This window comes from Barbus barbus, assembly GCF_936440315.1.
Source record: "Barbus barbus genome assembly, chromosome: 7".
NCBI classification, from domain to species: domain Eukaryota; kingdom Metazoa; phylum Chordata; class Actinopteri; order Cypriniformes; family Cyprinidae; genus Barbus; species Barbus barbus.
In genome coordinates, this window is record NC_136735.1 from 14795305 (window position 1) to 14939483 (window position 144179).

Genomic DNA, 144179 nt, shown 5'->3' on the forward strand with positions numbered 1-144179 from the left:
ACAGTGAATAGAACATTAAATAAAGGATTTTTTTTTACATTATAATAACAAATCTGAAACTTTTTTCCACCAAGGTATACAAAATAAAAAAAGGTAATTCTCACAATTCTGACTTTTCCCTCGCATTTCTGAGATATAAACTCAGAATTACAAAATATAAAAAGTCACAATTACCTTTTCAATTTTATATTTCATGGCTGGATTTAAACTCAGAATGCAACTTTGTTTTTCTCGCAATTCTGACTTTTACAATTCTGTCACAATTACCCTTATTATTATTTTTTTAATCATGGCAGAAACAGGCTTCCATAGAAACTATAGCATATTAGTGGTTTTAAAGTATCATTTTATTTATTTATTTATTTTTGCATCTACATGGTGGTAATTTTGTGGCACAGCAGCAGTCTTTTCTATCAAAAGGATATTAGCAGAAATGTCAAATGTCACAAAGCCCAAGTCACTCCTCTCTCGTGGTCCTGTGAAGTCGTCTACATTTTTACTGGAGAAAGAAGAAAACGGAAGGATAAGAAGAATGGGAAGGTGAGAAAAGTGCCTCATTGTTCAGATGTGTGTGACAAGATGAACCTACATACACATTTAAAATGCACAAAAGTAAATAAAGTACGCATAAAATAAACGCTAACAGGTAATCTTAAGAAATATAGGCCTAACGTTAGTGTTCACGCTCTTTTACAGTTTCAGATACAGACAGCATTTCACAATATTGTTGAACATATAACCGTAAAACTCTATATATTCACTTATTTTGCATAGCTGATGTGCTGCACTGCTATTGGCCGCCAGGTCAGCAGCATCTATGAGTGCCATATGTTGCAAAAACAAATGATTCTGAATGGACGGCTCGTGTATCTCATGATGAGATTAACTCTGATTTCATATCGATGCTGTGGACGCAGACTCAGAAACGGTGCAGGGAACTTACATCATGACTTTGGATACGTGTATATCCACCGGTACGCTTCTGTCTTTGAAGGCTGTGGTAATAAAGCATCCGAAAGTGAGTGCTGCCATCACACTGAGACAGAAGGCGAAGAGCGAGTTCGCCCTCGACAATACCGTATTCATGATTCAATCTAGTTCTGATCAAACTAAAACAGCGTAATGCAAAACAAAGATATATTGAAACGCTCCGAGCGGAGGTTCAGGGCAGGAAGTCAGGCGTTTAAAAGATGATTCGGAAGCAAGACCGACTTCCGGTTTCCTTTTGGAAAGTACATACTGACATCCAGTGGTCAGGAAGTGGAATTGTAGTAATCTTTTATCTTACACACCCAGTTGCTCCAAAGGTTAAGGAGACACAGAATTATGTTTAGGATTTACCCTGTTAGCGATTTTTTACAGAAAAGATGTCATTTTGAGGTGGACCTGTGTGGTTTTTGTTCTTCTTTTACTGAAACACTTGATCACCTATTCTTGCTTCTAAATTCTGGTTTGATATTTATAGTTGGTTATCAGTAAAAATGGAAGCAATTTCTTCATTTGTATTGCAAGATATCTTCTTTTTTAAGTGTGATTTAAATTCTCTTTTTTTCAGATGTTGTCAACTTTGTTTTATTGTTGGGTAAATATCATATTCATACATGCAAATGGAAAAATGTAAGCCGTCCTTTTATATATTTATTTGTAAGTTTTGAAAATGTTTCAGAGCTTTAAGCACTTTAAAAGTCTAAATAGAAAGTCTGAATCTCTTTTCCTCTCTATCTCAAAGTACTTTTTGTACTTATATTGATTCCTGCTCCTTGTGTTGTTGTTGTTTTCTTCTTCTTTCCCCCTGTTATTGTTGAGAGTATAATAATTATTATTTATGTTGATTATCTGCATTATTTATAGTGGATGTGCCTTATGTTGTTGGATGTTCCCTGTCTTATGTACAATTTGTACAATGTACAATGGGGGAAAAAAGTGTACAACGGTATACAAAAATATACATGCTATACAAAAATATATACCAGAGTGTACATGATAACCACTGAGTAATTAAAAACTCTATATTACTTTAAAAAAATGTCTCCTACAGGAAATGACCCTGACTATTTGTGTATGTGGAATTTCCCCAAAATAATAAAAATTTAAGATAAATCAAAGTGTTTACATTTGTCCATAATAAGATTTTTATGAGAAGCTGAATCACCTATTATAATGTTTATTAGCACAGTTGTGTTTAGAAATATTAATATCTCCTATGAACATTTTACAGAACCACTTACCAGTTCTTAAAAAATATAATAGCAAAATTAAATGTTTGTAAAATTATTTTTTTCATAAATCACTGTATTAATACTCAACAAAATATGATAAATACTCTTCAAAATATGATAAAGCTCAGATGACCAATGCTACCAGCTTTATCCTGTGAAAATATATTATTGGATTAATCATGGCTGATTGTGAGGAGGCAATGGTACATAAACAAAAATACTGGAATGTGAAGACATTTCTCTATAGCAACAGTATATTACAATAGAAATAGCGTAATGAAATGTCACTATGAGACAAACATCCCAACAAATGAAAACACCTATTGTTATGCCTCAGTCAAGTGGCCCATTTTCCACTAGCTAAAAGTACAGCTGTCTTATCTCATCTCTACTCTGGGCCCAGCTGCCTTGGGGTATAACTGGGCCCGCCTGGCATATGATCCCCAACAACACATCCCTGGATCCCATTTCAAAACATTCACTGTCACTGAGCAGCAGCAATGACTGAGATTTTGGAGGAGTGGCCTTTAGGCTCGCAGTATACCAACGTCTATCTCTCGATTTTTGTCCTTTTTTGCTTCAAATTATTTGTCAAGATCAGTTTAAACATACTGACCCACTTCTATGTGGTTAAAGGAAACCGTAAGGAAGCGGCCCGGATCGCAGCTGAGTTCTATGATTTTGGCCAAGGGCACAGTAAGTATGCAAAAATGGGACATATTGAGGCTATACATTTTGGAGCATGTTCTGAGACACTATAGGGTCTTTATGTCTTTTTGTAAGGTACATAAAACTTTAACTTGTTGTATAGGGTGTGAAAGAGAAAGCTTCTGCAGCATGGCCCAGTTTGTAACACTGAGAAAATTGGGTCAGCGTGTTCTTATCTAAGGAAAATTATTTTCTCTGACTGTGTTGACTGGATACAATGTTGAAAAAGCAATAGCCATTTAAACGTTTTGAAATTAAAATGTTTGGTGCAATGCACTAGGCTATATGGCAATGCATCTGTCATGTTTATTAATTAATCAGTATAATTTGACTGTCTGAAGTCTAAAGAAAAATTTAGTGATTTTGTCTGTGGAAATGATCCTCTCTCTGTAAGAGTCTTTTTCCCCTATATTGTTCATTACATTAATAACATGCAAACCTGATGTCAAATGCTAGACAAGTTAACTGAGATGAATGCTTGTATTATCAGTTATTATCCGCAACCTGCTTGGCTCCTGACAATAGCAGACAAACTGAAATATTTGACTATATGACACAAAAGGACGTGTAACGTAATGTTAAAATAATTTAAAACTGTCACAAATTCTACAATAGGCTACATCTATTTTTGATCAATGTTAAGGGTGTACAAGGGAAAATTCCATTGAGTCTATTACTTGCTACTTTTCTTAACCTCAGATTATAAATAGTTTTACTGACACGGATTTGGTAATATGGTGAATATTTATCTCATGAATATAAAGGACGTTGTGTGAAGTGCGCCCAGTAGGCGTAATGGTAGTAGGTGGGCGTTTATCTTTCTACTATGGCAAAGGCTCGGCTTATGAATATTAATTACGTGACCAGAAGCTCCTTAAAAACGTAGCAAGCAACGTCAACGTGACCTTATTAATATTCATAAGTTAGCCAACACGGCTCATTTGGAACAACAAGCCGGAGCAGCCAATCAAAAAGGGTCGCTAGTCACAGTCGCTCTATCCCGTGTAAAGAGGAGGACAAGAGCCTGATGCAAACATGCCTGAAGTTCCCTGCAGAGAACCCGAGCACTCAGAAAATACTCCCAAGAAAAGAAAGCGAGAAGACGTCGACGATTTTTCTGAGAAAAAGAAATCGCGCTGGGGTATTTTGATTAGTCAAGGTGAGTTATCGACACGTGTAAATAAATGTGCCTTTATATTGCGCCCTGCTGTCACCTTGCAGTAATGCATTTGTATCAGGGCGGACCTTTTACCTAAAATGACAAATAATATTTTAAGTAATATAGATAAATAATATAAAAAATAATATGATTAATATGACATTCTTATCCATATTAATTATTGTTAATGTCATAAATTTTTGTTTTATATTTAGCCTGAAACCCGTTTTCATGATTAAAAAATAAGAAAATTGAATGAGAAAATAATAAAGAATGTAATAAGCATGAATATTAACTACATGATTTCCACAGTGTCAGTCAGAAGATACCTGCAAGCATCATTCTCAATAGAGCAGAACGATAAATGAATGAAACAGTACTGCCGATAGTCATGTAACGCTGATCTGCGCCTAAAATTGTTGTAGCGTTATTGGTCATTTATAGTTTGCAGTGGTGGATGAAAAAAAAGAACATTTGGTTCCAAAGCCTGGTTAGTGTTTCCTATATTCCCCACAACCCAAATACAAAACTGGCTAGTTATTTGCAGACTATGCAACAGTAGCAGTAAGTAGCTATAGGAACATAAAAATAGTAGCATGCACTATGTAATATGTTTACCATGTTGTGTACATGGCCTAGTAGTTATTAGTTTAAGGTAAAAATCTGTTTTGAGATAGTCTGATAGTGTCTTAAGGTAAAAAAAAAAAAAAAAATCTGATTTTATTGTTTTTATTGCTGCACACAGTCAGCTAGATTTATATATTTCTAGTTGGCTATTTTTGAACCCTCTTAGCAAGGCCATAAGACTTCATGTAAACACAGCATAGGTGTATTATGTGTTTGGACTGCTTCTGCATTATGCTTTACACTTGGTCTTTTACCCTATAATGCGTAGGGGGAGGGATTCCCTTACATCATTGCAATGTGCCATAGAATAGTTGAATAGTACTGTCTTTCTGACTTGCTACTTCCCTGCTTAGGCTGAGCAAGGAAGTTACAAGTGGTCCTAGTCTCCATGGAGCCCAGCTGTAGGACATGAACAGAACAGGATCTGAAATATTCATGAAAGCTTTCACAGAGACTCAATAAAGACTATTTGCTGTTAAACAGCCAGCATTCATACTGAGCAGTGCTGGTTTCTCTGACCTAAATTGTCACTATTGAAAAAACACAATATAACACAAATTGCATCATTAAATTATACTAGCATCTTAGTAATCTAGTATCATTGTAATTGACTGAAGCACAGCTGTGACTTAAAGTTCCACATGTCAGTGTGGAATCTCAGTGGCAGTAACTCATCTCCTTCGCTCAGCTAAGCTAAAAAGAGAAGACGGCTGCTTTTTTTTGTGCCTCAAGATGACAGCCGTCTTTTCATTTACAGGCTATGGCTTATTCATATCAATGGCTAGATGTGCCGTGGGGCGACGGAGACCTGGGTACGTAACAGAACCTATTGCTCTTAGGCCTCGTTCTGTGCAAGGAATGGGAGTAGCAGAAGGCAGTTGTCGTATGTTGTTGTGGCTAGACTGAGCTCTTGCTAATTATAGATCTCCTCAGTCCACTGTGAATAGATACCTATGGTATGAGCTGCTAGTACTGTGAATTAAGGCATATGTAACACCCTCACAACTATTTTGTTACACATACGATTCTGATTCTGACTAAATATTAAATGTCTGAAGACAGTGTTGTTGGTAGCTGTGTTGTTGCTTATGTGGTCAGTAGGTTGATGCAGTTGTTTAGGCCTAATTGAGTAATCTTCAAAATGCAGATTGGGGACCCCCAGGAGGTTACAGGGAGGTGTTAGGGGATCTATGGAAAATTTGAGAAAAGTAAAATATATATATATATATATATATATATATATTTAAGAAAACTGCTTTTGTAAAGTATAATTGTTTTTAGGGATATTGACAGTAACTTGTTAACTAAAATATTTATCAAATTTGTTTAACATGATCATTTTTAACGCATTGCTTTGAATTATTTTTATTTATTTATTTTTTTGTGTAGTGAAATCATTTCATTTACATTTTGTATCGAAGCAACACAGGGAAATCTGTTCAAATGGCTCAACAGTTGAAATCAGTTGACCTTTATTGTATTTAGAGAGCTGATCTACTCTCATGTTAGTTGATAATGCTTTTCCATTTTCAGCAATTCCACTCACAGGCTCTCTGCTCAACAGCTGTCAATGGGCAGTGTCAAAATCACCAGTGCTTACACCACTCTCTTTACAATGTACTAGAAATTATATGAAGTCTGGCTGTGGCTGAGTAGGTGTATTTAAAGCTCTTGAATTACATGGTAGTGCTTTTGGTTGGCTTTTAAATACAGCACATAATGGTTGCTGTAAATTATGTTAATGTAACTATTTGGAGGTTATTTTGTAGTTTATTTTTCTGAGATGAAAGGGCATTTATTAGTCATGGGAAACAGTTGGATGTCAGTACATCTGTTTATTATTAAGAACAATTTGATGTGTGTTCACAGGTTCATGGGCGGATCGTTCTCCACTCCATGAAGCTGCGTGTCAGGGTCGACTTCTGGCACTTAAGACTCTTCTCTCACAGGTTCACAAACATATGCACATACAGAGATGGAGCAGAAATTGTTGAAAAGAGGTCAAATTAATATGTTAGCATTTTTAAAAGAAAATACATTGTTTTTCTCTATTTTTCTCCATATAACCAGGGTTACAGTGCAAATATCATCACCATTGATCATGTGACGCCACTGCATGAAGCTTGTCTGGGAGATCACGTAGCATGTGCCAGGGCTCTCATAGAAGCCGGTGCCAATGTGAGTTACAGTTATTAAACATATTAAAGGATTTTCAGAAACATTAAATAAAAAATGACTAATTATTGAAAAAAAGGTACAGTATATAAAAGTACCATAGTTTTACCCATCAAATATTTTATTTTTAATAATTAATTTTATATTATAATAACATGCAAAATATTATAAATAATATTTTACATTGAATTTAATAAATTGTATACATTTAAAAGATTAAAATAATAAAAAATAAAATAAAATAAAAACCACAGCTTACCCTGACTTGAAATGTCTGAAACAACACTTTTGTCATGAGTACACAGTTCAGTCTATTGCTTAATTTGCTTAATCTCATATGTATATATATATATATATATATCCTTGCTTAAAAATTTGAAAAAAAAAAAAGTGTGGTTTTATTTTTTTCGTGTTTACAGCTATAGCAAAAATTTAATGACAATGGAATTTTAAACTGGAAGATAAAATTCACAAAATAATTAAACTTTAATAGTTTTTAACTAGAAATTTGGAACCAACTAAACTACAGAACTAAATAAATTATGTAATTGGAATTTTATCTCAAAACCTCATAGTTACTGAAATATAGCCCTTTCTGATAACTGACATTTGTGACAACTAACCCCGGTTTTCCTTAATTGTTTCAGGAAAGGCTTGTTCTTTGTATAATAGAAGACTATGCACAGCTTAATCTGTTTGCGTGGATTATGCTGTTAAAATGCTCTTGTACATGGCAGGTGAATGCCACGACCATTGATGGTGTGACCCCACTGTTTAACGCCTGCTCAGCAGGAAGTGTCACCTGCACAGAGGTGCTTTTGGAGCATGGAGCAAAACCACAGGCAGAAGTGTGCCAGCCTTCACCCATTCATGAGGCCTCCAGCAAAGGTAAGTAATTCTGCTTGCCAGGTCACCGCTCTTATCTAACCACAAAAAAATCCATTGATTTGAATGCATTTGTAGTGAACAGCACATTCCAGGGCCCAGTTTATGGCCAGTTTATTGTGGATAAAGGTTTGCTACATTTTTATTGAATATTGGTGGACTAACATAAGCAAACTGTCCATCGCCATCAGATAAAGATGCTAGGACAACAGCCAGACACCTCTTAGAGGGCAAGAAGAAGACTTCTGGTACCAAGCCCGGGAATGACAGGACTTCTTACAGGTCAAAATGCAGTTTCTGACCTTCACCCACCTAGAGACTGATTCCTAAGGTTTTGGCCTGTGACTGCCATAAAAATTCCTTAGGACCTCCAGAAGCGAAGCAGTGGGTGAAACAAAGAGAGAGATCACAAAGATCCATCCAAATCCATTCATAACTATGTTTTCAAACCTTACACTGCAAACTGCAACACACTCATCGTATACTTATTCAGAGAAATAAGTATTCTCAGTGACCGCTATGTGTAGTGCAACATCTAACACAAACTCAGATGTTAATGGACGAATGAATGCATGCATGACAGTTCAATCTTTTTCAATTAGGTTTGGACTTGTGTTTGTAACCTTGCCGAAAGCATTCTGGTTGTGGTTTGGAAAGTGAGAAATGCACAGGTAAAACTTTAGTGACATTTTTCATTTTTCTAACTTTGTGTTTGGACTATGCAAATAAGTTCCACAGGAGGAAAGAAGGGCAATCACAGTATGGAAATGGAGAAGCAACAAATTGCAATCTCCTCCTCATCTGAAAGGGATAAAGGTACCCTTCCAAAAGACACACCTTACTCTGAGTGTCTGGTACGTCCAGTGAGACACTAACAGACACACCCGTTCTGAGTCCCCCATCTAGAGAGACAATAGCAGATACTCGTTCTGAATCTTCAGAGATAGAAACAGATACACTTGTTCTGAGTCTATGGCCCATTAGGGAAGTGGCAATAACAGCTATTAACAAGGACTCTACAAGTTCTGTGCCTGCAGCCCACTACAGGGAAGGCAGAGAACTCTACGTTCAGAGTCTTTGCCCAGCAAGACATCAACAGATGCAGCACATCCTGGGTCTCCATCAAAGAGAGACAGTGGATTGACCAAGATCTGACTCTCTAGCCCAGAGAGGCAGAAGACATACAGACATTTGCAACAAGGTGAAGCTCCAGCGAGCAAACCTTCACTTCAAGATACTTTCGTCTGTGTATTCCAAGCAAATGACCTTCTGCACCTACTCCAGGGCCACATCTGTGTTCCATATTTTAGGACTTTTTGGTGCTCCAGGAAATCAGCATCTTTCAGCACTTCATTCATGTTCAAGGCTGTTGAAATGGATTCCTGCTTCTTTCCCCACTGCATTGTTACCAGCACAACCAGTGGAAGAAGTCACTGCCACCGGACTGCTCACTTGACCGAGAGAATGTACATATCACTTATCCAAACCTCTTCCAGACACCGTGGCATTATTTCATATTATCAGTATATGATTTTCTAATTTACATTAGATGTTATATTTCTTTGATACATAATAGTATTCTTCACCTTATTACCCTGTTGACAAAAAGGCTGGTAAGGTATGATTTGAAGCATGCCAGTTGGTTTGAGCTGGTTTAAGCTAGTCCTGAGCTGGTCCTAGCAGGAGCTAGTTGCTTAGGACCAGCACATAACCAGCTTAAACCAGCTCATGACCAACTAAGGACCAGCTTAAACCATCTCAAACCAGCTGTCATGCTTCAAAACATATCTAACCAGCATATGCTGTTTTTTCAACAATGTAGTCTCAGTTTATCTTTTCATAAGATATCGTAACTCTGATATTGCAACATCCAACTTAATCACTTGCATTTTATGCATATTATTCACTTTATTCCTTTTTCATTTATGGTATTAATTTAGTAGTTGTTGATAAGTCTTGTCTATCTTTTGTTAATAAAATTTATTTTATTACAATTGTGTCTTCCTTGTGTTGATAATACAGAAAGAGGTTCTACAAGTTAGATATCCCACCAATCTTTCTTATCCGATGTACTCATAACCACCTTAAGTGACACGTGATCCAAAAATCATAACGTCATTGGTGATGTGAGTACCCATCACTACACTATTTCGCCTTCCTGGTTGGCGAAAGCAAAATCACTACACATTTACAGCAGAGGTTACAAAAATGTGTTCATGTGTTACAAAACATTCATGTGTTTGTTGTCTCAGGCCAAGCAGCATGTATAGAGTCTCTCATCTCATGGGGAGCAGATGTAGATTATGACATCCCTCATCTAGGAACACCTCTCTACATTGCCTGTATCTCCCAGCAGCAGCAGTGTACACAGAAACTTCTGGATGGAGGTGAGTTTGATGTGGCTCTGTGCAAACTTTAACTGTTCAAACCAAGCAAAAAAAAAAAAAAAGACTTTCAGTTCAACCCGTTCTCATCAAACAATGGTATTTTTATATTAAGTGTATTTTGATGTGTGGTCAGGTCATCTCACCTCAGTTCCTTAGTTTTTATTTTACCCTGTCATAAATTAATTTATTTTTCTTAGGAGCAAATGTGCAGAAGGGCCGTTTCCTGGACACCCCACTGCACGCTGCAGCACAGAAGGACTGTCCAGAAATCATCAGAATGCTTCTTGACTTTGGGGTTAATATCAACGCTCGTAACCTGGAGCTACAAAGGCCGGTGGAAACAGCACCACCCAGCAGCGCAGCAGAGTCTGTGCTTCTTCTTTATGAGGGTAATATTGCTCAGTTCATTTTGACAGGAAAGCAAGAGGGAATGGGTTCAGGAAATGAGCCAGAGCCAACTTCATCTTTGATGAATTGATGAATTATTTTAGGCCAAAAGATTGTATTACTTCATGGTCGCAAGCAGGAAAATCTACTCTTAGACCTTTATATACTTTTTATATACGTGCTCTAAACGTATTCGATAGGAAACCTTGCAGGTATCATCATTGTTTGATTATTGATAAGTACAATTTTTTTACTTTTGACAATTTTACTGTGTTTTATAATTGTTGTCTAATGTACAAAATTGTTAACAATCTTGCACCTTCACCCTTGAAGGAATAATTTTTTTCTTGTACTGAAAATATAAGACAAACTAGAGCTTCGTCTAGAGGTGATTCTGCAGTGAATTTTAGAGCTACTGATTTTGGTCGTTCAGCTTTCTCTGTAAGGGCTGTTAATAACTGGAATAATTCACCAATTACTATAAGACAGTGTTCTACTTTAGCACAATTTAAGCTACATTTGAAATCGTGGTTAAAAATGAGTCAGATGTGTGACCATTGAGTATTTCTGTATTTTGAATGAAACTTTGAGTTGTAAAATTTTTTATAATTGTTTGTAGGATGATGCTTTGTATTATTTATAGGGGATATTTTGTAGAAATTTGGATTGTAATTTCTATGTGAGAAATCATATTTTTTATCTGTTAAATTTTGGAGGGATTTTACTGTAAATGGTATTATACTGATGTTTTTTGTCATATAATTTTAGTATTTTCCTGCCCAGGGACAGCAGATTTCTGACTCTCTTTTCCCTGTCAAATAATGAATTAAATAAAAAAATTGTCTGGTGCAGAAATCACCCATTCACATGCTAAATCAGTCTTTCCAAAGTTGTACCTTCCATACGTTATATTACTGTTGAAATTGGTAAAAACTACTATAATTAAATTCGTTAAATGTTTAGTTAAAACTGTAATGTTTAAGACACAATTACATAAATTATTGTGATAAAGTTAAATGGATGGGAACATAATGAAAACATTTTATCATTTGATTTGAACAAGAATCACTTTGTCTGTATACTTACTAAGTTGTTAAAAAGATTTTCTTTTTCTCTTCCTTGATAGCTACACCGCGGTCTCTCTGTCAGCTGTGTAGACTGAGTATCCGAAACTACATGGGCCGATCCAGACTGCATCTGATTCCTCACCTCAAACTGCCTACTCTGCTGAAGAGCTTCCTCCAGTACAGATAGATTCTCTACCTCCAACCATAAAGCCCCTCCCGCTTTTATTTTCTTATATTAAGTGCATTAATTCACAAAAAGGTCACCCAGTCTTGTTTGACTAACAATGCACAAAAACCCAACAAAATCACGCTAGCCATTCATTGTTCTTTTCTAAGTTAAAATGTTTTATTAACTGAAATATTTTTGTGCAACCAGTGAACATCAGTTATATTTTTGTAAATAGTATCTTCACAAGAGTAATGTAAATTAGTCATTTTTAACCTGCACATTCTTATATATCAGTAAAAGCTGCATGCCTAATATGATGCATATTTATCACATCGGTATGAAATTATTGGAGTGCATGTCAGTATAGTGAATTTTATATTTTTTATCAAAGTAATGTAAAAAAAAAAAAAAATCCCAAAAGCACAACTCTACAGCTTTCACAAAATCTAATGCTGTCATTATTTTCACATCTTCCCAAGTTAATTGCATCCTGAACTGTTTTGAAAATAAAACCCGAAAACCACTGGAAAGATTCAATCTAATACTGTACTTTGGCTAAACATTTTGTTGCCAAAACAAAGCATGATACACAGTAACTTGCATACAAATAAAGAATGATATGTAAAATTGAATGATCTAATTGGTCTCCCTTCTCTTTGTCTTTGCAGTTGGTACTGTAAATGTATTATTATTTCAATCCTAATCAATGAACTAATTATTTCAGTCATGTTCAGTGTAGTGCACTACTCATAAGCAAAAATAAAATCATGAGATTTCTTGTACACTTCATCTTTTTAATAGTAATTATCAAATCATAGTCACAAAAAAGAAGGTAATTATCATTGACAGTCTTGCCTGTTCTTCTATCTCACCTTGCACGTTTACGATCAGTCAAAATAAACAGATGAGACACTTGAAGCATGCAGAATTTGGACCGGTCCTGGCTTAATCCAATGCCTGATTCCACTTCAGGATCGATATATGACATGTAACTGTCCTCTTTGTGTATTAACAATTATCATATGAATATGCTATGTACACCCATTAGAGCTTAGACTTCAGACATTCTAAATTCTAGAACTATATACAAATAAATACATTTCACAGTGCAATTTGATGAAAATAGTCTCTGTATCTGTATTTTTTAACATAAATCCAAAATTTCATAAAATAATTCCTCCAAACCATTTTATATACTCAGCTATGTATGACAGTCATTGCAACTGATGATTTTACCAATACAAATGACACTTTTTGTTTTATTTCCTAACTTCATAAATGCACTTGAAACATATAGCTACTGTACGTATAAGCAGAAATATCTTGCTTCCTCACTCTATATGTGCAGTTTCTCAAACTTATTGCCTAAGTTCATCTAGACATATTTAGAATTTAACAGCAAGACTTAATGTCCTACTAACTCTTTGTAAATAGTGTTGCCATACCTTATGAATATAAATATTACACATCCGGCCACAGACCTGCTCTGTATACCCATTCATAATAGTTCCTGAATGAAATGAAGTAACATTAAATAGTGATTGTTACAATATGAGGTTTCATTTCTAGTATTTGGTTCTACTAAAACAAGGTGTATATTCACTTGTCAGTAAATATATTCAGTTCATATAAAACAGACAACAGACATCACAAACAATTTCAATGTCAAAGCAGCAAAACTAACATGTCTTTCTTTTGAAATCAAATGCGCAAACAAACATGTACAGATGAATACCCTGTAAGTCTTGAATTAAAAGATGTCTAGATCTTCTAAACATTCAGGCTGCTTGATGAAAATGCTCATACTCCATAATATCAGTGACAGTACCATCTAGAATTACAATCTTTTGGCTACAGACCTCAACCCTAAGACCTGAACCTGACCCCTAAACCCGATTCCCTCAACCCGCTTATGTTTTAAGATGAGGAAGAAAGGCATTAAATATCCTGCTTCATTTGTAACATTCATTACTGTATCCAGCATAAACCTCTCTTTATACAACAGTTAGTTGTGGTGCTCTAATTTGATTGGCCTGAATCAAATTAACCTGTTCTTGTGCATGAAGAGAAAATATTTACTGTTCATATCCTTCTGCTTGCCTATGTTAGTGCATCAGTCTCAAAATGCATTTGCCTTCTTTTGAAACAAAAAAACTTGCATTACTTTATATTGATTTCTTGTTTACTGAACTGTTGTATAAAAGAAATATCGCATTTGTGCTGTTGGCCTTGTGTACCATATGTTCACTACAGCAGCACTCTTGCTTTTGCTGATTCTTTGCATATAAGCTGCAATCCTGAATGAAGTAAGCACAGCATGGAATGGCAAAACCTCAAATAATGTTGATTTGAACACAATTTGACTTTTTTTTTTTTTATGACAAACATCAAGCTTTCTGAGAGAAAATGAGTTTTCTGGCCTTCCCAGAGCCAGACCAGCAAGAATACTGCTCACATTTGTTGCATTTGTGCTCAGAAGGGGTTGAGGCGTATACCTGTCCCCAATGGAGAGAAAGGGTTTACTTTCGCCCACATCAGGGCATCATTTAGTGAAATGGCTGATTTGCCATCTTCCAGGAAGAATGCTGGACCCTGCCAGGGAAAAAAAGGCATATTTAAGTTCAGTGATATTGTAAACTGCTGATACAAGACTATTCACAAGAAACCCACCTGTATTCTGAGGCCAGTGAAGCAGGAAATCTGGACATCAGAGTGGCTGGGCAAGTTGGAGCCAGTGACATAGTCAGGACCCTCTAGGCCCTTGATAGTTTCTTCATTCATCCGACTCAACAGCTGGCTGTACTCCCTTTTCTGGGCCTCAGATGGTGGATTGTACAATGCATCATCTGCCACTCTGTGTATGTGTAGAGAAACGAAAAGACTCAATACAGTATTTCATCAAACAATAGCATAATGAGAGATTTACATGCAATTTAATCAGCAGGCCATTTTTGACAGAGAACACCAAATTAGGTAAAAGATTTTCAACAAGGCATAAGTGTTAAGGGCAGTGCCCTAACTGCAGTAGATTCTGGGAGTGCATTTTCCATGATCTTCACATGGAAATGGTCTAAAATAAGGTATCTGTTACTGCAGCATAACTTTGCATAGTGTTTGGAATAGCGTACAATGCTTTGAAATACTGACTTTGAAGTCATTGTGAATTATGAATTAGAGTAATATATTGTGGTACAGACTTGAGGGAATATGTGCAGGCTCTCCAGGCCTCCAACTCTACAGACAGCTGCTCTATCTGCAATGGCACAGCCACCTCTCTCCTCTTCAGCAGCTGACTGAGGGAGAAAAATAGAGAGAAAGACATTAATTGTGATATTTACATCATATTTACACCATTAATTGAGTAACTTAATATAAATGCAATACAACAGTTAACATACCTTGTGTATTCATACAGTGCTGGCACTATACTTGAATACTGTCTCCCAATGGCTAATAGTGCACCAATATACCCACAGAGAATAAGCAACTCATTGCGTTCTCTAGCCAAAGACAGAGAGGGAGAGAGATAGTGAAATGACCATAGAATGAAAGCTAATATAATTGACATCATCTACAGCTGTTTTTAAGGGAAGGTCACTGACTTACTCACTACACTTTGGAAGAATAAGACGGTCTGTTCTGATGTAGCTCAGCAGGTCTAGGATGTGGTACACAGAGTCCACCGTCCAGTCAGGAGAGCTCAGCTGCTCTATTGAGGGGAGAGAGACAGTAATCTATTGTTGGCTGGCTGTATTAAGACCTTTTCATCAAGGCAACACTTGTGTCTTCGGATAACACAATCTTGTGTTGTCATCATGAATTGTTTATTGTTTTAGGTAGAAGGTCTACACTGTAAAAAAGGCAACCATGCATCCTTGAGGCAACAAGCTTCAGGACTTTTTAAGTATATTCAACTTATGGAAAAAATGTTGCATCAACTTAAAGTTGGTCTGTGCTTTCAGAAAACCTAATATAATGTGTTCTAGAAATTCAAAACTAATAATGTTTACTTATGGGTCTAGGATTAAGTTAAGCTGATTAACATTACTTAATAGTTATGAGAACTTTCTTAGTTTGTCTAACTTGTGTTTCAGTTTGTGTAATTCAGTTATACAGAGTCACTTATATACTGTAGACCAAAACAAGTTGTATATACTCACACATCAAACAGAGGAATCTTCACTGAAGATAACACTAATTACTCTAATGGTGACTTGAATCATAATAACACCTTTGCAACAAAACATAAACATATAGCTAAAATTGTAACATTAATTTCTTGCTGTTTAATATTTTAAGTTGCTCATACTAAATTGCCTTTATTTCAATGTTTTTTTTAAGTAATGTCTAATTTTTCTACATTCGATTATTCAGTCAACCTTTCAAATAGAGTTTAAGTATCCAGTATGCTACACACAGTATGCATAATCTGTAAAATGAACATGTTCTGGAAATAGCACTGTGATTAAATATGAAGTTGAGTAAGTTAGATACAGATACATTTTCTTTGTCTCTAAGACACTCACCTTTGACATATGTGATCCCAATGGGAAGAGCTTTTTCTGGTTCTGGGCTCAGGAGGTAATATTTTACAACTTGGAAGATTTCTCCCTCGGCATGTGCACTTTCAGCAAGTTCTTTACATTCCTCTAAAATCGGTAGACCACACTGAAATTTTTTTAAGGAATTATTATAAATTATTGTAGTTAAATGTCTGCCTTCGCAGAAAATAGCATTTCACTTCAAACAATAAACACGATGCATTCTTGTTTGGTTTTTCACAATCAATGCATGAATTATTTTTACTGGGTTAATGGGGAACATAGGGGAGTATGAATGAAGTAGCTACCTTTTCGTGCAGGTCATTGATTTCGGCAGAGTTGCCAGGGTAGAAGGCACACAGTTTGGTTAACAAGATCTCGTTATCAGGGATCATCTGGAGTAATCTGGCTCCAAGATCCCTGGGGAGTAGAAGACCCAATGCAACATGAGTTAAGCACAGGGAAAAAGCCATTCATTTTGTGGAACACAAAAAGTTGTTTTTTGAATATTTCAATATATTATATTATAAACAAACTGAACATTAAAATCTAAATGAGGGCTTTCGAGAAGCATCATAAAAATTAACACGTACATTAGAATATATAAATACACTGAAAGGTTTGGCAAGGATGTAAATGCACCAATCAGAATTGACAGTACAGACTTTTACATTACAAAAATGTTACTCGATAAGAAATGCTGGATGAATGATTTTGGAAGGATCATATGACAATGTAGACTTCTGATAATTCAGCTTTGCCATGACAATAAATAAATAAATACACAAATAAATAAATAAATACAATAAAATAAAATACATTATTTTTTATTATTTTTAAGTTAAGATTGTAATAATGTTTTGTTTTTAATGATTTTTACTTGATTTTACTTAATGTTTTAATCAAATAAATACAACCTTGGCCAGCATAAGAGACATAATAAATAAAAAATTCCACCAACTAAAACTTTTAAAACTTTCCACCAAATAAATAGGCAGTGTATGCTAAGTTTAAGGTATTATTCACTAATAATGATTAAATACATTGTATACTTCATTCTGCATCTCTTCTGAAGCTCAACAGTCCCTGTCCTCTTACACTTTTATTTTAAATTCAAAAATGTAAACAAAATACTGTCAGCTTTTTGCGTTCCATAAAAGAAAAAAGTCAGAGAGGTTAGGAACAACATGCTTGTAAGTAAATGATGACAGGAGGGAGAACTATTCCTTTTAAAGTGCTACCTAGGTATAAAGTATGTCAACAATTAGCTAAATTAAAAATGTGTAGTTTCAAGTTGAAAGAAAACTTGAGGGGGCATTGTGACTCAGACAATTAGGATTTATAGTATTAAGAAGGATAATCTATTATGAATAAGCATTTAAGCATTTGAACCTAATGTACATGTAACAAAATTTAAATTGAGCGACACAAGGGGGCAGAGAAAATACCTGTATGTCACAGATGGAAAGCTAGAGAGAGATGGAAATGACAAATGTAACAGGTGTGCAGTAAAGATGATTAGCAGAATCATGTTAACACGTCTGTACATGACTGATGATAAGAGATGGGTTGCATTTAAAGGAAAGGGTGCAAACTATTTCAGAGGAAATATGAATTAATGTGACAAAAACCTGGTGCTCTTTTTCAGACTTGACTTTAAGAAAAGATCAGTTTTATTCTTACCAGGTGGCAGTGGTCATATATTTCCTGGCCAAGAGCTCCAGGACGTAGTGGGTGGCTTTACTGGCTGATTCTCCCAGTACTGTGCCCACACACACTGCCAGCTCCAGCTCATTGCCTCTGATCAGAGATGCCATAGCCAGCTGACACAAGGAGATAAAAACACAATTTTATCCTTACCTAAACACTCATATACCTAACATTTACTGTCAGCCAGTCAGACAAAAGTTCCTGTTTCATAACAGAAACCGAAATATTTGTCAGTTTAAGCGCAAATTTAAAAACCTGTCATCAACTTAAAATTTACTGTTCAAAAGTTTGGGGTCAGTAATATTTGTATTTTATTTTATTTAGCCAGTAGGCTTTAAAGTGATCAAAGGTAATAACAAATTTTACTTTCATAATATGAAATTCTACTTCAAATAAATGCAGTTCTTCTGAACAGCAACACAACTGCTTGCAACATTGATAATAATAAGGAATGTGTCACGGAACACTGAGAGCACCGTGGAAAGACGAGGTCTGGGTCCAAATGCAGGTAAGAATCTCTTTAATACGAAACAAAAAGGCCAACAAGGCAAAACAAAACAGATTCAGAAACGGGATACATCAACGGCAACACAGTGCATGTATCCCGAGTTCAACAGTAACTACGACTAATACAATAAATTACAACCAATTCACCCAGACAGAGCAGCGGGAGTGTAGTGTATAAATAGTCCATGACAATGGGGAACAGCTGGGAGTGTAATTTGTGACAGGTGTGTGTGATATGCGACAGGTGTGTGGAGTTAGGGGAATGGAGTCCGGGAGGACGGGAGATGGTGACCTCTGGTGGAGAAAGGAAGAACTGCAGGGCCCGGACTCATGACAGGAACCCCTCCTCTAAGGAACGGCTTCCAGACGTTCCCAAGCACCTATTCCGGGGGCGGAAACGGTGGGATGGGGGGGGCCAAGTCCGTGTGCTGGAGGGGGACCTGGGGCCTGAGGCAGCGCCGGCGGGATGGAGACCCAGGGCAGAACCAGCAGCCACCACAGTGTGTGGAGCTGCCACCTTGGAGCGGGTAATGCTGCTTCGGGAAAACCTGAAGCGAGCTCCGCCGCCTCGGAGGGAACATCAGCGAGCTCCGCCGCTTCGGGAAGGCCTAAAGCGAGCTCCGCCGCCTCGGAGGGAACATTAGCGGGCTCCGCCTCTTCGGGAAGGCCTGTAGCAAGCTCCGCAGCCTCGGAGGCAACATCAGCGGACTCCGCCGCTTCGGGAAGCCCTGAAGCAAGCTCCGCAACCTCGGAGACAACATCAGCGGACTCCGCCGCTTTGAAAAGGCCTGAAGTGAGCTCTGCTTCCTCGGAGACAACATCAGCGGGCTCCGCCACTTCGGGAAGGCCTGAATCGAGCTCCACTGCCTCGAAGACAACATCAGCGGACTCTACCGCTTTGAAAAGGCCTGAAGTGAGCTCCCCTGCCTCGGAGACAACATCAGCGGACTCCACCACTTTGAAAAGGCCTGAAGTGAGCTCCCCTGCCTCGGAGGGAACATCAGCGGGCTCCGCCGCTTCGGGAAGGCCTGAAGTGAGCTCCGCTGCCTCGGAGGGAACATCAGCGGGCTCCGCCGCTTCGGGAAGGCTTGAAGTGAGCTCCTCTGGCTCGGGAGGTTCGTGAGTGGGCACCGCCGCTTCGGGAAGGCCTAAAGCAAGCTCTACCATCTCGGAGGGAACATCAGCGGGCTCCGCCGCTTCGGGAGCCTTGTGAGTGGGCACCGCCAGCTCGGGAGGAGCGTGAGCAGGAACTGCTGCCTCGGGAGGACCGCAAGCAAACCACGCCGCTCGCAGCGACATCAGCGGGGGTTCCTGCACGCTGTGTATCAGCCCAGGATGCTCTGGGAATGGGCGCGAGGTACTGGGTGCGGCCGACGAGGCTTCTGACGCCCCTTGGATCGCCGCATCGGGAGAACTGTGAACGGGCTCCACAGCTAACTCCAACCTGAAGGCCGAGTCACTCAAATGCAGAGCCAGGTTTATGTAGTCCTCCAGCGACTCCTCGGGGGTCCAGTATGGCATCAGGGATTTGAAGGGCTCGGTCAGGCCTCCATAGAAAAAGATCATGAGGCAGGTCTTCTCAATAGCCGACCGACGAGCCACTCCAACGAAGTCCCTGGCATACTCCTCAATGCTCCGGTCTCCCTGGCGGATGTTGAGCAACCTCCCTGCTGGACCCATGTTTGCTGGGTGAATTCTGTCACGGAACACTGAGAGCACTGTGGAAAGACGAGGTCTGGGTCCAAATGCAGGTAAGAATCTCTTTAATACGAAACAAAAAGGCCAACAAGGCAAAACAAAACAGATTCAGAAACAACATACATCAATGGCAACACAGTGTATGTATCCCCAGAGTTCAACAGTAACTACGACTAATACAATAAATGACAACTAATTCACCCAGACAGAGCAGCGGGAGTGTGGTGTATAAATAATCCATGACAATGGGGAACAGCTGGGAGTGTAATTTGTGACAGGTGTGCGTGATATGCGACAGGTGTGTGGAGTTAGGGGAATGGAGGACGGGAGATGGTGACCTCTGGTGGAGAAAGGAAGAACTGCAGGGCCCGGACTCATGACTCATGAGAATGTTTCTTGAGCAGCAAAACAACAATTTGAGACTGGCCTAATGGCTGTTGAAAATTCAGCATTTTCATTGCAGGAACATTAAAACAGAGAACATTTATTTTACATCATTACTGACACTAACCTTTGAAATGTAGTGTAAGTGTCTTTAAAATAATCTTAAATTGTCTCAGTAGGCTTTATAATATTCTTTAGATGTTTAGTTGTCTTAACACTGACATGATATTATTAGAAGTTGTCTGATTTTAAATATTGCTACAGGCGGTCAATACTATCTTTCAGTATTATGAGCTTACTTCTGCGTTGTCTACAGCTAGATGACAGCAAGCTGCCAACACAGCATGGCCATCTTGGAAATACCACTCTGCCAGCTCTTTACACACTCTGTGCAACATCCTGGACAGACAAGGAGAGAGCGGGTAAGAAAATAAGAGGTGAAATACTTGATCGTGGCTTAAATGCAAGTATAACTTACCCACAGTATTTTTCTATGTTGTCATTGTCTGAATTTGCAGCATGGTTTATTGATGTGATCTGAGGACCATGGATATTGCCTTCACAAGCACCCTGATGAAACAAAGCATGTTCTCATTTACAGCATAAACTCATTTGTCATGACACTCAACACAGAGGTGCACAGTCTTACAGCAACTGTGAAATGGGTAAAAAGATAACAGTGATAACAAAAAGATAACAGTACCTGAGCCACCAGCACAGCTTCTTTCAGCTGACCTCTAGAGGTGAAGAAATTCACCAACTTTTTCACCTCACCAGTGGCGATGCAATACGGGATGACATCATCATTACCTTCTTGCATAAGCTGATCTGCCCTCCTGCATTAAAGAGTTAATGAATGGTAATTCACTCACAACAACAGATGTAAAAATACAAAGGAGTATATGAGATACCTTTGCATGAGCTTTTTCCAGTATTTCATGGAGACACCAGGGGCAACGGAAAGAGCCTTCTCCCACTAAACACGTAAAACATCATACATATCCAAAATTATCAACAACAAAAAAAAGTGTTGGAACATCCATTCTCATATGAGAAAATGGGGCCAGTAAGATTTTTATTTGCACTAAATTGCATAATTGACAGTAAAGTCATTTTTAATTTTTAATTTTTCATGTTTTTCTATTTATCAATTCTGAGAAAAAAGTAACACAATTTACACAAAAATATTAAGCAGCACAATTGTTTTTAATACTGATAATAAGAAATGTTTTTTTAAACAGCAAATAATCATATTGGAACGATTTCTGCAGTTTCATATGAAATTGAAGACTGGAGTATTTACTGTTGAAAATTCAGATTTGTCACTTTGATCTGTGTTTGTCTATATATTGAGTTGGGTTTGGCATGTTCCTTGTTTCTGTTTCCTGTGTTTGATTTTATTACCTTGGTAATTCACTGTGTGATTGATTTCATGTACATGTGTCTTGTTTCATTGATTAGTTTGCTATTGTGTACATGTATGTTTGTTCTGTTCATGGTCTGATCTTATCTGTGTATACCGGTTGCTCTGTTTGTGTCTACCGATGCCTGAGTATTCTGAATGTTTTGCTTTGAGTTTGCTTTTAATAAAATAACTGCTGCACAAACAGGTGCATCTCAAAAAATTTGAATATTGTGAAAAAGTCCATTTTCTTTCGTAACTCATTTCAAAAAGTGAAACTTTCATATATTCTAGATTCATTACATGTAAAGTAAAACATTTCATAAGTTTATGTTTTAATTTTGATGATTAGATCTTACAGCTCATGAAAGTAAAAAATCCAGTATCTTAAAATATTAGAATATTTCCTAAGATAAATAAAGAAAAAAAATATTTGCAAAACAGAAAATTTCCAGTTCATTTCTGCACTCAATACTTGGTTGGTGCTCCTTTAGCACAAACTCCAGCATGTGTGAAGAATGGCATGGAAGCGATCAGCCTGTGGCTCTGCTGAGGCACTATTGAGCCTTCAGCTCGTCTGTATTGTTGGATCAACTGTTTCTCATCTTTCTCTTGAAAATATCCCATAGATTCCATATGGGGTTCAGGTCAGGCATGTTAGCTGGCCAATCAAGCACAGTAATATCATGGTCAGCAAACCACTTGGAAGTAGTTTTGGCACTGTGGGCAGGTGCTAAATTCCTCCTGGAAAAGGAAATCAGCACCTCCATAAAGCTTGTCAGCAGATGGAAGCATAAATTGCTCCAAAATCTCCTGGTAGACGGCTGCATTGACTTTGGACTTGATAAAACATGATGGACCAACACCAGCAGACGTCACAGCCCCCCAAATCATCACTGACTTCAGAGACTTCACACTGGACTTCAAGCAGCTTGGAGCCTCTCCATTCTTCCTCCTGACTCCAGACCTTGATTTCCAAATGAAATGCAAAATTGACTTTTATCTGAAAAGAGGACTTTGGACCACTGAGCAACAGTCCAGTTCTTTTTCTCTGTAGCCCAGGTACGATGCTTCTGACATTGTTTCTGTTTCAGAAGTGGCTTGGTTGCCCTTTTCCTGAAGACATTTGAGCGTGGTGACTCTTGATGCACTGACTCCAGCTTCAGTCCACTCCTTGTGAAGCTCTCCCAAGTGTTTGAATCAGCTTTGCTTGACAGTATTCTCAAGCTTGCGGTCATCCCTGTTGCTTGTGCACCTTTTCCTACTCAATTTCTTCCTTCCAGTCAACTTTGCATTTAATATGCTTTGATACAGCACTCTGTGAACAGCCAGCCCTTTCGGTAATGAAACCTCTGTGACTTACCCTCTTTGTGGAGGGTGTCAATGATTGTCTTCTGGACCATTGCCAAGTCAGCAGTCTTCCCCATTACTGTGGTTTCAAAGAACAAAAGATACCCGGAATATATGGTCATTTAATGAAACACAAAATGTAAATATTGTAATATTTTGAGATACTAGATTTTTGACCTTCATGAGCTGTGCTCTAATCATCACAATTAAAACAAAAAAACTTTTGAAATGTTTTACTTTATAAGTAATGAATCTAGAATATATGAAAGTTTCAATTTTTGAAATGACTTACGAAAGAAAATAAACTTTTTCATGATATTCAAAATTTTTTGAGATGCACCTGTAGATCCTGCTCTTCTCATTCTCGCTGCAACCGACAAGCTTTGCCATCACAGGAATAAAATACATTTTAAAATAATTCACAATATTACTGTTTTTATTGTATTTTTTGATCAAATAATGCAGCTGTGATGGAGACAGCCTTGAAAGATTAGCCTTGAAAGAAGTTGTCAATTTACCATGTTACTGATTAATCATAAAAAAAAACACTGAAATAACATATTAAACATAATGAATCCATAATTAAATCCCGACCCATCAACAAATATTGATATGTTATTAAATAGATTACTTAAGCAGCATATTGATGTAATGAATAAAAAAACAAACAAAAAAACCCCAACATTAAATGGCTTTTAAATCTTTACCTCTCCCAGTTCCACCATAAGCTCACAGTATCTCTGGATTTGACCCAGTCTGATATGGATTTCTGCTGCATTCTTGAGCCTTTCCTCTTTACTAGGTGCTCCAATACCACCCCCAAACTTTGACATCTTTACTATAGTCAGCTCTTGTGCTTCAGACTACAGGAAAGACACATACAGTGAAATTGACAAAAACTAAATAGAAGTATTGACAACATAATATTCACCAGAAGCTTGCAGGACTTCATTTTACATTTCAGTTGTGACACTAATAGAACGTTACATCACTATCTATACACTCACAGTTTTGAAGCGGACCAGATGTTTCATGTGCATGATGCCTTGTCCATAGTTCTGTGGAAGAAGACTATCATCCTGTCCATTGATTACAGCAACCAGATCCCAGAGGTTATGACTCCCACCTGGTGGCTAAAAAGACAGAACAAATAACCTACTATTTAGACTCCTAAAAAAGGCCCATGAGAGTTCTGTGTTAAGATTCACTCACTGAGAAACACTCAGAGAACCATCGGAGCTTCTTCATCTGCACGTCACTAGAGAGTTTATCCAGCTCCTGTTTGATATCTTTGGAAATCTTTCCGCACAAGAGAGGAGGAGCTCCAGGGACCATAGCACGATCTACACTCAAGAAATAACTATGTTTTAATGTCTTTACATAACCAATGCATACAGACAGTATATAATATGTGAATGTTTTTAACCTGTGTTGCCAATGATGTCATCCCAGCTGTGGTCAGTAAGGATGTTGACCACTAAGGGAGCAATTAGAGGAGTGAGTGACCAAAGCCTGACCGTAGAGTCTCTGGAGCAGGAAGCCATGGTGAACGGACGGCTGGGGTGACATGTCAGACCTGGGGGATTTCATACGGTTGACTAGGCTGTATAAATAATGTATTATTACCTTGGAATGACAGAAAATTATGTATGAGTGTTCTTATACTGTATGCTTATTTCTACTAAAAGACAGTCCTTGGACAAAAATAAGTGTTCCTGTTACATATTTAGGTCTCTTAATTATTCAATGGTCTGCTTTTCCTGCCTCCATTAAAAGAACTTAAATCGGTCAACTGTGTCTAGCTATCACAATGTTGTGTGTGGGTCAATTTTAACCCACACTTGATTTTCAAACTGCTGGAAATCGTGGCTAAACTATTGATTTCTTTTTGAAATTCCAGACCTCAATTAGGGTCTGGAATGTGCATGTAAAGTTTTGACACATAGAAAAATAGATTCAGAAAGGCTGTATAAAGGGGTTAACCCCAATAACCCCTAATTGACCCCCCAATTTTCCAAAATCAACACTTCAACACTAAAAAGCTACAATAGATATTTTCTGTTTTTACATGAATTTTTTGTATTTTTCATAGTGCTGATTTTTGTCAAATTGCATAGAAACCAAAGAAGTTATACCCTGTTTTTGAACACATAGTAAATAGTCTATGTGCCAAATTCACCCACAATGCATAAAATCATAATTTTGTCTGCCGCATATTTAATACCCTACCATAGACATCAGCTCCATGGTCATATACAGTGTCTAGACAGGTGCCATCTCTGGTGTCCCAGACACGGATGGTGTAGTCCCAGCTCCCTGAGGTCAAAAGGTATGGCACCTCTGTATTCCACATGAGACCCCGCACTGGAGCGGTATGGCCACTCAGCACGTTAATGCAGGCATCTTGGGTGTAATCCCAGATACGAACAGTCCTAGTCGACATGCACACAGAAATGCATCGTTTAGGAAGTTTAAGGTGCTCTCAGTAGTTTTTGGTTTATGTTGTTTTGAACAATGACAGTGATGTGAATGTAAATTCACATACAAATTCTCAGTTACCAGTGCCATTGTAGAAATGCCCTATTCACAGTCAGCCATGATTAATTTATTTCAAGTTTCTAACAGCTGGATGATATAAATAGGATGATTTGCATGTCAGCTCATTTCAGGTTTCATAGGCTAATTATAGGAGTGCAATTTATTCCACCCCTAAATTAAATTGTGAAATACCAGGATTTATTAGCATTACAATTTACACATCAGGTGCATAAGGAAAAAGAAAATATTTTCTTTTTTTTTCTTCTAATTTCAGCAAAAACTGTAAATCACAACTGTTTCATTTAACAATCAAATGTGATAAATGATTCATTAAGTTATTCTTTTTTTATTATTATTATATTATCTAATAATACTATTCTTTTTTAGAACAAGTTTTTTTTTAATTTTGACAAATGTCTATGAAATTAAATACAAATAAAATTTGAGAATTATAATTTTTAATGCTATTGAAACCATGTACACTATCATTTTTGAAAGAAGTCTCTAATCTTCAGCAATGCTGCATTTATTAGATCAAAAATATAAACAGTAAGATTGTAAAATATTACCATTAAAAATAATTTTCTATTTTTTAATACATTTCAATGTAATTTAGCTCAGCAGCTATTACTCCAGTTGTCACATGATCCTTCAGAAATCATTGTAATAGGCTGATTTGCTGCTCAAAAAGTTGAAAATGGTTGTGCTTAATATTTTTGTGGACAATAAAAAAAACAAAGTAGAATTTATTTTAAAAAAGATTGTTTTTGTAAAGTGCTTACTGTCACTTTTGATCAATTTGATTTGTCCTTGCTAAATAAAATAATTATTTTCTATATAAGTACTGACACTGTGTGTAGTGTAGTCTATATAAGGAGTGCAAATGAAGATTCAGTTGAATGATTACCCATCATCTGAGCCGCTGCACAGTATGCCCTCTCTGAGAGGTGACCAACGCACATGGAATACTTTGGCCGTGTGGCCTGTGAAGACTTTTAATGGCTGGTCTGAACTGGTGGCCAAGTAATAGACTCGGACATTCTTGTCTTCACAGCCAGTGGCAATCATATCTCTGTGTGGGTGTGAGAGAGAGAGACAGTTTATTATAATTGTGATAACAAGAGAAAATAATTTTGGTAAAAAGTTCTGACATCTGTTTATTTATCTGGTTAATACACATACTTGTTATTTTGACTCCAGTCACAGCCAAACACTGCTGCTGGATGTTTATATTTGTGCAACACTTTGCCATCAAGGGTTCGAATTATGCTGAAATCAAATAAAAAGTCAGAATGTCATGTCAGTGAGGATAATATGACTTCATAGCATTTACGGACTAAGTGGAAACTTGTGAAAATGTTCTTCAAAATGTAAACAGACTCACCAAAATCCATCTCCACTGCATGTGGCTATTCTTTTGGAATCTTTATGGCTCCAAGCAACACAAAAAATACCATTCTTCCCGTGCTGCAACACAATTGCAGTCAAAATAAAGACTCATGCTAACTTTTAAGATTGTGTAATCAAAATTAAAACAACAGAAATTTAAATAAAATGTAATTTATATAAAATCTCATAACATCTCATAATTTAGAGTTATCCATTCTGAATAATTAGTACCTGTGAGAATTTTGGATAAATCAAAATCAGTACAAATGTTCAGTGCTTGCCTCATTAAATCTTATGATCATTTTTCCCTTTTTCACATCCCAAATAAAGGCGCCATTCCTTGATGTGGCTCCTGCTATGCAGTTCAAATCTCCTTCAGGTTACAGTGAAAAACAGAAATGAAGAAAAGTGTTGCATGAATAACCACAAAAACAAAACCTGTCTGAAACGTCAGTGATAACATGGTCTGTAATATTGTGCGCCATTCTTACCAGGGGCCCATGATAGAGAATAAACCACCCCCTCATTGCCCGGAGACGTGTACACAGCAGTTAATGTGTTTATATCCCAGACTTTTATCGTCCCATCAAATGAAGCTGTAGCTAGAAGGTTTGGATCATCTGGCTTGAATTTGCAATCGAAGATAGTTTCAACATGACCCTTTGAGAAAAAGTATGTCATTAAATCATAAAACCTTACATGTTTGTATTATAATTGTATAATCATTATGATGGAATTCTTGACAGTGTTATTTTTGTTAGCTAAAACTAAAACTCTTTAAAAATTGTATTCATTAACTGAAATAAAGCTGAAATAAAATAAATATTAGATGAAAAACTTGAAATGTTGAAAATTAGAAATGTTGCCTTGGAAACTAACTGAAATTAAATTCATTGAAGTTGAAGTGAAATTTCTAAAACTAAAACTGAAATAAAAATAAATGAAACTAAATGGAAATATATAAAAAACAATTAATAAAATCACAAAAACACAAAATAACTAAATTACCCAAAATTTAAACTAAAATGTAAATTAAAATGAAAGCTGAAAATCTAAAAATAAAAGCTAATTGATAAAATAAAATAAAAAAGATCATTAATATAATAGGATATAAATAATACTAAATTAACTCTTCTGATTCTGATTATTACTCTGATTCACCGACAAACTTGAAACTGAATTGAAATACAGTAAAAATATGTGGTCATGTATGTGACAGTTAAAATGTAAGTCAGACACAGGATGCTTAATCAGTGGCGCAAGGAAGTAGTTCTGCACATGTCCTGAAATATCCATCAGCAAATGTGGTATTAGTGCTATAAACAAAACAACTGAGTTCAGACTGATGACTTTTTGAAAATGAATGCAGGACCACTTCAGAAAATTAATGCACACATTTTGCTTTGTGTTGTGGGCGCATTATCCCCTCAGGTGTGCATTAATTTGACAATTCAGTGGTGAATTATTCCTTACTTAACCATGGGGTGAAAAGGTTTTGTTACATTTTCTTTGTCATTAATATCAATCAAGGCAACTAAAAGAGCTGTTTGTTGAGCAAATAACATGTATACTTGCTGAATTGATCAGGTGACCTTTAAAATCACTAGGACTGAAGGATACCTCTTCAACAGCAAGATGACTAATATAAAAACATAATTTTAAGCGTTAGGTGCTTGCATCAATGCATTCAGTGTTTAATTACATTGTAACATAAAAATCCCTGTTTTTTAGGTGTAGGGTGCTTTCATGATATTAAATGTAAAAACTGTAATAGTCATTTCAAAGTTTTTCAATATACGGTGCTGCTTGAAAGTTTGTGAACCCTTTAGAATTTTCTGTATTTCTACATAAATATGACCCAAAACATAATCAGAAGTCCTGAAAGTAGACAAAGAGAACCCAATCAAACAAATGAGACAAAAATATTTTCTTTGTCATTTATTTATTCAGGAAAATTATCCAATATCTGTGAGTGGTAAAAGTATGTGAATCTCTTGGATAAGCAGTTAATTTAAAGGAGAAATTAGAGTCCATCTGTGCAGAGGTGCTTTCAGTCAGTGCAGTGACTATCAAATGTCAGCACGTGACCTGTTTTATTCAAAGAACAGGGATCTATCAAAGTCTGATCATGTTTGTGGAAGTGAATCATGTCATGAACAAAGGAGATCACTGAGGACCTCTGAAAAAGAGTTGATGTTGCTCATCAGGCTAGAAAAGGTTACAAAACCATCTCTGAAGAGTTTGGACTCCACAAATCCACAGTCAGACAGATTGTGTACAAATGGAGGAAATTCAAGACCACTGTTACCTTCCCGAGAAGTGGTCGACCAACAAAGATCACTCCAAAGCAGAATGTGTAATAGTCTATGAGGTTGCAAAAGTTCCCAGGGTAACTTCTTAGAAACTAAAGGCCTTTCTCACATTGGCTAATGCTAAAGCTCATGAGCCCACCATCAGGAGAACACTGAGCAACCATGGTTGGCATGGCAGAGTTACAAGAAGAAAGCCACTGTTCTCTAAAAAGAAAATTGCTTGCTAAAGATCATGTGGACAAGCAAGAGGACTATTGGAGCAAGGTTTAATGGATGGATGAAACCCAAATAGAACTTATTGGTTTAAATGAGAAGCTATTATATTTGGAGAAAAGAACACACTGCATTCCAGCTTAAGAATCTTGTCCCATCTGTGAAACATGGTGGTGGTAGTATTATGGCTTGGGCCTGTTTTGCTGTATCTTGGCCAGGACAGCCTGCCATCATTGATGGAACAATGAATTCTGAATTATATCAGCAAATTCTAAAGGAAAATGTCAGGACATCTGTTTAAGAACAGAGTCTCAAGAGAACGTGGGTCATGCAGCAAGACAACAACCCCAAGCACACAAGTCATTCTACCAAAGAATGGGTTTTGGAATGGCTGAGTCAAAGTCCAGACCTTAATCCAATTAAAATGTTGTGGAAGGACCAAAGCAAGCAGTTCATAGGAGGAAACCCACCAACATCACAGAGTTTAATTGGTTCTGCACTAAGGAATGGGCTAAAACTCCTACATGTTATTGTGCAGGACTGATCAGCAACAAGAAACTTTACCTTCAGTTACTGCAGCAGAAGGGGGTCACACCAGATACTGAAAGCAAAGATTCACATACTTTTGCAACGCACAGATCTGTAACACTGGATCATTTTTCTCAATAAATAAATGACAAAGAAAATATTTTTTATCTCACTTGTTTGATTCGGTTGTCTTTGTCTACTTTCAGGAATTATATGAAAATCTGATGATGTTTTGGGACAGATTTATGCAGAAATATAGAAAATTCTGAAGGGTTCACAAACTTTCAGGCAGCACTGTATGTTAACCGATTGGTAAAAACATGTAATTTTTCCTACCAGATCCCGCAGGAAGTCCCACTTTTTGGTGCCCATATCATACAATCCAACCCCCCCATCCATGAAACAGCAGACAGCGTGGCCGGGTGGGAGGGAGAAGGCCTGGTTCTGTGAAAGAGTAGGTGGAGGCACAGCCTCACTAGTGGAGGAGGTGTAGTGATTCTTGGAAGAGGAATTCGTGCTAAAGGCTAAAAGAGAGATGACAACACTGACTATGTTTACATGTGTACCAATAATCTGCTTATTTAAAATAATCAGAGTAAGGACTTAATCGCATTAAGGAGTTTAAATGACATAAGCAAACCTCTTCCCTCCCGTTTACATGCAATTTTCATTATTCTGATTATTTGCTAAAAATTGTGGTTATTTTGATATTTTGATAAGTCAAATGCAAAACACATTATATGGACGTATTGAATGGTTATTTGGCATCGTGATGAAGATTAAATGTGATAGCAATGGTAATACCAGTGTAAACTTCTCAATCTCCAACATGGAATTCATTTATGGAGTTGTGTGAACAACACACACCATCCGTGTACAAGAACGTGCTCTTTGGTCAAAGTGGAAATAAATGTTTACACACCTGTTTATTGTGATTAAAATCTGTATGAACCACCTATTTTACTATGATTATGGTGACTGTGATTATGAGTTTTATTGCATAAATTTGAACAAAGTATTGTTTTTAATCTCATTATAATTCATTAAGAAGGTACATGTAAACATAGATATTGTGATGAGGTACGCAAACACAGTATACAGAAGTGATAAATGGTAAACATGAAAACACGTACATTTCTTCGCTGGTGGGGATTTTAAAACATGAAGTGCATGGAAGCCGGTTTTCTTCAGTTTGAAGTTATCCAGTGGTGTCGCTCTTGATACGTTCCATATTCTCAGCACGCCAACTTGAGAATCTTGAGAATTCAATATAATAACATAAAAAAAATGTTTGTGATACAACTTGCAAATATAGAATTAAGTATTATAGCAAATATAGTATTATAGCATTTCAAACTACTCCCCTTCTGTTTCATGTTAAAATGTAAATGTAATTAATAATTAAATGAGAGTTCTAAAATCAGATCAAAACTAAAAACTACTATTTCCCACGGGCCCTTCTGTGCGTATTTATCTTACCCCCTGTGATAAACATGCCAGGGGCACTGGGCACCCAGGCCAGGCATTGCACAGAGGCAGCGGCACTGGGGAAACTAAAGGTTGTGATGCAGGATAGAGATTCAGAGTCCAGCAGTCTGATGCCATTGTGCATGTTGGCCACCAGCAGGTAGTCTGTGCTGAGAGGGTCCCACTCTAGAGCTGTGACAGGGTCCTCTTCATCTGTGCCTTCTAACGACTCGGGACGCAGTACATGCTTCTGATTCTTTGAGCCTAAAGTAATATAATTAAAGAATTGCAAGTTATTTTGCATGTTAGGCTTGGGCAATCTGCAGTATGTTGATGTCATATTAGATTTTAGTATTTTGTTTTAAACAGATTCAGCCAAAAATGAAAATTCTGTCCATTTACTTATCCTCATGTTAGTCCAAACCTGTATGACTTTCTTTCTATCGCTGTGGCTGCCTCCGAAATTGCATAGTTTGAAAGTGACTTTTTGACCACAAAAAAGTATGTTCTATATAGAATAAATGTAATACTATATCCTAATGTGCTGTCACTGTCATGTGACCTACGGCGTGTCATTTCACTGCCATTCACAAATCCTCTGTCATGTCCTCATGGTATAGTAAAGTGTCCAGTGGATGCACATTTTTCAATCTCTATGAATTCAAAGCATACTATTTTCCTCATATACTATTTTTCATTGTCTATTCTATATAGTTGAAGCAGGCATGTTCAGACACAGGGTCAGTGTTTTGTCAAAATTGTTTGGCTAACATTCTTATAAATATCTTTGTTTGTGTTCCGTAGAAGAAAGAAATGGATAAAGGTTTGGAATGTTGGACATATTTTTAGTATTAACAAAAAAAAAATTAACCAACATGAGCAGTCATGCTACCTGGTTGAAAGATGGACAGACTGCCATCAGTGTGTCCAAATGCTACTTTTCCCTTCTTCAGTGGATGCCAGCGGAATAGGCAGATATCCGAGAGGAAACTGTGAGCCTCCTTGTGCACTGTGACTCCTGAGTCTGGCCCAGAGATGGTCCATATATACAAAGGACCCCGGTGGGATACAAACGCAATGCTGTCACCTGCATTCCAGCACCAGCTTAGAGAAGCTGGAATATCTGAAAATCACCCATTTAGGCAAGTTTAAGACCTCACATAAATCAATCACAAACAGAAACAGTCATTTTGAGTGATGTCTTGGGAGGTCACATGCTGTCAGGTGGAATATGTGTTTTGAGTTGGTGTGCATTTCTTTAGATACTACTGTAACGGGTAATGGGTGTGTTGGAACGGGTACCTTTGGTGTTGTCAAGCCGTGTAACTGCCTTTTGCTCAGCTACGTTCCAGATGATGAGCAGGTTATCCATGCTAGCACTAGCAAACACCTCAGGGTTGTGTGGACACCACGATATAGCTGTGATTGTCTTCTTGTGTTCAGACATGATTGCTCGCAGCTTAAACTCATTATATCTGTGATCAAGCTAGAAAGACAGAGTTCAATCAGTGCAAAAAAAAAAAAAAAAATTTGAGCCTGAATTCAAAATTTAAGTCACATTAGACTATATTTCTAGGTTGTTAAAGGGTTCACCCAAAAATTTAAATTCAAATATGAATATTTTTTAATGAAACCTGAAAGATTTCTGTCCCTCCATTAAAAATCCATTCCACACAAAAAATTGAAATGTTCTTAAAGCCTTAGCTTAATTCGTGTTTTGAAAATGGACAAAAGTCTTATGGGTTTGGAACGACATGAGGGTGAGTAAATGAAGACAGAATTAAAATGTTTGGGTGAAGAAAGAGCAATTTTCTTCATTAACAGTCTATGGTTTACCTCAGTTCACATTCGCTTGCACTTACTTGGTACACATATATGGCAAGTGTGGCACAATACGCAAACCTGTCCCCACTGGCAGCACACACGTCTTTGTTCCAGGGCTGGCATCCAGCGGCCAACAGGCCAACCTGCTTCACCTGAGACATCTTTACCTGGACGAAGAGATGCCAGTAACAACAATGAAGATCTGTGACATGTCCATTGGTCTCAGCAATCAAATAAAAAAACACAACTGTGGGGTTACGAAAACAGACATTAAAGTTAGTGACTCCAAAATAGTTGATTCCCCGATTCTGAATAGCCCTAGAGTCAGGGTCAGGCTCGACTCCAGCACAGGAATCAACCCTTGTTTTTGACTCTGTTGCTCTGTCCGAAATCACTCACTTGTTCACTCATTCCCTAAATAGTGCATGACAGTTGAGTGCACTAGGCTATATCAGCAAAGAGTGAACAAAATGAAGCGAGGAATTTTTATTAGAGAGCTGCACTCTCACATACTTTTATCCTACTTTGCATTGTAATTATGTATGCCTCTCTGCCAGCTTTATAGTTTCACTGATGTTATATATTAAAGCAATTAATCTGGGCATTTAACACCATCACCTGGCCATTATAATGAATTTAATTTAGTAAAGAATACATCCCTATGTTCAAATAACTCAATCTTCTGGTGATGCATGCTGGACTTCTCCAATCATTTAGGCATTCGATTACAACAATTGACAACCTCCATCCAATCAACAACCAATGAATAGAACCAAGTCCCCACCCTACATTTTTTTTCTGTTTGGATAATCCATTTCACTCAGATTGTATCACAATCAGTAGGAAAAGATCTGTCACTACTTCCATTACATAGCAACTTTAACATAAATTTGACTGTTATATTTAAATAGCCGCTCACAGTAAGCTACATTTTAAGAACGACAAAAAAGACAACAAAATGATTTGTAATTGTGTGAAATCATCAGACCTGATAATACCAGACCTCACTCTGTTGCTCCTAAGCTCCATTTGGGCCCATTCATGTTCAACTTTCACATGCATGTCTCAAGACACCTGCATTCTGTTTCATTCCTCTTGAGCTGCGTCTAGCTGTTTTTGTACGCAAGTGCACGTCTTGCGAGAGCGGCCACTTAGGGCGACACTGGTGAAAACAACCCTCATCACTGTCTCTGTGTCATCTCCCTCTCTCTTATTTACATTTACAGGGATAAAGCTACAACAGATGGCTAAAAGACTGTCACATGGCTCCTACCTTTGGTTCATTGTGATATCTGCTGAACCAGCACAGGCTTTCCATGTCTGCTATCCTCTCGCCTTCACAGAAGCAAAGCTGAATGGGACTCTGCGTTAGCGACTACAATAAAAAGAGCCGCTTCAATAGTCTGTGTGCGACTGTTGTCCACTGCGCGAGTGCATGTGTAAGGAGAAATGGGGGTAGAGGAAGAGAGAAAGAGAACATGCTTATTGACTGGTGCAGGCTGCTCGTGTGGGAGAGGTGGCTGGAGACGAGACCGAACAGCTCCCGCCAGTAGCCAGGCAACAGCAAGATCCCTTCATTTACACTCCCTCACTTACCCCCTCCCCGACATACGCGCAACCACGAACCTCATCTCACCCCTGTGCAGCCTTCTTGAAGGTGTTTATTCTTTTGCTCGTCATGATTAACACGCTCCTCTAAACTGTCCAGCTTGACACGTACATGTAACACACGCACAAACTCACACAGCCCACACTGCACACACAGCAGGGAATTTTGTTCCAAATGACATAAAAAATAAGCTCAATTCAAATAAGCCCAAAATTCAGGACTCCATTGGCTCTTTGACACCCCAGAGGTGTGACCTGTATAGCAGATAAAGCTCTCACTTCAGAGACGCCCAGGCAGTCTGTGGTTCTGTTAGATCCCAGGAGGATGTGAGCTAAAACTCTTCTGGACACTTAAGTTTTGTGCCAGGCCTTGCGGCCTTGTCTTTCCTTGGACCTCAGCAGATCTCTTTTTTAGCTATTTTTCCACTCACTACTTGGAAGAAAATTTCTACCTCAGAACATCTTTGGAATTCATCACTCTTCAACCCGGAAGAATGTGATCGTCCATTAAGACTTTCATCTGAGACTGCATTCCGGACACTCGACCCGACCAAAGGCAGTGCAAGTATAACATTTTACTAAACGAAACAGAGGTTTAGTATAAGTTATAGACCCAATTATAAATGGTGCTGATGGTTTTACTCAGGTGGTTAAATGACTTTCTCCATAACTGCATTCTCTGGTTTTCCTGATGGTTTCATCCATCAACTCTCATTAGCCCTTTCCCATGTATAAGTGATTGTATGTTTGTTAGTTTGTTTGTTAGACTAGTCTGCGTTAGTGTTTAGTTAATAAAACTTGTGTGCACAAATTACATGAGTTTCTGATTTTGCTTTGCATATTAAATGTCTCTTTACGATTTTGACCCTCATGCCTCATGTAGCATGCTCTAATGCATTAATAGGAAAGTATTTTCTGTGGCCAAGGAAATATCCTTTCTTAGCGTTGATACGAACTTACACTGAATGTTCGCTGGATGGACAGATCAGCAGATGGCAATTTAATTCTGCGACAGGTATTACTGTCAGCCAATATAAATAATTGTAATTAATAATAATTAATTGTAATTATTTATATACAATTCCCTTTTGAGCTTATAAATTGTTACAGTCCTCAGAAGAATTTGACACAGAATTACAGATGATACACAGCAAGATTCAAACCTCTGACCAGCACCAAAAGAAAGGCAAGATTAGAGTTTGCAAAAAAGCACAAAGGTGAGCCAGAAGAGTTTTGGAACTGTGTTTATGGACCGATGAGACAAAGATGAACCTTTATCTAAGTGATGGGAAAGCAAAAATGTGGAGAAACAAAGGTAACTAGAAATGATCCCAAGCATATAGCCTCATCTGTAAAGCATGGAGGAGGTGGTGTCATGGCAGGGGCATGCATGGCGGCCTCTGGAAGAGGCCCTCTCAACTTTACTGATGACATAATGTATGATGACAGTAGCAGAATTAATTTGGAAGGGTACAAAACCAACTTGCCTACCAATAATTCAAGAAAATGCCACCAGATTCATCCGGAAGTGCTTCATATTGCATCAGGACAATGACCCAAATCACCCTGCCAGTTCAGTCAAGGAATTTATAAGGGCAAAGAAATGGAAAGTCTTAGAATGTCCAAGTCAATCTCCAGATTTAAATCTGAATGAACATGTATTTCACCAGCTGAAGAGGAGAGTAAAGAAACTCAGAAACTCCCCAAAACATGTAACAATTGGAATTGGCTGCACTAAAGGCTGGGAAAAGCATTTCAAAGGATGAGACCAAGAGTCTGGTGATGTCTATGGGTCTGTGATTGTGCGCAAGGGATCTGCAACTATGTAACAGAGCAACTTTGTCTTCACTGTTCCAATACTTATGGAGGGCACTGTACATAGATCAGTTGGTTAATTTTCATTTTTGGGTGAACTATCGCTTTAAGGTCAAGACAAGGAAATGCACCTGTTGTGGTAAAAAATTTTAACAAAAATACCAGTCACAACATTAATCGTTCTTCACTCCACCAAGTTTAAAGTTTATAGTTTGCCAAAGTTCTCCAAGTTTCCCAGTCATAAATATGACTTTAGAGGCCGTTCATGTTCAATTTCTGTCTTGGAAACTATGATAATTCAGATAGCATGTGAAGACAGCAATGATGAGATGTCTGAGAGACAGGAGATCAAATAATGGGTGATCTTTGAGAAATGTGTTTGTGTGTTCGTCTATGTCTCTGACCTCAGGCCTCCAAATGCCACAGAGATCGTGATCAGCAGAAGTTTGGCTCTGTTAGTGATGTCACCCCCTCAACACCTCCTACCCCTTCGGCTGAGCTGCGGGGGAGAGCGTGAGTGAAATGCAGATGGAGCAAAACACACAGAGGGAGAGCGAGAGATAGGCCAATCATGAATCCGTTTCCTTGGTGATGAAGACTATAACTCCAAGAGGCGGTTGAGATGAAGTGGCAGGAGCTCTGCTGAAGAGGGCGAGAGTGCCGGCCAGAATCAAACATCCTACACCTGGGTAACACATGCCCCGTATCGACATTCAGCCTACCTTTGTTCCTACACCACCTACATAAGCTTGTCGCGTCGACTCGCATGTTTCCGTGAGTAACTTTTGTGAGTCACATATGGCCCATTCATCTACACTGAAAAAAATGTACAACATTACAAGCATTCAAAAAAAATACAAAAAAAGAATCTTCTAGATAAAATTTCTGACATCATATCACACAAACGTAAAGTCCTTGAGAAAATTGCCTCATGCCAATTTCTTTCCCAGACAGTGTATTTCCATACAAATAGCACTGAAATGAGGTCTGTAATAACATATGCATAATTTAGATAGCTCGGTAAGTACCTCTTTCATCACAAAAGTAGGAATACCTACATGCTTATCTTTGCTAAGCAAAAGCAAACATTGTTTTGTTTTGTTTTTGTAATAAAGCACTGGAGCCTGTTCTCTGAAGAATTTGCTTTCTATGATATTGGGACAATACTGTGACCACATAAATCACATTGCATGCCACAGATAGCCGTTAATTCAATGCAAGACTGACACAGATACGTCCATTATCCTAACCTCCATATAAATCTATGAATAGACCACAAAGTCTAAGCTATTATTGTGTGATAGTAAAACAAAGAACTCAACAACCATGTCTGCAGGTTAGAGATAGTCACTATCGCCCCAGCTACAGATACATTTGTTAGAATGAAAGGTTTCAAATATGTTTACATTTTTATTTAACTTTCTACATATGACAAAATACTTCATATATGGAAATTTAATGTTGCATACTGAGTTATAAAGTATATGATATGATGAAAAAAATATACGAAAAGGTCCCAAAATGTATTTAATATACTGAACAAATAATTTTAATTATTTAGCATAAAATATTTGTTATATCTTGGCTGCATCTTGGGGCTCCAACAATATGTTTTTCTGTTTTTTTTTTTTACCTCAAATATTGTTCTTGGAAGTATTTGTCTGTTTGTCTGTTACTGAAATAAATGTGCAACAATTACCGTTAACGAAGTTATCTCCAAAATAATGACAGCTTCAAGGATATGCATTATGCATAAAACATTTTTTGAATAATTACTGTATGTTCTAGTTCAAAAAGCATTCAAAAGTTTGCAGATTTATGTAGCTAAGGAGAGTCCCTGACATTGTCGCATATATTTGGAGACTTTAAGTGAAAATATATTTTTATATATTTATAAAACGTTACCTTACCAGCAATGTTCTCATAGATCAGACATAGCACCAAACAGGTGTTTAGGCTTTTTTTTTTTTTTTTTTTTTTTTGCTGTTGAGTGTTTTAGCAGAAAATAACATCAAAGGGCCCTATAGCCCTGCTACCCTATCATGAAAAAGCTAGAAGAGAATAGCAGCCATGCCTCTCATTGTCTGCAGCACCAAAACAAAAGCACCAAAGCTTTTCATAAAACAGCACTATGTGCTGAATGCAGCTGAAGCTCAACTTTGAATGTGAAATTTTCAAAATACAAAGACTAAAAAGCATTTTCTTGTAAAACACTCCAATAATCTTTGTTTTATTTGCAACTTTGAAAAAATTAGAGTATTCAAATGTTTTGCAGCTGTTTGTCTTATGAATACAGACCATTATTACAATTAATTTACTTTTTATTTTTTATAACTACAAAAAAAAAGACATTAAAAGAGATTTTATTCATAAAAATTATGCACAGTATTGACCCTAACCATTTTACAGTACTCACAATATTATATCATAATTTCTGTTTTACTGGATTTAACAAAGCAAAACTGAACCAGTGTCATGCTATTGCTATGAGACACTTACTACATTAAGTACTGGTACACAATCCTAGTCTCTCTACATGGGGCCTAAAGAGGATAAAAAAGATTGACAACAAAAGAAACATTGGGCATTCTGCATATCTAATCTTTTCCTAGTTATGAGGCTCTTCACTCAGCATTATGCATAGTTTTTTCCCCCCAAATAAACTCTGAACAACACCGTCTTCCCCATTTTCTCTTTAGAATCAAATACTCATCATCGTGATATAAAAAGAGGGCACACTTTTCTACCTTAAAATAAAGTGACTCTACAGAACTACCAATTTACAAAGCCAATGCCAAAAAACCCAAAACAAACTTATTCCACAAGCCAACATGTCAAGTGGATATCTGTGATGATCTGCATAGCTGCATGTCCAATTTGACCTGTTTCAAGAAGCGCTGGCCATTAGTCCTGCTTGTCTACACATCTTGGCAAGAGAAAGCTGATTATGTATCTCATTTCTCACTGTGTCTAATCTGCCCAGCACCGTCTGCTCAGATGCTCAAAATCATAATGAAATCTGTGATGAGGCTCTGATATGCATTAGCAGACCTCTATCAGCACTAATAAAGCCTCTGGTGCATTCCCTCAATCACAGTTCATCTTGAGTTCTTCCAAATCACCTTCAGAAAAGTTACAGCACTATAAATAATCAGAATATAGGCTACTACTGCCTTTGCAGCTTTGTAACCGAACAATCTCAGTAAAAGCATTTCAACAGGAACTCTCTCAAAAATGACATGAAACACAATTGTATGTCCTTTACTGTACTATTGTTTTCCTTCTTGCTTTCTTTTTTACGGACAGTGCTGGTCACGGACCGGTCCATATGAGCAGGGTTGGCAAAGTAGTTTTTTAAAAAGCAGCGCATGTATCCAAACGTCTCGTTTTGAGGAAATTAAGCGAATACACTCGAATATTGCGTTGAAAACAGAAATGAAACAGGTGAACACAGATGGTGAAGCTCGCTTACCTCTCTCTGTGTCAGTGGACAGCGACCTGGTGCTGAGATTAGGTGTATCGCTGACAGACAAACACTTGGTTTATGTAGTTTGTTAACGCTGCCTCCGATTCATTGCGATGATTGGTCAATTCGAAGCATGGCGTCACACGCTGCCCCACGCTGATTGGTCACTCGCCTAATCAATCAACGCAAATCCTAGCCCAAATCTATGTAATCTTCACTCAGGTGTCCGCGCTTTCTTGTATTTGTAGTCCAAACGGCTGGCCACCTCTTGTTGAAAAAACTAAGCAACTGTAACTATGTGTAATTTGGCAACCGTTCATTCAGACTGATTGATTGTGGCTAACATATCCGACTGTGAAGGCTGCGTAAGGGAGAGAATACGATGCATTATTCATCCTGCAGGCTTTTCACGCACAGATTCAGTTTCATTAGCAGACTTTCACCCCTCGCTTGCTGCACATCACATTGGCATTTTACATTTTTGGCATTTTGCATTACGGTTTTGCATAAAGATTATACCTGCTTGTGGTCGGGTATAAAAGCGTCTTATCGTTTTTAACTGTAGATAAAATGCAATGTGTGAATATAAAGAGGATTTTTATTTTATTCAACACATTGAACGTGCAACTCCTCTTTATTACCAGCAGAGGGCACTGCTAACCTAACTCATATCATTTGGTGAACCATTGCTCTCTACAGAAGGGTGTGTTCAGAGTAAATATTGAATAAGAAGCAGATATTGTCGAATAAAATGCAGAATAATGAGACGTTACGCCTTACCTGTTTCACACGGCCATGAAAAATCCGGAATTATCACCTGTGAAAAATAATGAAATCACAAAAATGTCATGGAAATTTCTATAGCCTAAGTGTTTTCAAATTATGCTCATTTAATCGACAAGAGCTTGCTATCACGACAAAATGTGAACGACATCCCCGCCATGGTGAAACTGCAAACTGTGCCCCTAAATCGTAATGACTTTCGTTCATTAGCTTGTTGCAGGATATGGAACTACACAACTACACACTAAACAAATTAATTAATAATAATAATAAAAAAAAAACTTTTATTTTTGTAGTTAATTATCTCCTCGCACATTTTTATTAATGGACTGTATTTATTTAGTTATTTGTTTCTTCCATGTAATTCAGCAATAAAACGGCATTATTATAATTTGATATTATTATTATTGTTGTTTTAATGCTATTATAATTTACATTTAATACATTTAAGAGATTCAATAAACAATGTAATCTCAGTTATATAAAACATAAAAATATAATATATAATAATTTTTAAACGCGCTTTTACATGCTCAAATTGATTTTAAGTTAATGAAATGTATCAAACAATTGCCATTGTCATAAGTTTCTCCGCCCTTTAGTGATTGTGACATCACCTCATTAATGTACCACGGTCGCGCCACCAGCCTTCAGTGTCTAACTCTTGAACTGTGGACTTATTCAGCATTGTCAAGCTCTTAGTCTCAAACATGGGTAAGTCATTGCTTTGTCGTTTTAAGTGAGGTCGAGAAGACGACTTTGAAAAGTCGCTGAGATGAACTGAGGTGTGTGAAGTGCAAGTACGACCACTCAGTGGATGACAGACTGTGTGTTTCTGCTGCTTTTACACATGTTGATTCAACGAGTTCACACTTACTGAGAGAAAGAGCTGAGAGTTTTTAAGTAAACTTAAATTAAAAGTAATAGGTCACAGAAACAATCTAGTGTTTGTAATAACTGACCTACTCACATGTTGTTTAAACCTGTATGATTTTCTTTCATAAAAGATGGTGTTAGGAAGAATGACAGCTTCAGTCACCATTCACTTTTATTGGATGTTTTCTCCATGTATTTAAGTGACTGTCATTCTAACATCTGTTGTGCTCCACAGTAGAAAAATGAGGAGTTGAAACAACAATAAATGATGATGATAGAACTTTTAGGCAAGCTAATACTTTTCAGAAAAGGACAGAGATAAAGCAGCATTGTTTGGAAGACCATATTAGGGTTGTCTCCCTTTCAGTTTGCAGTTGAATACGAAAGCAGTGTATCTGGTATACTGTATGAAAGTAAACATGCCTTTCTCTGTTGATACCGATTTAAGTAGGCTGGTAAGTTGCCTAAGCTCACAATCAGATTATAGTGATTGTACCTGGTGCAGATAATAAGAAGCAACTGTGCCTTTTAATGTCATTCAGACATTGAGTTTGCCAGGAAACATATTACAAACTACTTCCAAATGGTCGACAGACAAGTGTTCTCAACTCCGAGTTCACGACATCCTGTTGTTTTTTTCCCCTTCAGATGCTATGCAAACATGACAGAGGAAGAGGCTTATTATTGTCAGGAAAAGTCATCTAAAATACAAGAAATGTTCACATCAGCTATGGAACAGCTGAAAGAAGAGGTGCAGAAGTTCATGTTTACCTCACTAATCAAATGCACCTTGTTCGTAATGTGTGGCACTACTGACCACCTGCTACAGAATCAATCACAGCTCTTTAAAACCCTTAGACCTGCTTCGGAGCACAAATTGAACGGATTCTTTCTAGGCACAAAACAGTTTGTTCTTATTATGTGTATTTTAGATCTGGGTCCTGGCATCTGAAAGGCACTGCTGTTCTGGGGTTCTCACTCCATGCCCTGTTTACCAGTTATAGTTGGAATATGAAAAATGACAACACTCGTTTGTGCTGAAGAAAGACAGACTTTGTTGAAGCTCTCATTCATGGTCTGTCCCCTCTGTATTTCATCTAATATATGCAAGGAGTCACATGAGGGATAAATAGCCACATTATGTCTCTCTGTTAGCCGCCTCCAAACATTCTCTTTTGAGGGGGGCCTTTGATAATCTTGACAAGCGCCTCTGTTTTTGTGAGACTGTCCTCTCCTCCCACCACCCCGTTCTCGCTCTTCTTTCACTGGCTGTCAGTCGGTCTAATGAGCAGAACATGGGTTTGGGTTTATGGGGTTCAGGGACTTAAAACGGGAATGCTGTCTCCTAGGCTGCAGGCATATCCTACTACAGATGTCCAGTTAAAAGGTCAGCCAGTGCCTTTGGCGTGTGTATGTGTTTCTGTGAGAGGGTACAAGTGCAATGTGTGCCACAGCCACACCGATATCTGTTAAAAGGAGGAAATGGCAGATACCCAAGTCTGTATTTTTGCCCATATAGTAATGAAATGGGAGCTCCATATGTTGTGAATTATATTATCTGCATGACGCAGCTGTTCAGTTGCTGTGACGAAACACTGAAACAGTGCTGTGACAGTAGTGGGGGAATAATATTATTCAAAAAATACATTAAAAAAATTCATACACTGACTTGAATACATCTTTTCTCAATGAAAATAATCCTGAAAGAATGAAATTAGATTTTTTTTTTTTTAGTTTGTCATAGTCTTTTATTATTATTTGTTGAAACCGCTTCACTGCTTTTTTTTAATCAATATTTGAAAAAATGTTTGTCTGCCAGATTAAATGTGGTGATTATGTGGTGCAAACAACATGCAGGAAAAACAACAACAATATAATTAAAAACAGGAAATATTGTCATCAAGAGAAGACCCCAGCAGACCCTCATGACTGTTTGTCAAGAGACTTCACAAAAGCTTAATGGTATTTATTAATTAATAATTCAGGAATAATATTGAAAATAATACTTTTTACCTTGAAAAATATATTTTTCCCCTAAAAATAAAGATTTTTTCAATGTGTAAGGAATTTTCTTTTTACTTGATAGTTAATTTCTTTATTTTCTTAAATGTGTGTGTAGATAGTATTTACAGAGTTTTAACTTTTAGTTTGACTTTTTCTTATTTGTAAGTCGCTTTGGATAAAAGCGTCTGCTAAATGACTAAAAGTAAAAGTAAGTTACATCACACAAAATTTTATGAGTCATTAAATTGAAACTTTTCTTGAATTCTTTTTTTTTTTCTTTCCAAAACCATATGAACCAACGTGCAAACATTTTTGAGAACTTGTAACATTTTATTTATTTTTTTAATTGTCTTGTGGACACCATTGATCTATAATAGAGAACATTATATATAGATCAGTGGTGAACACTCATATGTAATTGACCCAATTAATTGGAGCAAAGTGTCACTGAAAATTGCTATGTTCTTAATTTAACTCAGCTGACACAAAGTATATTTACTCAACTGGCATTCTATTAGCTGCTTTAAAGACCCATTCACACCAAAAACAGTAACCATACATTTAAAAAAAAAAAAATCAATCAATCTAACTCTTGGAGCAACTTTAAAATAACTAGGCCTACACAAAGGAACAGTATCCTTAGAATCACTTCCAGAGCACTTTTTTTCAGTATGAATAAAACATTGACAGCCAGTCGAAATCAGTCTGACTTTAATTCATGCGTTTGAGAATGCAATTGCAAACATACATTATCATCCTAATATAGCTGTCATGTAGTTTTTGTTCTTGATGTGAACGGGCCTTAAGACCTGGAAAATCCATGTGACTTTTGGATATGGTTCCCCCTTTTTCCACCATTTCCTGTATGGAATAACAAAGTGAAAATTTCAAAAACAGACAATATATCCTCAAAGCTGGCCAAATCTGCAAAAACTGGCTTGTATCCTACATATTTTCCTTTCTTTATCCTCTTCTGAGACATGCCGTTTAACATTTCCAAAGGAATAATAAACAGTCCTCAGAAGAGATGGGAGTTCAGTTAGGTTTAAACCACCCTCACATTTCCCTATTTTCATTCCCCCTTCTGAGACCGTTTTCATTTATTCTGGTGGAAAACAAATCTGCTGGCTCATGCAAGCACAGCAGTGGATCTTGAGGCTGTGAGTGATTTCTCTAGTGCGGTAAGAACCTTCCTCTTGAAATCGACCCACTGGTAGTTTAAGAGGAAACTCTGGATTTTCTGTGTCCCTGAGCAGTATTAAAACACCATGATCCCAAACCACAAATAGAAAAATTGGGGAATGTGTTTGTTAAAATGTTAATAAATAGCCTGGTTACTAGCTCAGACTTGCAAATTAATTTGGCTTTTTATTGTGTCCTAATAGCCATATTTCTTCTAAAACCATTACCGCTGAGGATAACATTAGATAAAAAGACTTACATTTATTGATCCCTGATGAGAAATGTAGACGACTTAAGTAATTTTAAGAACTTTAGACACTTACGCAATTATGTTGGTGTCTAAACCAGTAAAATAATAGGAGACATATCATGGCCTGCGGTGAATTCCCACTGTCTGTAAGTCTAGACTAACTAGACCCTGGAGCAGTATCAACTGCTGATGGGAAATACAGACATCTGTGCTGGGAGCACATAAGTCTTCTGCTTAGTAGTATTTTTGTTAGTCTGCTCACTGATTTTATACTATGGCCAGAATAAATCATATTTCATTGAGATGAAGATTACCATGGCGCACAGTTTAGTCCATTGTATTGTTCCTTTTATTGTATCATATTGTTGTCGGTCCTCTGTCGTGTGTGTCATGTGTTCCTGCCTCGTGTTCATATTTGGTTTGTTTCCTGTCCTTGTCTGATGTAATCAGTTAATTCTTGTCCAGCCGTGTTCGTCTCATTATCTATGATTTACCTGTGCATTTATAGTCCTGTCTGTTCAGTGTAATGTCGTCTGGTCTACTCGTTACCCCCGGTGTTTCCTGTCTGTATGCCTTGTCCTGATGTCTACATTAAAGACTATTATTTGAGTTTACGTCCTCGTCTGCGTGTTCCTGTGTCATTCTCGTGTGTGCACCGTGACAATTGTTCAATGTAGCTTCTAGTTCTTGGTATTTTTAATCTTAACTGCTTTGGGTGTAGCCAAGTCCACTGTGTTGTGACCAGGGCGCTATTCAATCCCCTGTGGAATCCATGCAATGTGACGCAACCAACCTGACCTTTCAGTACAATAGCTACTGTAGCAACGCTCAGGATCAGTTAAGCAACAAACACAATGGCACATGTCGAAACAAAAGCTTCACATCTTGGATCAGTGTTTGAATCAGTCCTCAGATGAACCATTATTCTGTTAGTCTGAATTGTCAGGTTCACTTAACTTATTTTTTTAAATGATTATTTACTTGATAATTTTAAGGCAATGGGTTTCCTGAATTTTTTTTAAGTCAACTTATCACTTTTTACAGTGTAGACACTAATAATAACAACAACAACAACAACAGCCAAATAGGAAGTCGTAACAATCATATAAAACTGTCATATAATTTCAGAAGACTTAGGGCAATATAACACAGTCAAATGTCAAATGGACTACTATTATGGTGCCTGTAGTGTTTTCTCTGAAGATTCTATAGGTTTCTCTAAAGATTCTTAATTGCTGATTTAGTAACTATTGCCAAAAAGTATTATCATTATTATTATTATTATTATAGTTATTATTTTTTTAGGGAATTATTCATTGAAGTGAATCTTGTTTTGAATTCTTAAATTGTAGAATGACTCTCTCACTCACACACCACACACACACTTTGCTGCTTTCTTTGCTCTAGTAGACTTGCCTGTCTTGAGGTGTGTAGGTGGAATTTAGAACAATAGCTAGGTTTATAAGTAGCATGCTGTCAAACTCCTTGTCTGTTTCACAAGCCTTGTCAGCAAGTTACCATGAATTACAGTCTTTGCCCTTTCTTTCTGCCAGACAAAAAGATTGTCTTTATTTTAAATGTCAGATTACTACTTTCAATGCATTATACGTTTACATTATATGTGATTGTTCACATTCACTGTGTGCACTAGGGAGTTGTCACACAGCATTAGAATGCTTCTTTCTAGTCTCTTAATGGAATGTTATGACACTAATACAGTCTCTTAATCTGTAGTTCAATCAATTGCATATGTTAAAGCAGAGGGTATTCATAAGCATAGGCATGCTTTTTTTCTTATCTGTCCTTTCTAATGCTTATACTTCCTTGCATGATGCATATTATTCACTAGACTGAATTTAGAAAGGAAACGCTCCCCCTGAGTGGCATCTTACAAGAAGCATGAGGAGGACAGATAAACAAAACGTGCATGTTCACGCCACTTGTTGCAATCTGATCCAAAGACCAAACAGACATAGGGGAACCACTTTAAGTGCTATATAGCACCTATCTTTAAAAGTGCCGTACAGCACTTTTGTCAAATGGTACTATGTAGAACCTAGAGGAACCCCATTCTTAGATTTTAGATATGTTGCTATAATCTCAAATGTTTGGTTGAATCACTTTTTACATTTTTCTGAGATCAAAAAGTCTTGTGGGGGGTTTGGGGCCAAAAAGTTTGAGAACCACGTAATCTTCAGGAAATACGCTGTAGTTTTAAATGTAGTTTTTTAATCCTTTCCCCAACTAAACTAAGAGACAAAGAGAGAGTTACAGAACCTTATACAGGGGCTTAACAGGTTCTTTGTACTACAGTGGTGCACCTCAACCACCCCAAAGAACCACTGAAGAACCTTTTTTTGTGTGTGTGTACAGTTCTGGAACAAAACAACTTCTGGAAAAATTAATCATGGTTCATTTAAAATATTAATATATAAATAAAAGCTAAAAAAGTTTGAAAGGTTTAAAAACAAGCATCATAATTACATCTGAAATATCAGAAATATCTTAGCATATGGTTGACAAATATTGATACATTTGGAATCAGATGCGCTGTAATGGACATTTGTGCTCTGTAAGGCCCTGTTTACACTAGTGCGTTTTATTTTTAAAACGCATAACTTTTGATTTATAATATAATAATCGTAATTGTTTACATCAGAGGTCTTCAACCCTTTTCCTGGGGACCCACTAACCTGGAGAGTTTAGCTACAACCCTAATCAAACACACCTGAAGCAGCCAATCAAGCTCCTCAAGACTGCTTGAAAATCGCAGGCAGGTGTGCTAAAGCCGGTTGGAAATGAACTTTCCAGGAGAGTGGGTCCCCAGGAGCAGGGTTGAAGACCTCTGTATTACACTACTCCGGCATTTTCAAGGTCGAAAACGGAGACTTTTGAAAACGCTGACCCCGTTTTAGTTTGAAAAATCCGGGGTTGCGTTTCAGTGTAAACGCACCGAAATGGAGACTTTTGAAAACGCTGCAGACCCCGTTTTAGTTTGAAAACTCCGGGGTTGTGTTTCAGTGTAAACGGACCAAAACGGAGACTTTTGAAAACGATGGTGTGGCTGCCCACTTTCGCTCTGCGTATCCTTGACGGCCGTGTAAACAATAACATCATGCTCGTTATTGTACCCATAGATATGTACGGGTAGATTCCCCATTCGACTGTCCCAAGCACGCAGACGCGTCCGCCATCTAAATAATAGGGAATCTACCTAAACATACCTATGGTTGTACCTGCATAAATGGTCATGTGACATGCGTTTTAGGTTGTGTAGTGTAAACCAGGGGAGGGTGGGGAACGTTGATCCTGGAGGGCCGGTGTCCCTGCAGAGTTTAGCTCCAACCCTAATCAAACACACCTGAAACAGCTAATCAAGGTCTTCAGGATGCAGTTAGGTATTTTTTTTTTTTTTTCCAGGGTTTTTCAGGGTTGGAGCTGAATTCTGCAGGAGAGTAGCCCTCCAGGATCAATCTTCCCCATCCCTGGTGTAAACGGAGATCGTTTCTGAAACGAAGCAGAAACGCCAGTGTGAACGTTGATTGTTTTCCTTCTAAAACGCCGTTTTAAAATGAAAACGTACCAGTGTAAACGGGGCCTAAGAATCCATTTCATTTGTACACTATGAAAGATGTTTTTATTTAAACATTCAGCTATATCAGTTTTTTCTTTAAACAAATTACAACTGTTGATAAAGTTTTTTTTTTTATTTTTTATATATATTATTATGGAAGCATATGTGTAGCTAAATTCAATTTGCAATGTAATATGCAAAATGGCAATGCAATATGTAAAATGACAATGCATTTCTGTCTCTGCACGTCCCTGTTCAGGTGCCACGGAACACACATTATTTTTCGGATTAAAATAAGAGTAATTCAAGATTTTCTTTGTCACATACACAATTATACAGAGTATAACCAGCAGTGAAATGTAAGTCAGGTCCACTCCAAGGACAGTGCAATTATATAGAATACAAATATTAAGAAAAAGAAAAAAAGAAATAATAAAAAAAAAAGAATAAAATAAAAGAGAAAAAATATAAATATAAATGTGCAGGTCAGTATGTTGTTGATTTAAATAGTAATAAAGAGGAATGTGCAAAAAAGTTGTACAGGGTATATAAATAGCAGCAATATGAGGTAGAGAAAAATTATGACTAGCTTATTGATATAGTGATATTAACATGGAGTCAAGTGATGTTATGACACAGAGTTAGAGTTTAGGAGCCTGATGGCCTGGGGGAAGAAGCTCCTCCTAAGTCTCTCAGTTTTTGCCATCAGGCTACGGAAGCGCTTACCAGATGGAAGCAAAGTGAATAGACGGTTACCAGGGTGATTTGAGTCCTTGATTATTTTGACAGCTCTATTTTTGCAGCGTTTGAGGTAGATGTCCTGCAGAGAGGGGAGAGCAGACCCTGAGATGCACTCAGCTAAGCGCACAACTCTCTGTAGTGCTTTGCAGTCCTGATTGGAGCTGTTTCCATACCACACTGAGATGCACTGAGTCAATACACTTTCTATGGTCCCTGAATAGAAAGTTTTCAGGATTGCTGGTGAGACCCTGAATTTCCTCAGCTGTCGCAGATGGTACGGTCTTTGCCTGGCTTTCTTAACCTGTGTTTTGATGTGTGTAGTCCAAGTCAGGTTCTCGGAGATGTTTACACCGAGGTACTTGAAGCTACTCACCCTCTCCACAGGGGTCCCACTGATCATAAGAGGAGTGTAGGGCTGCTGCTGTCTCTTCCTAAAGTCCATGATCAGCTCTTTAGTTTTGCTCACATTCAGAGAGAGACCGTTGTCCTGGCACCATGATGTGAGTCTCTCTACCTCATCCAAGTATGCGGTCTCATCATTGCTGGAGATGAGGCCCAGAACTACAGTATCATCAGCAAATTTTATAATAGATGTGGAGCTGTGAGAGGACACGCAGTAATGCGTGTAGAGAGAGTAGAGCAGGGGACTCAGGACACAGCCCTGTGGGGCTCCTATGTTCAGAGTGATGGAGTTTGAGGTGAACTGGCCAACTTTCATCACTTGAGGTCTGCCGGTGAGGAAATCTTGAGTCCAGTCACAGAGTGAGGAGTTTAGGCCGAGGTCTGTGAGTTTAGAAGCCAGCTTGATGGGGACTATAGTATTGAAAGCTGAGCTATAGTCAATGAATAGCAGCCTTACATAATTCCCATTGTTGCTGTCCATGTGTGTGAGGGGAGAGTGGAGGACGTGAGAGATGGCATCGTCAGTAGATCTGTTTGTGTGATAGGCAAACTGAAGAGGGTCCAAATGTAAGGTAAGGTAGTAAATAAGTGTAGAATAGCACTGTGTGTTTGTTTATGTGCATCAATCCGCGTGTAAACGGTGAGAGATGTTCAGACAGGTGAATGGTTTGGTTAATGGTGAATATTGACCTATTGTGCGTTCTGTTGCCGAGCCCCGCCTTGATGTAATGATTGAAAGCTAGGGGGCTTGCTCGGCTAGGAATGCATTTTCAAATCCACAATGACTTAAACTATATTCATCGCGGGGTATTTAATGAAAATGCAATTGAAACGTCATATATGTAAGTGTCAATGCATTTAAGAAAAATAAAAGACATTTAAATCACCGTTTTACTACCCTTTTGCTGCACCTTTGGCTCAGAGTGCATTTGAAAAATCTCATTGCATTTTGCTACAATTATCCCGCGGTCTCACGATGAAAATGCAATTCCAAGTGTTCTACCCCTAAGTTTACATGCATTTAGGATAAACAGCATTTAAATTATAATTTTGCTACAGTTTTTGCTTGGACATGTTAAACAAATCTAATCAATTTGGGTAATACATTTTCATTTTCATTTTGCCACTTATAAAGCTTTAAAATATGTTTTTAATCTGCATATTAAAACTAGTGTAGAAAATGGCAAATTTAAATGATATAATTGAATTTTCATTTTCATTTTGCACTAAATGCTGCACATATGAATGGGAAAATGTAAATTTAAATCCAGAAATGCATTGCCATTTTACATATTACATAGCAAATTGAATTTAGCTACACATATGCTTCCATACATTATAGCCTTTTGACTGAGAGAGGCCATACATTGTACATGCGTGATTTACATGACATGGCTTTAACCAACATCACTCTGATCGATGCAGTGTCAGCTGTAGATAACAACATAGTAAACACCAGGAACAAATCATAATGGGATAATTTAATATAATTTTCAGATCACTAGCTGATCTGGTCAAACAAGATAAATGAGAGAGAGAGATGAGGGGTAGCATCCTTTTGTCGACCCATTCCTATTTCTGTTCTTTACAGCCCACCTGGGAGTGGGCAGTATGAACAAAATCTTCATGGTATGAGTAATTTTATAAGGTCATGGTATATACAGCATCACAAATATAGTTCTGATCTAAGTACAACACAAACGGCTCCATTTCAACACTTCAAACATTAACACCAATATTGTAAATTAGTCTCTAACTTCTGATTGGATGAACCTTGTTCAAAGTCATTGTAAAATAGCCAATTAATGCACCCCTTTGATATTCATTGGATTAATGCGGAAAGTTGCATTGTTGCTAAACAACCAAACTTTGCTTCATGTTGTGCCTAATAAAACAGATTAATAACAAGTTAATCTTGACTTGTTTTGGATATGTGCGTTTTGCATTATTGTTCTTTTAGTGCTCTCAAGTGTAAACCATGTAAAGTTGTCCGGCTTAATAGCACAAATCTTTGTATAGCAGAGTCTCTGCTGGTTGATGCTGTTCTGCCATGGTATACAAGCCATGCATTGTACGGCCTTAAGCCCACCTATTCATTATGGAGTTCAGCTGTGCTGTGGTATGTGACAGTCTAATAAAACATAAATCTAATGTTGCAAGATAATGTCATACTGGGGCTAAATCATGTCATCACTCGAGCAGTTTATTGTATTCGAAGTCCATTTTTATCTGCAATGGCAGGGCAATAAGGTTGTGGGGTGGAATCAGATCCTTGGCTTGTTTGTATGTGTTTCCTCCTCTTTCTCTCAGTCTCCCTCTCTCTAGAAAGTGCAGATCTGTGAAGCAGTCTGTTGCCATGGTTACAGGCTAAAACTAGAGCAAGTGATCAGCAAGTGAAACGCTAAAGCTAATTTATAGTGTTCAAAGCCAGCTGATTATGTGACATGCTGCGGACAAGGGCTGCATTTGAAATGTACTAGTCCTATTCACTATAGTGGACTCCAATATATTCACTATATGGGAGAGGAGTGAATGGAAATTGGAGCTTTGTGCTGTCACAGATGGCATGATGATACAGTTTATCTCAGTTCACAGCTATCTGTTTGTTATGTTTAATATATTTGTTCATAATGATTAAACTAGGCTAAAAACATCTGTTAACCAGAAATTAGACTGTCAGTCCCATCTAAGATGAGCAGCGTCCAGAGAACAACTAGGGCCTATGACCATAGGCAGATCTACTAATGAGGTGTAAACGTTTATTAAAGTAGTAATAAAGTGTGTTGGAGAATTTTCAGTTAAAACACAAGGACCAGGTATGATGAACAAAAACCAAGAGTCAGAGATGTGATCAATTAAAGATAAATTTACTGAAGAAAATAGTTTGCAGTTTCAACCGCAGAAGACACTCGGAGTTCGTCGGCCGCTCTGCTTTACAATTCAAAATCACCAACAATTATACCCTGACCGAGGTTGCTAATTGTGTCAATGCAGAAGTCATCAAAATTCTGATTGGTTTTAAAACCTAGATAAACTTCGCCAATTTCTACATATGGACGCAAGCTTGAAGCATATCTTCTGACGACTATTGGTGACAACTTATCAGAGGTCAGATGCAATCCGTCTCTCCAAAGACGTATATCTGATACGCTGAACAGTTGAACGTTTGTCCTGGGACTGTCTGAGCTTCTCCCTGTACAGACAGATGCTCACACACATACGCAGAGTAGGGCTGCACGATTATGACAAAAACTTTTGTCATAACTTTTCGGCGATAATCGCCGCTTTTATTGTCAATTTTTTTTTTGGGGGGGGGGGTCTTGCGTTAATTGACATCTGGGCCGATCGGAATCTCTACTGAGCTCGCGCCTGTCAAGAGAGGGAGGTGGGGGTGGGCTTGCATGCCATGTAGGCCATTATTGGACAATTCTTATAAATGACTTTTTTTCTGGACCAATCGGAATCTCAGCGCTTGGTTCAGGATCTTGAAACACACTGCCATCTGTGTTCGCGCCTGTCAAGAGACACCTGACCTAATGTGGAAACTCTGATGGAAATTGAATTCAAGGTAAATCAGTCTTTTTGGAATTGGAGCTAAACAACAGCTATTTGTTTGCTTAAATCAAATAACGTCAGCTAAGTTAGCGGTTTTTTTTTTCATACAGTTAGCCTATGCTTCGAGCAAAATGCTTAATAGCAAGCAATACAAGCGGATCCAATGCTGGAATTTCCGTTAGCAAGATAGCAAATTTTCTAGCCATCTAACATTGTTAGCTAGTTGTAATGTTAATTCCTGCATTGTCTGACCGTCTTGCTAACTAAAGTTAACCATTTAGCTTGCTACGTAAGTATATAGTATTTCAGATAGCCAACTTAGGTTACAACCTTATCATTAGCCCCTAACTTAAGCCAGGTGCTCTGCCCTGAGTTCTGGCTACTACTCCAATTCTGAGCTACCCTGATTAACGACACGTTATGGAGGTTGTCGTGTGCGCAGCAGTCATTCAAGTCAGCTGGATGTAGCCCTACTTTTAAAGCGTTTTTGATGTGTTGATGTGGGTAGATGTGACTGTTTAGACAACAGCTGATGCGAGAGTAATACAGTGTAACAAAGCAATTTGACGTCTTGTTGCATGGGATGCGGCGCATTACTTGTAAACAATGTCTATTTAGAATCTGGCGAACGTGCAAGGCTAATGCGTTCACAGTGTCGGCGTCGCCCATTCTGCACCCCCCCCCCCCCCCCCCCCCCCCCCCCCCCCCCAACACTGTCACCTTTTTTTCTCTGAGTTTGCAGGTCTGCAAAAATCATTGTCGATTATTCCCTTGAGATTGTAATTGTGATTATTAATAACGATTATTTTTTTAACAGATTTATGCCATTGTTTGAAGCTGCATGCCATATTTTTATATAAAATATATACAGGTGCATATCAATAAATTAGAATGTCGTGGAAAAGTTAATTTATTTCAGTAATTCAACTCAAATTGTGAAACTCATGTATTAAATAAATTCAATGCACACAGACTGAAGTAGTTTAAGTCTTTGGTTCTTTTAATTGTGATGATTTAGGCTCACATTTAACAAAAACCCACCATTTCTCAAATCTCAACAAATTAGAATACTTCATAAGACCAATGTAACAAAGTTCGTAGGTCGGGAAGAAGGAGGCGGGAACCGGCAAACATTTAAATATTTAATAACCAAAATAAACAAACTTAAAAGTACAGCGGCAGCCCCTCACGGACGACTGCCGCACACAAAACACAAAATAATATCCAGGCCTGGTCCTCTCTCCTCTGTCGTCACTCCTCCTTTTATCCTTCCGGAGCTCCTCCGTGGGACTCGAGACCGTGAGTGTCGCAGGTGTCGCTCATTATCATTAACTCCACCGGCCTCGCTCCGTTCCCACGGCTCTCGGCCCCGCCCCACTCACCACAACCAATAAAAAAAAATTTTTAGTGAATTGTTGGCCTTCTGGAAAGTATGTTAATTTACTGTATATGTACTCAGTACGTGGTAGGGGCACCTTTTGCTTTAATTACTGCCTCAATTCGGCGTGGCATGGAGGTGATCAGTTTGCGGCACTGCTGAGGTGCTATGGAAGCCCAGGTTGCTTTGATAGTGGCCTTCAGGCCATCTGCATTGGTGTCTCTCATCTTCCTCTTGACAATACCCCATAGATTCTCTATGGGGTTCAGGTCAGGCGAGTTTGCTGGCCAGTCAAGCACACTAACACCATGGTCATTGAGCCAGCTTTTGGTACCTTTGGCAGTGTGGGCAGGTGCCAAGTCCTGCTGGAAAATGAAATCAGCATCTCCATAAAGCTTGTCAGCAGAAGGAAGCATGAAGTGCTCTAAAATTTCCTGGTAGATGGCTGCGTTGACTGTGGACTTCAGAAAACACAGTGGACCAACACCAGCAGATGACATAGTAGCCCAAATCATCACTGACTGTGGAAACTTCACACTGGACTTCAAGCATCATGGATTCTGTGCCTCTCCACTCTTCCTCCAGACTCTGTGACCTTGATTTCCAAATGAAATGCAAAATTTACTTTCATCTGAAAATAGGACTTTCCAGTTATTTTTCTCCACAGCCCAGGCAAGACGCTTCTGACGTTTTCTCTGGTTCAGAAGTGGCTTGGTTGCCCTTTTCCTGAAGATGTCTGAGCGTGGTGACTCTTGATGCACTGACTCCAGTTTCAATCCACTCCTTGCGACGCTCTCACAAGTGTTTGAATCAGCTTTGCTTGACAGTATTCTCAAGCTTGCAGTCATCCCTGTTGCTTGTGCACTTTTTCCTACTCAATTTCTTCCTTCCAGTCAACTTTGCATTTAATGTGCTTTGATACAGCACTCTGTAAACAGCCACACCTTTCAGTAATGACCCTCTGTGACTTACCCTCTTTGTGGAGGGCGTCAATGTTCGTCTTCTGGATCATTGCCAAGTCAGCAGTCTTCTCCATTATTGTGGTTTCAAAGAACAAGAGATACCCGGAATTTATACTGTATGGATGATCATTAATTGAAAGTCAAATGTAAATATTCTAATATTTTGAGATACTGATTTTTGACTTTCATGAGCTGTAAGCTCTAATCATCAAAATTAAAACAAAAAACTTTTGAAATGTTTTACTTTACATGCAATGCATCTAAAATATGAGTTTCACTTTTTGAAATAACTTACAAGAAAAAATGAACTTTTTCACGACATTCTAATTAGAGATGCACCTGTATATAAGGCTGAAAACACTCTTCCTGAACTTTTATTGCTTTTCTATAGCATTGAGCCTCAAATGTCAACTATACATTGGTTTGGTTTCTTTAAACAAAGAAAGGTAAAATTATGCACGGTATAATAATGTTATATTAAAACTAAAAGAAAAAATGGTTTACTAAAGCTTTAGATGTCATTTACAATTAAACAGACAGAACTTCAAATTACAGTAACGTTTTACAGTGCAATTTATATTATCAGGGCTCCAGACTAACATTCGAGAGCAGTGGCAGCAGCACCTGATTTGGTAGCACTGAACATAGCATGAAGTTTTGTCTCTTAGAAATGCACATTAGAACAGGAGCTTGAGTTCAGAGTACCAGGAGCTTGAGTTGGGATGCAGATGTATATTTGACAGTACCATTGTGAAAACTGCAACAGCCTCATCTTTTATACATAACCAAAAGTACAGCACCTCATTACCATGGTAAAAAAGTAGCCTAACTATATGGTTTCTATGGTGTTTGCATTGAAAAACAGTAGCCTAAAGACATTGTCAATTACAAATCCACATCAACTGATAGAATAATTAACAAAATAATGTAATTCTATTCCATTACTCCTTTAACATATTTAGTATATTAATAATATAATAATATTCAATACGAATATCCTACTTTTCTGCCACCCTACCATTGTTACTGGGTAATTTGTGGATTGAAACGTCTGCTAACTGGATCGTTGTTACACTGTTTCTGCATCAGTGTTGATGAGAATAACAGCTCCGATTTATTTGGCTTTAAACTAGTTTAAAGTAAAGCGATGTGATTTGTCCTGGAGAACTCTGTGAAATCCAGTAAGAAGCACTCGAGTTCAGCGCGTGATCGTGACTGGTCACTCTAAGCTCGCGCTGCGCTGTTTTCTTTTGAGGCGACGCAATTGTGGCACGCAGTTCAAACAAGTACCGTTATTTTATTCCGCTTTTGACACGTTTGGCGTTTAACATATCTATCATGTAGCCTACAACAGAGTGACAACGACTATCAGTTAGACAATGTATTTTATCCAGTGTGTTTGAGTTTGGTAAAGCCACGCTGCAAACACCTCTTAAGCACACAGAATAATGCAAGTGGGCATTTTTAATTGTTTATTTATTTTTGTAATCGCGGCTTTGAACGATTATGTAATCGTGGCATCCATAATCGTAATCGCGATTAGAAATTTGATTAATTGTGCAGCCCTAACGCAGAGAAACACTTCTCTTACTTCAAGGTTGCCTCGGCCCTAAACATTATCGGGCATGGTCTCACACACAATGAGAGCAGCTTCTTAGAGAGTAAAAAGGCAAACTAAAGCCATATTCAATTTATTCTCTAACATGCATATAATTTGATTTAATAATTATTCAAGAAATATTATAATTAATATTGTTATGAAGGCCATTGTAGATCTGCGACCCAGTCCTTCAAAAGTCATCGATAACTTTACTAGAGGTGTGTTTCCTGCAGGAGACCAAATATTTAGATATTCCAACAGATTATCTATAATTTCTTTTTCTTTTCAGTTCTTAAATCTGTGTAATTTTGGTTTGCAAATGTTTTAAATTGATCATAATTTAAACATTTACTTTATACAAGCACATGTACTTTTGTCCATCCAGTATTCAGGTCAGGTCGCTTTGTGGAAGAAGCTCTCAGGTGATTTTTATAGTTTGTTAAAATAGCGACTAAATTATTCATAACTCAGGTGACAGTCTCGTTCCCTCTTGCCTAAGGTCAAAATCTCAATCATAATTACTCAAGACTTCATTTACTTTCACTTTATTAACTGTAGGCTTTCCTAGAGCATCATAAATTGTTATAGGCAATATCATTTAGACGTGAAGTGTTTTACTGTGACATCTGAGTATGTTCATTCTCACACAGGCAGAGATTTTGTACATAACCATAAAATAAATAAATAAAATCACCATTTACAAGGCATTGTATATAATGTGTGTGTTCTATCTTTCCTGCATGGAAATGGTGTTTCAAATATGGTTAGAGTTTCACACTGGACCCTTATTAACCTCTGCCAAAATAACCTACCTCATTTGGCTTTATTATTATCAAGACAGACATAGACTGGGCCATTAGTAGTGGAATTATTATTATTATTATGGACATTTTCACAGCTGAATGAGCAACATTACGACAGTAAGAGCTCCTTGATAGGTTGGGTTACAGAATTGCAATTTGTGCTATTTTACATTTTGCTGAATTGGTGGCTAATTTGTATGCATTCATATGATTTAATTTATATGCTCCACTGCTGGTTAGGCTTAGGGTAGACCTTCATGCTTTTTTTTTTTTTTTTTTTAAATCGTACATTTACTAATTTGATGTTAACTTATATGACCGAAACCCCCTATCCAAAATGTACTGTATGTGTATGTGTTTGTGTTGTGTCTGTGATGGGAGAGTACATATCCATCATTGGAATGCAGCATAATGGAAATGCCATGTGGTGAATACAGTCCTCAAGAGAGCTCGTTTAAAGCAAGTACATGGCTTAAGCGATGTGTCTATAGTAGGCTAAAATAGGTCATCAATGCTTTTTTCAGTCCATGTGAATATATGGCACCATACGTCAGTCATTCCTTTGTCCTCAATTCTCAGGCATTCAAAGACAATTAACCATCTTTAGAGTCACATTCAGCCAAATGCAGAATCTGTGATGATCAGTTGTTCAGAGAATCACATATACGATAACCAGTTTCAAACCGGATAAACGTCTTTTATGTACACTAAAGAGCATAGGCATAATAATTACCGATATTATCTATGAGCTCATCCAGGGGAAAATCAATAGACGCAGGGAGTATGAATGATCGACACATTTATTGTAGCATTAAAAATCCATTTAGTCGTCTCCTCTAGGCAATTGTGTTGGGAACAGGATCAACATCGTGACACGCATGCAGTTTTTATGGCTCCTCCCACCATACAATTCAATGAACTGGTGTTTGTGTAAAGCCATTGGCATCTGCACCTCTGAAATGAGAGATGTAGTGAAGGTATTTCATAGAGTGAGATGAACGAATATGGGGGGTATGAATGAGTAAACCCATTTTCTGCATGCTATTTTAAGTTCCAAGGGAGTCCTTGGCTTTAGCAAAACAAATAGAATGGATGAAAAACACAGGAGAGAGAGAGCTTTGGGGAGGAGCTTTGGGCACCATCTGTGTGTGTACATATTTATACATATAGAATGGGTATAGAAATTGTATAGAAATACCAAATGTGTGTATACTTTTTAAATATGAAGACAAGATTACAGTCCATAACATTGAACTGTTTTCAATCATCCTTCCTTCGTTGCAGCCTATTCTTGGTCTTTCTGAATATAATCAACAAAATAATTAATTAGGGAATCTTTGGCATATTAAAACCGATTAGTGTCTAAAATGATCCTCCTCTCCCCTCTCTCACTTTCACGTTCTTCCACTCAATCCAAAAATCAATCACAGCAGAAATATGTCATTAAAGATTATTATGCACACTGGGATAATTGATTGAGGTATGGTCAAATTTGATTTGTGTTGCCAAATGAGAGTAATTGCAGACTATCTTGTCCAATGTGTAGTGAGACTAATTAATTGGAATGTGCAGTTTGTGTTATTTGAATCATACATAAATGCAATTTCATGAAAGTATTTCCAGGTCATATTTCACCCCTTAAACATTTTATCTTAATAATATAATTATTGTATTGTTATTTTATAAAATAAAAAAATATAAATTCCAAACAATACATTTATTGTTTGGATATTTTACTTTTGATGTTTCTCCTTAATCTCACACGTGTGACCTTTTCTTGTAATTCTGAGTAGGCCCTATATATCTCACAATTCTGACTTTCTTGCAATTTTGGGAAAAAGGCAGAATTACAAGAATTGAGAAACTTGCAATTCTGAAATTTCGTAATTGTGAGATACTGTATAACTTCACAATTACAAGTAAAAAAAAAAAGTCAGAATTGTGAAAAATTGCAATGACCTTTAGTATTTCACAGAAAGAAGTGATTTTATTTGCTAAACGGGCAACAGAATAGAAAATTCTTTCTTTGAGGTTTGGTTTGATTAATTTTGTTCATTACCAGGCAGCAGGAGCAGGGTGGAGGCAGAAAGCTGACAGCTCTTTACTCACACCACAACATAGAGGAACAACAACATATTTATATTTAAACTATGGAAGCAGGTCATCTCATATTTTTTTTTTTTTATCTATAATCATTCAAGCAATGATCACAAAGCATTAGAGAGAGATAAGAGCAGGATGTAAATGTTTTCTTCTGAGCAGTTACTCAATCTCTTAATCACCAGTCCTGTCTTGTTATTATTATTTTTAATTGAACCATGACCCCCAATCAGAATGTTGTCTCACAAAAGACCAGGCAAGAGGAAATCCTAGTCCCGTTTCTCCATATCTTGGACTGGATGACTGCTCTCAGCTCTGTAATAAATGTGCAGGCCCAATTCTGTCACTTTCTTGCTGCTCGAGGCATTCTGATTGGATGCTGGCCCTGGCAGCAAGACCCTATGGGCTTAACATTCCATCCTCTTCGCTCTGCACTTATAGTGTAGTGAGAGATCAGATAAAGATGGGGTGTGAAATTTATTTACCTCACATTCAACAAAATCTGTTGTGATGGATTGGCAGAAACAGATGCTGTATTGTAAAAGTGGTATGACAATTGCTGTTGAAGTACAGTGGGCACTGCATATTTGAATATGCAGTGCATAAAAACACTCCAGAAACCACTTGTCCTTTCAGTGATACTTGTCTACCATAATAATGAACAGTGAGTGTCATGTGGAGATGCTTTTCAGCAGTAGGAACTGGGAAACCAAATTACTGTTTTCAACATTGATGAAAAATGTTTCTTGAGCAGTAAATGAGCACATTAGAATGATTTCTAAAAAATCTTGTAAATTTAAATTGTAATATTTCACATTATTACTGTTTTTACTGTATTTTTGATCAAATAAATGCAGCCTTGGTGAGCATAATAGACTTTCAGAAACACTAAACAAACTTTGGCCAGTAGTGTATGGGACATCTTTGATTGCAAATATTTAAACTAAATGCATTAACCAAAATATGGAAATTGCAAACATGTCTGGGATGCAATTGGAAGACACTTTGTATATGCAGATGGACATTTATATACTGATGACAGCAGTGCAGTACATCAGTGATCGTCTTGAAGAAAGTCAATAAAGTCTGATGTAATCAATTCACTAACTACAGATGTGGTAAAGCATTATATATGTCATTTCTACACCTTAAAAAATACATACATGACCTGTATTAAATGCCCTTTTTGTCAAATATATCTAACCGTTACAGATTTCTTAGGCCTGAGTTTGATTAAATAGAGAATTGGAATTAAAACAACTTTTGTGTTTGCAGGCCAGTGTTGTAATTGACAATAATGAATCACTTTATTGAGCTTTGACAGAGAAGGAAAGCCCAATTAACTTCAGAGAAGTACACACACACACACACAGCACATCTATTTGATTCTCAGCACTGACTGCAGTTTGGAGAAATAATTTTATGATAAGGCATTCCAGCTAATCTTCTTAAAACGCAAGCCAGCTGGCAGCATGTACCACAGTCCATGTTAATGACTTGCCTAGCATCCATTTATGACTCTTCTGTAAAATCATGTTTACGCTGGACTGTTCTAGTTTTTAAATGAGCAATATGTGTGCTGTGTATTCATCAAAATATATATGCATCAGTGAAATTAATTCTTATAAATAATAATGGTAAACTGTATAGCATTCAAAATTCAATTCACAAACAATTGCCACATCCAGAGCACTGCAGGCACATTCTTACAGACATATGATTTTCTGTGAGGTTGTAACACTGACTCATCCCCTGTGAGCATCTCAGCCAATCAGAAACCAAATTGCAGGTTTTGAGATGAAGTGGAATTACTGTGTGATTAATGATTAAGTGAACCACGTGAGAGAAGCAATGCACATTTATGTCTAACTCAGCAGTATAACTCAGCAACAAGTGCTCTAGAAACATGCACACACATTAAGAGGAGGTTCTGTGCTTGAAATTAATTGCTGCTTGAAATTATTTATTGGAACAAAAAAAATAAAGCAGTTTATCTTTGTGTAAAAAAAAAAATACCATATATTTATTATCTCACATTATACAGTTCGATGACTTAAAATGGAAAGGGTGAAGGGAATATTTGAGTCTGTATAGTTTTAAAAAAGCATAGCTAAACATTCATATGCTTGACATTGCCAATTTTTTTTCCCTTATGGATTGCTCAGTTGCCCTTTTGCCATTTCAGTGCTCTTTATGTTGCCGGGTTCTCAAGTCTGTTGGCAGCATTGTGACAACAAATGCTCAGTTTTCAAGCTGCTAGTGAGAGTGTCATTGACACTGATCAGAACAGCTGCAGGTGACAGGAACCTTTACAAAGAAAGTGCACTGCTGTGGCACTGTAGTCACAACACTGTTGATTTACTATATTGGGCAATCCGCTACATATGGAATACTTAAATTATATTTCAGCATTGCAATTAACAACATGCATTTGCTACTGTGAATGTGTTAATATTTCAAGGCTTCATTCTCTGTCCTTTTATCTCTCAAATAGACAAAGCTACTTCATGTGGACCTACTTCCTCTTTTACACACTGTGCTGACTGGTGAGGAACTGAAACCAGACAGCTACATATGCACATATTACTTGCACCTCATAATCAATAATTATATTTCTTTCCTATTTATACAATGTAATGTATAACTGAATACTTATGGCTGAGAGCATGGCCTGATGTTGTTTGTATGACCGATCTTCCTGAATAAAGTTAAGAATGCTTTGGTAGAGCACCAACTCTCTGACGGTTCATTCAATTCTTCCAGGCCTGCGCAGGCCATACTTCAAGGTATTACCATATTATTCTTTTTTTTTCCCTTTTAATCAAACAAGTGGAATTGGTCTGCATTTCACCCAGATGACTGATTCTTTAGTAGCGAGGAAAGCCAAAAAGTTTGTATTATGGAATTATTGTGGATTAAGCACTTTTCTACAGTTTGTCAAACAAATGGTTAATTTATGTCAAGATTGTGATATCTGATTAATGCTGCTACAATTAATTATACTTTTTAATATAATAGTAATAAAGGGCAATATCAGTGATGACATCCAGTATAATAAACAGCTTTCTTGTTTCTGTGAGGTTCAAAAACGAAACGCTGACATGGTGGCTGCAGCCTTGCCTAGTGTGAGCCCACTGATTTACTCATTTAATTTTAGGAGAGATTAGATGTATCTATCAAAGCATAAAATGTAAAAACACACATTACCGTCCACAGGATGACACAGGGAGCACGGTGTGGAGTGTGTGTGTGCGCGCGTGTCCTGTATGTTGGAGTCTTCATGATGAAGGGAGGGGGGCTCTGCTGGTTACTAGGATACACCCATCCATCTGTTAGTGCGGGGAGTTGTTTTCAATGCAGTGCATTTTACATCAGCGCTAGAAAAGAGCTCAGTTGTTCAAAACACCTGCACTGCAAGGTCCAGTGTCTCAAATCTCTCGTTATCAAAACCAAACATCTTCGAGATAATTACCACGCGCCTATTTGTGAAGAATTTGAAAACGCGCCTGATTTCTTTTGCAATGGACAGCGTTTGAGAGACGGATAACCCGACAGCCGAAGATCGCGTTGACTGATATCTGCGGTCGAGAAGAGGAGCAGCAGAGCCACTTCACGCACGCACAAACACACTCACGCCAGCTCGCGCTCTTCCACACGCGCGCTCAATCTCTCCACCGCGCGCACAGGCGCTCATCCACTTGACCGTATAGGCATTGTTACATTTAATCCACTTCTATAATCCTCGTTTTGATCCACAATGGAAGAGAACATGGAAGAGGAACAGACACAGAAAGGTATTGTTAAATTGCTTTCCTTCATCATCTCCTCCTCCTCCTCTTATCATGCGCGCTTGTCTTTGTGTTGATGCATACGTGTTTACAATCTCAATCAGGCAAGGCAATCAGGCTCTATTGATGGCGACTGCCACTAATTACTTTTTATATTTTTACAGCCTTCAAAATCAGTGGTTATATTGTTAAAGGCTGCAGCACAACTTGCACTGGTGTTGATAAAGATCAGTGCTTCTGTTAATTGGTGCTGGTGTGGTTTCAAGTGCACTGGTCAGTCTGTGGGGTTGGCAATTGTCAGTGTGCTGATTTGTGTCATTTTTTTTTTTTTTTGTGCTTGTCTTAATGGATAATGAGGGTTTGTCACAGCTCTCACCCCCCCTGCTCATTCTTTCTTTCCATCATTGGGCTGCTCTGGTTATCACTACAATGCAGCTATTACAAAACAGTACTCGGGTCAGATTAGATTAATGAGGCTGTTTACTCCCTTTGTCTCTTAAACTGTTTACTTGAAACGATTGTCACTCATCTGATTTAAAGCCATAGCTTTTGTGATGTGTTTGGCTTGGAAGGTGTGTGGGAGAGGGCGTCTGGTGTTGCATGTATTAAGAATGACTTATGAGAATACCGTATGCCAGATGTGAGATGTTGATTGGGATTCATTAGAAATTCAGTGACTTTATGTACAGATGAGAGGAGGTGTCCAATATTTTTGATGTTTAGTCATAAATAAGGCTCGCAGTGTTTCTCCCACTCACACGCCCACTCTCAAGCTTTAATTTTTCTATTATTGCTGTAGCTGGATGTGCTGAAGAACAATAGGTGGAAAATATAAAGTGGGGAAAGGGGGAGTTTAAAGAATAAGGCTGGTTGCTAGGGCATGAGTGGATATGTGTCATCAAAATGGTGCTTATGAGCAACTGCAGCTCTTCTTTAAGAAACAGCACTGCTTGCCTGCCATAACTGACCCACTTCTGATTGAGAGAGAGAGAGGAAATTAGGGCGGCACTTAGCATGCAGAACGATCTCTTTTTATTAACCCATACTGCACCCCTCTTCCTTGTTATCACCTCAGAGTACGAGTTACAAATCAGCTGTTGATCAAAAAGCCATGGTGTTTGTAGAGTTTAGGTTGCATAAGGCAATTCAATTTGACTTTTAATAGAAGGTGCCTTGGTTTCTCATGGTGCTGGTTTTGGCTGTTAATGTGAACACCCACAATGAAATGCCTTACACAGCCTACAGAAGCTGCTCAACAGATGTGCAGTCCTTCAGCGTTTTCTGTGGGAATCAATTATTTCTACTTCACTCATGTGAGAAAGCACTTCGCAATAACAGTTTTTAAAGACTGCCCTTGGGGATCGTCAGCGAGGGATTCTCTCAAACCCAGTCCAGCTCTCCTTATCACTCGGTCTCTCTGTCTATGAATGAATTTCAGCTCTAGCTTTCCAGTTCTCATTGTTGATGGCCTTTTCTTTCGGAATTGTCTTGTTCTCACTAGGAATAAAGATGAAAGTAGCTAGGGTGGTATGGTTAGTCAGTGATATGAACAGTTTGATTATAACACAGGCAGCATCACATGAAAACTGGCTGCTTGTGGGGGTTAAGATAGATAAATCATTCATCTTCAGCAGATGGCAGAGTGCTCTGGATTAATTCTCATCTTTAGTTTCCATAAGTGGATCAGCAGGCAGATAAGCTACCATCACAAGGTATGCACTTCCAATGTATATAATGAAGTTTTTATGCCTATATGAATGTGTGTGCGCCTTGGTTTGTTGAGACAGTCCATGGCCACAATATGATTTTTATTAAAATGTATAATTGAACTGCTGTAGCATATCATTAGAGCTGTGGCATCAAAACTTCTTGGAATCATAAATCAAAAAAGTAATTACACTCCTTTTGAGTGCATAGATTAAGCCACGGCTTGACCTGGAGGCAGTTTTTGAATGGAAACTGTCTTGATCTTGCTCTTGGGACATGCTACAGTGCATAGTGAAATTAAATACTTGGGACTGCCTCGTTCTTTCTCCGCGGCCATCATTCAAACACTCTCGTTAACTGCTTAAACTATAATGTAGAAGTGAAATCAATTCTCTGTGAATTCATATGCTCACTAACATTATTTTACTGCAGACTGGATAAATCATGTTTCATAAGGTCTTAGTGAATAGGTCATAGTATCAGTCACCCACAGAGCAGATTTGGACTTCCACATTCCTGTTATGAAATAAATGTGGCTTTTGAATGCAGTTCTAAGAGACTATTTCAGTGAGAGAAATGCAAATAACTTATGTTCATATTTTTATGTTCTCCTTAGGAAAATAACTTTGTCCTGATTCCAGAATGTTATTGCATTGTTAGTGTCTGTTCATGTTACTAAAGAGAGCAGCCATTCTGAAGAAATAATAGAAATACCATGCAGACTTGAAGATTTGTTTTCACTTTTAGAAAGATAATCATTCAGTTACAGAAGAAGGACTTTGAAGTGGAATTCAGAATGAGATTCTGTGTACTATTGATCTTTTGCTTCTTTTGTTGTGTTTTCTTTACCTCGTATCTTCAAAAGCATGATAGCTCTGTGTACTCATTCGAAATATGTCGCTTCTTCCTGCTTCCTGATAAATGATGTCCTCTGGGCTGGAAACCCTCTGATTGATGTCCTGAGCTGTTTCAGTGTAAACTTTTCATGTTTCACTGAATTGTGCGTCTGTTGCGTGCTTGTGCCAAACCTTTTATAGATGTTTTGGAAAGCTATTTAGATCATTTTATTCACTTTTTTTCAGGGCGCTCAAATTGCAAAAAAAATAAAAATAAGGATGCCTAAATATTACATTGTGATGTAATATTCACTTCTTGAAGCAAGTATGCATCTACAATGCCTTAAAGCCATTTCAGAATGTGTGAAATTAAATGACGATTTTGATGAACGCAAGAGTAATTGGTGTTTGTTAATTAGCTACTGCTTTGTCAGAGTGTCCTAAAGCTGTTTTCAACAAGCATGACAGTCACTATTCACAATATAATAAAGGCCAAGTATCTCGATGAAAGCTTTTATTCAGCTTCATTAATTTTACAGGTTTAGTGAACAACTGTGAATTAATTTGCTAATCATGTACAGGGATCCCACAGTCATGGAAAATGTAAAAATCTGATATTTTAAAACTTATTTGGAGGGGTGAAAATGTAATAAAATTAATAAAATCTTAAGGTCCTGGATTTTTTTTCCTTTATGCTATATTGTAGTGATATAATTGTAGTCAAACACACTCTCTCTCCATCCGAGGCACGTTTCTTATGTTGTGACTGCTCTTGAGGAGAAGTGCTTGACCTGTGGGATTTTAAGTCAGTGCCATCAAATGACATATACTTCTTTTTAACAAAGAAAACCTTGCTCATGAATAATGCAAGTGATGTAAAAGGGTTCTAGGATTGCTCAGAGAGGATTCAGAGTAAATGTGGTCTGAGCCTGCTGGGCAATTTTCTGCCATCTGTCTCTACTCTATTTTTATACTGTCAAACTTTTTTGCATGATGTCATTCCATTGGCATTGTGATTTCAGGTACTTCTTAAAGCTGTCAGTCAATTTTTAATACTGCTTGGGATAATTACAGCTTTGTGTGTGTGTCCAGCTGGCTATTTCTGTTGTAGCTCAGTGTGTAAAAGTTGTGGTACAAGGTCCCTTAAATTATATTTTAGCAGATTTAACTGTCCCCACTTACACATTTTATTCACTCTGTCATGAAATTGCTGAATTAGTATGGTGACTTAATACAGCAAACAGTTCTTATTTTTCTTCATTTCAGAATTAAATATTTTGCTTTTCATTAGATTTTTGTGGCAATCAGTCAACTGACAATCCTGTGCATTGGCAGTGTATCTGAATTGTAATAGCCACTAATACTTAACGATAGCTTATATTGACCATATAGCCGTCTAATACTAGTTGAGACAGCAAAATGTTGAGTTAGAAATGACAGTTAGATGTCGACAATGGACAATTAAAAGTTAGGGTTAACTGATTACATTTGTCACATACTACTAGTAAATTAATCAACAAGGATAAAAAAAAAAAAACAATGACATTCTGTCACATGCAAAGTTTTACGGCAAACCTCATCTAACTTTCCCACATCGTGTAGTGCCACTCACTTACAATAGGCTATATCACCTTTCACAAGAAAGGCAGAAGCAGCTGAAAAGCTGTTTAATACTATCCTCAATTGTAGTGTAAAATAGCCATGCTAAAACATTTCCTCTCCTTCTCTCTCAAGAGATCCATTTGTGACATACAGGCTTTTTTCTTCTTTATTAATGAATTTATTTATGAATTATTTTGTGTTTGTGATTGTATATGCATACTTTATGTATGCATACACCTATTTATCTGTATTATGCACCATAAGCGATTTAACAGGTCCCCTCTCTTATTTTCTTCCATTGCTGGGTGAACATAAATAATTATCAATTTTGTAACCCCAGTTCCTAACCCTGCCAAACAACAATATAAATGTGTTATTGCAAGAGATACACAAACATTTGGATATATTGTGCTATATCCAGCTCAAAATGAATAAATGCCCACATAAGTGGCATCTATTTAGTGTAGAAAAAAAATTCAAGCCCTACTGGGATGAAACATGACAGGCAGCGAAGAACAGTGCCTCGTTTACTATCATATCAACAACTAATATGATAAATTTCACCCTCGTTGCATTTTGAGTAGATGCAGTCTGTCTAGACAGTGTTCTGATCCTCACAGAAGCACAGATCTTGCACTTCCTGTAGAGATCTCAGCCTGAATTTTCATACTCCTGTGCATCTCAGTGCACAAGTGCTGTATAGAGCTTCAAAGGGCCTGGCAGAGATGCTGTCAGCTGTAATCACCCGCTCTCACGCCAATACTAACACCCAATTAGAATCACTGAGCTGTCACACAGCAGGCTCAGCCCTCAGAAGTTCCTCAACAGCATTAAAGAAATGAATACAAATAAGTTGGAGGGAAAGCACACACACACACACACACACACAGCAGACTGCTTTGCTAATATCTTTTCTAGATTTGGTAGTTTCTGGCAATCCAGTGTACAGTTTATTGAAATGATAATGGCTGTTATATGTCCAAGTGTTTCACTAGATGAACTGTAAACAGGCAGATCAGGGAATATACAGGTAGGCCTTTGAAGGATCTGCAGCGTCTATGGACAAAAAATGGGACATGTATAGTGTCATAGTGGTATAGAACCAGGAACAGTGTTGTTTATTGCTTGAGGGGACAGTGATTACTATGATTTCATTGACGGCCAGTGTTACATGCAATACAGCAGAGAGTGAGGCGGAGAGCCCTTTTTCATAGTGAACAGATCATTTAATGAACTTAAAAGTTTGTATATATTAAAAATATAAATTAATTAACCTAATTTAATTTGCTTAGCATTGCAAGATGTGACATTCCTCGCAATGTACTTTTGTGAATTAACAGAGAAAATCAGTATTTTGTTTTAAATGCATCTATTGGATTCTTAAAATATTTAAAATCTTAAAATTCTTAAAGGGGTCATCTGATGCAAAATTCACTTTACAAGTTTTTTTTTACATAAATGTGTGTGGAAGTGTGTGTGTACACATCCATCCTATAATGATAAAAATCCACCCAGTGTTTTTTTTTAAATCCCCTCTCTCAAATCAGGATGTTAGGATGTCAATCAACTCCCACAATAGTCAATTGACAAGACCGTCTTACCTTAGACCCACCCTGAGTGAGTTGTCATCAGTCTGCTATTGTGTCGACTCTGGTGCAGGGGAAGACAAGATGTCTCCGATTAAGCGATTGAGGTGTTTTGTTGTTGGATGTAATAATGAATATAGCAGTTGTCATTTACTCCTGACATCTCAGCCGCTGAAGACGCAGAGGATTAATGTTATGTTTTTAAGGGAATGCACCGATCCCGATCTGCCTAAATGCATCTATGTTCGTGCGAATCATTCGTGATCCAGCTTCATTTAGAAGAAGTGAGTATAAGGGTTTTTTTATGAATCTTTGCAAATCTCCTTTCCTAATAATGTGCTAGTTAGCCAGTTTCGCAGCTAAAGAAAACAGTACTGCTCGTCACCCCACGAAAGAGAGGGGTGGGGTCAGCAGAGTCATTAGCATTTAAAGCAACATGGCTTGCTAAAAACAGAGCTGATTTTGACAGGGTAAAAAAGGTGTTTTTTACACTACCATTGAGAAATTTTACCCAAAGTATGTTATAGACTTTTCATTAAGACACTAAAGAATCATATCAACTTGTGGAAAATCAGCATCCGATGACCCCTTTAAAATCTCCTAATGCATATAGGCAGCAATAAGCAAGACAAACTGCTTAAGAATGCTTATTGCACCAGAAGTAAAGTTTTCTGCATGCCAGGTTGCCAACTAAACAATGGCACCAGTAATATACTGTTTTATCTTTTGTATACAGTATAGTGCTACTTTAACAAATAATCAATTTAGCATTTTAAAATTATTTTTGACCTATGCTATTGATTTGCTAAACTTTAAAGTTACTTTACATGACTCTTAACTGTTTAAACTTTTGAAATTATAGATTTTTAATCAGTGCATCAAGAAAACAAGTTAATGTTGTTCATACCCTAAAATTTAGACTTAAAAGTAGTTGATCTACTGCATTGAATATATTTTTGCCATTTTAGATTTTAAAATGTCATTTTAGGTTTTAAATAATTCATTTAAATCAAAAGTTTTTCAACAATCCCTGCTGAACACAGTGTCACCTGGCCTCTTCTTTATTTTATTAGTCCAGCTCCAGCAATAATGGTAACATCATAATGATGATCTTCTATCAGTTTGTAAAAAGTTTAGATTTGCCATTAATTAATAGAGAATTTGAATGTCAGTCTATTCAGCACAATATTCCAGCTCCAATTCCATCTGTGGCTGCATGACATTTCTCCAGAATCAGGAGATGAACCATCCTGCTCTCTCTTTTGGCCCAGCTGGACAATTCATTAATCCTCATTGTTCCTTCCAGACAAGCTATTTAAAACTCTTCCAGGAGCACTCAAACATGCACAAACAATGCGGTTTCAAGTGTTCGAAAGCAACCATATTGTGGATTGCTCTTTCTTATAATTAAAATTAATTTAGAGCAAACACAATTGTGTGCGTAGCCGAGAGATGAGATGTTTGTTTACGTCAGAATCTGATCTGAGATGTTTTGGCACTAACTAATTAGTTAGTGATAGGCCAGTGTGAACACACTGCATATACGTGATCTTATCACATGCGCTCACCGCTAACACAAAGCCCCGTTGTATAAGGGTGGTGGTGTGATGACATGGGTGTCCCAAGCCTATTGTATGGTAATGTGGGAGGGAGTATGTGCCACTTTCTCTTCTTGGGCACCCCTCCCCCACCATGCTCCCACCATAAACCCCCTCCTTTCTGTCTGGCCTGGGCGGCTCAGCTGAGGGTTGATCCGATTGCCTCAGACCCTCTGGGATGATGGGGCTGCACACAGACACAGACACACACACACACACACACACAAACAAACACAATTTATTCATAATTTTCTGCTTGATGTTGAAAGTCCTGTAGTTTATTATAAATAAGCATACTGATAAAACATACAGCAAAATAAAGCTGTTTGGCTGTAGATTGGATTTCATTTGAGTAGTGCTGGGTGATTTTATTTATTTTTTATTATTTTATTTTATCAATGAATATGTAATGTTTTGCCACTTTTAGTTGAATTGCAGTTTTGATTAGAGATATAAGCAAACGTTACAATTAGACAAGCTGACAATACACCAATGATAAGAATTAGGAGGAAAGAATGATTGCTTACATGTGACATGCTCTATGAAGAATTGTAAGATAGAACATATCACCAGTCTTAAGCGCCTATTTACAAAGAATGCGTTTTTGCATTGAAGAATAAAATTAGACATGGGCTTTGAAATAGGAAAAATACAAGGTTATGAAACGCGAGTTGAACTACTTTTAACGGTCAACAGTCAAATGCCTCCATCAGGCGCATGTTTATATAGAAAAAACAGTGGAAAAGCAGTGTAGTGGAATTAAAAAAACCCTGTAAATTACTACTGTGTAAGATATCAGAGACTGAATCAGACAAAGTGAAGAGGCGATCAGAACATTGAAACCTGAGGAGCTGGAATTCAGAGAGGCTCCAAGAAACAGGATGTAATAAATCTGTCCAGAGCCGAGCACCAGCTAGTTTGAAGCAAACTAACCAGCAAACCTCTTTCACAAAACAGCTTGCAACATTGAGACAAAATAACACTTATTGATAATTCCAATTCAAGAAGGAGACCGTCAAATTTGTTGCAAGTAATCAAGACTGATGGTCACATGTAAACCTGTGATAGAAAATCACGAGCTACACACTCTCTTGGGAAGGTCTCCACACATAGAAGACAGACCAAACCAAAATTCCTTTGTCTAAAGAACATGTCTTCGTTCCTCTTAGAATTACACAAAGACTTTCTTTTTCATATGCCCATAAAATCATCCTAAAAGGACATTTTTTTGCAGAACCCCATATTATGTTTGTAACCCACATATCATGTTTTAATCAAATAATATGTATGGCTTTTTAATCATTATTGAATAGCTGAAGGATTCAAATGCATGTTTGGTATGTATGAGTTTGAAAATTCATGCTTTAAATGTTTCTTCCAATTAATTCTTTGTCAAATGCATCATAGTCTTGTTATAGAAATCATTCTCAAAAAGTATACTTTGCAAGAGCCTGTAAAGTTCAGACCTCTGACTGAACAGATAACAAGTTGATTTATTAGTGGGGTGGAGACACAAAGCAATACCCCAAGCAAGGACAGTATCTAATTGGTCAAGACATCCAGATGGGACGGTCTGAAAACAGAGTTTAAAACCTAAGGACATCCATCAAACTCCCTCTTTTCAAAACTCTTCCTCTTACTCTCTTACCCTTGTCTCTCTCTTACCCTTGTCTCCCTTACTCCTCTTCGTAAAAATGCTCTCTTAGTTACTCTCTTCTTCTTTTTTGCCACCGCGTGCTGCTCTTTGAGCGTGCTCTGGCCCACGTGCCATAATGAGAAGGAAAACAACTTAGTCTCGTTACATCCTTTTAATTTTATTCTTTTACTTTAGTTTCTTTTCTTTCCGTGGAGTTTCGTGTTCTAATGTAAGTTTGCTACAAAGTCCAGCTCCGACTGCACTCGCTTCAAACTTCGACCAGACCAACTCCGCATCCTCAGCCAATGCCCAAGACCTCACTTCAAAGACTATTGAACTCTCAACCAATCAGACACTTCGGGGAACCCCCTGTCTGCAACGACGACACAAAGGAAACCCCGTTACACAGGCAAAGCAAGCAACACCTCCAGATTCTAACTGAATCAGGTGCAGTTAATATAAATTTTAGCCTCATTGAGAAACTCAAAGCAAGGGTTAAATAAGTGATTGATGGTTGTTCAGGTCTATGCAATTGAACATATTGCTGTAAACTTGGGATTTCAAATTTCCATTCTCTTAAACTCATCCTTTCCTCACTTTCTCTCTTCCTGCAACGTGTGAATGCTTGTGTTCATGTGTTAGATTAGTTTATGTCTTAGGTTTATATAAATAAAATCTGATTTATATTGAAAAGAGAAGTATCTTGTGTTTTCCGCTCATAAGTTAATGTCTTAATCTGCCGATCTTGTTACAATGCTGTTTAATAGTGTTTTCACTATATTTTGTATTTTAATATCCAGTGCAGAGTTTGTTATACGGCTCGTTCAGTGAATCACCGTAACACTGATTCTGTTCAAATCCCTATAAAATCATAAATGATTCCCTTTGAGCTAAATTAAACTATTTCTTTAAATTACATATTAATATTACTTGTATTACGTTACAACTGTATGTTTGATATTCATGTTTTCAGGATGGTGACAAGCTGGTGCTGTTATTTTCTTTGTAGATTTTGCGAAACATTTACTGTTAATAACAGCCTACTACTCGTGTTATACTTTGTCATTTTTAATTTGAATTGCCTTGACTTTTTGAGTTGACCTCTAGAAATGTGCTTACATTTTGTCTACGTTTTGTCTAAGAAATGTTTTGCGAGTTTTAATAAAGAGAATTTTACTTGAATCATGTTGTAGTTACATTTTAAGTTGACTAGATAATGTTAAAAATTGACATTGTTATCTTGAATCGGTCACACGTTCTGAAAAAAAAGTTGAAATGTTATTTTTTCAATAGTTTACCACACTGCCCAACCCTACTAGTCTTTCACCAGATACCTGGAATTTTAGTATCTGTCCCTGACGTTATTGGCATTGATGGTTCCATGAAGAACCTTTAACATTCATAGAATCTTTCCACTGCAAAAAAACAAAACAAAAAAACATTCTTAATAGTGAAAAAAAAGGTTCTTCAGATTATTAAAATGTGGTTCACACTAAAACAAAATGGTTCTTTGTAAAACTGTTCACTAAAAGGTTCTTTGTGGAACCGAAAATGGTTCTTCTATGGAATTACTCCTTAAACCTGCTTTTGGAACCTTCATTTTTAAGAGTGTAGCAGACTGATGTTAGAATTAATTTGTGGATGTTTAACATCCAGAAGCCCTATGCAGCAAGACCAAACATAATTTTGATCCCTGCCCACTCATACACATGCTGACACTCTCAAGTGTGGTTGCCAGGTCTTGGATAACTGGATAACACCATTGAATAGGCATGACTGGATGAGGGTGCTCTGCCAAATCAAAGAAACCATGGCCTCCGATTCACTCAGTGAATGGTTGAGACTGTATTCAGATGATGCCAAACAATCCAAGCTATGGTGATTGATGCCAATGGGCTTATTGTTAATTTACCGTAGAAGTAGTCTGAGAATGATATTTATTCAGGAGGGTGTGCTGAACTGAATCTGTGCACACTTTGGCCGAGATTGAATTATAGCTTGGTTAAAGGGTGGTGGTCAGCTGGTTAAATACTCCTGTCAGGTCTTATGACAGTGTGAGTGTCTGTATGTGTATTGCTGTGTGAGTCATAAACCATATTACAGCAAAACACTTGGTCACCTCTGTCCTTCCATTCCTACCACTACTGTTTTTCACAGTTTTTATTTCCACCAATTTATCCTCAATAATGCATGATGCTGCTTTTTTTTTTTTTTTAAAGTTTAACAAGTCCAAGCTCTTGTTATTTTCCTTTTGTGGGCTGATCCATCACTACTTTTGTAGAAGTTTTTCATTGTGGATTACAATAATATCTGAAACCCAGAGGCGTAGCTTCGCTTCCTGAGCTTCCTTCCTTTATTCTCTGCTAATATCCCTTGAGCTCTGTGTGTGTAAGAGATGTGTAAGATTCTCCATTGTCCCACTGATTTTGTTGACATACAGTAAGTGGGTCATTGCACTCAAGCTGAATTTGCTTGGGTTGGCATGGAAACGTCACTGGTCGATTAAACGCGCAGATGAGTCTGTTCAAAAATCTGCAGGATGCTAAATGCTAACATGTAGTTCACGGCCAAAATTATCTAGATGCTTATGTTTAATTAATATGTTCAGCTTTTATGATTGTACTCATTACTAACAATGCTATTTTTAACTGGCATACCTGTGCACAAAACACGGCCCATAAAGAAATGGCATACTGACAGTGAGCCAGGTCCCATCACCCATTGACTCTGAATGAGAGCAAATCCCTGCACTCATGTTCCAAAGCCTTCCCAGAGGAGTGGACTAACTCCATATTAATGCCCATGGCTTTAAAATTGAAGATTTAAAAAGCACTTTTGGCCATTTAGTGTAAAATTGAAATAACCTTAAATGACTAAACAAGATAATGTTTTTCAATCAAACACTGGTCTCCCACTTTGCCATTCTCATAGGTTTCAGATATTATAGCTAGAATATACTGTAGTAGTTTTATTTTATTTATATTCCTATGGAGACTGGGGCGTTATCTATGCTTTGCTCTATACATGCCCCAAGCTTGGATTGGGGCATGTTTAAGTCCTAATGGGGTTAATGGGAAAAGCTGCTTTGCATTTTAATTAGCCATCCATTCAGTACTTTACAGCCATGCCTGCTCTTTTCTGTCACTTCAGCGAACTATTTGATAATTTTGACCTTTTGACCTGATTGGGCAGTGGGCTGGAGGGTGTAATCCCCTCGCGACTGGTTGACAAGCGTCTGGCAGATGGAGCAAATGAACGAGAGGGATATGGATCAGAGGGGCACTGTCAATAGGGAGTCCCTTTCTGGTTGTATGTTAGTTGTGGGACATGGGACATTTCTCAACTCATCAAGCCCTTTTTGGAAATTGGTCAGTCACTTAGTCAAGGCTTGTTTTGTTTTGTAGTCGGTGTTAACTAAAAATACCAAAAGTATTAACAATTATGAAATATTATTGCTACTTTAAATAACTGTTTTCTATTTTAATATATATTTTAAAATGTGTCATATGATAAATGACAATGTATGTATATTTAAAATTATATAATCAAAGTTGAATTAGGGTAACAATATTAAACTACTATTAAATGCATAAATGGCTACTTTAATAATACAAATGATAACTAGAATTATCATAATTTCTTAAAAAAAAATAAAAAACTTACATGAATGTTGAAAACAGTTGCTCTGCTTAATTGTTTTTTGTGGAAACCATTGCATTTTTTTCTGGATAATATAATTAATAGAAATTTCAGCGCATTTATTTGAAATAAAAATAGAATTAGTGATTTTTAATAAATGTAATGCATCTTTGCTGAACTTTTACCAACTTTTAGATGGTAATGTGTATTGTAAATTATATAATCAAATGTGAATTTTAAAGTGTAATAGCATCACTGTTTTTAGTTGGTACACTCCTAACAACTAACAAATGTGCGCATATATATATATATATATTTATATATATATATATATATATATATATATATATATATATATATATATTATTTATTTTTATTATTATTATTTAGTGGAAATCTGAAACAGTGAATCAGTGTCCTTCAGAATGCACATCTGTCCCATGCCAGCTGAAAGGGACACACTGTCCAGTGATGCTCCAGTCTGTGTACAGAATCCTCTTTATTCTCTCTTCCTCACTGTCTGTCACCCTTCTTTCAGACAAACCCTTTCTTCGTTGGATGTCAGGAGCGCTAATAGACAGCTTTTGCACATTGTGCATCAGTGGACGCTCTTCATTTACAGGAGACACGAGAAAGAAACAGACAAAGAGAAAAAAGGGAAAGACAACGAGAAATGGAGGGGACTTGTTGTGGGAGAGTTGAATTATTGATAGTGATGGCAGGCCCCTGTCTGCGTCGCGCTGCACTGCTTTTGAATAATGGATGAAGCCTCCTGCATGTGTACGGACTCACTCACCCATTTGTCTTGCCACTGTAACGTATGCTCATCTGAGTCCATTGGTGGGAAAACGAAACGCTGAATGCTGAACAATCAACATATGGTCACTGTATGACAGGAACAGGCCAGTGATTAAAGTGCATTCGTGGGACTGCTGACATATTCTAAACAATGAGGCTCACCTTTCGGCGATATTCTAAGTTTAGCCTGTGGAAATTTGCAGGCAATTAGGAGCAGATTGTTTGGTTTATGGCCCACAATTAATGGGCAGAACAGATGAGTCTGCTCATAGAATACTTCAACCATACAACATGGGCAAATAAAAGCAAACCACTTCAGGAAATTAGACAATGGAGAATACAGCGAAGGGACAACAGACGTATCAGCAACCCACAAATATACTACAGTTTAATTTATATATAGCAATAGATTGGTGTCAGATATGAATTAGTTTCCCAAATATTTCAAATATGCAGACAAATATTATTAACAATAATAATTAATATTTATAACTAGCTTGGACTAGACTGAATTAGCATTGGTTTAATGATAATTTTATGTATCATAATTTTTTTTTTAATTATTTAAAATAGAAATATTTTGTAAAATATATTCAGCTGTGAGCTTGGGTTGTTGTTGAAGTGACTAAAGTTTGAGGACTAAAGGAAAATATTTTTATGCATGACTGAATCCTGCAGAACTGTGTCTCTTGAGGTGATGTCAGCTGAGTTCAGTACAGCCCTTGTTTATGACCCTAAACCGTCTAGATTGCATTGATGCCTGTGATGCCTGACAGCTGGCAGTACTGCGCTGTCTCACCAGCCGATTATCTGAAATGAATGTGAGTGAAGGACAGAAGAGAGGAGAGAGGGGGCGAAAAAGCAAAGATTAATACATTGTTACCCTCATCGACCCTCAAATCATCAGCAAATGCATGCAGCCACTGATTTACTTCCAAAGTGGGAAAGTCTTGTTTTGTTTGAAGTATGGTCCTGGTTTATGGCTTTATATATCTGAGCACGTAGTCTCTGTAAATTGTTGACTACTCTGTGTCAGGCACTAAGCACTCTTTTGAAATTCATTTACAGGTCATAAAATTCAGTATCTGTCATAATGTCTGTAATGAATGCAATTATATTAAGTCCATCAAGGAACAGACTGTTCATAAATTTTGCAAGAGCTGCTCTTATACAAATGGCACAACAGCAGCTTGTTAAATATATTTCACTAATTAATTTAATCTCAGAGGGTGGCTCTATTCAAACTTCCCTTATGAATCCGTCCAATTACCGACCTTGGTGTGAGAATAAGAAGTGCACAAAGCAATCAACACAAAGACTGCTTGCTAATTCGCAGGTTTTAATGAAGGCCTGCCTCTTTGAGATGCAATGTCTGTCAATCCCAGGAGAATTATGGAGCATGGTACTGTATTGGTCTGCCAGCAGGTTGCAATGTAATGCCTCCATCCTCTGCTTTCGTATTGTGTGTATATCATTGGCTAATGCGTATAATGCACATTCATATTCTATATATTTCAAGTTAAAATGTTTATTTTCTTATATGAATTTGACATTATTTTCTTTTACTATACTTTCATTTTCTTTCAGTTTGTATTACTTAAACCCCCGGTTTCACAGACAAGGTTTAAGCCTATTCCCAGACTAAAATGTAAATCTGAGCTGTTTCAACTGAAAAAACTGACTGATCTTAAAATATATCTCAAGATTTGCACACAGGTGTTTTTTCTAAGGCACATTTCTAAAAAAAAAAAAAGACTTAAATATCCTAATTGAACTATGGCCTAATCCTGTTTTACTCTAAACCCTGTCTGTGAAACCAGGCCTAAGTGCTTTATCATTAAAACCATACCTGCCTCAAACTTTGTCTTTAAATATGAATAATATTACTATTCTAATGCAGCACAATTAAAATGTAAACAATAGTATTGTAGACAGAGTGAATTCTTTTTTAATATTTATTTTGTGAGGGGAAAAATGTTAACACCAAAAACAACATATTTGGCCCTAATAATGGTTCAAAAGTTAGTTTACTGGTGAAGTGCAAACTTGAGATTAATATATAGTGTGGTGGAAAAAAAGGTGTTAACTATTGTGTAAACAGAATATTTTTATTGTTGTTTCCAACTGAGCTATAATATTTATAATACTGCAAATACGAATATGAGTAATATTGAACAACAGTATAACAATATGATTGAAAGTATTATTTGATGCATATTTCGAATACATACAATTCTATAGATGAAATTATGCCTGTGGTTAAAGAAACACCTATTTAAAATACTCTCACAGGTTTAGCATTAAATCTACAATGAATTATAACTATATAACCAGTATATTAGAACAAAATATCTCAGAGACAATTCTACTCTCTTTGTTTACTTTCTAGTTCAGTATTAGTCTGGTTACCCAGCTAAATTAATTTACATTTGCATTTTATATCTTATTATTCATTGACAAAGTTTCTCCATAAATCATTTTAAGAAATGGTGATTAAAAGTAAGCCTGTGGGCAAATAGCACAAACCATATCACTCGTGTGCAGCCTGCTTCAGTCCTCGATTCCAAATTCATTCCTTTGTAAAGGGGAAATGAATTCAATATGAATCCAATTTACAAACATTATCTAAACATGAAGCGTCTGTATTCTGATTCATGACCTGCAAAAGTGCTGGGTAATTGGGAAGACATTTGGTGTAACATGCCCTATTTTTTTCAGTCAATTTTTATGGCAAGCCTTTGAATTGCATGTTTTTTTTTTTCATTAGATGCGCAGGCAACTAGAATTTCATTTATTTGTGGACTGAAATAGCGTGATATTATTACTGTGTACAGTTTTGTAATTGTTATGTCTTGTATGCCATTCTTAACAGTTTAGCCATATTTCTATACAAATAAGACAGTAATTACAATCACTGTACAATTAGTGGAGTGAAGAAATTTATTTGGTCACCTTTGAGCACCCTTTGTGTAAAATGAAAGCCTCTGCTTGCTTCATTGTCACAATAAGGCAGTGGTGTTATTAATGCTGAAATGGCTGTAAGAGTTACTAACTGAATAAATTAAAGCAAGCATCAGAGAGCAGTGCATACTTCTAAAGGAATATCCCAGACTCTTTAAACACTCCTAGAGGCCTCTATGGATTTGATTGTCAGCTGATACAGTCCAAACTGCTTTTTGTAGTATTCCACCCATACTGTACATGTGAATCAAACCCATTAAACATTATGGTACCTGTATGCATTGTTATCCCTTCGCATAGAATTAATTATATTTACTGGTAGATATAGATATAGTCTTAAGTCAAAGGAGTTGTGCTCCTTGTCCATGACATCATAAAAGCCTCCCTCTGGGTTGCCCCTTGTGCTTGATTTAATAGTAATGGAGAGACTTAACAGGGGATAAACACTGCCTGGTCCCTGATGTGTTTTGAGTGGGGTTTCAGATTTCAGATATTTGTGGTTAGCAAAGAGCTCACTATCGGACATGCACACACAGCAATAGAGTGTCATGTGTAGGATAAAGAAAACCCTTTGCACTAAGCAGGAATTGCAGCAAAAAAGAAAACACTCTTTTTTTTTTTTTCTGGCCATTTATTTATACTATTTGTATATAAAATAACTTTCATAGACCTCCTCTATGATGAGTAGTTTGTGTTTTCTGAATTAAACAGAGTTTTGAATTAAGAAAAGCATTGGTTTGGTATCTTTTATGATTAGTTCATAGGACAAAAATAACAAAAATAAATAAACATTACTGCTTATTGAAGAAGTATTTCATTGACTACAAAACTAAAAAAAAAATATTGAAAAAAAAAGTATTTAAACTTTTTAAGTGACTAAAATATTATTACATAATCTTTTTTTTTTTTAATTGTAATTTTTTTTTTTAAACCATATACTCATTATGAAGACTACTACGATATACATTTTCTTACACTATAGATTTTTCCTTTTTTCCCTTTATCATATACACTGTATTTTTCATAAGCTGTTTCCATCAACATATTTATTTTTATGCAAATTTTGGGATACTGCATAAAGAATGCTGGATGAAAATGCCAAGGTGCACGTAAAAAAGAAAACATGGGAATAAACTATGATAGAGAAACACATAGTGAATACATTTCTTAATGTGCAACAAGAATTGTCTAAACATATGTAACTGAATAACTGGACTTACTAGTTAACCAATCTCATTGCACACCATCTCAAATGTTGTTTTTAATCAGTCTGATAAGCCTGAGCCAAAGTCTATCATCAAAATGATTTGGTACCAAACCTCCCAGAACTCTCTCACATAGTTGTGTTCCCAAATATCATTGGCCTTGACACAGTTTGTGTTTCGTCTGTTTTAATACAAATTATGTATAAAAAAAAAAAAAAAAAGGGTTCTTCGGTTGCAGCAACTTTAATTTTTATTATTAATACTTTGCATCAGTTTCCCAGGAATGGATAATTTTGTTGTCTTGAACATATGGGATGGAAAATGTGCTTTATTTGAAAATGTGCTTTATAAGTTTAAATTAAATTTGCAGGTTTAGATACATAGCCATTGTTGGTCCTAATTTCTGATCTTTTAAAATGATGTTCTGTGAGGAGCTGAAATCTCTTACCAAGGTTGCCCAGGTGGTTCATTTCTTTGTTTCTAATTGTTATCTTTTCTAATTCATCAAGCCTGGTAATGCCTCTCCAACAGAGCAAATTGCCTCGAACAAGAGATGGAACACAATACAGTCTGTCAAACACACACTCCACTCAAAGTAAAATCTAAATCATGATTATGGACTATAAATCATGAATGTTCTGTGTTGAGTGGCTCATATAAACATGTAATACATGTCAGCATTGACTTACTGCACTCGCATCTGCCTGATGGTGCTGGAGTTCTCATTTACACAGATGTGATGCATCAGCACCTCCCTCTCTCTCTCTCTGGTTGATCTGCGGTCATTCAACATGCCATTAGCTGCATGCTGGGGAACTGCTTCATATTCTGGTCAGGCTGGCAGCTGGCTGTGGCTAACAGAGCCTTTCAGAGTCCTACATCTGTGGAGCTGTTTTGTTTAATATTTGAGTGAGGGAGAGGGTGTTGTAATGCATTATAACACATACAACATTCATAGAATCAGCTAAACCTGATATTTTATGAGTTAAAGAAAGGGAGAGGTGGATTATGATCTGTCAGCTGTCAGGAGAGGTGCTGTGCATCAGGAGTAATGTTACGCTTTTCAATCGATCTGTCCATTCAAGATTTGTAACGCTATCATGGTGTTCCAGGATGATTAGCTCATAAATAGTATGAAAACTTTTCAAAATACATAAATTGCTCTTTTAATGATTCACATTTAAAAGCCATTTGTAAGCCATTTGCATTCTCATTAGTAGTTTTTCTTCAGTGTGAATTTGCAGTCTCTGAATACTAATACAAGCAGCATATTTCAGGTGATGCTGGGATATAAACAAAAATGTTTAAGACCACATGAAATAATAAAACAGTCAATGTCAATTAGTTTTGAGGCTATCACTGTAAAAAAAAATATTAAAAAAAATAAAGTTCCACCTACTTCAACTTAAAAACTTTAGTTCAGTCGCTGCCTTGGTTGCTGTTGTTTTTTAAAGTAATAAATGTATTGTCTGTAGAAGTCTTTTCAATTAAACTGACTTAAAGAACCAAGTTCTAAGTTGAAATTGGATAAATAATTTGAGATAAAGGGTTACACTTTATTTTGATAGTCCACTTTAGACATTCTACTAATTATAAGTAACTTTGTAACTACATGTCAACTAATTCTCATTAATTTGCAACTACATGTCTACTAACTCTCAGAGTAGACTGTTAGGTTAGGTTTAGGGTTAGTAGAATAAGTTGACACAAAGTTTCTCATAGTATGTTGTATGTTGTGGACCCATCAAAATAAATTGTTAGAAGTTAAGCAGACAGTCTACTAATACTCTAATGACTGCTAGTTGACATGTAGTTGCTTACTGTTAGTAGAATGTCTAAAGTGGACTATCGAAATAAAGTGTTACCAGATAAAGTAATGAAAAAACACTAATTTTCTTTCGTTTTTTTGTTTATTTTTTACAATGTTGGCTATATGCTAGTGTAGTTCTAAAAGGTGACAAAATTAAATGTAATGTATTTTATCATTGCATCAGTTTTCTTCATCACTATTGATGGTCTTCTTGTGTGCTTTTGAGGTTTGGGCTGCTTCTCCATTATGTTGTACATACAATTTTGTAGTTTGTATTTTTTTGGATAAGGGTTGTTATTATAAGACAGTGTTGTTTTCCAGTGAATAACAATAGGGCAAATATCCAATTTCTTCTTCGAAGCCTTTGGTGTGTTTAATTTAAACTCCCACATATGAAATCTAAGCATTCCAAGTTTGGTTCTATCCATTTGGAACATTGGTTGAAGGTACAAGATGCTTTACCAAATCCGATGTGACCATAAAATGTAGAGAGAAGTGACTCATGATAATTTTTCACATCCACCCTGCTGTTATCCTGATAGATGTGGCACATTCACTCCTCTGACAGTGGATTAAAGACATTGGACAGAGAGGAAATGAGACAGGTGTTCCAGTTGTAAACCTACATTACTCCAGCAGTGCTGCACGAGCATGAAACAACGAGTCATCTGGAATGGAAGTGTGGTGTCTATTTTTGGGTTACATCATTTTTCCTCATCAGCTTTGATGGCCTTTCTAATGTGCTTTTGAGGTTTGGGCTGCTCTTCCGTTTCATTCCATTTGAAAATAATTTAATCTGTTTGTATTTTCAAATTAAATGTTTGGATATTAAGTTTCATTTCTAGTATAATTATATTACCCCATTTTAAATATTAAATCAGACTGAGAATTTTTTTTAAATAAACCACACAAATGGTTTTTGATTTTTGTTGGACAAACACAATAAAATATATATTTTTATGAGAAAACAAATGATGCAATATTTTAAATTATTATTATTATTGTAAATTGAATAACTATAATAACTGTTGGACTAAACATAAGATAGGCTGTATAAGGAAAGAAAGGAGATTATCATTTTAATGGTTTCTGATTCTGATCTCCTGGACCAGGTGGACAAGCAGGCAGATAGTAGTATTTGCTGATATACTACCAAGCAGGAAGCAATTAATCTGAGACAAGCTTCTTCAGGCCTGTTATAAATTGCTCACCACCTCTCTCAACCTTAATATAGTCAATATAGTCTTCCTCCATTAGTTTTCCTGTGAAAGTGCCTGCTAATTCTACCAGGTCTGTTTTAGTGCTTCATTTATTATTTGTGACGTTATTTTTTCTGTCAGTGGTGTCACATAATGACAAGAAATACAATTTTAGTAACATTATGACTAAAATTTAGCTAAATTGACCAATTTTGTTCTTTTTTACTGAATTGATTTTACTGTAAGAACAAATAAGAAACATGAAATTAATCTTGAAATAATACAGGCTTATTTTTACAACAAGCTTACTATTGTTGCAACCCTGTTTTCCGATCTATTATTTCATAACCCACACACCAAACCTATAGGTTCATTCACCCACTGCTCCCCATTATTTTCCTTTTGCTGTGTATATGTATAATGAAAATCAGTATTTTATGTGAGCAATATCTGATTTACCCCAAACACACCGTTTCACTCTAACTAAATGCACTTTCAATTGCAGACAACAGCTGTGCAGACTTCCCTTCTGAGGGCATCTATATTGATGATAAAAAAAAATCCACTTTTTAAATGTGAAAGAACCAGACATCCACACTGAGGCATTTTTGACTATGGACTGTCAAACTGTTTGTGATCCGAGGCCAGAGAGATGGTTTTAGCCTTTTTTGAACTATTGTTTCTAAAGGAGTTTGAATCAAGCGTACATACAGCAATATACCTTTGCCAATATTATAGATTTCCTGTCGGTACATATGGCATGAGAGGGATGCACTTGATGAGCCAGGTTTAGGCTTGTGTTTTCCACTGACAATCTGAGCATTGATCTCATGTCTCTTCCCACTGAGATCAAAGAACAGACTTTGGCTTCCTCATTATTCTGTTTCAGCACTCCCAAGACTGACTGCATCTTAAGCACACCACAGGGATGGCAGTTTGGTGCTGTTTATTGGCATAAATAAATAATTAACGTGTTACTCCTCTCCACTCCCAAATATCACAGTCAATCTGCCTGAAATGAGGTGCATTCACGGTTGGATATAGAGATCCAAGAAATAGCAAAAACTCTGAATATCTTAATGACATAGTTTTCTGATGAGTCTACACTGAAAAAACTGCATCAGTAATGCTAATGGATTTGTGTAAATTACTATAGGATGCACAAAGGACAAACTGAATCAGTATTTGTGTGGATTACATAAATATGGCTACAATATTAGATGTATCCTAAAATCTTTCAGAGAGATTCTTTGTTTTTCCTGGTTTATACAATACCAAAAGAGTGACCAAATAGTCAAAGTCAAAATCAAAGTCTGCTTTATTGTCAATTCTGCCACATGCACATCACATACATACAGAGAATTGAAATTGTGTTACTCTCAGACCCTTGGCGCATACAGATAACACTAAACACTAGCAGTAGAGCGTAAAAATACATATTAAATATAGGCTATATAAAATACAAACTATACAAATAAGGACATTTGTAAAATAAATAAATAAATAAATTTGTACTATAGGGCCACAACAAATGTTTTCCTGGACAAAATCTATTAAATTACAGGTGCAATACCATTCAAACGTTTTATTCTCACCAAGGCTGTGAAATATTATAAATTATTACAATTTATATAATAACTGTTACTTGCATGTTTCCCGGGAAAGACTAATTGAGTACAATTTACCTTGATCTTCAAATTCAAAAAGTTTTCACCCCCGGCTCTTAATGCATCGTGTTTCCTTCTGGAGCATCAGTGAATGTTTGAACCTTTTTTAAAAGTTGTGTCCCTCAATTGTCCTCATTGTGAAAAGATGGATCTCAAAATCATACAGTCACTGCTGGAAAGGGTTCAAATATGCAAAAGATGCTGGAAAAATTAAGAATCTGTAGGACATGATGGATTTTTCTGAGGAACAGTGCTCAGTTTAACTGTTCAGAACAAACAAAAGGGACTCATGAACAACCATCACAAAACAAACAAAAAAGAGTCATAGATCATCCGGGTAACCACACACAGTATTAAGAACCAAGGGTTCCCAAAATTTTTAAGGGGGACATTTTACTAATTTCAGCTATTTCTTTGTCTTGTGAACTCTATGTAAACATCTTTTATGCAAATATGTAAAATATCTTACTGAGGACAGTACTAAATAAAAAAATAACATGCATTTTGTACGATTGTGTGACTGACATGACTCTTATTTTGTTAAAATTATTCACATTTTCACAGATTCTGCAAGGGGTTCCCAAACTTTCTCATGCTACTGTGTATATATATATATATATATATATATATATATATTAGAAAGAGAGACAGACAGACAGAGTGTTAATGTTTGTGTTTCGGTTGTCTTTTGAACTCTATATTCATCAAAAATCCTTATGTAAGATTATTAAAGTTTAATGCCACCTTTCATCGCTTAAAGCATCCTTACTGAATAAGTATTAATTTCTTTCAATAAATAAATCTTACTGACCCATGAACAGACTACAGACTTTGTTCTTAAAATGTTCTGACGTATAATGATGTATAATGTCTGACATTACATTTTCATGTTTGAACTGAAAACAAAACTAAATGAGAACAGTCAATGCATATGAAATGTTTGAGCACTGACTGAAATTCCAGTACTAATGCACCATGTGTTTAATAAATAAATATTGTTATAATTTTTTAATCGGCGCATTACTAAAAATCAGTCAGGCTTACATAATGCGTGTTTTGATGCAGTAATGCTTGCCTGCTCTCCAGAGCATTTATACTGTGTTCAGAGCTGCAGGCTCTTCTCAAGGTGTAATGGAGGTGTAAGTCTGTTTCCCCTGTAACAGCTGGGTCAGTGCTGCAAAATACACATTATCCACACTCCTGTAAACAGCAGGTTCTGTGGCGCAGCTACAAGGGGTGAGGAGAAAGCAGATACAATGCCATTGCACCAATAGCAACTCTGCTCAGTGGGAAGATGGGATGTAAGCTCAAGAACCGCGAGTGTTCAGCTTCAGCTGTATCATCTGTATTAAATCTTTGCTTGAAGGTTTAAGAGGTTGTGCTGTGAGCATTTAGCCTGCTTGACTTACTGAGTTCCACAATAAGGACTCTTATTTTTCTTATACATATACATAATAGTGAATATCCTCTGAAGATCCACTCTTTATGTTTTCCTGTACTGGTGGGCTTTGTTTATGATAACCCATAAATCATTGCTGCACCGTGCTGCAGAATAGCCACCACTGGTTCCATTCTCTACTTGCAATTTTGCAATCAATATTGTTTGTGTGTTGTTGAATTGTGTCCATGAATCTCTCAGCTGTGGCAGTTATGATTGGTTAGAGTCACAGTAAACTTCCTCTCCTGTGACCTGTGTGGGAATAAATGTTCTCTTGGCCTGTGCAAATACAATTTGCTTTGCACTTTCATCCAGTTAAACTGTTACCACTCTGAGTTAGGTAATGGACTGACAGGACTGTAATTCAGAATTTTCATCTGTTGTACATAAACATTATATATATATATATATACATGTCTGTTATATATATATATATATATAACTTATACATAATATATTACAAATTATGAATATATTTCCACCTTGTTTTAATCAATTTTAATCAAATTCAACTTTTTTTTTTTTTTTTTTTTTTTTTAAATACTTTTACTCAACAATATACCTAATTGAGTACATTTTTAAAGCCTTCCCTTGATTCTACTTGATTTGAATTTCTTTGGCAGCTCTACACCTGTACTTATCAACATAATTGGCATATGTGACCCTGAACCACAAAACCGGTCATAAGTAGCATGGGTATAATTGTAGAAATAGCCAACAATACATTTGTATGGGTCAAAATTATCGACTTCATGTTCCATGAAGATATTTAGTAAATTTCCTACTGTTATATATGCATTGCTAAGGACTTAATTTGGACAACTTTAAAGGCGATTTTCTCAACATTTAGATTTTTTTTGCACCCTCAGATTCCAGATTTTCAAATAGTTCTATCTCGGCCAAATATTGTCCTATACTAACAAACCATACATCACTGGAAATGTTATTTATTCAGATAATTGAGATAAATCTAAATTTAAAACATTTAGCCTTATGACTGGTTTTGTGGTCCAGAGTCACATATATGGATAGCAAAGAAATGCTATTGTTGTTATACACACTTGCTCTTATAGCAGTTATGGACTGACTGTTACTCTTTGTTCCCAGGGTGCTCTGAATGCTGCCTCAAATGCCTGAGTGGGATTCCCTATGCCTCTCTGATCGCGACCATCCTGCTGTACGCTGGGGTGGCGCTCTTCTGTGGCTGTGGTCATGAGGCTCTCTCTGGAACGGTCACCATCCTGCAGACCTATTTTGATGTTGTTCGGTCGCCTGTTGATGCCCTGGATGTCTTTACCATGTGAGTGTCACAATACCAAATTCTTAATAAAAAAAAAAAACATACAGTCAGGCTGTGCTCTGTGTTGAGTCCAATTGATGCGCCATTAATCAACCTACTTCAAAAATACTGTACATGAATCTATTCAATTTGTCACCAGTTCTTAATAATGTAATACTAACTGAAACACAGTCAAAAATCACTGACTTACAAAAATTGCTTATAAATTTATTGTTATGCTATATTATTACCAAATGTTGGATTCAATCATTTTATCAGCTTTTCTTGTTGATTAAACATTTATTTTCTTTCAGTTGGCACAAGTTTTGTATTTCTTTCGGAAGTAAATGATTGTATTGTAGGCCTCATTGATCTGAACTTATGCACCTGTGTTTCAAAGGTGATAATGAGCATAATGAGAGCTTTACAAGCAATTTTTAGAAGGCTGATGATTTTTGAAAGGTAACGTGGAAGCACAAGGATTTGTAGGGACAATACAGAGTAATTCCTGTAAATTAATTCATTGAACCTCGTGTTTACATAATTCAGCCTTATAGGAGTGGAGACTGAGGGGAGTTTCTTCGACACACACATTTTCCCACACACATATTTCTAAAGAACAGTGATACACACAGAAACACAAGATCTACCATGTTAGGTTTTAGCATCGGTCCCATTTAGAGAATTAAGTGTTCTGAAATCGCACCAGATCAGCCAAGCACACCTGCTCACCAGAACTCTACTGGTAGGAAGGAGAGCAGGATGGAGGATAGAACGAAATAAATGAGTGGGTGGAGGAAGGAATAGTGGCAGTGAAGCAGCATTTTTTTCAGCCATTTTCTTCTTTTACCAAATGCTTTGAAATAAGGCTTTGAAATTATAAAATGAGACCGTATAATTGAATTTAATCTACACACAAAATCAAGTGAATTAGGTTCTTCACAAAAAACTTTGACACCAGTATACTTCCTATTACCTTATTGAATTACCATTGTGTGCAAGATAAGCACAGACACTCTTTTCTTATGAAAATGACTAATTATTCTTGTTTTGCTTCCTTAGGATTGACATCTTTAAATATGTGATTTATGGAGTGGCAGCAGCCTTCTTCGTCTATGGTATTCTGCTGATGGTGGAGGGATTTTTCACCACTGGGGCCATTCGGGATCTCTATGGGGACTTTAAGATCACCACCTGTGGGCGCTGTGTCAGTGCTTGGGTAAGATCAACCACCCATCTCAGAGAACTAATGCACAAGCTGGAGGGCATGTTAAGTAATATCATGCAAAAAGCAATGATCTTGAAATTGTCCACCACAGAATATTATATAAAATTATATTTACTCGCGCAGTATTATAAAAATTGTTTGCACTAAAGGAAATCACATACCTAAACATAAAATTGTGTCATTAACTAGATCATGTTAAAATTTTTGATGAAATCTTGCTGACCCTGCATAGACAGCAGTGCATGTGACATCAAACAAAAATTACTACTTTATTAAACAAATTCTTCTTTTCTGTGTCACTCTTGTGACGCATGTTCACAAGATGCATACTTGTGGTGTTGCTGATGCAGGAGCTTCATAAAATTAAGGTTGAACCACTGATGTCACATGGACTATTTTAACAATGTCTTTACTACCTTTATGGGCCTTGAATGTGTCAGTGGCCTTGCTGTCTATGCAGGGTCAGAAAGCTCTCTGATTTAATCAAAAATAACTTAATTTGTGTTCTGAAGATGAACGAAGTTCTTACAGGTTTGGAACAACATGAGAGTTAATTAATGACATTTTTCATTTTTGGGTGAACTATCCCTTTAAATGAGGCATCAGAACATTGTGAAGTGACATTCAGCCAAGTATGGTGACCCATACTCGGAATTCGTACTCTGCATTTAACCCATCCAACGTGCACACACACAGCAGTGAACACACACACACCGTGAACATACACCCGGAGCAGTGGGCAGCCATTTTATGCTGCAGCGCCCGGGGAGCAGTTGGGGGTTTGGTGCCTTGCTCAAGGGCACCTCAGTCGTGGTATTGAGGGTGGAGAGAGCGCTGGACATTCACTCCCCCCACCTACAATTCCTGCCGGCCGGAGACTCGAACCCGCAACCTTTGGATTACAAGTCCAGCTCTCTAACCATTAGGCCACGACTTCCCCCCCCCACTACTTGAAAATAATGATTTTTATGGAAATAGAAAAAAAGATGTCTGACGTGATCTAATTCCAGTATCAGAAAGTGCTTCAAATGGCTGATAAAGTCACCGCTGTATCATGGGTTCCTAAATTTGAGTTACTGAAGTTATGGAGTTTACATACCCAAGTTAAGACTGCTCTGTGCAAGCTCAGAATTGATTGTGAAGACAAAATATAGCATTAAAGCCAGACTAAATTATGCCTGCTCTTAGCCCTAGTAGTACAGTATACAGTTGTAATTACTATGTATGTATTTATGCCACCTCTGAGCAGCATTATACAGTGTGTAAAGACACATCAGTTCCACTTCATAAGCACTTCTATGCCACATTTGCAGTATAAATCACTTGTATTTAATTAATTCCATATGGTATAGTTTGAGAATACTTGAAAGTTATCAAGAAACACATACTTATCTCTTTCTGTCTTCCTCAGTTCATCATGCTTACTTACATCTTCATGCTGGCTTGGCTGGGAGTTACAGCCTTCACCTCCCTGCCAGTCTTCATGTACTTCAACATCTGGAACACCTGTCAGAACACCACACTGATGGAAAGTTTCAACCTTTGCTTCGACCTGCGTCAGTTTGGTGCGTAGCTTCTAAGGAGACATGTTTTCAGTCATTTCTCATGTTCTATGCATACTGGTGTAAACAAAATACTTAGCCAGCAAAATAAAATATGGATCTATGGATAGGAATGCTGCCTAGTATTTTCTAGTCAGATTCAAGCACATCTGGATTACTAAAGTGAATAGGTAAGCAGCGAATGCCAAGTCTAGTTGGCTGTAGGGCTGGCTGAGATTACTTAAAACAACTTAGAAGTTGTTTTATATGGCAGTTTATTTAATGTTTTAGTGCAGTAATTATTGAATGCAACAGGCAACATGCATTAGACATCCAAGAGCAGAGGATATTGAAAAATAACTCATTTATTATAAAAACTATATATTTTTTTGCAACAGCTAAATGACAGAATACATATATAAACACTATTAAGATATCATTAAACACTCTTGGAACATATTAAAAAACACCATGGTGTATCATTACTGCTGGAAGCACCGTTATGACATTAAAATATAATAAGGCCATTTTAAAAAAGTATTGCAACATAAAACATTGTTAAATCACCACAATTGATCTGTTATAATAAAATGACCTAAGCTTGACTACAACTGAACACTAAATGCCAGCTTTGACATACCTATTAATGAATGCATTATTAATGAATCTGCCATCAGCATCTTACTTTATTTGAATTGCAGGAATTGTGTCCATTGGTGAAGAGAAAAGACTGTGCACTGCTTCCGAGAACTTCCTCAAGATGTGTGAATCTAATGAGGTCAGTTGGCAGTTCTGAAGCAAGGCCTATTTTATCCTGACTGATGGCCTTCATCTAAATTCAGTCTGCCATTACAGTCAGCGACCTATGGCATAAAAGAATTGTTGGGAGTGAGAGAGAGAATATGAATAAATTGTGAACCTTTCCATGCTTTTAAGTCTGAATTCACACAGTGCAGCGGGGATTCCTTCATATAAATATGTAATACTTAAAATGTAATATTTATTTGCAAGATTGTGTAGCTCCTTGTATGGACAGTACCACAACTCATATGCCAGTGGATGCTATGCTTTCACAATATTATTGTTATTATAGTAAAGATGTCACAGTAGCCCAGAGTTTATCATTTTAGACCGTTTTGAAGATCTAGGGCCAGATTTACAGCTTGCACAAGCATGATTTACTAAAGACACGCAGTGATAAATTAGTGATGCCCTAACAGAAAAACCACACGCACTTCACATGCTCAAACACATGTTAAAATCAGATGTGAAATATGTGAAACGCATATGAAACAAGCATGTGGTTTTGGAACATTTTAATTGTGTAAATGTGTGAAACCCATGTGTTCACATATTGCCCACACGTGTCCACATTTGTTCACATGGGTTTCACACATTAGCACCATTAATTATTTTCAAGAGTGTCATGTGCATTTTATGTGTTTCACATGCATTTCACATATTTCACATGTGATTGAGCATGTGAAGTTCATGTGGTTTTTCTGATAAGGGTGAAAAGTTGTGGGTTATTTTTGAGTCTGACCTTATAGCATATGCATATGAGTTTTCCTTTTAGGCACCAAATTTATGGAGAGTGCAGTGTGATTTACTATGATTTATGGTAGTCAGTTTACCAGTATTTGCACCATTATTTATTTGTTTAGTAAATCTGGCCCTGGATTTATCTGTACTTCTTAATGATTTGTCAGTGAAAACCATCCACGTTTCTCCTCTTCAGAGACTTTTTTTTGTCTCTTTCTCCAGCTGGATCTGACATTCCACTTGTTTGTCTGCGCACTTGCGGGGGCTGGAGCAGCCGTTATTGCCATGGTGAGCTTTTCCACTGCTGTCTCTTACGTTCTATCTTTCTTTCTTTCTTTATTGCTCTGTTTCTGCATTGTATGAATTTTCCCTGAATCTAAATTTCCTTTCAGGGCAGTAAATGAAATATGGATTGATTTATGAGTTTCATTAATTCTATGAATGCACTGACACCTGCATGAGAGGTAATATGAAATCTAAGCACAGCAAATATGTTATAGAAATCAATTACTTGTTTGGAATTACAGCTTGTCTAAAATGAAATTGACATCCAAGGCCTCTTGCAAAATAGTGAGTGAGCAAAGAGAGAAGGAGACAGAGAGAGGAACACTCATAGTTGAAAATGCAGGAGGTGTTGTTGCCATGGAAACAGAAGAGGAGAGGGAAGGAAGGAGAGCTTGTTTGGAACGGCGATAAGTGATTGCGAGACACCATTTTCTGTGAGGCAGCTTTTCTACCCTTTGGTTTGAACCTTGGAAAGCTGTTTTTCATTGGTTAATATAAGAGCTTATGTAGAAGATAAATATAATAGCAACAAATTAATTTGATGCAGTCAATACACTAAGTGTTTTTGCACGGCATTGTGCTTTTGTCTTTGGCTTAAGCTTCCTTACAAAAAGCACAATGCATTTGTTTTCTGCAAAGGCAACAGTCTGGCATCATTTATGTGAGTTAATTGCATTCCAAAATGGTTTGGAAATGAGAAAACAGCTTGGACATTAAGTACTTTGAAACAAAGGGTCTACAGAATTGGATCATAATTTGTACTCTTTTGATTTATATAATTACATCATACCTTTCAGGGAACATTGCTGCATACTTGTAGTTTGCTGATTTGTACAGCAATAACGCCACCCATTGGTGTACAGAGGAACTTCAGCAAAAAGAAGCAACTGTGGCATTGCAATGGAACTACATGAGCCATTTTTGTCCTGGGAGTGCATTCATTTTACCATAATTTTCAGAACCATCCAAATCTAAAGGGATAGTTCATCCAAAAATGAAAATTTTGGCATCAATTTTTTATTCTGTTGTTCAAAATATTATCACAAACACAGGCGTTTCATACAATGAAAGTAAATGGTGGCTAAAGGCTCCAAAAATGCACCCTAAAGGGCATTGTAAGTCTTTCCCTTCAGTCATGGTTCTCATTTGTATTCTTTAAAAATACACATGAAAATGGAGTAATATGAAATAAATTTGGCACATCACAATTGGTTACAAGACCCACAAGAACCATTGATGCTGTCTGATTTCTTTTGATGCACATATTCAAATATACAAAAGGATGAACAACATTTAAGCGCTTTGGGCAAAGAACAAGATTATCAGTAAATAAAAAGGCATCAAAGGGTTTATTTGGAGCTTGTCAGCCCTCGTTCACCTTTCACTTTCAGCATGAATAAAACATCCCATACTGTTTTTCACAGAAGAAAATCATACAAGTTTGAGAGTGAACAGGAGTTAGGAAGGCAGCAAGTAACCTTCTTCCTTTCTATTTTTCAATGATCTGGCTACTGTGATAGGTGGTGGCAGTGTCTGTCCTCATCCGTAACCATGTCATTCTGACGTCTAAGAGCACGGGGAGGTACTGCACGCGTTTCTGAAGCCAACTCCGGTCTGGGGTGTCCCTCCCCACATCCCGACACACTCTCTGTCCACCAAGGGCCCCACCACCATCACCCACGACAGCGACTTTCATAACGACGTCCCTTAATTGGCTTGATTAAAATGACACCCAGGCTCTTCCATTTGCAATATTGTTTCAGTCCCTGTCCTTCCCCCACCTCCCCAAGTTAACCCACAAGTTACAAGCGATAACCTGTGTAAATGAACCAACTAACCTGGCTTATATTCAGCTTGATCTAGTCACGACTGCATCTGACGGTGGAAATAACAGATTTTGTTGATCTCCAGTCTAAACTGGGCCACTAAACGCCCTCAAAGTCTCCAAAGTAATACTTTTTTTGAGTAAAGATGGGTCATCAGCACTAACACTAACCCTCCCCTCTAACCCCTGTGTTGCTGTAGGTGCACTACCTGATGGTGCTGTCGGCTAACTGGGCTTACGTGAAGGACGCCTGCCGGATGCAGAAATATGAGGACATCAAGTCCAAGGAGGAGCAGGAGCTTCATGATATCCACTCTACTCGCTCTAAAGAGCGTCTGAACGCATACACATAAAGCACGCACTCAAGCGCACACATATAAATATGTATACACACACACCAACACACACAAGCATGCCCTTCCCTTCCCTGAAGACACATATAAACGAAACTTAACTACGTCTAATTTCCATGGTTTCCAGGGGTTTGGGATCGGATGGGATGGGGAGGTAAATAACTGTAACACTTGCTATGTACGGGTGTGACCCAGAATGTTGGTCTAGGGACGTGCTTATCGTCTCCATTGCAACGTCTCTGACTACCCAGGATTTCGATTTTGTTTCTTAGTCCTTGTTCTGATTTCATTTCTCCTCTACCTCCCTTTTCCGTCGACGTGTTTGAGAGCACAACCTGATAAACACACCAAGTTGAGTGACTTCTCTTTTGTACCACATACGTTTAGGTCTCATTGGGTCTTGTTAGGGGGTTTGGGTTTAGCCAAAGGGATTACAGAACACTTTTCACCTTTTTGTATTACACGCCGATGATTTACGCTCACCCTATAAATGGCTAGTCATTAGATTTGCTTTAGACTTTTTAAAAACCAAATGTGACCAAACTTGTAACTTATGATTTACAGGTTAATCGCTCAAGCTGCCACACTTATAGCAGCAACAGCACAAACAATGTACAGATTCTTTTTCCAACAAATTCAGTTTTGGAGTGCCAGGGATTTTAAAAAGTACCTTAAAGTGACTTTTACTGCTATACTGTAGCTTGGCCTAACTGTATATGCTATCTGTGCGCAGTATTAATGGAAGGTGTGACACTGGTGCTTAGTAATGTTTGTTGAGCTTTGACAGAGATGGCTGCTGATTGGGAAAGAAGGACCGAGAAAGAATCAGCTAGAGCGGTCAAGTCGGATTTGCCTTGGGAAACTCTACGGATATGTTTTCTCTCATCCATTGCAAGCCATACTCTCACATGCAAATAACATTTTCAGGTGTTTTATTGCTTAGTTTTAGCTTTAACTTTTTAAATGCAAGTATTCAAACATAAACAGGTTTTTCCGTCATTCCTCTGAACTGTATATATCTCTTTAAATGTATACACATTTCATGTCAGTTTCTAAAAGACATCTCGGCAGTCAGTGTTAGGTGATATTCTTGAGATCGTCGTTCATATCGGAGAAGTATAAATCTAAGTGGAAAAGTTGATTGCAACGACTCTGCCAAACACTGTGGAAGGTTAAATAAACAAGGTATTTACATGACATTCGAACACGTTTCGAATAAAAACAAGAAAGATATGGATGTACAAGCATGTGTTACTCCAAACTCAGTGTTTTGGCTCGGTCTTGCCGATTTCAGTTGCCCTACATTTGCAGTACTTTTGTCGGTGTCTAAAAAAAACAAAAATAAAAAAACAAGCTAGTTTTTGTGCACTTATGGACCATTGTGAGTTTTTTGGTGTAAGTGCATTTGGAATCAGCGTTAAGTCCCTGTACTCTTATTAGTCATGTAGCTTTTTTAAAAACCACAAAAGAAACTTGTGTTAGGTAAAAACATAAATATAGTTGTTATTTGTGGCATGGTTATGCATCCAATGATAATAGTTTTAACTCAAAAGGAAAAAAAAAATCCTTTATTTTGATTTTTACACTTATGACTGTCTTGCTGGGGTCAATTATATTTTTTTCTAAATGTGCAGTATTACAGTTGCTACGCTAACAATATTAAGCTAAATATCTTATTAGGTTGTAGTGTTTGAGTTTTGTCCTTTTCTAGTTCGTGATGATTTTTCCGAACCATGTCTTAAACCTATTCTTGTTATAATGTTGCGTATCCAGTATTACCCTGACATTGCTTTCAGCTTTATCCACATACTAGTTTTTTGTACTTTCACTGAGAATGCTTTGTAGCAGGCAGTAAAATTAACCGGTTTTGTACATAAATGTGCCAACAGCTTGACAGTGGCTTTTTTCTTTTCAAACTGTAGGAACAAACTTGCTTGCGTAAATAAAGACACTTGTGTACTTGTTCATTTGTTTTGTTTGTTGTGTGCGTGTTTGATATGTACTTTATTTTGAGGTCATGTAAGTGAGCTATTATAAAGCCCGTCATTCTTGCATGTACTGCATAGTTCAAAACAATCCATAGTTAAAATGCATTGATTTTTACTGCACATGGAAATGCATGCTTACAGAAAACATTCAAGTCTGAGAACATGCAAGCCTTGGCATTGCAACAACAGCAATGGCATTTTTAACCACACTTTAACCAGAATTGTTAGTCATTCCATTAATCTAAAAATAATTTAAGGTTCATTTATAAAGTGTATGCAACTCTTTAAATGTAATAATCAGTGATTGAAGCAACAAAAATTTGCTTTAATAGCCTTATTCACCAGGAAAAGTGTATATGGCAAGGAAAAACTAAGTATAGGATGAGGATGATATTTAGAGTAACGTCTCAGGTTACGTATGTAACCATGGTTCCCTGAGAGGGAACGAGACACTGCGTCCTCTAGAGGTCGCTATGGGGAACTCCATCTACGTGACCCGTGTCTGAAGCATATATACAAAAACACCAAATATTGGCCGGCGACAGCCTATGACGTCACTCCCGGTGCGACCACAGTATAAAAGGGCTCCGGGAGAAAGCGTCATCCACTTCTTCGTCTGAAGATGTATCCGAAGCATGGCCTAAAGTCTAGAGGAAGCAGTGTCTCGTTCCCTCTCAGGGAACCATGGTTACATACGTAACCTGAGACGTTCCCTATCAAGGGAACTTCGAACTGCGTCCTCTAGCGGTCGCTATGGGGAACGATATACCCACGCCGCCATGCTGAGGGAAGTGCATGCCATTCCAAAGGCGAGCACTAAGCATCAACTCATATCAAAAGATAAAGGAGTTGTCCCTGGGATGAATTGACGGGTGTCAGTGACATTATCCCCTTCGGCCAAAGGCCTGAGTTTCATACCCCGGAACTTACCTGATAGAGGCCGGACCTCCTGGACCTAGGGTAAAACTCAAGGCTTGGAATCAGAAAGAAGGATTCCTTTAAGGGGATACGACCAAGCGCTTAGGATAGTAACTAAGCCTGGCCTGTCACCCAGGGGCTACTGCTTGCTCAAGAGCTCGCTGAAGGAACTGTATCAACAGATCCTTAGTAGTAGCCCCCGTTCAAATAGTATCACTGGGGATACATAGGTAGAGTGGGGCCCAAGGTGAAAACCGGGGCCTAACCGACTCAAAGAATGGGACGAAGCCTCAGCGCGTAACCCATACCATACAGGATTTTTAGAAAAAGGCCGCAAATCACTTGGTGTGCGATCTTACCACAGCATGGCTTTCAGAAAGTGCCCAGAGACTAGCGTGCGCACTTACCATAATCATGGATTTGAAATTTCTATTCTCCAAATGCTCTAGCTTTAAATAACGTTACTCTCTATCAGATGCTCTCTGGAGGGAGCAGCATGCTCATAGTCAAAAGTGACCCTCTAAGAGAGGGGAGCAATGCTATCTCGACCAGCAAAGAGAGCTCCTGAGGGAGCAGCATGCTCATAGGCGACCCTCTAAAATGAGGGGAGCAATGCTAGCTCTACCAAGACAGAGAGGATACTCAGCACATATATATGTAGAGTGGGGCCCAAGGAGAAAACGGGCCTAACCAACTCAAAGAATGGGCATGAAGCCGCAGCGCGTAACCCATACCATACAGGATTTTAGAAAAGACCGCAAAACACTTGGTGTGCGATCTTACCACAGCGTGGTTTTTAGAAAAGTGCACAGACTAGCATGCGCACTTACCAAATATGGATTTTAGAAACCGTATTGTCAGATGCTCTCTGGAGGGAGCAACATGTTCATAGATGACCCTCTAAATGAGGGGAACAATGCTAACTCTACCAAGAAAGAGCTCTGGAGAGCGGAGAACTCAAATCTCAACATGAGAGGGAACTCAGACACTCAGAAGGGAGCGACACGCTCATAAGTGACCCTCTAAATAAGGGGAGCGATGCCAGCTCACCCAACAAAGAGAGCTCAGAAAGGGAGCAACATGCTCATAAATAACCCTCTAAAGTGAGGAGAGCAATGCTAGCTCGACCGACTATGAGAGCAACCTGACAAGGAGGCCTAGATAAAGGCCTGACGTGCTGAGGTTTCTGAATAACGGAGCTCTGAGAGCGGAGACTCGACTCTCATATGAGAGGAAACTCGGACGCTCAGCAGGGAGCGGCTCATAGGCAACCCTCTAAGTGAGGGGAGCAGTGCCAGCTCGACCAACAGGGTAGAGCTCGGAGGGGTACAGCAGCAACGAGGATCAGGTTGTTAAGTAACAAAGCTCTGGGAGCGGAAACTCTACTTACAGCAAAAGAGTTTCAGACACTCAGGAGGGAGCGGCATGCTCATAAATAACCCTCCACATTCTAGGCGAGGGGAGCAAAGCTAGCTCGACCTACAAACAGAGGGATACCTAACAACCCGAACAAGCTGCTGGAAATAGTATCAGGGTAATAGGTAGCTGAACAGAAGGCAACAAGGGGTCAGGGAAACTGCTACTTAAAACCCTAATAAGGGTGAGCAGTTCTAACCTAAACCTCTATGCACCTATCATGGCCTCGTTTGAAGAACAAAAGGGCCAGACTAGAAAATGCTGCTCCTCCGAGCCAAAGCATTGTAATAAAGTTGCTCAGCACTACACCTGATACCAGCCTGCAGTACTGGAACAAAGGTTAGTTCGAATGGTATAAAACACATACCAGCGAATCTGATAAAATTGGATCGTACTCACCCATCCATGGATCCCGCGCAGAAGAACGGTCCAGTTTAGGGGCTGAATAAGAGCGCAGGAGGTGCTCACCTAACCTCGGTCAGATGGTAGAAAAAACTGAGGTTGCAGGGGAATTAAAGAGGGGAAGATGAGGGCTTTAGATGTACAGGCCCCCTGAGGGAAGGAGAGATGTTCAACTCTACCCTTGCCTGGGCGAGAGCATCGCAACGCCTCGTCCGGACCACCTCCCTCAGGTCTTGCTACCTCTCTTTGACCCACGTCACCCTGAAGCCCTACCCGCAGGCGGGGAAGGGCGCGAGTCGCGACACTAGCCTTCTGTTCCCATTTCTGATCCTCAGATCGGGATGGGCCAGGACCCCTGCGCTGTTTGAGCTCAGACCTGGACCTTCTCGTTTAAATGAAGGTTTAAAAAGCCGCTGAACGCGCCTTCGCCTCCCTAAACCTTTCAACCACCGACTCAATGGAGGAAACCGGAGCACTGAGAAGAAAGCCCCTCTCTCTCTTCTCAATATCTGCCAGGTTCACCCACAGATGTCTCTCCGTTACCACCATGGCCGCCATAGAACTGCCCATAGCAGAGGCGGCCTGCTTAGTGGCTCAAAGAGCTAAATCAGTGGTGCGGCACAGCTCAGCAACCTCGTCAAGTAAAAAAAAAAAATAATAATTTTTTTTACAAACCCTGACTTTTATCCAGGTCTTTCAACAGATCAGCCTGATATGCCTGAAACACTGCCATAGTGTGTAATGAGGCGACAGCCTGACTGCTGCTGCGTATGTATCACATTCCAGTGTTTTTCTTTTTCCCAGATGACGTCAGCAAAATCACGTCATTGTCATCCAACAGCTCGCCCTCGCTCGTGGCAGACGAGCGCGAGAAGGAAAATCCCTTCTATAACTCGTTGGCCAGAACCACCTGCAAACCCCATGAGCTCATTTTCCCCCGTGCTTCAGCAGTGGAGGGTCCTGAACCGCGGGAAGCAGACGGCTGCCCCTCTTTCCTCGAAAAGAGAGACAGACGAGAGCGGAGCTTTTAGAAAAACGCTCGCAGTACATGCAGCGCGCAAACCAAAGACGCAAAGATCATGTGAGTCATCAAGCATCAGATAACGTGGACACGGATGCACACATCTCTAAAACGCCTTGCTAGTGCTCGCCATTACAAAAGTAAAGCATACTTACCTCGTAAGATGCACGCTTCAAACAAAACAGTCATTGAAGACGAAGAAGAGGATGACGCTTTCTCCCGGCGCCCTTTTATACTGTGGTCGCACCGGGAGTGACGTCATAGGCTGTCGCCGGCCAATATTTGGTGTTTTTGTATATATGCTTCAGACACGGGTCACGTAGATGGAGTTCCCCATAGCGACCTCTAGAGGACGCAGTTCGAAGTTCCCTTGATAGGGAATCAAGAATCAGCAGGGGGAGCACATTCTTCAGGTACATGGCTAAAGAAAGTTCATCTGTTCATCTCAACTGTTTTAATTAATATAACAACTATTATAAATATTAATGCAATGACTGACAGTCCTTGTATGTCAAGGTGGGACCTGAAAGTTCAATGCTCTGAGCTAACCAGATTTATATGTGTGAACATAAAAGCAGAAGAAAAAAAAATCTACAAGTTGAATACAGATTTTATTGGAAAGTTATTATATAATATCTATTTACTCACCCTCGGGCTATACAAAACAGTGAATGGGTGCCATCAGAATGAGAGTCAAAACTGCTGATAAAAACATAATAAATCACATAAACCCACACGACTCCAGTCCATCAATTAAAATCTTGTGAAGAGAAAATGGTGAGCAAGTGATGTAATGCTAATATTCTTCAAATCTATTCGGATGAAAAAACAAACTCATCTACATCTGGGATGGCCTGATGGTGAGTACAGCAAATTTTCATTTTTGGGTAAACTATTCCTTTAACATGGGGTTTTCAGCTCTGCTGTTAGGCCTTTGTTGAAGAGCGGCTAGCAGCAGCCCACAAGACCCAGGGGGAGTGGTTGGATCCAGACCTAAACCTACCCATCTCCACCCCCTGATCCCTAAACCCACACATCTCCACCCCCAAGATGTGGATCCAACCACGCCCCTTGGATCTTGTGGGCTTGCAGCTAATTGGCTTTGTTTGCGCTTTTTTCATACACGGAACAAAACTGTACTGTTGTCCGCGTCACATTATGTCTCTAAGAGCCTGCAATGCAATTGCTTGCCAGTAGGTGGCAGTGACCTAAAACAAAATCCATTTTTGTGACCTATGGTCTGCAGCAGATAACATTTTACTTCACTGTTGATGACTGACACACAATATACAAAAATCTAATTACAAAATCTATTCTTTCAGTGTACTTACAAAAGAATGTTAAATGTTTAAAGATGTGGAATACATTGTTTTCACAATTACAGCAGCCAAAGTGGTGTGAATGAAAAATTGGCATCTCGTCTCTCTTTGCTTTTCATGTCTCACATCACCCACATACCATGTCCACAGCTTTGCAACCAATATTTTAAATGTGTATTTACATTTGCATTACACTGAACATGCTGCATTCTGTCAGTGACATCTGCAAACAATTTGTACCTGGCCATACAGCATTACAAATCAGCCAGAAAACACCAACTGAATGTGTCTCTACTCCTCAGTGCCCAGTTTAACAGGTGTGACATCTAATTTAACCCCAGTCTAAGAAGGAAAAAACAGCCTACCTCAACAGATTCATAAATGTGAATATGGCAAGGAAAGAGCCACTCTCTCCATCTCCTTTGGGATCGGCTTGGAGACATGGCAGATTCGTTAGCATACACAAACTTGCATGGATATCAGACTACTGAGCCCGTTTAGCAATATAATAAATGCCATGATAGGTAAGCCATTATAAATATCTTGGGCAACTAAAGAAGCTCCTAAATCATGATTTTGTACAGCAACTTGAAAAAATATGTTCCATCATAATAGGCCTCACCTCCATCAAATGGGTTAACTGTGTTGTTTTGGGTCATTCTGACACGGTTTAGGCTTTAACAGATTAACCTTTTGGCCCGGAACCTCATAACACCCTATACGCAGATGTGATTTGTCAATATAAAATGCTTTCACTGTCACCATGCTCAGGCACAAACAGCAAATTGTGACTCTTGAACTGTAATTTGTCATTTCAGGTCAATTTGATCCAGTAACAGCTATGCTGGATTCTTCATAGCAGCAGCACGTACAGGTTATACTGAGCACTTTAGAACATTAAAGAAGTCAACAGTGTGCATTTGCTTGTCAAACCACCTTTGCTCGACTTCCCATCAACTGATACTAAAAGCAATTGTTCTCTAACAGAGACCACATGTTCTTAAATCTCATTTCACTTCAATCCAGAGTGTAATATCTGAAATGCAGAAAAAAACCAACAGCAGATTCTTGTGTTGCATTGTGTAAGGGGCATAAACATGAGTGAACATGTCACATTCATGAAGTGCCTAGGGTGCACCGTGTCCCGCTGTCAGAATAGCCTTCACTTCTATAGCAGTCATTTTATGGGAACAAGATCAAGAACAGAAAGACATGAGTTTTCAATTATTAAAGAGGAGAAATTGCATTATACAGTCTGTAAGTCAACAAAGTAAGCCAAAAGGATCTTTAGTGCTGTCTGTTGAAAGTGGGAGAAATACGAGAAAACAATATTGACTGCTAATGTACTTCACCTGTCAGAGAGAATCACTTTTACTGCTGTACAGGGAGTATTTTCCTAAATGGACAACTCAATAAGATTCTGAGAAGGTACAACATTTGAATAAGAACTTACATTAAAAAATGCATGTTCTAAGTATTAAATCCGCCATGTTGTCTTTGTCATGTGACTTACAAAATCAGTTGCTTAGCTGTCATTCAAAAATCCTCTCCCATTGCTTCATGGGATAGTAGGCTACAGTGTGTTTATCAGATGCAGATGTGTTTTTTAGATGCAGTTTTATACATTGGGTGGCCAGGGGGTGGCCAAGGCAAATTTAGGGGGTCCATAGACCATGAGAGAAAATCAGTGTATAACTCCAACTTGGCATAAAAAAAAGCATGAATAAATCCAACAATTGCTGATTACTTCACATTACCCCACATTAGCTATACATTCCTACTGTAACTTCAAATGTTAGTCTATTGAAAATTATTTCTCTTACTTCTATCATCTCATTAACCAGTGGTTGGAGCAAAAGGTCTAACATTAACTGGTAGACTACAGTGAATTTTGTAATTGTTGTTCAGGGAACTTCAACTTACTTCAAACAAGGTGGCCAGCTTTTGAGTTCAGCCTGGAGTGAGAATTATTCAGGAATAATTAACAAGCTTGCGATTAAGTACACCACCAGTCAAAAGTTTGTGAACAGTAAGATTTTTAATGTTTTTTAAAGAACACTTTTCTGCTCACCAAGCCTGCATTTATTTGACCCAAAATACAGCAAAAGCAGCAATATAGTGATTTTTTACTATTTACTATAACTGCTTTCTGTTTGAATATATTTTAAAATGTAATTTATTCCTGTGATTTCAAAGCTGAAATTGTTTCAGAAGTCATTCTAATTTGCTGCTCAAAAAATACATAAATAATAATAATAATAATAATATATATATATATATATTATGCTGAAAATAGCAGAGTAGATTTTTTTTCAGGTTTCTTTCTTTCAGCATTTATCTGAAATAGAAACATTTTGTAACATTGATTTTATCATCATTTTGATCAATTTAAAGCATCCTTGCTAAATAAAAAAAATCTATAATTAAATATAAATTTCTATAACCCCCCCCCCCCCCCCCCCCCAACAAAAAAGTAAATAAAAATAAAATAAAATAAAAAATTGTTAATCCTTTTGAACTTTTTTTTTTTTTTTTTTTTTTTTTTTATATTCACAAAAAACTAACCTTTCATTGGATAATAAGAATTTAAAATGGGGGAAATATCATTATGAAATAAATGTTTTTCTCAAATACATGTTGGACACAATTATTGGCACCCCTAGAAATTCTAATGAGTAAAATATCTCTGAAGTATATTCCCATTCATATTCACAATTTTGAGCACTGCAGGGTGATTATGAACATGAAATTATCCAGCCATGGCTTCTTGTTTCGCAAAAAATAAATAGGAGGGAAAACAAAGCCCAAATTCCCTTAATCATCCATCACAATGAGAAAAACCAAACAATATATTTCTGATGTGCAGCAAAAGATAATTGAGCTTCACAAATGAGTGAAGTGGCTTTAAGAAAAGAGCTAGAGCAGTGAAAATTCCCATTTCCACCATCAGGGCAATAATTAAGAATTTCCAATCAACATAAAATGTTATGAAACTGCCTGGAAGAGGATGTGTTTTTATATCGTCCTAATGCACGGTGAGAAGGAAAGTTCGAGTGGCTAAAGACTCTCCAAGGACCACAGCTGGAGAATTGCAGAAAATAGCTCAGACAGCAACATAGTTTTGGCCCAGATCCAGTCCACATCTGGCCCGTGTGAAATCCATGTGGGCCAGATGTGGGCCGGATTTGGGCCGACACTGCCTGGGAGTTGAGTCTCGGGGTCAGAAAACCTTCAAAAAAAAAGAAAAAAAAAGTGGTTGGAGCAACGTTAACTTGTAGACTACAGTAAATTTTGTAATTGTTTGTAAAACTTACTTCAAACAAGGCTGCCAGCTTTTGAGTTCAGCCTGGAGTGAGAATTATTCAGGAATAATTAACAAGCTTGTGATTAAGTGTGATCATGTGACACTGAAGACTGGAGTAAAGATGCTGAAAATTCAGTTTTGATCACAGAAATCAATTACATTTTAAAATATATTCAAATAGAAAGCAGTTATTATAAATAGTAAAAATATTTCACAATATTTCATGTTTTTTCTGTACTTTAGATCAAATAAACGCATGCTTTGTATGCAGAAGAGAATTCTTAAAAAAAAAAAACATTAAAAATCTCACTGTTTAAAAACTTTTGACTGCTAAAACACTTCATTTTCTCAATTTTTCTGAACTATACTATACAAGGAACCCTATTATTAAGGTGAAAAGTAACAATTGATTTGTATACGTTCATAATATTTTTAATAACATTTTATAATAATCTATACATTTTAATTAATTATAATAAAAAAGAAGAATATGAATAAATATATAAATGTAAATTTTGCTGAATTCTCTCTAGTGTACATTTTTCTCACTAGTTTATGGCCACTGAATGGATTTTCTACTGCCGTCTTTCCGCGTTTGAAACACTCATTGAGTGATTACATGAAACACTGTACATTCAGTAAATTGTAGTGTATCTTTCAACATGGATAGGATGTTCGTTCAATGTTTAATTCGTGCTAATAAGAATGCACTCATGCTTCGCTTGAACTGAGGCAAAGCAGGAATGCGCATGATTCATCACGCCACTAAAGAGCTCCACAATTGGATTTATCATTTGACATTCTTAATAAAACTAACAGAATTTGAATGTTGAGACTTTGTTTCCTATCAGAAGTGACTGCTGTGTCCTGTCCGTCAGCTCGTTGTTTGTCTGTGTCCTCTCTTCACTCCGTGAGAAGAGAGCGCGTGAGAGGCTGGAAATGAACGAGATTAAGCGCGATGCGGACCACCAGATCTTGACTTCGAGGCTAAAATAAACTCTTCTTTCAGTACGATTAAACAAAGAAAATGAAATAGTAGCATATTAATTACTATCTTAATTAATCATCTCAAAAAGTCCTTGAATTCTTCTCTCTGTCTCTCATGTTCCCAATGCTTTACCCCTTAGCATGCAAACATTTTTCTATTAGAGTCCAGGTGCCCATCAATTAATTATGGAATAGTACAACCTAAAAAGAAAATTCAGTCATTATTAAGTCTGCCTCAAGTTGTTCTAAACTAATTCCAAACCACAGCTGTTCTTTTTCAATAGTTCTTTCACAGATCTCCATTTTTCAAGGGAACTCTGCTTCCCTTCACTTGCATTATATTGAAAAAGAGCAGCATATAAACTCTTTTTTTTATCACTGATGAAAGAAACCTGCTCTGGTTTTGGTACATAAAGAGCTGAGTAACTTATGATTGAATTTTAATTTCGGAGGAAGCTATTCCTACAATAAACCAAAGCATGTGTATGGTCAAGGCCAGTAATTTAATTTACCAATTTACAAGCACAAAATTTCATTATTTCAATTTCAAAGTATATACACACTACCGTTCAAAACTTTTAGATCTGTAAGATTTTTAAAATGTTTTAAAAGTTTGAAATGTTTTTTTAATGCTAACCAAGGCTGCATTTATCCAAAATACAAAAACAATGATACTGTGATGTCAAAGCTGATTTTTTTATCAGCTATTACTCCAGCCTTCAGTGTCACATGATCTTTCAGAAATCATTTTAATATGCTGATAATAATAATGTTAATAACCAGAACCAATAATATAGAACCAAAGCTAAGTTTTTGATTTACTTACTAGTTTGACTGACTAATGTACTGTGGAAATTTCTTCTCATTTCAATGAACATTCAGACATATTCAAGTATTAGAACGGGTAATTAGACCACTGTAAGGTAGAAAGGTGTACGCTGTACGTACACCATAAATCTGGCATCTCTTCTGGGCATTTAGCTTCATTAGTTCTTAGATTGGCTATTCATCCCTCAAGACATAAGACATATGTACTGAGCCAGGAGAGGAGATGTGTGTAGTGTTCCAATGGATCACCTGTGAGCAGCAGCAGGACAGAGCATATTATGTGTTGGCATTCCTAATTAGCACACTGTTGAAATTGAGATTGCCAGCAGTCTCTATTGGTTTTATAGAACTAACCTGGAATCCAGTTCTCCAATCCAAGTGATTTCAAATGGAATGCTGACGACCCCTGCACAGGCTTGTTTAGATTCTACAAAGCTCACCTGCATGTTTTCCAAGCTCCATTATGAAATGAACATGGTAGTTCAAGGACCTGATAATAAAATTACCCTTACTAAACAAAAACACATGGGAATATACTGCAATATATTAAACAATGCATTTACATATAAGGGAAGCTAGTGCGATAACACTTTAGTGTAAGAAACAATTCTCACTATTAACTAGTTGCTTATTAGCATGCCTATTATTAATATACTGGCTGTTTATTAGTGCTTATAAAGCACATATTCTGCATGACCATATTCTACACCCCTAATCCTCCCCAATATCTAAACTTAACAACATCCTTATGAACTATTAATAAGCAGCAAATTAGGAGTTTATTGAGGCAAATGTCATAGTTAATAGTTTGTTAATAGCGAGAATTGACCGCTAGTGCTTATATTTTTTAATACTGCAATATATTCATGAACTAAGTGTATGGTTATTGATACATATAAAAAATGATAACACTTTATTTTTAGGACCAATTTTAACTAGCATGGACATCACATCACTAGAATATTGGCTGTACTTAAAAAGCACATATTAATGCCTTATTCGACATGACCATATTTTAGATCCCTAAACTTAAGTACCTTACTAACTATTAATAAGCAGCAAATTAAGAGTTTGAGGCAAAAGTTGTAGTTAATAGAATTGAATAGAAATAGGGCCTTAAAATAAAGTGTGAGGAAAAATGTATAATAGCAATAAAGACAAAAACTGCACTAAATTTGTTTTATGCAAGTAATAGCTTTATTGAAACTATTAATTCATTTTACTTTCATGAGTTAGCCTAATGCATGAGATTGTATAAAGCTGAACACATTGTCATACACTTTTATTTCACTTTATTTTTTGGTTGCACATTTCACATAAGAAAAACTGCATGTCTTGTTAAAATCAGAATGAGATTTGAAAAACTTAATGTATTGAATATCACAATATATAATTTTCCATTTTCTTCATAATTCTGTACATACACGTTTCCACACACACGCACGCACGCACACACATAGATGCAGATGCACATCTATACATTATAAAGTGTATTACTGAATATAAATTTACACACATTACAATATAGTAACTATATTGTCACTTATTTTTCAGTATATAAAAATTCCTTGTGTATTATTCCATATATTGTGATGTACAAAATATATTATTCTGTATATTTTCAACGCATATTTTTATATATTGATCATTAATGTATCTAAAAATATATTACCTTTGTGTGTGGGATAATAGAGGCCTAATTAGACAATACATCATGTATAGAAGTGCTGATGTCTGCGCAACATTGGTCAACATATTGTATCAATACCCATAGCTTTGTATGGGAAATACTCAGTAGGAAAATAATTCTCTTGCCGTAGTCCAGCAGTGTGGCCATGTGCCTCCGAGGTTTCCTGAAGAGATGGGATATCAACGGTTTGCTGCCTGGCATGTGGCTGGCACAGATGGAGCTGAGCTATTCTTCCCACCAGGGAAAGCAAAGGATAAGAACGTCCGGCTCGCACCACAACCCTCGGGTGAAGCTTGAGTGATGGGCACCTGGAGGCTGTGATTCTCAAACTTAAACTTTAATAAAGCCATTTCCATTCACAAATGTGTTACAGAACCCTCACGTACTATACTTATAAACATTGCTGTTGCTAAATAGGGGTGAGATTTTTATAGTTAGGCCTCTGTTATCTGGCTAGACCGTAAAGCACGTCCTCATCAGAGGTCCTTGTGCAATGTTCTCCTTGATGACAGCCCTGCTTATAAATCAGGAAACGGAATGTCTGTTGATTAATTCTCAAATGCATTATTCATAATCTCATATGTCCATATTTAAAATCTCTTATTAAACATTGTGTGGAAATTTATAAATATGTATCTATGATAAACACAGTTGCTGTGAGGCAAGCAATAGAAAAATTTGGCTTTGTATTTTACATTTCTGCCTCAGGTTTGTAATGCATAAAACATAACAGAATATGAATCCGTTTTTTCATTTTGAACAATAATTGCCTTTCTGAGGGAGCGACCTCTCATGACACATTGCAGCCTTCTTCTGAGCCCAAGACTTCACTGTAATTGAGACCAGTTTCCTGTCTTATTGAGGCTTAATGTTGAACCACAGCCAAGCTTCACACGTCTTGTCTCGGTCTCCAATTTTATTTTAGTACATTTCAAAGCCCAACCCTTCTTTTTGACAGTGCATGGATTAGCGCTGTGGTTTATGGAAGTTATTTTTAATACCCTGCCTGTTGCTAGGCAGGCCTGCAAGCATTGATGCAACGTTCTGCTTGAGTTGCAGCATGGTTAATTGAGGAGAAAGTGGCCACGTTAATGCTAATGACCACGGCCACAGAAAAATCAAGAGAGGGGGTGGGTGAGAAAGCCAGATAAGCCAGAAGGAAACGATGAGGAGAGAGAAAGAACTAGTGGAGGATGCAGTCATACTGATTTTGCATTAAAGCCCAACAGTGTTGATTAAGAGTCACTTCGTCAATGTTTATTAGTCGCGTACAAAGCTGACATTCAGACTATATAACTAGCTTGGTAAATACAATCTCATAGCTATATATACACTGAATGCACTTATAGGAATGTAAATTTGAGCCTCCTCCCTTTGAGAGGATTCTAAAAGTGTTTTCAATTACTGCACACATTAATTCATATTATCAATATTGATAAAAGAAGAGAAATCAAAGTGCTCCTCATAAATGAAGAATGTATGTACTGCAATATCTTCTTACAGCTGAAAACATTTATCCCTGAAGCACTTCATCAGTCTCCCACTTTTTTATTATTGATGAAAAGACAAGTGCAAAATTACAATTTTTACTACTGTTTTGCAGCATTTTTTTTTTGTATTTCTTAGGATTACATATTGCACAAATGAGCAAACCAAGGGTAGTAAAACTGTTTCAGTTGTTGTTAAATGTCAGTCTAAACGGCCAAAAATTGTTCAAAATGTCCAAAAGGTTATTCAAATGGTTATTGGCAAGAGTCGCTAATGAATGTTTATAACTAATGTTGTTATAAAGAAATAAAGAAAATAAATGAATAGTAGTAATTTCATAAAAAGTACTTTATAAACGTCAAATTTATGCAAAATGACTAAATAATTAAACAAAAAAATCAAATGCAAAATAACTGCAAGTTATATTAAATTGAATTTTATTTACAATCAATAAAGATGCATCACAGTTTGACTAGTCAGATTTACATTTCAACGCTTTCCCTATGGGCAAGACTTGACCCCATTATATACATTTTAAAAATAGTTCTGCAAAATGAATATGTTCCAAAAAAAATTACGCAGCACAACTTTGATACGGATAATGGTAAGAAATGTTTCTTGAGTAGCACACATCAGCATATTAGAAGGATTTCTGAAGGATCATGTGACACCGAAGACTGGACTAATGGTTGCTAAAATTTCAGCCATTAAAATTACAATTAAATAAATAACTATATAAATCAAAAAGCAGTTGTTTTTTCATCAAATAAATGCAGCCTTATTTAGCCCAAAAATAAAAACAAAAAAAATCTGAAGTGGTGGGGATCCTAAACTTTTGTACGGTTGTGTACCTTTACATAACATCTTCACAGCTTGTGATAAAATGCCCATCTATTAGCAGTATTGGTTTTTACATTGTATAATCATAATGGGTATTTTATAACAAGAAGTTACACTCTTCTTCTATGTTCCCTCAGAATGGCCCTGAGTGTTGTAAGAGGTGTGCAGATGCCAGAGTTAGTAAAAGCGAATGTGTTCTGACAGGATGAAACACAGACACTCTGCAGGTAGCTGCCACCGGCCACATGGCATGACACATGCCACATCAGAGAACGAGGGAATGAGAAGAGGTAATGAAGAAGAGAGACAGAAGAAAGAGGGAGAATAAGAAAAACTTGACTCTATTCCTCTCTGGCTGTGGTGAGCATCACCGTTTATTACGTGACAGGACATTTCTGTGTGTGTATGTAAACCATAGGTTGAAACAGTGTGTTGGCCCCAAGCAACATTAAAACAATCGACTGATTCATGTCACCTTATTATGGAGATTCACCACTAGGCACCACACACTCAAGGAAGGAAATGCTAATTGCGCTGTCTGAGGAAGAATTGAGGTAGTAAATATAAATGAAGGTCAAGGGATGTTTGGATTCATATGTTGTGGACAGTATGAAAGTTAATCAATTCATAAAGTCAGAAACATACTTTGATCAAAACAGAGTAATCCAATTAGACTTCGGTATAAGGTAATCACTTTGGACTTTAGGCTGGTGATGTAAAAATAAAACAACAAATTACATGTTCATAATAACAATGATTTTTATATGAATTGATGGCTCTTAATTGCACAGCATGTAAAACACATACCTGAATTTATATGCACATGCATCTCAGAGTCCTAAATGTGTTTTTCTTCTCCCATATATTGCCTGCAGAGTGTTCCTTGCACACCCTGGTTCCCCCATTTTCTTCTTGAAAACCATGCATTAGGTTTTTGTGACTTTTGATCTCTGGTTTCTGTAGTTTTCTTCTCTTCTACTTACTAAACATACATTTAACGAACAAATACAAGATGGTGTCCTAGCACCTATACTCTTTGTTCAATAAATACAAGAAGTACGTTATGTGGGAATTAAACAAATGTGTAATTCCTTTAAAACTACCGATACTAGCTGGACGTTGTGCAGTTCTTACCTTTTTTTTTGGACTCTCAACTCCCAACTCAAACTTTGTGTGCTAAATATCGATGAGAAAGTTGTTGTTATTGTCTCTTAAACTGTCTTCCAGTTGAATAACAGAAGAAATAAAGGCTTCCATAACAAGCCACAAGTCTAGTTCCAGCCAGGAATCATGCCAAGAACATTTGCTTAGATGACCAAAACATTCCCCCAGGAAATACGAGATCAAATGTATTTTCACAGAGTTAGGTTACAAACTACCTCAGCAGTTATCCTTGCAGCTGAGGATGAGTGAGAGAGGGTTACGTGAGGCTAGGTGAAGACTAGTGCAGTGACAGAAATGCTAATGGAGGACTGAGGCCAGAGTGTGTGTGAGATTGTGTGATTATCATGCAGACCGACAGAGTGGATGGGCACACACCTCAGCACCGCCATCAGCTGCCAGGCCTCACCACATTTCAAACAGAATTCTGCTCAGAGAGAGAAAGACAGAAAGGAGAGGGAGAAGAAGAAAGAAACTGGCCAAAAGAGAGAAAAGTGCAACATAATAGAACACGTTTGAATCTGCTCGAAATATGTTTGCAGGAATGCCAGCCAGCTGGACGGAAATAGCTAATGTAGAGCATCTGTTGCAATTAAGGTTCAATCCATGGTTTCAAACGGGGCGGTTATATAAGCCTGTTTAAAAAAAGTTTACGGCGATAAGGCTTGTACACCACGAGCGCAAAATTACACAAACAATCTTTAGTGACCCTGAGCCGATGAGCAACTATAACACACTGTTTATTGGCTTCTTTAGACGTATTTACAATCTGCTTACAGTCATGTCAACTCGCAGACATCAAAGTTTTATGATGTTCGTTACTTTCCCCAAATTCCCTATGGTCATGAATAGTCATGATTCTTAAAAATGAGCGTGGTATAAGAAAAAGCTGGAAGGCACATGGCATGAGGTTCAGGCGTTCATTATAGAAAGTCTTTGGTTTGTATAATATTACATTGCTTTTTCATTGGTTGTCAGAGTTGAGTGTATAGAATCATTCTGAGGCCTTAATGAGGGTGAATAACAAAATGCTGTGAGGGAAAGACACAAAATTCCTGCGCACACGCATCTTGTTTAGATTTGTATGATTAACAATCAACTTAAAGTGACATTGCCAGCTTGAGGGAAATTCTGAGAAGGACGCACATGTGTACATTTCAACATAAACTTGCCTACCATGTGATATACTTCAGAGTGTACGTTACAGTCAGCTCTTGTGTTCACTTCAAAAATTTATTTATTTTGTCTGTATTTTTGACTTGTTTTGTAAGTAAAAACAGCCTTAAAACAAAATACATTTATGGGTAGGATATTTGGACTTGTTCTCAGAGAATTAATTTTGAAATAAGTGCATTTTCTTACCCCTTGGCCATTTTTTCTTATTTTAATAATCATAAACTTCACTAAATTCTGTAAATGAATGCTTAAAACAGGAAACAATTTGCAAATTGGATCAGGCATCTTGCATAAAAATATGCAATAAAATGGATGACGCACATATAACACGTCACCGGATTCTACGAATCCCAAGTTGTTCGGTATCTACAGTATATATGTTTTTGAAAGAAATCGGCCCATTTTGATGTGAGCAGATGCAGTGAATTGATGAATGTTTATGATGCTTGAGATGCCAGCACGCACTGTTTTGTCCTGAGGGCAAATGAACCCACTACACAAATCAACCATATTGTACAGGATGTAAAATAAATGAATGTGACTGAAGCGATTTCAAGAACAGATGTCAACTAGTGCACCTTTCAACTGAGCTGTAAATTCAAACTTCAACACATTTATGAAAAAGCAGGGAATAAAGACATATGTATCGGTAATATATAATATAATATAATATATAATAACCATGATTAGCCATGATTTAGAATGTGTGTTTTTTTTATTATTAAGCCTATTTAGTGTTGTTTTCATTTGTAGGTGTTTTCAATTGGTGAACCTGGTGTACCATAATTGAAATACTTTCTTACTTTGCAGAAGAACAGACTTTCTTAAAAAGGATTACCCTTTTTATGGTTATTTAGAATGTGTCTAAAAAGTGATGTTGACTTAACTTAAAAAAAATTGAGGAAACCCGTTGCCTTAAGATTATTAAGTAAATAATAATTAAAAAACAAAAGTTAAGTGAACTTGACAATTCACCTAACTATTTTTTTTATTATTATTATTTAATAATAAGGCAACGGGTTTCCTCAATTTTTTTAAGTTTTCATTGTTGCACTAGAAATTGCAAATGCGACATGAGAAGAAATAAAGTAGAAGAAATACAAGAACCAGAACTGGACCGACTTTTTCTGCTGTAAGCACTCGCTTGTAATCATCACAAGAGAAAAATTACTGTTCTACATGATTATCTAATTACTTTGAGGAAATACATTTATTTTAATTCTCTGAGTGTATTAAATTTATTTGGCTTTACAGTGCATAAGTACCAAGCACATTGCCACTGATAGACAGGAGCATTGACCCTTATGTTATGTTACATTTACCATTTGCTACAGTCAAGTGACGGATGGAATCATGTCAATACAGATGACTATGCGATGTCTACCAGGACTAAAATGTCCAACTCCCATAGGCTGACAAGAGAAATAAGAAAATGTCAATGAGCGTACACTATTAGAATTTACTCTTTCAAAATGTTAGGGCAGTTTTCCGACTCGAGGAGGTCGGGGCATATTAGTTCCAGTCATATGAATTGCTAAAGGTAGTAGGTTTGACATTATTCTAACCTCTTCCTCTCAGGGGCATTGAACAGATTTACATATTCCAAGACTGTGTTTGAGTGTTCAGATTGTGTAGCATGTGCATGTACTGTTAAATTATCTTGGGTGGAAGTTCAGCTCATTACTCCTTTGTTTACATTTAGCTTTATGAGGAGCATTTGGCATTGTTTATCCATTAAGGTTTTTTTTTTTTTTTGGTATAATAAATAAAAGGATAATAAATAAAAAATGTGTTACATGCAGAAATAATGTTCATATTTCATAAACATTTTAATTATATTCTGAAATATTCGGATATATTCAGACGAAAAGTACACAATTTTGCTTCTCAAATAAATGTACATCATGTTTAAAAGATGTTTAGATATTTTTATTAGAAATACTGATTAAAAATATTTCTTTATATTTCACGTTTACATTTTGTCGGAAATGCAACTCAGAAAACTCTAAAAACTGTAACAACTTCTCACTTAGCTTTATTTGTTTGGATGTGTGTGTGTGTTTTATGAAAGATGAGAAGAAAGAATGAGGACAGGTTAGGTAGAAAAAAATGACTAGAACCAAAATTGGATTGACTTTTCCTGCCGTAACCATTCGACCATGAAGCAGGGCAACTAAAAACACAATTACGTAAGAAAAGACAAAGAACGTTAAAAAGGCAGACAAACAAAATATGTTCGTGCATTGCTTTTGAGGAGCAGTCATGCGAGAGGATGATGTAACCGGTTTCATCTGGATTATATGAAAACAGTGTCCTCATAACGTATTCACAGAGCTGCTATACTGGAGAGATACTGTACAGTACGGAATGCCAGAGTGGAATCCCTAAATGGATTCTGAGAGAGACATTGCATGTAGTGCATGACAGACTTGCATGCTAAATACAGCTGAGACATACTTACACATTAGTGTTTTTTTTTTTGTATTGCCTTGTCTCTTTGTAACATGAATAGGATTGGCCATACTGGACCAGAGAGAAAAATGACAACGTACAGGGCTGATTCTAGAATTTGGGTCTTATGTGAGAGTTTGTGTCATAAGGATTTAGACCCAGTCACTGAACTCCACTGAAGCTGCTCCAAGACTGTTCTGTAGTCTGTGTGCGTCTCAAATGCTCCGCTGTTTACTGAGGTATAAAAGCTGCTCTCGGTTAATTAAGATTTGATGGATGAAATCCTGCCTCAGTTGAACTTTTGTTGTATGAAATGTGATAAGACTTTGCAGTAATTGTTTACTTTAGTCACTGTTGCTGTGGTTACAGGTGATAGTCACAGGCACATTTATACAGACAGCCTCTATGGTAAGCTGCTAGGTCAACAAGACATTTCAAGACTCACGTTGTGCCTATTTTTTCACGCTGTGCATATTTTTTCCTGTAAGAGTGGCCATGGCCATTTGTAAATGTAATGTTTCTGGCTTCCGGTGTCATCCGTGTTAATTACGAACACACTGGTTTGTAATGCAAACAGTTTTACCATTTACTGCACATTATTATTCCTACAGCAGCTAATGAACCGCACAGTCACAGAAAACTGCTTACTTCTGTGTTGAAAAATAAGGTAGATAGACAATGTGAAGCTACATCACACTGCATTGCATGGAGGAGGATCGCCCTTCGCTAATGATACTGAAATTAATACAGACACCTGCTTTCCTTTTTTGTTTTTTCCTTGAAAATTAAATATTCACATTCTTCCTGGTATCGTTTATAGGGAAAATAAGCTATTTTATTGCATTACATGATAATTTGATATATTTTTTTATTTAGTTATTTTTTTGTCATTGTTGTCAATTTCCCCCTCTCTTTATTTAAACACACGACAACACAAATCGAAACCCTAGAAGTTGATGAACAGATTTGTAGTGGCTGCATGCAAGTTCTGCAACTTCACAAAGAGATTCATACTGGCAAAGCTAATATTAATTATTAAACCAAACAAAATACAAATCTTCTGATTATTTTATTGAGTGATAGGCAGTAGGTTTAATCAATGACATTATTAACAAATGCTATTCCGTGTCTTCTCGTCTCCCCCTCACTTTCCTTAGTGTTTTTACACAAGGTTGGGAATAAAGGTTTTCTCCCCGAACACTTGCTACTTTGGCAATTCTTTTATTTATTGTATTTATTATAGCTACAATGGCAACAATTTTCACGATCATGACAGAAAATCAAAACACCGCCTTAAACTCACTAGCAGAAAAGCAGTGCGATTCTCTTAAAGGAACCGTAGTGGCTTCCACTAAGATGCTAGGTTTGGTAATAGGAGTGAGCAAGTAATTGACATGTAAAAAGTCCAGTGTCGTTTATTGTGCTCCAATGAATAAACATTTCTTCAAATTAGCTTCCTGTGTTGTCATTTTGTCTAGTTCACGGAGTACGAAAGTCCATACCTTGTAGACACAGCATACTGTTCAACTCAGTCCAAACACCTAATCAAATAATTTGGCATGATGAAGCACGATCCAAACCGGTCAAAAACTGTGTGCTTCCCTACTACCCATACACACCTGTTGTCTCATTAACCAGATACCTGATATACTATTTCCAGTGCGCCACCCAATGGACAAACACATAATTGCATTAAAATGGCTCCTACAGGAACACTCCACTTTTTTTGAAAATAGGCTCATTTTCCAACTCCCCTAGAGTTAAACAGTTCAGTTTTACCATTTTCAAATCCATTCAGCCGATCTTCGTGTCAGGCAGTAGCACTTTTAGCGCAGCTTAGCATAGATCATTGAATCTGATTAGACCGTTAGCATCTCGCTCAAAAATGACCAAAGAGTTTTGATATTTTAAAACTTGACTCTTCTGTAGTTACATCGTGTACTAAGACTGACGGAAAATGAAAAGTTGCGATTTTTTTGACCGATGATATTACGCAGCACCTGAAAGTAGTCCCCAGCTATATCATAACTAGTAACCTAGCTGGGGACTACTTTCAGGTGCTGCGTAATATCACTGTGCCTGCAGCACCCATGGCACGGCAGCAAAGTTCCTTGATTATTACGCCAGAATGAGAGTATAGTTCCAAGCCATATCGGCCTAGAAAATCACAACTTTTCATTTTCCGCCAGTCTTAGTACACGATGTAACTACAGAAGAGTCAAGTTTTAAATAGGAAAAATATTGAAACTCTTTTTGGTCATTTTTGAGCGAGATGCTAACGGTCTAATCAGATTCAATGATCTATGCTAAGCTACGCTAAAAGTGCTACCGCCAGACCCGGAGATTGGCTGAATGGATTTGAAAACGGTAAAACTCAATTGTTTAACTCTAGCGGACTTGGAAAATGAGCCTATTTTCAAAAAAGTGGATGGTGTCTAAACAAAGCAGTTACCTAGAATGCAACGGGGTGACATCAGCTTCACATTCTCTAAAAGTAAATGTTGCTGTCATTCCCAAACTCTGACAATATGAACGTAGTCATAAACACGTGCGTAAATGTGTGTATGCCCAAGTTTGATCTTAGAGTGTGTGTACACTAAAATTTATGCCAACATTCAGATATACAATAGTATAATAAAAATGGTCTTTGACTTGTAAAAGTGCTTAAAGCAACATCAGGTTTTAAGTAAGTGCACACGTTTCCTTGTGGCAGAGTTGGAGTACCACAAGTATTTGGGAATCTAATAAATTCTTGCTGTTTGAATCTAATAAATATGTTGGTGGACTTGGGCTGAAGTGAAATGATAACATGATTTTTGATAAATGTTAATCAGCTGCTTTGTTCTCTCTTTGAAGCAAACTTCTATTTTTCTACACCTAATGCAAACCACCCGGATTTACTGTAATAAGCAGAATAATTTACACCATCAGTGTTTCCCAAGAAACACCATGTGGTCTGATTTCCAAGTCAGGCAAGTAATTGGTAATCACAGAAGACTCAGAAGTGTTACAATATGCAAATCATGAATGAAATTATTAAAACAGATGAACATGTACAACGCATAAAATCCTTGCCTGTAAAAAGCATGCGATACAAGAATTATTTATGTCAATGAGAAGCAGTGTGAGCCAAATCTGGTTTATTGTTTTACTTTATTAATTTCTGCCTTCACATACGCATTTTAGTTTGTATGATTTTTGTAATTAGGTATTTTATTCTGTCAAAATTCCAATGTGTTATTAAATTGCAATTTTACTTCTCACCAGCCATAACAAATCCCATTTTTCCAGCCATTAGGGCATCTCCTCCTTGAGGCTGCAATATTTATCGACAGCTGGTCATTATCAAAAAATAAACCCCACACAAGGTGATCAAGTGATTCTGCATCACCATGAAGGTTTTTTTTTTCCATTGAGAGAATGACTAGCTTACTGTACAATATCTTGACTATTTAAATAAATGCACCTGAAATAATGATTTGAGATTAAATCATTTAATTATGAACTCAAAAAGAACTTCAGAGACCCTTAAAACATTGAATGCAGACTCACAAACAGAGGCTTAAAGTTGTATTTGCTTGACTGCTAGATGAAAAGCAGCTGAAAATCAAACATTTTCCCTGATGTGATTTCTGAGCTTCAGACATTCCCTTACGTGATTTCAGAAAAACCTTTTATTATAAGCATTGTGCATATGATCCTACATTAAACCCCAAACAGGAGGACAAAGAGGATTTGCAATGAGTTAAAATAAGCATTGACGGTGCAAATGTGATCCATATAGCACCAGAAAATAGTGCTAATATGCTAATGGATTCACTCAGTTTGAACACTAATCAAGCTCAATGTGCAATTGATAACCAGAGACACTGAAGCAAAGTATCAGTGCTTTGGAATAGGATTATTTGCCAATTAGATATTAATATAGATTGTGGAGTGAATTGCTTTCATGCATGAGGAAATGGAATCAACTATAATCACCAATACTGATGAAGCACAACAATGACGCACACATTTCACAGCGTATTAACACTGAGAGGTCAAAGGGTCGATTTAATTACAGAGGTTCATGTCATCTTGTCATCACTTTCATCTTGTCAGTGTGGTTGCCAACTTCAGGGGGAATAAAAACACTTTTTTGTTGCATATACTCCTTGTGAAATTTCAGTAAACCATCGATGGAAGTGACAAGTGAGCACAACAAACATTAAATATCATAGACTACCTCCAGCTGTGCATATACAGTATGCATGTGCATAAAAACAAAAGGATCCAAGTGCTAATATTCATTTGAGATCAACTTCTGCAGCTTTGTATAGTTATATGAAATAATTGTCATATTTAGTAAAAACATATATGCAGTATCATATATTAACTTATATTATATGTTACGTATAGTAACATACAAGTATGTATGTGTAACATATGTACATAGACAAATTTAATTTACTATGGAGATTTTATATATGTTAAACATATATAGGGCAATATATGTCATATATTAAATTTCCAAAAGGAACAAATCCAGGTAAAAATGTGCACCAATAAGATGCATAACAAATTCTGATATTGTGACAAAAATCCATTGTTTTTATTTTTATTTTATTGGGATCTTTAATTTGACTCTTGTTTACAAAAGTAAAACAAATGACATCCACTATTGTGTTCTTTTTATTTATTTATTTAAATTTTATGGAATGGCATTCTGTTCCTGTTAAATATGACTTGTTTTTGTAACTGTATTGTATTATGTTGATAAGAACGTCTCGGTTACGTATGTAACCCTCGTTCCCTGAAGAAGGGAAAGGAGACGTCACGTCGGTGACCGACGAATTGGGATCTCGCTTAGAGAGACCAATCCCCTACGAGAGTATCTAAACGAGCCAATGCACATTGGCATGCGATTATTGCATCCAGCTGCCGCTAATCACAGCGTGAGTATAAGTAGGCAGCGGGTGCAGCGCATATTCAGGTTTTCGCTGAGGAGCCGAGCCGGTGACCCGGCCGCTCAGCGGTGGTACAGCAGCCGTGGCGACGGGACGTGACATCTCCGTTCCCTTCTTCAGGGAACGAGGGTTACATACGTAACCGAGACGTTCCCTATCAGTCGGTCACTCCGAGTCACGTCGGTGACCGACGAATTGGGATCCCTACCAAAGGGCCACGGATACTGCCCCTTCCAGTGTCCTGTGGAAGCCTCCTGTGCCCCTATTTTTTGGCGCAGGTCAGGGCTAGCACAGAAGACCAGCTACTGTTGTCATGGCACTACCCACTCAGTAAGACTGGATAACACTGGGAAAAAGCGTACCCGTTCCAGTTGGAACCGGACGCTGCGGAAGCTCGCCCTTCCCGAAGGAGGTCCGGAGCAATTACGCATATGATCAACCTTTAGGCGCATATGGAAATTAGAGGAATTTGTACCTCATGGAGATTGGCAGAAGACCTGCCGGGGAAACACGGGCTCTCAGGCTATACCGTGGACTATACACATATGGGGTCCAAAAAGGCCTTTCATATGGAACCCAGCCCTCTACCGGTTCTCATGGATTCAGCGAGTGAGGGCCTGGCGTCAGATGCTCCGCCACATCTGACTGCCGAGGGGACGGAGGAACTCGACAGGGTCTACAGTACGGACTCTCTGGAGCAGTTTTAGCAAGCCGACCCGAAAACGGAACCTCTCAGTGCTTCTACCCGTTTGAGGTGAGAACACAGGAGGAAACCGGTTCCACACGAAGGCTATAGAACCTAGCGAACGTGTTAGGGGTCGCCCAGCCCGCAGCTCTACAAATATCTGCCAGCGAGGCGCCACGAGCCAACGCCCAGGAGGATGCAACAGCTCTAGTAGAGTGAGCTCTCAACCTGAACGGGCAGGGCACACCCTGTACCTGATAAGCCAGGGTGATGGCGTCCACTATCCAGTGGGCCATCCTCTGCTTGGAGACGGCCTTCCCCTTCTGCCGGCCTCCGTGACAGACAAAGAGCTGGTCTGAGGTCCTGAAGCTTTGTGTCCTGTCAACGTAGCATCTCAGCGCTCGGACGGGACAAAGCAAAGCAAGGGCTGGGTCTGCCTCCTCCGAGGGCAGCGCTTGCAGGCTCACCACCTGGTCCCTGAAGGGAGTCGTGGGAACCTTGGACACGTAGCCAGGCCGGGGCCTCAGAATTACCTGGGAGTCAGCCGGCCCAAACTCTAGGCACGAATCGTCGACCGAAAATGCGTGCAGGTCCCCTACCCTCTTGATGGAGGCCAATGCAAGCAGGAGCAGAGTCTTCATTGAAATAAACTGCAGCTCACTGACTGCAAAGGCTCAAATGGGGCCTGCTGTAGTGCTTTCAGCACTAGAAACAGGTCCCAAGAGGGTATAGAGGGGGGCCGTGGAGGATTTAACCTTCTTGCCCCCCTAAGGAACCTGATGACCAAGTCATGCTTACCCACCGACTTCCCTTCCACGGGGTCATGGTTAGCAGCAATCGCAGCCACATAGACTTTAAGGGTGGAGGGAGACAGCCTTCGCTCCAACCCCTGCTGCAAAAAGGAAAGCACGACTCTGATCGGGCACTGTCGGGGGTCTTCTCGGTGAGAAGAACACCACTCGACGAACAGGTTCCATTTCAAGGCGTAGGCCTGTCTCGTGGACGGCGCTCCAGCCGAAGTGATGGTGTCAACTACCCCTTGGGGTAGGTCACCTAGAACCTCCGCGTCCCGTCCAGGGACCAGACATGAAGTTTCCAGCTTCTTAGGTCTGGACGCGGGTGCCAAAGGTGCCCCGTCTCTGAGTCAGTAGATCCTTCCTCAGAGGAATCTGTCCAGGAGGGGCTGTCACGAGGAGCATCAGTTCTGAGAACCAAGTCCGAGTGGGCCGGTACGGCGCCACGAGCAGGACCTGCTGCTCGTCCCCCCTGATCTTGCATAGTATCTGTTTTTGCGAGAAGGCTCACTGGGGGAGACGCATACTTGCGAAGGCCCCGCGGCCAGCTGAGCTGGACCGTCTGGGGATGGAGTCTCCATTCTCCGGGGAGCGCAGCTCGTGACAGCTCGTCGGCTGCCCGGTTGAGCAAGCCCGGAATATGAATGGCACGAAGCGACCTCAGATGCTTCTGACTCCAGAGGAGGAGGTGGCGGGCGAGTTGCGACATGCGACGGGAGCGCAGACCACCTTGTCGGTTGATGTACACAACGGTCGCAGTGTTGTCCGTGCGGACGAGTACGTGCTTGCCTCGTAAGCGCCTTCTGAGATGGATCAAGGCCAGACGTACTGCTAGCAACTCTAGGCAATTGATGTGCCAGTGCAGTAGGAGGCCCGTCCAAACCCCCGACACTGCAAGCCCGTTGAACGTGGCGCCCCAGCCGGTGGTGGAGGCATCTGTGGAAATCACAGCAAGCCTGGAGACCTGTTCCAGGGGCACTCCTGCCTGCAGAAACGAGAGGTCTGACCACGGGGTGAGGGTTCGGCGGCAGGCCAGTGTAACTTGGACCCGGTGAGTGCCGCGCTGCCACGCCCACCTCAGGACTCGGCCATGGAGCCAGTGTTGAAGCGGTCTCATATGAAGCAGCCCCAGCGGCGTGACTGCCGCTGGAGCTGCCATATGCCCCAGTAGCCTCTGAAATTGTTTCAGTGGGACCGCTGACCTGCTCTTGAACCTACTCAGGCAGTTCAACACCGACAGAGCACGTTCCTGCATGAGGCGTGCTGTCTGGCTGACCGAATCCAACTCCATACCGAGAAAAGAGAACCTCTGCGTCGGGGAGAGTTTGCTCTTTTCCCAGTTGACCTGAAGGCCCAACTGGCTGAGGTGTGACACCAAATCCCTGTGTTCGCACAACTGGTCCTGAGACTGAGCCAGTATGGGCCAGTCGTTGAGGTAGTTGAAACGCGAACGCTCTGTTCTCTCATGGGAACAAGGGCTGCCTCCGCAACTTTCGTGAAGACACGGGGTAACAGGGACAGCCCGAAGGGCAGGACCTTGTACTGATATGCCCGTCCTTCGATGCAAACTGCAGGAATGGGCTGTGGCGCGGAAGGAATCGACACATGGAAGTACACGTCCTTCAGGTCGACCGCTGCAAACCAATCTCGGGGACGGAAGCACCCAAAGATGCGTTTCTGCGTGAGCGTCTTGAACGAAAGCCTGTGAAGGGCCCAGTTCCAGACACGCAGATCCAAGATTGGTCGTAACCCACCGCTTTCTTGGGCACAATGAAGTAAGGGTTGCAAGCCCTGTCTTCATATTGGCTGGAGGGACCGGCTCCATCGCGTCCTCCGCCAGGAGCCAGCAAGACGGGCTGGGTAGACGCAGGCACCCAGACACCGTACAAGCGGACCAGCGGGACCACCGACGTACCCGCGGTGGGGCAGCGAGGTGGAACACAGGAACACGGCCCGTGGCGGACCAAGGGGTCTGGGTGTGCGGTGCACGCTTACCTGGTTCCGAGGTTGGCAGAGGGTGCGTGAGTAGGGCCTTTGATGACGCTCTCGAACCGCCCACTGCTGCCAGCTGGCGAAGAGGAGGATGAGCGCGGTCCGGAGTTGGTCCGTCCGTGACTCTCCATACCCTCTTAGGACCCAGAGGCAGAGACAACCGCTTCTTGTCGAGATTTTTGAAATAGAAGAATCTCCACCCGGCCCTCCTCCGGGGGAGGGGGAGGCGCATCTGCCACCTCCCAAAGCAGTCCTCTCTCTCACTGGGTCGCCTGTCCTGCGCCTCTTGCTCTTCCGCTCACCGCCAGGTTTGACGGGGGCCAGGACGGGCGGGGCGGCCTGCCTACGCCCAGCTCAACGGCACCGCCTCTGGAAGCTGCTGCGGATGCGGTGCGGGAGCAGGGACGGACGCAGGGGCCGCCCTCGGCGACAATCAGGCTGGGGCGCTGCAGCCGGCGGACGGGTGGAGGCAGCAGCTGCCCGCCGGGGCAGGAGGTGTTGGATCACCTCAGCCTGCTCGTGAGCAGCCGAGAACTGCTGGGCCATGTTCTCGACTGCGTCGCCGCAGAGGCCAGTCTGGGACACAGGGCCCTTGAGGAACCGATACTTTGTCGGTGTCCCCATGTCGACCAGACACAGCCAGGGGTGAACGTCCTGGACCACAAGTGTGGACATCGCACGACCCAGAGACCGCGTCACCTTCGTCGCTCGTAGCGCGAGGCCCGAGGTACAAGCTCTCAGAGCTTCCGGATCGTAACCACCCCCGTGCATGTCCTCAGTGCTTTTAGCCTGAGGACCCTGCAGTAACGCCGTAGCGAAAGGTGGAGGCAGCTTCCCCACAGGCCATATAAGCACCGCCGGACAGACCAGACGAGTACCTACAGGCCCGGAAGGGGAGGCACGGTTCGCCCCGCCGAGTGGAGACGGTATTAGGACACAACTGCATCGCAACCGACCGCTCCATCGGGGGGACCCCCGTATACCCCGTAGCTGCGCCACCACCGAGGGTGGTGAGGGGGAGGAGCTAGCAGGGCGGTTTCTGGCAGTAAAAGGTGCCGTCCACGACCTGGTAAGCTCCCCATGCACCTCCGGGAGAGAGGCACTGGGGCAGGGCGCTGAGAACCAGCGCAAACTACCCCGAGAAACCAGTCGTCCAACCTCGAGGGCTCGGGACACGGTGGGACCTCCACTCGAGCCCTACCCTCTCAGTGGCCCGGGAAAGCATAGCCGTGATTTCTAGATCCGACTCAGGTACTGCTACTGCCGGAGCAGCAGCAGCCGAATCTTCTTGCCCGGAAATCTCCAGCTCACCCTCCGATGCAGCAGTCGACGTCTGGTCATCGGGAGGAGCGCCAGGGTAACTGCTGGTGCTCCCCTTGTAGAGGGCCCAGCACGCTCCACTGACAGCTCAACTGGTTTTGGAGCGCAAGAGGGGCGATGGTCCCTCAAGGGTTGGTTCCCTGGAGGGTTTGCCACCATGCCACCGCCTGAAATGGTCCCCGTCTGTCTGCAGCCAGAACGAGAGCCAAATCAAGGCAGGGGCAACAGAGCTCCGTCCCTTTGTCGAGGTATCGGAGCCTGGCCCGCAACTCCAAGATGATCATCTTCCCATGAGAAGATGCCTCATCCACGAACGCCACCTCAGCATGCTTACTGCCCAGGCATGTGAGGCAGTGATCATGACCATCACCCGGCACCAGGTAACGACCGCATCCAGAAACGCACGGGTGACACGTTGTCTGAAGCAAGACCCAACTCGTCTTTACAAAGACGCAACGTCGAGTTTGCCAGATGCAACGTCGTCTTTAAAAAGACGCACCCGTGAAGGCTCTTTTAGAGAAATCACTCTTTCAGTGTGCTGAAGCGCACAGGGGAGATGGCCACTTGCAACACAATCAGGGGGTAGTGCAGCCTGATGTGTGCAATCCACTCGACACAGGAAGAACCACCGCCGCTGAAGCGCCGTACCGCCAGCACGAGAGTCTCCCAAAGAGCGTGCTTAACTCGTTGAATTCACTCGTCAGCAGAGGTCAGGAGCAGAACAATGTAACCGCTCGGCTCCGAAGCGAAAAGCTGAATATGCGCTGCACCCGCTGCCTACTTATACTCACGCTGTGATTAGCGGCAGCTGGATGCAATAATCGCATGCCAATGTGCATTGGCTCGTTTAGATACTCTCGTAGGGGATTGGTCTCTCTAAGCGAGATCCCAATTCGTCGGTCACCGACGTGACTCGGAGTGACCGACTGATAGGGAACCCATGTTTATCAGTCGATATGGCTAGATGATAAGCATGCTGTGCTAGGAAATATACTGTAACACTCTGGAAAATGAACTGTGGCTGAAAATAGATGAAAAATACAATTCTAAGTTCCACCGAACAGGAGTGTAGAGAACTGTAGAGAAGCACCATGGTGTGTGGTTAAAAAAAATGAATGGAGCAAGGTACACTGAGGATAATAATGATATAATAGCCCAGTCACTCCGTCTGTGAGCTCCCCTCTGTGACTAGCAAACTCTATTTGGCCTGAACTCCTTGTGTTACCAGGGGTTGAACAGGATGGTTCTGAATCATTGAAGGTTCCTAGACACATTCACTGTCACAAAGAGACATCTTACAAGTGCTATCCTGAATCTTGCAATGAGTTTTAGCCTTTCCTAAAGTGCTAATAGGATGGTAGAAATGGATGCCTACCGCCTACATTGTGATCAGAATGAAATTTTGTGATGCTGTTGTAATTTCCACCATTTTCCTCCACAAATTTTATGTTGCCTCACATCTAAGCAGAGCCGCTCAAGGGGCGATGGGCTGTGGAAAGGGGTTAAAATAAGACAACATTCTCCAAATCTTTACAGCTCTACTCAAGACATCTGTCATTCAGGAAGCAATACCAGCAGTCCCTGGTGGATTCACACAAAAAGAGGCACAGAGTGAAAATACTGACAGAACAAAAGAGAGTTTTTTGAAAGGAATGTTTGAGTTTCTGTGTTTAGAAATGCTGGAGAAACAAGAAATCATAAGAAGTACAGATTGTATTTATAACATAACTATTGAACAATGTTATGGGTCAATGCATATGCTAACATCAATGCAAATGTTGATATTTGACTACACTTGTACAAGAGAACAGATAACTGTAGCATTGAACCATTGCATCACACACAGATCCCTTAGGAAAGAGGATTAATTCGGAGTTAAAACAGCATGCACCGTTAGGCACTGTGTGCAGAGTGGAGTGGACAGATAGACGGAGAAGGACAGAGGGAGAGGGGGAGACTGACATTTCAATATATTTAACTCAAAATGTTCACAGTAACCTATCTATGTAAACACGCAGTGTTTTATGTCTCGTAGTAGCACCCCAATTTTTATCTTTCTCTCCCATTTTAGACCCCACTGATTCATCTAATTCAGTCGGTTCTGCTATGCTATTTCTGTGCCTGTCATAGCTAATTGGATCAAAGAAGGATGCTGGGCATAACCTTTAAAGCAGCTGTTAAATCATTAGTGCTCAAATCAAAATGTATGCTCAAAAAGGAAAGTATGTAGCAAAGTATGAGAACAGTTTCATTACACCACATATTACATTGAAATATATTTTGTTTAAACTTTCAAATGCCAAAAAATATTACAAAATGTATTTTAGAGCAAGATTTATTTCCAGTCTTAAAACAAATTATTTATATATATTTGTGACACATATATTTAAATTTTCATTTGTAAAAAAATGCATGTACATTAATAAAACTTCACTTTGTATCATATTACCTTTGTATCAATTACAAAAAATAAATAGATGATAGATAGATAGATAGATAGATAGATAGATAGATAGATAGATAGATAGATAGATAGATAGATAGATAGATAGATAGATAGATAGATAGATAGATAATATCTGAACAATCAGAATAGTTCAAAAGAAGTAGAATAAACTGATAAATGAACTGATAAAGAAGTATGTTAGACTGTGGTAGAATACCACAAACCTTCCATTTTTCCTGCAGGAAAAATAAGCCATTTTATGATAGTTTGACATTTATGGTTTAATGTGCAATCATATTTCTCTGTAACAGTTTAAAAACTGTAACATACTGCTTCTGCAATCTGAAAGTGGATACGTGTATTTCTTGTGAAGTTAGAAGTCAAGTGGAGAAGGCCACAAAGTGAGTCACTATTTCAATTATTGACAATCTAACAGAGCAGAGGAGAGCCTCTAACCGTGAACTGAGATTAGGTAGCACATGGGCTTCAGATGAAGATTTGGTTTGGGGTGGTGCGTAAATGTGTCTGCATGTGTGGAGGAAGCTTTACTCATCACTTGTGTGCTCAGATTCTCTCACCAGGAGAAGAGAAGATGAATATGACAAAGAGGGAAAGCATCGTGCGCACCTCACTCCCTGAAGTGCACTCATCCTCTTGCTACAGAAGGTTCTTCTCATATGACTCAGTCAAACAGCAAATACAGATTATGCAGAGGCTGTGAGCGGGTGTAATATCTGAGTGGGTATGCAATTTAATTAATGCAGGTTCACACTTTCTTTAATTACACTGCAGAATGACTAGAAACTATCAGAAACAAAAACACAACCTTTCGCCTTACCTCAAAGCTCTCAAATGTTCTCCTTATTCTGAGGAAGTTTAGAGAGCATTACCTCTACAAATGTAATGCTCAGAACATTATAGAAAGCAATTACGGAATGTTTAAATGGATGCATAGACTGACTACCTACATTCTAAATATTTGATAATGAGATTGAGATTGCTAACTGTTTAAATTCATATCTATGTTTCTATAAATAATTCTGATAAATAAAAATATTCATGAATGATTAAAATATTTTTCTTCACTGTCTGTTTGCTTTTACTGTCCTAGCTCAATACAGTTACAAGTGACAAGCTTGTGAAGGGCATGCTCTTGTGGCGCTATTCAGCCAATCAGCAATGACATGACATCATTTGCCCGCGGCTTCAGACTGATTAGTCATATGACCTTGACAGTTCAAGGTAATTGGGTCAAACATTCTGAGGTTCCCATGAGCAAAGGTGGCATATCTGGTTAGCTTTCTCCAGGTGCAGTATAGACCTCCTCGACAGTACAGGCTAAATTATAGAGGCCAAGCTCACTTTAAAGTTGCTCCAAAAATGTGACATTTACTTAAATCTAAGCTAAGTGATTTAATTCCATTGCTCTCCAGCCAGAAGAGTAGCCTGTAGAGGCTGTGACTCTTTGTGTTGAAGCTGTGCTTTGGTCTTCAGTTCCCTGCTGAATGCCAGCAGCAGAATGGACATTTCTGCTTCCTGACAGCTAAACCCAGCCTGAGCTTTTCCTTTTATATCTGGCCATGCCACTTCTCTTCTACGTTAAAGACCTGATGTTTCATCAGGGTACAGATTTCTATAAATATACTTTCATAAAAGGTGGTTATTTCATAGCAGGATGCAAATGTGCAGTGTCATGTTAATTTTATTTTCTGTTCTTTTCTTCATGTTTTAACCTGCTGGACAGGCTATACAACTCTCGCTGACGGGTCATGTTATGATCTTCAAGTAGAAGAAAAAATTGAACAATACATGTGACTTGTCTTTGCTCTACATTATTTCTATGAAACTATCAACAGCTCGCATTCATGGAGCAAAGACAAAACCATCGAAGACCTGGAGTGCTACTTTTGATATTGTTAAATCTTTTGTATATCAATTTCTCCACTGCAATATCTTGTATTTCCTCAGCACAGTATAAGTCTACCTGGTGGGTGTGGGGTATGGCTACAGTCTAATCTAATATGTTTTATTTTGTTCTATATTAAACTGACTATTTATTTTACTAAATAAAATAATTTTCACAAAAAACTAAACAAAACAAAAAACAGTACATATGGCTTGTGATGCAATCTGGAACCACATGATTTCTCCCAAGCGTTTTTCTCCATCTGATGGAGTTTAGGTTCCTTGCCACTGTCACCTTCTGGCTTGCTCATAGAGCCTCTTTATTGCTTAATTGTCTTTGTTTCAGATTTAATTAATTTCACAACATCTGTAACTTACTCAAGCTGAAAATTTAACTGACTCAAGCTGAAAAAAAGACTATTGTCTTCTGTAGAGCTGCTTATAGCTGAACAGAACTTATTTCATAATTAGATTTACACAGTTATTGAATTGAACTAAATCAACACAGAGCTGAATAATGACTGCTGTCTTTGTAGAGCCGCTGACAGCAAAATTAGAATTTGTCTCATTTAATGAAGTCTGCATTATTATTCACAACGTAGTCATTCCTGGGTTTTTTCTCACTTAACCAATGCATATAGACCTATTTTTGTTTTAGAAAATATGATAGAAGTTGCTAGCTGGCAACATATTTTTATAAGGGCACAAGAGCACCCAAGGCCCTGACTTGTTAATTGAGCTCCATGTAACTTTTCATAAAGTTGGTAAAGGCTAGAAAGTATTCTTTTTATTTGCAAGTCATTCTTTTGGAATAGAGCATTTGAGGACTTTCATCACATCCATCAGTGGGCAAATCTCTTTTCTGCTTAACTGAATGTATCATTTCAGAGACACTGCTCACTGTCATAAACTGTCAGCTGGATTCACCAGTCAGTGCTTCACCTCTCTTCAGCGATGACACAAGCTGGTTTAATGAAGCTCCTGAGACTTGAGTAAAACTCCTGTTCTGAGATCTTTTAGAAATATGGTATCTGTGGTCATAGCAGTTATTCCAATCAGCTAAATCATAGTAAGTATCTTATGAAGTATATGAAAGTATTTTTTCAGTCCTCTAGATGTAAAGAAACTGGTAAGACACATTTAAGCATGACTAACTTGTTAATAATAGAGATTAAAATGTCACAAACCATCCAATCTTGCCAGATCTTTCATAATCCTACACGTACACTTTCTTTTGATATTCAAGTGGAATCAGTGCCTGTTCACATATTGCTTCAAGAAAGACTTGCAAATTAAAGCAGACACCTTTCCATGGATGTGGGAATCAGAAAGGAATGCTGAGATGAGCACATCAAGACAAAGAAAAGAGGCTCTTGTCTTTCTTAACATATTCTCAAAGTAATTTGGATTAAGACATCAATCCACAGACTTTCACAGTAAACCATTTAATAATACTAAATTAAAAATGTGTACTAAATTAAATAATAGCATTTTCATGATTACCCATATTTATCCAATAACCAACACACTTCTTTTGTCCTACCAGACAAATTTGTGCAGTCACATTTTGAAACAATACAATCATTATAGGTGCTTGTAAAATAAATTGATTTACTTTGACCAGACCACCATCAGACATTATTAGATTTGACTTATTTTCAGTGTGACATTTATCCAACTTGAAAGATGAGACATTGTTTGGTTATTATGGTAATCAATTGCCTTCTGGTTTGATCTGATACCTGTCTATGTCAGAGATTTGTTATTTAAGATGAGTTGAACAGAGGTTGCCTCTGGAAAATGGAATGAATTTCATGACAAATGTGGAGTGATGTGCTGTGTCTGGTTTATATTGCTAACAAGCTCTGCCTATGACCTTATAGACCTCAGGTGACAACACACACAAACAAATGGACACACACACACACACACACACACACACACTTGCAGGTAACAGTTCAAGTAAATAACCCAAATTTCCAACCACTACCTATCATGGTTTAAAAACTCAGACATTTTTTGAAGTTTCACAATGTTTTCTGGAATACTACAGAAGGAATAAGCATTGAGACTGTTAGGTGTGTATCTAATGTCCTTGTTATGTTCGAGATGTTATTAATCACTGTTATGGTCATGGGTGGCATCATCCATCAGGGTCATGTCAACATGGATGTTGGAGGAAGTGCCTATGGGACTCCCAGAGCTCCGGTAATTGATTATGTTTAACACAAACAAATAAAACAGCACCCTTGAGAGAAGCCTGGGCCATTTTTCATATAACTGTTGAACTCAAGTGTAATAATTTAAAAATACTATACATCAACCATGAACAATGCAATATTCTTTCAGGTCTGAGCTTCATTTCCATATTGAGACTTTCAGCTCCGCCAGCAGTGTATATAAAAAAAACCTTATAACAAACAAAACTTGACATTTATTTTCATACTTTGGCACTTTCAGAAATAATTTGGTAGGTTAATGGTCCCATGACATGCAAGTAGAATAGACGATTAACTTTTTAGCATGTGTTTTTATTTTTAAAATATTTATAAGGCTTCTTTTTCTTATATTGCTTCAACTGTAATTGAAAAAAAAAATAATATATAAAATATTACTGTTGTAAATGACAATTGTCCTGTAAAATAAAATAAAAAAATATAATTATAGCCCTAATAATTAATTTATTTTACACTGCAAGTTACAATATTAATATTTATGTCTTATAAATCTTCACCTTCAAATGTTTAATTGTTCAATCTTTTATTAGGGCAGAATACTGATTAAGTACTGTAAACTTCTATGCACAGACATTTTGGAAATTGTGCAAATGTGTAAATAAAGTAAACTTACCACTATTTTAAATTTATATTCAGTTTAATTATTAGCTTTTCATCAAGTCATGATGTATTTCCTTCACAAACCCCCATTTGGGAAACCCTGTTCTATAGTATTTTCTTAAATCAATCCACATTGCCCTCTATTTAACACAGAAATGCACACACTCATCACTCATTCTATTATTTTTTTTTTAAATGGCTGATAGCTCAACACATGGAATACACTTGTCATTAAAACAATCCATTTTACACAAAAATAGAACATATGGGAGTGTGATTATTCAAATGAGCCTATTCAACCAGCTACTTGAACTTTTACCACCTGCTGTTGTGTAAGTTTATGCAGAATGAATGTGTTAAAATCTGAATGCTTTTATTTTTAGTGGCCCAAGGCCACTTGCATCAACGTGATGCAACACTCATGTTGGAATTGGTGTACTATTCTTTATCTTTACACATAAAAAAACCCCTTAATTGTTCAAAACGAAAATGTCATATGTTTTCAAATGCATGGATCTCCATTGTGCAGGTAAAAAGAAAAGTCACTCATTTCATCGACATTGCCTTGTTACTACCACATACTGTGTGTAAAGCATTTCATATGGTGTAGGACATGGCACTGCCTCTGTCAACATGTTCTTGTCATCTCAGAATTTAGTGAATAAAAGTGCATGTTTTTTGTAGTGCCAAGTACCGCAAATGCAATACCTATGTTACCAAGCCATTGCTTTAAATTACTAATGGACCAAAGTACATTAAACAGACTAGTTGAGAAATGTGGTGTGAAAGTACATATGTGATCAGGTACATGCTGAAGAAGAGGTGACATCTGAATTTTGAACCACGATACGCATGGTATAGACAGATCTTATTATTTGCATTGTGATTTATATAATATCATCATCGTCGCTGCTGGTTTTCACTCTATACTCACGGGCTTATAAAATTCTATACCTGTTCTGTATGAAATCCAAAGTATAATTTACCACCTGCTGAGGGATGCATTTGGAATGGGAATGAAGGGTGTTAGGTGATAAGAATAATTGAACCTTGGAAGTTGGGAAACTCAACTTAGGAAAAAAGAAAAAAGGAAAGAGTCATTCTAGATAATTAACTCCCATATTCCAATCATTCTCTCCCTGATAATGGTAAGGAGAAACACTCCGACATAAACTACAAAAAGTAAATTGGATCACTCTTACTTTAAAAAAAGAGATTGCCTAAAATTAAACTACACCCACATTCAAGGGGTGTGAAAATTTATAAAAAAGTTGATGTTGATTGACATTTTCTGTTTGTTATTTTGGAGTACCGTGAAGAAAGAGGTAATTTTATTTATTTATTAAACAAATGACAGCTGAGTATGAGGGTGTAAGAAATTGATCACATATATATTAGATGCCTCTACTGTTCAATTAAAAGACAAAAAAGTGATTTAGTAATGAAGATATTTTTGCAGAAAATCTTATAAATACAGAAATACAGAATTAACGATGCTACATTATGTCAGCAAACATCCCCTGGAGGATAGTGACAGATCTGAGATTGAAATGGCAGCTACTGAACGATTAAAAAAAAAAAGTGATTAAACAAATTGGGAAGAGTGGTGGGAGGCAGCCACATTTACAGCCTTTTGCTGGTAGGCTGACACAAGCCCATTAATTAGGATATATCAAAGGATGCCTGAGCTTCATTTGGTCTTCTGTCCAATATGCTGTGAAGAACCGAATAAACCCTTCTAAATCTGTAGAACCAATGGGATCACTTACAGGCCAATTTACAGCGTAGATTACCAGTTTGTGAGACTCGCTCATTCTCCAGTTTTTATTTTTCATCTGCGGTGCTGAAATTGGAACCTGTCAATATGCACTCATTCTTTTTAAGAGCCTCTATTTCAGGAGTATTGTGTGGGATTAGAGTGGCTCCTAGAAACAGAGAGAACAGGAGAAGAAAAATAACAGAGGTGGAACGGGGCTTCTTGAGGAAAAGGGGCCCTTAGCGATGCTTTTATTGCTCCAAAAAAGCCTCTCAAATTTTCTTTCCTTGCTAACAACCTCTGTGTCAGGAGCCAAGAGAGGTGATCAGGCCCACTGCTGCAACCTTCAGAATCAACAAGGAAAAACACAAACATAAGAGCATGAACAGCTTAATTTCAAGAAATCTCTTTTCTTTTTCATGAGCATTTGTTGTTTGCAACTTCTTCTTGCACTGAAGGGATGGTTCACCAAAATGAAACTTCTGCCATCACTTTTTTGTCTTCTGTGGAAGAATGTTTCAAACATGGTCTATACCATGAATGCCACTGGGTCCAAAACAATACTGACAATTGAAAAGACTGAATTGACACTTTAAGCCGTAAAAGAGCTCTTGAACATCTCCATTTCTTTTCAGTTGCGTACAATTAAACTGTACATAAAGCCCATTTCTGAGAAGTGCATAAAAAGTAGACTAAAAGTATACTTTCCTATTTTTAGTTTAAAATAAGTCTACTAATAGCACACTTGAATAAACTTATTTTTCGTAAGGGAAAATAGCTCTGATGCATTGATACATCAGATTGAGATCTGGAGAATTTGGAGCCCAAGGCCTTGAACTCTTTGTCATGTTTCTCAAATCATTCCTGAACAATTTTTGCAGCATGGCAGGGGGCATTATTGTCCTAAAAGAGAGCACTGCCATCAGGGATCATCACTGCCATGAAAGTGTGCATGTGGTCTCCAAAAATCTTTAGGTAGGTGACCATTGCAATGATATTAATTTCTCCTGTCAGTGGCTTTAATATTGTAGTTGATCAGTGTATATACTTTGTAATCCTAGGGAATGGTGGACAGGAAGGCCACTTAGGATGATAAATTGGGGTGTTTGCTCAATTTGTTACTCACTGAATAGAACACAATATGTCAAGCTGGATAACTTTTATGCTTTTCTCATGCCTGCTGTGGCACTGTGGTAATTAATAGAGTAACCCTCTCCCTCTCACATGCCACTGGCTGGGCTTCGTCACAGAGGCCAGTCTCTCCACACTTCTCATGTAGCCATCACTGAATGAGAACCATTAAGATTCATAGCAGTCTGAGTAGACATTAAAGTTCAATTGCTCACAGGAGATGGAAAGCTTGAAATATGAAATGGTGGAACACATGCATGATAAGTCAGAGCTGTTCTTCTCTACATTCAGCCTGAGGCACCTGTGGCAAGCTTGAACTGAAACCATAATGAATCTACTCTGTTTTACTGAGACTAGGTGTCTTTGATGTCTATCTGCACAAGCCGACAAAGAACGTTCAGTAAAGGTTATTTCCATAAATATAAAGACTCTATCCTACATGCTTGCATAACAAAAGATCTGAAGCTGCTCAGGTGGCTCTATTATCGGATCTTGACAAGGCGAGAGGATCTGCTAGATACCTGTGACAGTTGGTGTGTTATCCCAGAAACCTGATTTGATGGCTGCTAGTTATAAGAAAAATTTGCTGGCATCTGTGATTTGAACCCAAAATAATTTTCTGTTATTGAATGGGTACAAAGAGAGGTTAAACCTCTTTTTTTATCAACTGCTAATTTTTAATGGGAAAATGCAAAAAAAAAAAAAAAACTACAGAAAAGAAAATCTTATAGTTACCTTAGTCATATCTCTGTAGAATGTAAACTTGACATTTGAATAAAAAACACCTTCACTTGTTTCAGCAAAAATATTTAAAATGTTTATAAAATTAAATGTTGAATAAAGTAATAAAATAAAACAAAGTATGATTCACCCAATAATTTACTGAGCAATACATTTTATATATTAAATAACGCTTAAACCAAACGCTTAAACCAAATTAAAACAGCATTATTAACAGCAAACACTATAGAGAGTTCATCTGCAGCAATTGAGAGTAGGCAGCTAACATTTTTAATGTAACATTTTTAACGTAACGCAACATAAAACGTAACATTTTTGTATGAAGCATTTAGGATAGATGCTCAGTAAAGTCCAACGTAGGAGCAAAAAGAAGAGCAAGGATGCACTTCTGTTGTATGCGCACTTACTCTGTGTTATATTCCTTGTTTAAAATCACATGTGGTTTTGAAGATGGAACACATCTTACATTGAAAATGTAAATATTTCAAAAGATTAAGATGAGGCATTTATTACAACCACATCAGTTAATCTAAGATGGAGATGGAGGTTTCAAACATGTGGCATCATTTATTATAAATATCACTCTGGTTGTTGAGTGCTAAAGTAAACAACTGGGAAGTTTGAAACTTAATCAAAATAGCTAAAGCTAATATATATATATATATATATATATATATATAGTGCCATAGTACCATCTTGCCTACCAATATTCAAGAAAATGCCACCAGATTCATCCGGAAGTGCTTCATATTGCATCAGGACAATGACCCAAATCACCCTGCCAGTTCAGTCAAGGAATTTATAAGGGCAAAGAAATGGAAAGTCTTAGATTGCCCAAGTCAATCTCCAGATTTAAATCCGATTGAACATGAATTTCACCAGCTGAGGAGGAGAGTAAAGAAACTCAGAAACTCCCCAAAACATGTAACAATTGGAATTGGCTGCACTAAAGGCTGGGAAAAGCATTTCAAAGGATGAGACCAAGAGTCTGGTGATGTCTCTGGGTCACAGACTCACTGCTGTGATTGTGCGCAAGAGATCTGCAAATAAATAATAGCTTTTAATCTTTTATATCTGCCTTATGTTCAACTGTCCCAATACTTACGCTCACATCAATGAGTGGGATGAACTCTAAAAGTGCTGTTCTTTTTATTTGGTAAAACATATATATATATATATATATATATATTCATAAAGGAATAGTTCAGCCAAAAATAAATAGGTCATCATTAACACTTTTTTTTTTTTTTTTACTTTAAACCATTGCTTCTTGCAAAAATGAAAATCCATAATAATATTTCCTCCAGTAAAAAAAAAAAAAAAAAAAAAAAACTCCTTAGAACTGTGTTTGATTGCTGATATTATGGATAGGGGACTCGTATTTTAGTCGGCAGCAATGGCTTAAAGTTGAAAAATGATTTGATAATGGATTTGTTTCTTACATACTCATCTTTTGACTTCGCAAGACTTGTGGATTAATGTTATATTTTTTTCAGCAGTTTGGTCTCTCATTCTGACGGTACCATTTTCAAAGCACAAGCTACCATAATGTCAATGTAGTAAAATCTGTTTGAAAGTGCGTCTGAACCATGTGCAAAGGCAACAGTTTCATTGCACAAGAGGGAAGTTAAGATTCCTGTTAAACATTTACAACTCCTTAGATCAAAGATATGTCCTTATTTGTCCTCACATTTAAAAATGAATGAATGAATCTTCAGTCTAAACATGCTGAATATGGTTAATTAACTTGCTAGGCCAAACAAAATACCATGCTAAACATTGATAGCATATTTTCTCAGAAAACACACTTTTTTTTCCTTTTTTTTACCTCCGTGGTATTAACAGGAAATATATTTAGGCTATGCTGTAACAATGTGATTATTTTCCACCTTAAAAAAAAAACACTCTGCATATTTCTTTCTGCTGACATTCACACTGCAGGCATATAATTTTCCCACATGGATGCATAATTTCAGCAGATGCTACACTGTAATCCTCTCTAGAGCAATCCAGATATCTGCCGTGGTTGTTCTATATTGTATATCAGATTCTTCTGTCACTATCAACATTCCAGGATTTAGTACAGAATAAGCTCTTTTGGGCTCCCATGCAGAGACCAATACACTCCAACCTTCTAAAAACCTGTTATAACTGGCTAGCTAGTGATGGGTAGACAAGAAAATTGCAGGTAAAATATGAATGAAATCCAACAAGAGATCTTGTTTAAAGATAAAATCAAAATGGAAATTTTGTGTCCATGTCTGTTTGAAATCATCTATATTCTACTTTGTTACCAAGTAAATAAACATGGTTTAATATGTCAAAGAAAAATCACCTTTACAAAGAGATACATGAACAGCATATCTTGTGGCAATAAATCACTTACAGTATATGAAGAATCTGTAGAAGAAGAAATTAGCAGTATTTTTTAAATGCACTAAAAATGTATTACTCCAGGGGGACTATTAATTGTTAAATAAGATTAATAATACCCTCCGGGTATCACTTAGCATCAGGCAAAAGAATAGATATTTTCTGCAGCAGGGATCTTAAACAAAGGAAGAATCTCCAATTGTTGAATAGGAGTTTTCATTGTGTTATGGTGTGTTATAATGAGTGCCAATATAGCGCTGGTATTTGCTATTTTTAATGCTGTGCGTTCATTGTGGTTGTTATCAGTGGCAAAATGTGACAGCAGCTTTTCTCCACAGAGAGAGAGAGAAAGAGAGAGAGAGAAATATATAGCCACACTTTAGTTAAATTTGCCAATTTTTAAACAAAACATTACAGGAGGACAAGATAGAGACCTGGTACCCAAAGCTCAAATGTTATAACCAATGAATTAAATTTAAAATGAACCTTTTTAATCAAAGTGAAGCCAGCAATGCCACCAACCTCATCTCTAGTTTACCACATCTGAGTGAATCAATCTGAAGCTGGCATGTTCAGTCAAAGCTTGATGGAGACCTGAGAGAACCTGAGAGGTTGCGATATAGAGTTTCCCAAGAGAAATAACAAACCTTTTAGCCCACGGCTGCCAGCATCAGCACGTGCTAGGTACACGCTGTCAAATGCACAGCTCACCCCATTTCAACCGATACTGCGCTGAGAAGAGATACAGAGTCAGACAAATGGAAAGACCATACAGCTAAGCTACCATATGGAGTCACTCTTTGTCAAATTCTGCTTCGTAGCACTGAATAAATGCAGCTTTCACAGACCCCTCTATCTTTATTATCAGTAAATAAAGAGGAAGCTGTATGGAAAATGCAAAATTAATAAGGCTGCCAGGTGTGTCTGGAAGATTTAGTGCTAAGTGTGTTAAGCCATTTCAAGGACTGTCAGCTGGATCTCCACTGCAAGCCTATCGTGTGAAATCACATTAAAAACCTTTTCACTGACATTATGGCATGGAAGATCTCTAAACTTTCAATTACTGCCCCCAGTGCTCCCGCCACCTCGGTGATTTCACAACCCGCTCGCCTTTTCTCCCGATGCCCAGCTGATCTGGATGCAGGTGGGGTTGAGATTGATTGAGCTACTGGTGGGAGCCATAATGAGTTGGGCGGCAGATGCTGGTGATCAGACTGGGCTGTAAATTGCCTTGACAGATTTGGATTGCTGCAATGACCCCCAGGTAAAAGGCTGCTGAGAGATCGTCCATTTTGATGCTCTTGTCCCCTAGTGGCAAAGCACCAGCACTTATTGGTCTTCCGCAAGTGTGTGTGTCTAAATCCCTTTTCGGCTCCATTCCAGCATGACAGGACTCTAAGAGCACAGTGATTCATCGTTTAAAGCTTCACCTCAAAGTTTAGGCAACTGTGCAGCTTTCTTATCATTAAGCAGATTTATCCACAACAAACAACCGCCTGCAATCTCTCACCTATCTGTTTTCCTCTTGAACTACTCCTCTTTGAAGCCTCAGAGGGCACAGTTGGTTGCTAATCTTGTTTCAGCGAGCTGACAAAAGCTATTGTTTCTTGCACAGACGCAAGTACGAGCCAAAATGTTTCTCTTTTTCACACAGCACTGAAAGGCGCAATCTGTTCATGAAGAAATGCCACAGCAATATGTCAGGATGCTAAAGAGATTGGTGAAAAAAAAAATCGAATTTCACTGAACGGTTTATGATGAGTACCTTTAAATTCACAGAAGATGAAATGACTTGAAAGAAAGAGAGCTAAAGATTTTTAAACACACACCTCAGTGGCATCAATTCAATAAAAGTCAATAAAATAAAAGTATGTCATTATCCAGCCTAGCAATAGCATGTGACACTATCAATTCAATTATGTAAAGAATGGCAAAAGAGAAAAAGGCAGCTACACATTAACCAACAGCATTAGCCAATTAAAAAAAAAAAAAAAAAAAAAAAAAACACATAATGAAAATAACCTTGTGGATTATAGGCAGATGCAGAAACAATAATGAATAAATGTACATGCTATACAAGTCATACAAACTCTGTAAAACAATGTCAGTAAAAACTGTCAATATTGTGGTACTCTTTTTTTAAAGGTAATATTATATACCTGCTAATACACACCTTAAAATTATTGTTATAATTTTACACCCCTGGAGGACAAGGTCTGAGGTTTGATTGGAATATTGGTCAATTTTATGCAGACAGGCTTCCCTAATAAGCAAAGGGTTGATTTGCTTGCTTGCTTGAGAGATTCTGAAATCTCTGAGAGATTCTCAAACTTGCATAAACCTTGGTATGTCTTAAACATTTACTAACAGTTTCATTTATTAGAACCATGAATAAATGCAAGTAAAAAAAAAAAATCAGAAATTCTGGGAGTTTAATTATTACATTGGGTGAGTGTTAAAGTAAAGCTGCTTAACTTTTTATTTCCATTGCATAGGTAAAAGCAAAAACGGATTTCAGTCTGCTGCAACTTCACACAAAGTGTGTTTCACTTTCAATTGCCAACAGCAGTCACAAATGCATTAATCACTTAATAATGAAACATTCTCTAACTTCCCCATGTCACAAAAGATGACTGAAGCTGAACATTATAGCATCATATAAAATTTGGAATCCAGTAGCTTAAAATATACAGTGCACATACAAATACAAATAAATACATAACTCTCTCAAATAATATTTCTGAAACAATTATCTAGAATCTACAAAAAAAGTAATATGTTTCCCCCTATAGTTGGTTGAATGCCAGGATTGTTCACAATCTCATGAAATGCCCAACACTTTTTTTATATGCCTCAGAATAGAGTCATCAAGAGAAAGCAGCTTGAAAAAAAATTGATCTATCTCCGAGGAGCCCTCAGAAGAGGCAGAGGAGAAGGAGGAGGAAAAAGAAGATGGGGGATGTAGTTAGGTAGGTGTGTCACATTTACTGTTGCTCTGTGAATCTTCCCAGCCGATATTCAGTCATTCCAATAGGAATCCACACAATCGCAAATTTTGCGAGATAGCGAAAGATTCCCCACACAGATTCAGCAAATATACAACAGGCGATTCACTGGGTGGACCAACTGAAAGCTGCATCATTTGAAAGTTACTTCATACATCACCACAATATTCACAGCCGACCAACATTTTTGCTAGTGTGACCACATTGTAAAGGAATGTTTCACTCAGAAATTAACCTTTGCTTTTTCATCGGATGGATTTAACACTATTGCTCACTAATGGAAAACATCACAATAACCCACAAGTAATGCACTCCACAGTAGTCCATCAATTACCATCTTGTGAAGTAAAAAGATGCATGGTTATAATAAACAAATATGCCATTATGCTTTAATAATGGATTTGTTTCTTACAAACATGCCGTTTTTATGTCATTGATAGACTTGGAGTTGTGCGGAATACTTGTTCATTATTCAGACAGGAAAATCATGGCAAAACCACATCACAACTTTTTCTCGCTATGAATTTCTAACACAGCTCTGGGACTCACACAGGCCCTACATAACTATTCTCCTCTAGCTACACAGTGATAAACTCCACTCACTGCTCGGAGTGGGGTAGTTATTTCAGATACTAAGCACACAAGCGAGAGAGTCTGTGGGAATACAGCAGGTCAGTTAAGGCATGTCACTGTCAACAACAGAATGGACTAAACAAGGGAAGAGGATTGAAAAGCGAGGCCACCTTTATATTTGCATAATTTGTGTGACAGCCAAGAGGAACTAGATTATTTAGCAAAATATATACACAATGTTTCAACATGTTAATATCTTACCTCAGATACCACTACAATGAACCATTGAGATCACAGTTTATCAGCTTTGACAAAGCGAGAACAATACAAATGGATAAGTTTCTGTCAATTATTTATAATTTATTATTTCCCCCTCTAGCTGCAGTTCTCAGGATCAGAATTTATTTGTTTTATAAGT

General features: G+C 38.0%; 4 protein-coding genes across 7 annotated transcripts in view; 2 read left to right on the forward strand and 2 right to left on the reverse strand.

Moving 5' to 3' along the window:
* Positions 1–1206, reverse strand: part of LOC306872566 (signal peptidase complex subunit 3-like) — a 7469-nt gene extending 6263 nt beyond the window's left edge. Inside the window, exons 1-2 of the mRNA XM_079421173.1 lie at positions 944–1206; positions 424–499 (exon numbers count right to left, since the gene is read on the reverse strand). Of these exons, the coding sequence (XP_079277299.1) occupies positions 424–499; positions 944–1086 (219 nt within the window). The 5' untranslated portion in view covers positions 1087–1206. The remainder of the gene's footprint in view (positions 1–423; positions 500–943) is intronic.
* Positions 1207–2685: 1479 nt separating this feature from the next.
* Positions 2686–12564, forward strand: LOC306872511 (ankyrin repeat and SOCS box protein 5-like). 3 transcript variants are annotated; one of them, XM_079421107.1, is made up of 8 exons: positions 3836–4086; positions 5471–5525; positions 6583–6662; positions 6784–6891; positions 7626–7776; positions 10026–10160; positions 10358–10549; positions 11674–12421. In XM_079421107.1, the coding sequence occupies exons 2-8, from the start codon at positions 5474–5476 to the stop codon at positions 11799–11801; spliced, it is 846 nt and encodes a 281-aa protein (XP_079277233.1). In that variant the 5' UTR covers positions 3836–4086; positions 5471–5473; the 3' UTR covers positions 11802–12421. The 3 variants fall into 3 exon arrangements, with proteins under 3 accessions (XP_079277231.1, XP_079277233.1, XP_079277232.1); XM_079421105.1 differs by lacking the exons at positions 3836–4086; positions 5471–5525 and adding an exon at positions 2686–2915; XM_079421106.1 differs by lacking the exon at positions 5471–5525 and having other exon boundaries at positions 3860–4086; positions 11674–12564.
* LOC306872510 (WD repeat-containing protein 17-like) lies at positions 12563–40584 on the reverse strand. Its single transcript, XM_079421104.1, has 30 exons — positions 40542–40584; positions 33685–33813; positions 33125–33308; positions 32715–32945; positions 31835–32086; positions 31489–31611; positions 30692–30879; positions 27794–27962; positions 27584–27675; positions 27298–27380; positions 27096–27182; positions 26821–26985; positions 25605–25807; positions 24802–24951; positions 24588–24718; positions 24383–24508; positions 24083–24238; positions 21535–21599; positions 21327–21459; positions 21102–21193; positions 20923–21022; positions 18008–18147; positions 17773–17793; positions 16633–16744; positions 16310–16451; positions 15390–15492; positions 15182–15283; positions 14981–15076; positions 14454–14637; positions 12563–14375 (listed from the first exon to the last, which is right to left on the reverse strand). The coding sequence occupies exons 2-30, from the start codon at positions 33805–33807 to the stop codon at positions 14256–14258; spliced, it is 3873 nt and encodes a 1290-aa protein (XP_079277230.1). The 5' UTR covers positions 33808–33813; positions 40542–40584; the 3' UTR covers positions 12563–14255.
* A 1327-nt stretch (positions 40585–41911) lies between these two features.
* LOC306873165 (neuronal membrane glycoprotein M6-a) lies at positions 41912–98231 on the forward strand. Of its 2 annotated transcripts, none has more exons than XM_079422252.1 (7): positions 41912–42032; positions 89323–89515; positions 90557–90713; positions 92134–92287; positions 92965–93041; positions 94028–94093; positions 96116–98231. In XM_079422252.1, exons 1-7 carry the CDS (start codon positions 42029–42031, stop codon positions 96266–96268), a joined length of 804 nt encoding a protein of 267 aa, XP_079278378.1. In that variant the 5' UTR covers positions 41912–42028; the 3' UTR covers positions 96269–98231. The 2 variants fall into 2 exon arrangements, with proteins under 2 accessions (XP_079278378.1, XP_079278377.1); XM_079422251.1 differs by lacking the exon at positions 41912–42032 and adding an exon at positions 64080–64539.
* Positions 98232–144179: the final 45948 nt, after the last annotated feature.

What these genes read in the sequence shown, in the direction of transcription:
- LOC306872511 (XM_079421105.1), top strand. Translation starts at nt 2,720, where the DNA reads ATGACTGAGATTTTGGAGGAGTGGCCTTTAGGCTCGCAGTATACCAAC. An exon ending in TGATTTTGGCCAAGGGCACA is followed by an intron (nt 2,916 to 6,582) that starts GTAAGTATGCAA and finishes GTGTGTTCACAG; the next exon opens with GTTCATGGGCGGATCGTTCT. An exon ending in TTAAGACTCTTCTCTCACAG is followed by an intron (nt 6,663 to 6,783) that starts GTTCACAAACAT and finishes CCATATAACCAG; the next exon opens with GGTTACAGTGCAAATATCAT.
- LOC306872510 (XM_079421104.1), bottom strand. Translation starts at nt 33,807, where the DNA reads ATGTCTCAGGTGAAGCAGGTTGGCCTGTTGGCCGCTGGATGCCAGCCC. An exon ending in TGCAGTGGAGATGGATTTTG is followed by an intron (nt 27,183 to 27,297) that starts GTGAGTCTGTTT and finishes ATTTGATTTCAG; the next exon opens with CATAATTCGAACCCTTGATG. An exon ending in TTTCCATCTGTGACATACAG is followed by an intron (nt 16,745 to 17,772) that starts GTATTTTCTCTG and finishes TCTACTCCCCAG; the next exon opens with GGATCTTGGAGCCAGATTAC.
- LOC306873165 (XM_079422251.1), top strand. Translation starts at nt 64,503, where the DNA reads ATGGAAGAGAACATGGAAGAGGAACAGACACAGAAAG. An exon ending in GGCGCTGTGTCAGTGCTTGG is followed by an intron (nt 90,714 to 92,133) that starts GTAAGATCAACC and finishes TGTCTTCCTCAG; the next exon opens with TTCATCATGCTTACTTACAT. An exon ending in AGATGTGTGAATCTAATGAG is followed by an intron (nt 93,042 to 94,027) that starts GTCAGTTGGCAG and finishes CTCTTTCTCCAG; the next exon opens with CTGGATCTGACATTCCACTT.